Raw genomic sequence first — 118404 nt, forward strand, 5'->3', positions numbered from 1 at the left:
GAAAGTGAGAAAGGAGAGAAAGGGGTGAGAGACAGAGGAAGTAGAAAAATAAATAAATGCATAATAAAAATTAAAATAAAATAAGGAGGGAGGTCAGAGAGAGAGACAGGGAAAGAGAAATAATACATAAACAGTAGAACAAAAAAGAAAGAGTAATAAAAGGACAGCTTCTGCATCTTACTGCTGGACACTATCATCACACCAGCTGCTGTATCTGAAAGATAAGATCCAGGGACACACACAAACAGTATACACACAAAGAAACCAGTGGTACCATTATGACATGGGAATATGCTTGTGTCAGTATCTGCTCCTGGAATTAAATACGTTAATACCAGCGGAAAAAAAAATAAAAAAAATAAAAATAAAAAATACACATACATATATATATATATATATACACATACACACACACATATGCATAAGCAGACCACCAGGAACACTGTCTAAATATTGTCGTACCCGTATCTGCATCTAAGAGGAGGGAGTGGAAGCCACACACCAACTTTCACACATACTCTCACACACACACCCATACAAGGAGAAACAGGGGTAAAATAGGGGATGAGAGCCCTAGGCTCTCCTGTGTGTGTGTGTGTGTGCGTGCATATCTATGTGTGTGTGCGTTCTAAGTGTATGTGTGTTGATATGAAAGTGTGTGTATGTGTGCGTGTGCATATGTACGTGTATGTGTGTGTGTGTACGCATACGTGTATGTGTGTGTGTACGCATTTGTGTATGTGTGTATGTTTGTGTGTTGTGAGTGTATGTATGAGTGTGCAGGTTAACATGGAATGATTCCCAGTGAGTGTGCGAGGCCACAACAACGCCACCCCGGAGCCCCCAGACGGCCGGGAAAGCCCCGACGGGTCATGGACCCAGCCGCCCCACAGCGGCCAGGTACCCGGGCCCCCCGCTACCGGAAGGCTGCGCGTCCACCCAAGGAAGGCAGGGGGGGAGGCACCGGGCACCCCCCACCGGCGAGCACGAGCCAGGAACCCCACGGCCACAGGCCCCAGCAGTGGGTGGGAAGCAAGATGGCGCCAGTGTGTATGTCGGCCTGCCGTCAGCCCCGTGAGCTCTTACCTTTACCTGTCCGATCTGTGCTCTGGCTCCTCGTGCTTCTGTTTGCACTGATCTGGCACTGCTCCGATGCTTCCACATGGGTTTATGATCGGCAGTTTTTACTGGATCTTAACTATTCCTTGGTGGCCTCCAGCGGGTATCCTGTCCCACACGGCAGATGCCATCCCCCGTTCATTTACTCCTTTGCTGAGTGTATTCGTCAGCTACCTTGCTGTACCTCGTACCGCAAGAAACGGCGTAGACGGAGGGGTAAACGCGGAGGTCTCTGAGTAAAGATCAGGAGATCTCTTTCTCCTGCGCAGCCATGGTCATGGCGGCTGGCTGCGGTCTATCCCACTCGCGGAGATCTCTACGTGACTCGGCGCTCTTGGGATCCAAGATACTCCTGTCACGTAAACCTTTCCGCGGCTCCGCACAGGACACCAATACTCAACTGCCCTGCCGCCCACTGGAATCACCTGAACATCCGCCCACTGGAATTCTCGCGATGTTGCCAGGTAGCGGCTCACTCCACGGCGAAGGTGGCCTTGGTAAACAGCAGGTCCGTGTCAAACAAGACCTTTATTTTAAATGACTTTTTCTCCCGACGCGATCTGGATTTACTGTTTCTAACCGAGACGTGGATTGGCACTGAATTTGGTGAGTCATCCGTCTTTGGCGAACTCTGTCCAAATGATTGTTCATTCATTAGCACCCCGAGGTGCCTTGGAAGAGGTGGCGGAGTGGCTCTTGTTTTTCAGAATCATTTTAAAATACAAAAACTGCCTGTTGCGAATTATTCCTCTTTCGAACTGCAATGTGTAAAAGTGGAATCTGTTATGTCTCCACTGGTCTGCACACTGATTTATAGGCCCCCCAAGCCAGACAAGAACTTTATAACTGAATTTTCTGAACTTCTCTCTAACCTTGTTACAGTACATGACCGCCTGTTACTCTTGGGTGATTTTAATATTCATGTCTGTTGTCCGGGCAAACCCTTAGTTAACGAGTGGCTCCGTCCCGGAATCTTTTAAGCATGCGGTCGTCCAACCCCTGCTTAAAAAACACAATTTTGATGTTAACTGCCTAGAAAATTATCGCCCCATCTCCAAGCTCCCCTTTCTTTCCAAGGTGCTTGAAAAAGCTGTTCTCTCTCAGTTACTCCCCTTTTTAAATATGCATAATATTCTGGAACCTTTTCAATCTGGTTTTAGAGCCCTTCATAGTACAGAAACAGCCCTACTCAAAGTGACTAATGATCTGCTGCTCACTTTAGATTCAGGTGATAACGCAGTCCTGATTTTACTGGACCTTAGTGCTGCCTTTGACACCGTGGATCATAGTATTCTTCTCACTCGCCTAGAACAGTGGGTAGGCATCAAGGAGACAGCACTACACTGGTTTAGTTCTTATCTTAAACAAAGGACCTTTTCTGTGTCCATTGATCAATTTTCCTCATCTATTGCTCCTGTCTCCTACGGCATCCCCCAGGGGTCCATTCTGGGCCCAGTGCTATTCAGCCTATACATGCTACCCCTTGGTGATATCATTAGAAAGTATAATATATCTTTTCATTTTTATGCAGATGACTCTCAATTGTACCTTCCACTAAAATCCACTGACTCTGTACAAAATCTACTGGACTGTCTGGAAGACATCAAAGTTTGGATGTCAAACAATTATCTCCAGTTAAACAGTAATAAAACCAAAGTTATTATCTTTGGTTCTCCTAAATCTCTTAATACTATTACCGACAAATTAGGTCACCTTACCCCTTATGTTAAATCCCATGCCAGAAACTTAGGGGTCATTCTTGACTCAGGGCTCTGTCTCGACAGACAGATAAGCTCTGTTGTCAAAACCAGCTTTTATCAGTTACGAATCATCTCCCATATCAAATCAATCCTTTCTTACAATGACCTGGAAAAAGTAATTCATGCCTTTATTACGTCTCGACTGGACTACTGTAATTCTCTCTACCTGGGCCTCACCGTGTCTTCATTAACGCGTCTGCAGTTGGTCCAAAATGCAGCAGCTAGACTGTTGACCAGAACAAGGAAGCGGGAACATATCACCCCTGTTTTGGCTTCCCTGCATTGGCTCCCCATTCATTTTAGAATTCAATTTAAAGTTTTACTCATTGTTTTTAAAGCTTTAAATGGGCAGGGCCCTGCTTACATTACTGACCTCCTCCAGCCGTATTCAGCCCCACGGTCTCTTAGATCCTCCAACACAGGACTCTTACATGTGCCACGGTCACGTCTTAAGCAGAAGGGTGATAGGGCCTTTGCTGTGGCTGCTCCTCGCCTTTGGAACCAGCTACCCACAGATATTAGATGTGCCCCCTCTATTGCCATCTTTAAGTCTAGATTAAAAAATTACCTCTATTCACAGGCTTTCCTATAACCGTGATTCTCTTATTTCTGGTATCCTAATGTGTCTATTTTTGTTAGATAAGATCTGCTTCTTATAATATGCAATTATTATTATTTTATTATTATTATTTACTTTTATTTACTTTTTATTATCTTATCATTGATGTACAGCACTTTGGTCAGCAATAGCTGTGTTTAAATGTGCTTTATAAATACATTTTACTTACTTACTCACTTACAGGTGGCAGCGCGCCTTGACAGTTCTGCCCCTCTTATTATGAAATCGATCATTGACCTGTAGCCCCGGGCATGTTTGTACCATGTCCACTTATGGACACCCTTATGCGCGAACATGGTGTTCGCTATGGACAAACCATGCATTGCACTGAAGTCCAATAACAGATCGCCACTCAGGTTCAGATCAGGGAGTCCGTTCCTCCTAATCACCCCCCTCCAGGTCACACTGTCATTGCCCACGTGAGCATTGAAGTCCCCCAGCAAAACGATGGAATCCCCTCGTGGCACGCCAACTAGCATACCACTAAGGGAATCCAAGAAGGCCGGTACTCTGAACCGACATTCGGCGCATAAGCGCAGATGCCAGTTAGAGAGCTATCCCCAACCCGAAGGCGCAGGGAGATAGCCCTCTCATTCACCGGGGTAAACTCCATTGTTAATGCACCGAGCTGTGGGGCCACCAGTAGCCCCACCCCAGCCCGGCATCACTCACCCGCCCCTCTCCAGGAGATTGGTTCCAGAACCCAAGCTATGCATTAAGGCGAGCCCGACTATATCTAGTCGATATCTCTCAACCTCACGCACAAGCTCAGGCTCCTTCCCCCCCAGAGAGGTGACATTCCATGTCCCGAAAGCCAGTTTTGTCAGCCGGGGATCGGACCACCAGGGCTTCCCTTGGCCGCCACCCGATCCACAAAGCACCCCTGACCCCTGACATTCCCCTTGCGGGTGGTGGGCCCACCTGGGGACAGTCCCGCGTGCCTCTTTCGGGCTATGCCTGGCCGGGCCCACTGTGGCACATGCTATTCAGTTTAGTGTCAGTTTAGTTTATTCTTTATTTAGTCTCTATGAGGGAGGGTTTTCCTTTGAGGGAATTTTCAACTTGTGTCATGTCTGACAGGGGAGGCACGGCACAGAGGCAGATTCAGCTGAACTGACAGGGGTTTTATTTGAATGGGACATGAACAACCAGAAAATAAAGGCAAGCACAACTAATACACAACTAATAAAGGACTAACAAAAGGCAGGTGTGGGGGATTATCACATCAGACTGAACAGTTAGGTGACTACAGGATGGCCAGCACCCTCTGCTGACCAAACAGGGACATGACAGAGGAGTATCATGACAGCTTGTGAGTGCTTATCAGTTTTAATGAACTTTGCCCCTAACAAAATATATTTTCCTATGGTAACCTGCCTGTGGTGAATTTGCCTCTTACACCAGACCACACTGGGTTAACAAAGATGATGGCAGCATTAATTTATTCTTAATAATAAATACAAGAAAACCTTTCATTATAAACTTAACTAGTTAATTAATATTGTTGAACATTGAAAAAGCATCACTGGATACCATGGAAAAGGGATTTTCAGTTCAGTAACCTCATCTTCTTTTTATCCAACATGGTAAAATGACCACTGTTTAAATCTGCATGTCAGGATTACTGGGCCATATTTGAAAGAGGAAAAAATGTCACAGGTGTTAAGTAGTATTTGTTATTTAAGATTTATAGAATTTGTTTCTCAGAATAAAATGCAGAATCAGACCTAAACCGTTACATACAGAGTGGAATATTCTCCACATCATATAATGTAAATTTGGATACTTATGAGTCATCTCTGACCAGACTGATTATCTTGTTGCTCTTATTGTGGAAACTAAAAGACAATGGAGCCTGGTTCATAAGCAGCATGGTTTTATTGCAATCAAGGAACAAGGCTGTTCAGTCAATGACAGAGTTCTTCTTCAAACAATAAATGAGCTCTTCTTTATATAATGAAATTAAAATGAGTTATGGATGGGACACTAGGCTTGTCCAAATTGCCATTGGTTACATGTCTGTTCTTGTCATAAGCTAATAAAAAGGATATCAGTATTCTGGTTTCCTAGTATTTATTCCTCTTATCCTTTTGCCTGGGTGAGAGGCAGCTTGGAGGTCACAGTGCAGGCTTGGCCAGCGTGCTGTTTTGCTCAAGGGCTCAATGCACTTGTGACTATTTTGCTGAGGTGGGGCTTGAATTGGTGACCTTCTGATTACAGGCACACAGGTCTTAAGCCACAGAGCCACATACCGCCCCTCCAAGCCTAACTTGCCCTTTAGCTTTTGTGCAGTTGCCATAGGTTTAAAAGAATTTACCTCTTGATGTTTATTTTTATTCACTGTAGCAGTTTAGAATAACACATTTAATTATTGATGCAAAGAATAACATTCATTTTCAGTGCTGCACAAAGCAATATGTACACTTAGATGATATTTCATGTGAATGGAAGTTAAAACTCAAAAAAGAGAGATCTCCAATTCACTTCCAAGAAAAGAGACCTTAGAACGTGGTCCTAAATTAACCCCAGTTCCCAGTACCTTCACCTCCACTCCATCTAGTCCTATTTTCACTCCAGTATCAACACCCAGCCCAATCTTTGCCTTGACTGGACCAGCAGAGGCTGAGGCACTTGCAATCTCTGCACCGATCATTGCTGAAACTCCCGCCAGAGAGGCTGAAGCCGCAGCTGAAGCACTTGGACCCCTGGCTTCAGCCTCAAACACACTGAAGGCAGCCTTGGCACGCCCCACTCCAGCAGCTGCATACGCTTCAGCCTTGGGAAGATACTGGCCTGGTTTGTCGATGAATCCAAGGGTCTCATATGTCACTGCCTCAGCATAGGTGCTATCAGTGGAAGCTTTCCATTTTCTATCATATGCATCAATCATACTGGCAGCTCCTCCTTGGCATAATCGTCCTACAAAAAATGTACACAACATTTTTACTCATTATCAAAATGAAACTTAATATTTTTTATTTTTAAGGATTTTTAATAACCTTTATGGTTTAACATCCTTGAGTCTTGTTTTGTTCTTGAAGATTCTAGTTGTAATGAATGTAGTTTGTATATATTTGTGGTGGGGGTTTGAGTGGAGTGGGTGGAGTTAGATAGAAAGCGGGGGTGTTTATCAGTACCAAGAACGCAAAGATTATACTTGTGTTCTTGGAAAGAGCTTTCTTACTAACTTGATTTCCGAGAATTAACTTGGGACGCCATGAATCATGGGATTGTTCTCATTGGAAAGGATGCAACTGATGCATCCTCGATGTTTGTGAGGGGGCAAGAATGACATCCAGGGATTTTTACCATCCTCCGTATTTCTGCTTGAGTATTGGAACTGTATTTCAGCAATAGAAGATGATGTCAAACAGGTACATTAGAACAGAAGAAAAGTCAAGTATGTACAGTGGTGCCTGTGGTTCACGAACACAATCTGTTCCAGGAAAGTGGTCATGAACCAATTTGTACGCAAACCAAGGCAATTTTTTCCATAAGAATTAACGCATTGAAATTCGATTAATTCGTTCACAAACCTACCAAATAATAAATTTGTTAATTAATTGTCTGGTTTTTATAGTAAAAATTTTAAAGAAAAACACAATATAGTGTGGCGACGGGCGGACCGAGGCATCGCGGGTGTCAAGCCCTGATCGTCCTGACCCTCCCGTGTGCCACGCCCCCCTCTCTACCTCGTGTTTCCAGCTGTTTCAAGTCCTGTTGATTACTGTGGTGTATTTAAGTCCATGTCAGAGTCTGTTTCCCTAGTCCGCTCATTAATGTCAGTGATGTCCTTACGTGCTCCTAAGTGTTGTGCCTGAATAAACCCCATGTTCATCCGAATCCTGTGACTGCTACCCTGCTCCAAGCGGGAGCAGAGGAAGACAGTGAAGACTTGCTTGCCGGGGAAATCATGCTCTTTATTGTCAGTCCTTAACCATTGTATTGTTGTTAATGTTAACGGTTGCATTTCCCTATTGTCACACGTGTGTTCATGTCTTGTGTGTACCCAGTCCGATCGTCGCGTGTGTAAATCTTCCACCGTGTGTAGTTCGACGTCTAACAACCTTGAAAAACACTGGCGTATGCTACGTTCACACTGCGAGCGGCGAGAGCGTCAAAGCGACCGGAAGTCATTCATTCTCTATGGGAGGGAGCGTCGGGAGGCGTCGAGGAGCGGCGCGGCGCGGCGCGTCGCGATCTGAGCGGCGGGAGCGTCAGACAGAAGTTGAATCCAGTCAACTTTATGGTAATGAGCTGTGACGCGGTTGGGCGGCAACCAATGGGAATGTAGAGATGCTCCGCTAAAGAGAGCGCCGCAGAACATAAGCGTGTAAACTTTTGTTCCGACCCAACCGTTCCTAGGCACAATGGAGGAGAGACTTATTATTGCTGTGGCCGGGTACCCAGTTATATATGATGTGTCTCTGTTTGCATACAGGGACATAAATAAAAAAATGAGGCATGGACTAGAGTGTCCGAAACAATCGGTGTTCCAGGTGAGATGGTGAAGTGCATAATATATTTTTTTGTGAAAAAGGAAGGAGATCAGTAGTAATTTTGGCGCCATAGCAGAGAAAACAGTGCAAATTGTCCGTAATGTTAAACCTATTTATAGCATTAGTGTTTGTCAAAACATAATTATGTGTTTTAGTAGAACTGTCGTGAAACATTTTAAGTACTATTTATGTTAACTAAAGAAACAAAGCACAAGCAACTACTTGGCGATCATCCATTGTGATCCAAGGTAAATTTAAAAAGAAGCGCTACACTATTTATAGGTAACATTTTCCCTCCAGAACGCTTGATTTTAAGTGGGAATGCAAATAACTGGCTCACAACAATATTTATTTGACAAATTATGTCCTATCAGGAGTCGGTGCAAAGATATAAGCTACACGTTTCTCACAAGTTCAAGTTCTCACAAGTTCTCAGAGCCTGGCATTCAGAGCGGCCTTGTCCCCGCCCACTCTATGACGTCAGAGAGCGTCTCCGGCGTTGGGTAGCGTCGCGTTCAGGGCGGCGGGAGCGACGGCTGGCGTCTTTGACGCTCGCGGTGTGAACGTAGCATTAGGCAGTTAAAAGATTAAAAAATAGGTGGTGTGTTAAAAGAAAATTAACAGATTAAAAAAGTAAAATACAATAAATCAGTTAAACAAACAAAGAACATTGTAAAAAGGAAAAGGGCATTTAAAAAGTTAATACAAGGCATAGGTACCACAGCCATAGTAGTTGCGTTTGAAACTTACTGTGGTGGAGGCACAAGAAGCGGGTTCCAGAGCTGAGCAGCACAGCAGCTGAAAGTTACTTCGCCATGTTTTTTTCTGACACTAGGGGGCATTAACAGATTTCTCTCCAGCGACCTTTGAGGTGTAGCAGGTGTGTACACCTGAAACATGTCTGAGAGGTATTTAGGGCCTCGTCAAATTACTGATTTGTAAACAAGCAGCAGTGCATCAAAGTCAATTCTGTGACTTACTGGAAGCCAGTGTAAAGCCTTGAGAGGTGGACTGTGATGCCCAAAAGTTAATAACCTGTAAAAATTTGGTGTATCCTTATGTTAAATGTGCCAGATTTTAAACTGCAAGAAGTACTGCCACACCACTGATGTCTTTGTTACCTTGTTTATCAATAATATCTCCTCTAGCTACTGTGGCTGGTGAGTTCTCTCTATTCACTGCTAATTCAGTGCTTATCACTTCCATGACACACTGAAACAGTACCATGGGGCGCTTTGCTAACCAAATTTAAGAAGCTTAAGGATACGTTGAATTTATACAGTTTGCTAACTTATGGACATCACATTAAAATTCCAGGTAAACTACTAATCTGCTGACCAAAATGTGGATGTAAGCAAATGTCCATACAGTACCGAAAAGCCAGTGTCCGGACAAAGGTTTAGGGCAGGGGTGGCCAATCTTATCCGCAAAGGGCCGGTGTGAATGCGGGTTTTCGCTGCAACTCCCTAATTAGATTACTAATTAGAGAACTGATTGGCTGTAGAGTCCTCACACCTGGGTTTGAACAGCTGACTTACAGGTTATCCCAAAAACCTGCATACGCACCGGCCCTTTGCGGATAAGATTGGCCACCCCTGGTTTAGGGCCATCATCTAAAGCTCTGGTGATTATTGCACGTGCGGCATATAATTGTGATTATATCGTGATGCGATTTCATGTAGCCCTATAGCAAATGTACTCGTGCCCATCTGAGTATCCGTGCGCATGTTGGTCTTAAAATGAGGTGGAGTTTGCTGCATGATTAGGGCATTGCTATTTTGGAGCAGTGGAAAGCGATTGCGCTTTTGACCAACAACATCCAGGTCTAAAGTCAATGGCGCAGTATTTATAAAGGGCAGAGTAACATACACCTACATGCACAGCACTCGTACACTGCTTATTACACACACAGGGATGTGCCGCAGTGCACAAGCATGCAAAAGCAGTAACTAACTGAGATTTTTAATAAGATGTCTGGAATGATTCAAATAAATAGTGATCAATTCAAAACTCTTTGAATATAAAAACATAGAAAATAAGATTAATAAATATCAAAAACAAGCAAGAAAGACATACAAACAAACTGCAGTAAATAAAAAAAGAGAATCAAACTATTACACTATTACTGTCACGATTGGATGCAGGGATGGAGTGACGGTCCACAATGCGATTTTCCAACACAAAGGGGACCTTTTTATTAACAGACTACACAGTACACAACACATACTCCTACAACAGCAATATCAACAATGGCCGACAAGGAACAAGGCAAGGGCAGAAAAATATATATACGTGGATAATGTGGGAAGTGGCAGACTAAGACAATAGGATAGGAAACATTTGGAAGAGGTGGGACAGCCAGCTACATCTGCTGACCAACAGGGAATATAGGAGGGGACCGACAGGGACACATTCTGACAGGCTAACAAACATACTAGTTTGCATAATATTATACTCATAAAGAGATGAAACAGCTGTATACATTTATCTTTTGCATGTTTATCCTCTTCTAGTTTTTTTGTTTGTTCTAAACTGGGCACCTGATGCCTTAGATCTTTCCTGATACATTTATATTCATTAGGCAGTTGAGCAACTATACATTCCCCATCCTCCTACTCTGTCAACCAAGAGTCAGGACTAAACAAATTCACCTTGGTGATGTGCACACTGGCTTTATATTATTTTTAATGATTTGGCACAAACCAGGAAAAAATGCAACAATACGTCTGCAAAACTACATTTTTTCAGTATTATAAATTAGTTGTGGTTTATTTGGTAGCATTTTGTAGGGTCACTAATTTTACTAATTGCTCAGACATCCAGTGGGGTTACCTGAGGTCAACCCGGCCCCACCCCCCTCCTCATCTCCTACTTCTGAGTGGTGGCCTGCCTAGCTCCCTAACTAGAATCAGCGCACCCACTCTGACAAGGTTAACCCTCTGGGGTCTGAGGCCTCTTTTCCACTTTTGGGGTAGTCTGACATGCCTTGACATTTTAAAATATTTCACCTATCTAAAAAACATTTATCCCAAAGTGTTACATGTGCTTTTATTCAGCACAAACTCAGCACCGATAATCTGAGACCACTTAGAATGTTATTATTCTATTTTTTGTTAAAATCAACTTTAAACATATACTTTTCAAAAACCTATTTCAGACATGCTGAATAATTGTAAAAAAAAAACCCATTATAGACATTTTTAGCCAAGACTTTTGAGCTCTGATGCTTATAGACACAGGGGTTGGCTACACATAGGTGAAAGAGACATTCTGAAATTTTATGTGGTTTGATTACTAAAGTGTTAGAACTTTAGAGTGACACTCTTTTTCTCAAAGTCAGTGGACTTCACGATGAATATTGATGAGATAGGTGTCCTCACACCTGTAGTAGTTTGCATACTGTCAATGGCCCATCACTCTGCAATGTCACATCACACCCATCACTTTGGAAAGGCAGTTTGAAACACAAGAAAAGTAGCAACAATAAAATCCCTTTCACAGTTTATTGGTAGATGGAATGAAAAATGAAAAACTGTGACCATATAAATATAGAAAACGATAATAATCTTGAAAATCATTTTGTAGAATCATGAAAAAAACACTGACTAAATCCATAATCTGTCTTCTTGTCAAAACTTCAATTGTCGGAAGTATCAAAGTTTTTTAAATTAGGTTAAATAGGCAAAAAAGCAAACCATATCACCTTTCTTTGTTTTACTTGCATCGGGAGCGTGTAGGACCGCTCAGAGGGTTAATTGACCCAAACAGTGACATGATATCATTGACGTGATGTGCAAATGTCGTCCATACCTAAATCCACCAGTGTGCAAAAGATTTTAAAAAATAATAAGATTACAATGTGAAAGATCATTGATGTTTACATTAAAATATTTTAAGAAACCTGTGTTATAACAGGGGGCAGCGCAGTTGTTAGCACTGTTGCCTCACACCTCTGGGGCCTGGGTTCTGTGGGTAGAGATTGCATGTTTTCCCCATGTCATTGTGGGGTTTCCTCCAGGTACTCCAATTCTTCCCCTGCCCAAAAACATGCTGAGGCTGACTGAAGTTACTAAATTGTCCATAGGAGTGTTTGTGTGATTGAATAGTGTGAGTGTGCCCTGTGATGGGTTGTCAACCCCATCCTGGGTTGTTCCCTGCCTCTGTGCTGCTAGATCAGTATCTGCTACACCACCCACCTTGGTGTCGTCTGCAAATTTAACCAGTTTATTGTATGTATTGGTGTATTGGTGTAAATTAGGAAAAATAGTGGTCTTAAAATTGAAACCTGTGGTACCCCACTATGAATGCAGGCCTATTGCGCCTCTAATAACTACCTGCTGCTTCCTGTCTGTTAACCAGTTTTCAATCGAAGCTACTACAGTTCCTGAAATCCCTGCAGCTTTGAGCTTAAGCAAGAGCTGTTTGTGGGGGACAGCATCAAAGGCCTTCTGGAAATCTAAGTAGATCACATCGTAGACCTTTTTGTGATCAATTTCTCTTGTAGCTTCCTCAAAGAACTCAAGTAGATTAGTTAAACAGGACCTACCTCTCCTAAATCCATGTTGGCCATCCCTCAGAATGTTATTTAAATCCAGGTAATCTACCATTTTCACTTGGATTACAGCTTCCATTATTTTTCCAGTAATGCAAGTTAAACTGATTGGCCTATAGTTTGCTGGATTACTTCTATCCCCTTTTTTGAATATGGGCATTATATTAGCATGCTTCCAATCTGAAGGTACCACACCAGCAGATAAGGATTTCTGAAATAGTAAAGTTAGAAGTTGGCTAATAATATCCCTAAACTATAGGTAAGATGGCATCAGGGTCCTGTGATTTATTTATTTTGAGCTTAGCTAGGCTTTGTACCACATCAGCCTCAGTTTTACATATATTGGTCATAGACCAGTTATGACACCATTTATGTATTTGTACCATAGACACCATTTATGTATTTGTACTAAATGGTGGCAAGTTACTTGTCTTCTCTACTGTGAACATCCGTGTAAAATAATCATTAAACTCATTTACTATATCAATTTAATTTTCAATTATAAGGCCCTTACTATCCTGCAAATGAGTGATTTCAGCTTTTAGAGCTCTTTTAGAGTTAAAATATTGGAAGAAACTTTTTAATGTCATCCTTAGCCTCCAATGCAATCTTCCTTTCTACATTCCTCTTAGCGATTCTAATGTTATTTTTTAACTCAACCTGTAGACTTAGATACTCCTGCTTTATTTTGAAATCGTTAGTTAATTTCCATTTGTGGAAGAGCGACCTTTTCCTCCTGACTTTATTCTTAATTTCTGTAGTAAACCACCTTGGCTGCAGTTTCCTAGATTTAGTTTTGCTGGAAACAGGTATGAAGTCCTCTTGCACTTGCAACAATGTGCCTTTAAAAAATTCCCATGCCTCTTCAACAGATTTGCTATTTAATTCCATCCATATAACATTCTGCTTTCCTCTGCAGCTACATTAGGGGCTATATAACAAACACTGACAATTAGGCATCTAGTTTTACTCACACAGCTTCTGTACTTTTATTTTTATCAGTGAGCTCCCTTGCCTGCAAGTTTTCTTTTACGTATACTGCAACACCAACTCCTTTCTTGCCTATCCAGTCTCTATGGAACAACGTGTAACCATCCATATTATATTCCTCTCCATTGTTGTCACTCATCCATGTTTCTGTTATTCCAATAATGTCTTAAGAGTCTGATGAAATTAAAGCCTCTAAATCATGACTTTTGTTTCTATTATGGTATTACATTATGGTATTACATATGCAACCTGTAGGAGCTGTTGTTGGTGTCCTGCATAGCCTGTCTGTAGTACAAGCGTGGGCGGGGGGATGGGTTGCGAGGTATAGTATTTGGATTCTCCTAAGTGTATAACCAGGAGTGGCACAGTCATTTCTTAACTATCATAATGGAGGCCACACATAATAATGCATTATGAAGGTATTACAACACCTTCATACTGCATTATAATGGACAGTATAAGAACTAAGGATGCTTTGTACTGCATCATGAAAGTATTTATAGTACATTATAGATGACAGCTTCATAGAGCATTCATAATGCATAATAAACATGGCTATCGTGTATTTTCTAATCCAGCAAAGCATTTTAGTTAATCTTACATTCACTGTTGTGTTCTACAAAAACTGGGAGCTGCATTCCCTCCCGGTCGGAGTAACTCAGGGTCATGCTGGCATACTAAGATAAGCTTGAACCCATCTGTGCCGCACATATCTCTTAGTCACATTTTTAGTAAAAAGTCACATTCACAGTGGACAAGGCCTAAGGCATTGATAGCGATCCCTCAGCTCTCTTATTAATTTCATAAGGGGACCAGTTTAAATTTTGCCTCCACAAAGTGACAGTGAGCAAATGGAGGAAGTAATAGCTAAAGTGCAGAGAATGCAGGACATACAAGTATTTTTTCAAGACAGTAAATAACTAGATACCTAAATATAGTATATATAAGGCAGGGGTCTCCAACTCCGGTCCTGGAGAGCTACTATCCAGTAGGTTTTCTATCCTACCTGGCTACTGATGAGCCACACCTGCTCCTGGTATTTACCTGAGAACTGGTGTGGTTCATCAGAAACCAGGTAGGATAGAAAACCTACTGGATAGTAGCTCTCCAGGACCGGAGTTGGAGATCCCTGATATAAGGCAATAGCTAATGTTTCAGGTAACTTTTCCTACTGTACAATTTACACTGTTTTTTTCTATACTTACTATACAGCCAGCTAAACAGCGTGATAACATCAAAGCAGCATTGTGGAGTTTTGGTGTCAAACTAGCAAGCCAGCTGCCTAAAAAGCACACAGAAACCTTGCAGACATCACCATCAGCCAAGCTGGCCCTGATAAAAGTTTGCCTGCTGTCTTTTGGCGATATCGTTAGTGATGTCGTGTTGTGAAGTCTGTTCTTAAATTTTCATGGGGTGTTCTGTCTCTGCCTAACTAATTAGCATATGGCAATGTAGATAGTGAAACATCCCGATGGACGATGATATGGGGAGGGGGATTTTGGGTCATCTTGTAAAGGGACTGTAAATTTTTATGTTGTTTCTCTTACAGTTTTAAAATTACTATTCATAAATCATTAAGTACAGTGGTACAGTACCTCGGTACTCGAACTTAATCCGTTCCGGACTCCGGATCGAATTCTAAAAAGTTCGAGTTCTGATCAAATTTTTCCCATAAGAAATAATGGAAAACCAATTAATTGGTTCCCGGCCCCGCAAAATTACACCTAAATATGTTTTTTTTTTTTTAGCATTTAAACACAAAATGAACAGGATAAAACAAGAAGAACATTTTTTTTCTTAATGGCTTCCAAAACAATAAAGATCTTATCCCAACATTACCCCTGTCCTGCCCTGATTGTCCGCTCCTTCCGAGTGCCACGCCCCCTCGTTAACCTCGTGTGGGATCCCCATATCAGCTGTTTCTGGTTGTTGTCATTAGCCCTCTGTATTAAGTCCGCGTTTCAGTTTGTTTCCCCAGTCCGGTCATTGGGTGCGTTTGACTTGCTTACAGCACTGGCTTAAAGCAACGCATTCTGATCCTGACGAATTGCATTATGATTAGATGCATTGCGACCTCTCACCCAGCTGCACAAACTTGAACCACCTCCGTGACGACACACCTTTGCCCTTATTGGCTGAAGAGTTTAGTTACACGCATGACGTTTGTATCCCAGGCAGTTCCGATGCATAATCTGCTATTTCTCCCAAATATCACGTAAAGCAGTGTGAACTGGTTTTCAGTTAATTTACCTGGTAAAATAAAGTTTAAATAAATGACATAAATGCTCTAATAGTACACGTAAGTTAGTGGTTTATTTATTGTTAGTTACTGTAATGTTGCGCTGCTTTATTTAGTTAATCGTCCAGTCTGTGAAGAAGGCATTCAAGTAAGAATTGCATTGTAGTATGACTCATTTCCTGGCACGTACAATTTATATTAAGTCAGCATTCACAGTTCGACTTCTGATATTCAGATCGAGTTCTAGGTCAAACTGGTTTGTTCGACTTTCAAGAAATTCTAGTGAGTTTGAGAACCGAGGTACCACTGTACAGTGCCTGACAAAAGTCTTGTCGCTTAACCAAGTTGTAGGAACAACAAATAATAACTTGACCTGTAGTTAATCAGTTGGAATCAGAAATGGCTTATAAGAAAAGGCAAAGCCCTCTAGATTATGCTTATTATACCAAAATAAAGCTTTGCATCATTCATTGAGTTTTGTCATGGAATTAGGACAGAAAGGTCAACTTTTGCCTGGACAAAAGTCTTGTCATATACAAAAATAATGTAGAAATTATACATATACTTCATTTAGAATACACAAACATGCTACAATAACATCAGAACATAAAGCCATGGTGCCTTGGAAAAAAAAATAATAATGTGTATGACTCCCATGAGCTTGGAGGACCACATCCATACATCTTGGCAATGACTGAAATAACTTGTTGATGAAGTCATCTGGAATGCAAAGAAAGCAGTTTTGCAGGACTCCCAGGGTTCGTCTAGATTCTTTGGTTTCGTCTTCCAAGCCTCCTCCTTCATCTTACCCCAGACATGCTGAATAATGTTCATGTCTGGTGACTGGGCTGGCCAATCCTGGAGCACCTTGATCCTCTTCAGTTTCAGGAATTTCAATGTGGAGGCTGAAGTATGAGAAGGAGCACCATCCTGCTGCAGAATTTGCCCTCTCTTATGGTTTGGAATGTAATGGGCAGCAAGAATATCTTGATACTTCAGGCTGTTGATGTTTCCATCTACTCTGCAGCTCTCTCGAACACCCCCATGGATGTAACCCCAAACCATGATTTTTCCTCCACCAAACTTGACTGTTTTCTGGGTGAATTTTGAGTTCATGCGGGTTCCAACAGGTCTCCTGCAGTATTTGCAGCATTTGGTATGTAGTTCAATGGATGATTCGTCAGAAAAATCAACTTTCTGCCACTTTGCCTCTGTCCATCCTTGTTGCAAGCTGTGGGCCTTGGCAAATTCAACATGCTTTTTTTGTTGTGTTCTTGTTAATGCTGGTTTCTGAGCACTAATTTGGCCATGGAGACCACTGCGTGCGAGAATTCGAGAAACTGTTCTTGTAGACACAGCGATTTCTGGTGATCAGTTCTGATGTAGCTCTGCTGCAGTCGAAAAAGGGTTGGCCCTGGACTTTCGAAGCAACAAATAGTCCTCTCAAAGAGTTGTCTTACGGGGTCTGCCTGACCTGGGCTTGTCATGAACATCACCAGTTTCTTCATATCTTTTTTTAATCCTCTCCACTTGACGTTTGGATACATTAACGATATCTGCCACCTCAGCAGCAGACTTGGTCTGTGGTTGAATCTTTGGCATGTTGTCAAAAGTTAGGTTGCACTTCAAGTGAAGGTCTGGTGTGCTGGGGTTCTTTTTATACACACCTGGGATTATGTCCATTACAATATTTGTCACAGGTGAACCTCTAATCTGTGATTGTTTGAATCATTAAAAGACATGACAAGACTTTTGTCCTTGCAAAAACAGGTGTTATGGACTTTAACAAGCTGTGAACATCAGGACACTTTTTGACTGTTTCATTTTGCACCCAGTTATTAATGTGAACGCCCTTGGCATTAAATTGATCCATTCATTGTAACAATTGATTGATTAGAAATAAAGTTATATGCCTTTTTAAGTTACTATGTCCTTATGTGACAAGACTTTTGTCAATGACTGTACTTATTAATTTAGTACTGTTTCTATTTGTGGTACCTTTGCACTCATTCACAGCCCATTCTCCCCCTACTCATCCGGTCTTTCCTTACTTTTCATCTGTGCAGCCTGCTGAGTCTCTAATCGCATCCTTCAGTACTTTAACTTATTTTGAGTGCAAATGTTAATGCACTTCTGCATTCAAATGTGTAGTCTATTTAGTCTGATTTAAACAAGCCAATTTCAATTACACAAGGCAACAACAAAATTTTTTTGTTTTGTTCCTGGCAAGACAATGTTATTTTCGTGTTGCTTGGGTCAAAAGCAGCTAGTAATAATCATCCATTGAGTCAAAACATTGGTTTTGTCACTTCTGTCCAAAATTTTGTATACAGTCATGGCCATAAGTTTAGCATCACTGCAGCAAAACCTTGTTTGAGTCACTGCTAATAATTCTGTCATTCAATGGCAGTATGTTATGGTGCCAAGCTGTTGTATATGTGAAAAGTCTAAACATACACCAATGTAATTGCTGTAACATCAGTCGGAAATATCGCTAGATGTCGTTGACATGGCTACCTAGAAGAATTCTTTCCCAAGCTGTCTGAGGCTAAAGTAAAAGCTGGTATCTTTGTTGGACCACAGATAAAGAAAATCATGGAGTGTCAGCAATTTCCCAGCACCCTCACAGAGGTCCAAAAGCAGCTTGGAGTAGCTTCATCACAGTAGTACGGGAATTCCTCGGAAATCATAAGGCCAAGAATTATGTGGATCTGGTAGAGACACTAGTAAGGAACTATCAGGCTATGGGGTGTAGGATGTTGCTAAAGGTGCACATCCTGGATGCTCATCTACAAAATTTTAAGAAGAACATGGGAGCGTAATCAGAGGAACAAGGAGAAAGATTCCACCAAGATCTCAAGGAATTCGAGCGTCGATACCAAGGACAATACAACGAGAATTTGATGAGGGACTACATCTGGGGTCTTGTTCGTGACAGTAACTTAGTTTACAATCATCAGTCTAAAAGGACATGTAATTTTTAAGTTTAATTGGACTAAATGGGCACAAGTCAGAAGATTTTGTAAAAAAATTTAAGTCTGTTGCAAAGGCTGTTAATGTTATCTAATGCGTGTTCTGAACTATTGATGTCCTGACCACAAAGTCAAAGTTATTTTGAAATGAAAGTTATTTTCTATCATTTGGATATACTGTATAAGCTAACATGAACTAATAGTTATTTCACAGACACAAAAACTGTGTTACATGTTGTTATTTTTGGCTTTGTGATCCCAGAAGCTATGTCAGTGTTTCCCCTACCATTATATTAGGGGGGCGCCCCGCCCCACCAATGGTACCTCCCGCCCCTCCTTGAAGGTCAGGTTATTTTTATTTAATTTTATTTTCTATATAGGGCCAGATCACAACAGAAGTCATTTACAGTTACCCTATTTTATGTTATGTTTATGTTATTTAAAAGTTATACTGAAAATAACAACAGCTTGTCATTTTTGTCTCTACGCGGTCACACGTTTACAATTCGCCCCTGCTCTCTGTATCGCGCTTGGTGGAGTTCCGCCCCGATGCGCGCGCACAGACACATGCGCGAACACAGGTGAGCACACTTCCACCAGCGGACAGAGAGCGCGTGTCGGAAAATATTTTGCGTCAACCAACTGAAAAGCAGACAAAAATATCTGCGTTTTTTAAACTGTGTAAACTATGAGAGGGACTTCTCAACCATGAACAGGGTAATAAATACATTTCACAATGGGAATTTCTGCTTTAAACTATCACTATTTTAAGCTATCAGTTATCACTTTTAAAGTCTAACAGTTCATGTATTTGCAGGTCAAGCCAAACATCCGCAATAGGCTGCAAGACCATTTTGCAGACTGTATTCAGATCTCAATAAATGGGCCAGACGTTTCTGACTTCCCATATCAAGAGGCTCTAGAAATGTTCTTCCAGAAGCCCAGAAAGATACACTGCAGTGACAAAAGCTGCACACTTTGTGGATAATTGTCATAAAAAGAAATGTTCTGATGTTTAGTTCAGTTGTTATATTGACTGCTGTCAAGAAGAGGAACACATGAACACCATGAATACTGTAGGCGTCCGTCTGCCCCCCCCCCCCCCCCAAAAAAGCTGTAAACCTAGGGGAAACACTGTATGTTGTCAGAAGCAATTGCACTTGGGGGCTGTTCCACGAAGCGAGCTTATAAAATCGATGATTATTTGTAATAGCCTCGCTTGAGTTAGCCTAACAGTTCACTTCAGGCTCATTGAGTTCCACGAACAAAATTCAGGTGTATTTCATCTCCGCTAATTCAAGCCAAGCTTGACAAGCGAGGCTCGTGCGCGTCCGCGCGATATAAAAGGCAGCCTTGTTAATCGACGCTGGATAAGTAAGAATGGAAACTAAGGAAAGAGCTGCGTTTCCCCCCCAAGCGGAGCAATAATTATTACTGCAAGCCTATGAGGACTACAAAGACTATATTTTTAAATAATTCATTTAAAGCCCACATTGCATTGTATAATTTTGCCACCAAAAAGAGAGCTGCGACTGCTGCAACCGGTGGGGGCCCACCTCCAGCAGCCTGTACCCCATCTGAGGTGATGGCCCTTGCACAGAACTGTACACGGCATATTATTGAGGGGATTGAGGGAGGAACATCCTCAGATGTTGTTCCTTCCAGTCATGTGCAATCATGTTAAAGGTTCCGTATTTTTCGGACCATAAGACGCACCTAGTTTTAGAGGAGGGAAATGAAGAAAAAAAAGATTCTGAACCAAATAGTGTCCTAAAATATTTTGTCAACCATCCTTACCTGGCTACATCCCTCCCCCCTTTTATGGCGCTGATGGGGATGTATCTGGATTGCGTTTCACCGCTGCGTTGTTCAGCAAATTTCCATGCGAATGCGATTTGAATACGCACTAATGCCGCTATTTAGAATGTGAATAGCGATCTTCGGGTGACAGCGGTACTAGACGCCCCGATTCAGGTAAAACAAAGTAAGGTGACATGGTTTGATTTTTTGATTTAACCTAATTTTGAAAAGACAGATTACGGATTTAGCCAGCGTTTTTTCATGATTCTACATTAAGATTTCAGCGAGATATAAACTGAAATAGACGCGAAAAGTACGCTGCGTCGCCGACAATGCACTCGACCCCAGAAGGGTAAAGCATGTGAGCAGAGCAATATTCGGACCATAAGACGCAGTGACTTTTTCTCCCCACTTTTGGATGAGGAAACAATTTCTGTTTGCTCAGAAATGCTAGCCGTATGAACTTGAAACTATTTTGCAGCGAATAACATTTGTCTCATCCTTATAAACCCATCCAGTATTTGCTGTGTACAGGTAATGATTTATGTGTTGTAAATGACTACATGTTAAAAGATTCAGCACCATTAATTCCAAAGAAAGCTTCCTTAATGCCAAGAATGCCTCTGTGGCCAGGAAAGATAATGAGTATATTTTAAAATGTAATGCAACCTAAACCTTCCTGATTTCACGGCACACTGTAGCTATGCTTAAATATTCAGCATCCCCCACACTGTACAGAAATGAACCACTGGCAAAGTAACGCAAAGTGATACGCACAGATGTGCAACCGTAAGGGCTTTATAGCGACGTGTGTTCTTAGAAATGTAAGGTTCCAATAACTGACACAAATATGTAATACTGCGTCAACTAAATCTATAGCGCTCGTACAAATAATCGTCCGGAAAATGCAACGGATCTATCCTGGGCTGAAGTACATGTGGAACCTGTTGCCTTAAAGCTCTATGAATGACCCGCGCTCCCTCATCAACTTGATTATGAATAAACGGGCACGCCATGGTTATTCATGTAAAAGCCTTCAATGCACTCCTTGTCATTTTATACTTTCTGAGTAATTGGAATCGCCTGCATGTAATCTGTAATAATTTTATATTGGAGGGTCGATGTGTGCGAAAGAGGGAGAGAACAGCAGCAGAATAATCCCAGCCCCGCAGATTGTCGTGCTGTGACATCACATGGCTTGTCCAATCATATTCATCAAGCTAAGCTAAGCTTCACAGCTAACCTGCCACGGAGCAGGCTTGTCCAAGAGCATATGTTGACATAGTAACTAAGCGGAGCTTCAGGTTAGCTCCGTTCGTGGAACCGAATTTGGAAAAATTAAGCCGGGATTGTCGAAATAAGCCTGGATTTTGAGGTTAGCTCGCTTCGTGGAACAGCCCCCAGGTCTCCCAAAGCAAATTGGTCCTAGTTGAGCATCCAGGATAAGTGCAATTTACAAAGACTGGTGGCTGGGCCTGTACCCATGTCCTGGGCAGGCACGTGCAGAAGGGGGGGCGGAGGGTGCTTGAGCACCTGCCCCTTTCCTCCAGGATGCCTCAAGTGCCCTTTTCTTGGGTTTTTTTGTTGTTGTTGTTGTTGTTGTTGTTTTTTTTTTAATGTGTATGTGCGTATGGAGTAGTGATGCGCGGGTCGGGTATTTTTCCAACCCGCGGGTCCCGCTTTTATGAAATTATTTGGCCCGCCCCAGCCCGCCCCGCAAATAAAGTGACAATTTCTTTACCCGCCCCAACCCGACCCGCGGGTTACCCGCGAGGTCCGCGGGTTACGAGACGACCCGCGCATCACTACTGCTTGGCGCTTTCGTGACTTGTCACGTGACGTAACCTTTTCAAAGAACTTAATAAAATATGAAAATAGATATTCCCAAATATTTAATATAGGCTAAAGGGAATTGCACGCAACATACATGGATTTTTTATTTAATTTTGTTTTTAATGACCCGCCCCACAAATAAAGTGACAATTTCTTTACCCGCCCCAACCCGACCCGCGGGTTACCCGCGGGGTCCGCAGCTTACGAGACGACCCGCGCATCACTAGTATGGAGCCCTGTCTTTGCCCCTCAACAATAAAATGTAACTATTAATCTCAATTTTGCTAAATAAAAGGATCTGGCTTGCATCAGTCACATGACTGTCATTAACCAATGCTCGCCCTTGAGGGCAGAGCGCGCTCGTTACGAGCCGGGTACGAGCTCACAAAATGCACGCGCATTTTCTGCAGGCTGGGTGGTGCGGAGCTGGAGGAGAAGCAGGCAAATTAATTGGAAGGTGCAGACTGCAACAAAACAGTAAATAGGGTGTACAGCGCACACTATAGTCTATAACAACAAATTAATTGAAATAAATGAGCGTGCTGTTTGTGCAACAGCGCGACAAACATTACCTGTCCTTTTATGAACTGCACAAGTAGTGGTGGTCATTAACGGCTAGCTAACTGGGTAAGGGTGTTACAAGGGGGTCTGTAGCTCTGTCCACCGTTTTAGGGAACATGTTTTGTTTTAAAGTAAGTTACAGGACTTTTCCCTTCTTTTCTGGAGGGCTTTTATTTCACTAAAAACGATCTAATATGGATATCCACATAATTCCATATTAGATTCGTCATGAATGTGAGTTGTTGTTATTCAGCCTGTTCTATCTTTTTTAACTTTGAGCACCCGCCCCTTTAAACGTCTCTGCACGGCCCTGGTCCTGGGCATAACCTGAAGAAATAACATGGGCCCTTCTGTGGGCCCATCACCTGCAGGGGGAGCCATGGGGTTCGGGTGCCATGTAGATTGGGGGGCAGTTGCAGGCAGAAGCCTCAGCGGACTGATCGCCAGCTGCCAGATCTGACTATAGGAAAATGGACTGTAACCTCTCTGGTGGGAAAGAAACCAGCTGAACTGGTTCAGGCATCTATCTAGGATGCCTCCCCGGGAGATCCAGAAAGGTGGAGACCCTGGGGCAGACCCAGGACACACTGGAGAGACAGTATGTCTAGGCTAGCCTGGAAATGCCTTGGTATTCCCCTGGAGGAGACAGAGGAGATGGCTAGGGAGAAGGAAGTCCGGGTATCCCTGGATAAGCGGCAGATGATGGATGGATGGATGGATGGATTTCATTTTTTTGTTTTGTATAATGTTTAAGATCTAGTAAAATATATTTAAAAATAATTGCACAATTCATTATGCATTTTTTTTCCTTAGAAAAACTTGACTGTTGAAATTGTGTTAATTGAACTCTTGAATATAAAATGGAAATTACAAGTTTTAGGGCCAGTTTCCCGAACTAGGATTAAGACTAGTCTTGGACTAAATTGCCGTTTCAATGGAGATTCACCATTGTAACTCAAAGCTAGTCTAGGCTTAGGCTTAATCCTTGACTGGGAAACTGGAAAAATTAAGCATTAGTATACATTAGTGTATAAAGTGTGCTGTAATTCTGTCTTTTTCTAAATAAAGGTGTGATTGGGAAGAACTTCATTAAGAACATAAGAAATTTACAAACGAGAGGAGGCCATTCGGCCCATCAAGCTTGTTTGAGGAGAACTCAACTCATCTCAGAGTGAAAAGAGTTAAAATCTTATCTAACTCTGATTTAAAGGAACCCAGAGTTTTAGCCTGCACTACACTAACAGGAAGACTATTCCATACTCTACCTACATGCTTATTGCTGCTTATGATTGTGCTTTCTGATTGCTCATGAACAACTCTGGTCTATTTTCTGGTTTATCGCTTTTTGTTTTGCCCCCTGATTTTTGTCGCCTGTCTCTGTACTTTCCTGTGTACTGACCATTTTGCCTGTGTTCCTGACTACGAGAAAGCTTAGCCCTTGGTTTCGACGTGCCGAGTGTATATTGTGTAAAGAGTGACTGCCGCTTTCTTTGTATATGTGGTTAGGGAGATAGTGAAAGTGATTGTCTTTTGTTTAATTTTTCTGTTGTAGGTAAGTTAGTTTGGGACTCAGAGTGATAGATTATTTTGTTTGTTGTGCTAGCCTGGGTCACTCTTGAAGTCTTTACATACAGTGTGGTGAAATCTTGTAAATACGCACTCTATTTATACTGCCTATTTGTTGGTTCTCTCCCCCCCACACATCCACCCTCACATTCTGGTTCTATTCTGTTACTCCCCGGCCCCCTAGACTGGGGCATTGCTTTTGGTGCGAGAGGTCTGAGAACATCTTGTTTGATACTTGTGGGGGGTTGCTTAGTGCGACCATGGCTTATTTTGACCTCTAGAGTCCACTCAGGAACAGTTTGAGCATTGCAGGAAAGATGACCTCTAAGCTATTAAGGGGTTCTTTAATCCGGTTGTCCCTAGTGGCACGACCAAGCAAGTCCTTATGGGGATCTTGCAAGAGGAACTCGTCCACGAAGTAATCCTGCTCAAGCCAGGGGATTCTCAAGTAGCAACTGTTTCAGGAGAGATTGATGATGGATCACAGTTTGTGAGCTCACCCCAAGAAGACATCCTGCTGACTATCTGTCTCTGGGAGCTGGAAAGCAGGAGCCCCAGGCCCAGCTGCTGCACTTACTGTATGAGCACTGGAGGTGGAGGCTGACAGGGAAATCACTCTGAAACCTTTTAGATTGGAGCAGCAGCTGGTGCCTCATCCTTGAAAGGAGAACTTGCCCATCGAGGCCCCTCATTCCATGAAGCAGCCAGACCGCAGTGCTACAGGTGAGCCAATGCCAATCCCTCACCGTTGGACTCTGGCGAGTTCTGATGTGAGATGCCATATTGGCTTAGTGTTCCATGAAAGCGAAGTGGATGCTTACTTCCCTATCTTCGAGTGGATCACCACTACCTTAGAATGGCCATGGTAATTTTTACAGATCAAGCAGCTTGTGGGGAAGGTTCAAGAGGTGTGTTCTGCGCTGTCCCTTTAGCAGAGCATGGATTACGACGTGATGAAAACCACTATGTTACGGGCTTATGAGATGGTGCCCGACATGTATCAGCAGAATTTTCTGTGAATCTCCCAGCCCTCCAGAGTTTTCCCATGAGGAGGCTGTGTTATTTTATATGTGGTGTGCTGCAAGTGGAGTAATTGACTTCAATCATCCATCCATCCATCCATTATCTATACCACTTAATACATCTGGGTCACGGGGAAACTGGAGCCAATCCCAGCATCTTCGGGCGAGAGGCAGGGTACACCCTGGGCAGGTCGCCAGTCCACCACAGTTGACTTCAATAAGCTTAAGGAATTGATTGAATTTAAGAATAAAAAATTTAAGAATTGCCATCCCGATTGTGTAGTTACATACTTAAACAAGTAAAAAATACCCTGGAAGAAACTGCTACCCTTGCAGATGAGTTTGTATTAATGCTCCTATCTGTCTTTGCTCCAACCACATTTCTGCAAAAGTCTCTAGTGAAGCCGAAACAAACCACTAAGAATGTTTCGTCGTCCACTATGGCCCCCGGAACAAGACAGTGTTTGTTGTCATGAGCGGGGCCACATTATATCAGGATGTCCAGCTCACAAACGTAAAGAGGCTTGCGAAGCTGTAAAAAAGGTTCATGTGGTTGCCAGCTCCGAAACTCTTGCTTGACCCCTTTAGTTGAACCTGTGTTTCTGCCATTTACATTTTCGGAGCATGTGTCTATGGATGAAGGAAGACTGAAACAGCCTGTGCCTATTTTTGTGATATTGGAGCTGCTCAGTCACTCATGGTGGAAGATGTATTGGCACTCTCAAATGAGACTTACTATGGGAGGGATGTGTTGATACAAGGCATTGGGGTATACGTAGATGCCCTCCCTTTGCACCATATGTACTTGCAAAAGAAGGAGCTCACAGGGTATGTACGAGTTGCAATGCAGCCACAACTGCCAGTCAGCAGGGCTACTTTAATATTGAGGAATGACATTGCTGGAGGCAAGGTGGTAGCATTGCCTGAAGTTGTCCCCGAACACAAGCTGGATCCTGGAGACATGGCGGAAGAGCACCCTACAGTTTTCCCTGCTTGTGTGTTAACTTGGGTGCAGCATCACAAGCTGGCTGACATCGAGCTATCTGAAACTTTTACACTTAACCCTGTGGATGTAGCCCCTCTGGTGAGTGATCCTATTCCTCCACTTCCCCTCGGGATGTTTGTGTCCTACCCTCTACTCTGGAAGCATTGATTGCTGCCTGGAAAACGGATGCGTCATTGAAGAAATGCCATGATTCGGCTGTTGGCCAGGCTAAACTAGAGAACTAGTAATTTTTTTCGTGACCAGGGGCCTTGTATAAACGGTGTGCATGCACGAAAATGTTGCGTACATCCGTTTCCACGCTCACATCGAGATGTATAAAAACAAAACTTGGCGTACCGCTACGCACATTCTCACGGCAGCTCCAGTTCTGTAAATGGGCAGCACCCATTGGCAAGTCATTGCTACTGTGGTTTCCCTTTTTAAACTCACAATCATGACGCTGACTTTATCCAATACACTGACATTAATTGTATGTTGATTGTTTGTGTGTATTTTGCATTTCTGCTCTGAACATTAAATGCATGTTTATAGTAGGACATTGGTGTTTACTAAAATAAGCCACTAATGAAAGTGAAAGAGAAACTGTACATTATTTCTGTAACTGACTCAACCTCTCCATTCAAGAGTCAGGAAGTGGGCAGGTTCCCTGGCTGCAAAATCCCCCTGCTCAGTGCATACATATCAGTTTGGTATCCAGATGCTATTAGCAGAGAGAAACCACATTTTTTCAGCAAAACAAAAATTGGAAATGAAAACTGGAAAGCCCAAGATGGAATTCTTCAAGGCAGGTTTTGTTATTTATTATTTAAATTTTTCAGGAACTGTATTTTAATTTTTATTTTGAATAACAATTAGCCACTAAGATGTCCAGGGTGCCACACCATCAGTAACCAAAACTGAGTTATTTAAATACTACGATGAGTTGTGATTCATTAATGATGAACAAACAGGAGATCAGTATTTCACTTGTGTTATTCATTACTCGTTCTTTCAGTAGTTCAGCAGTTCATTTTCCAGTAGAATGCCAAATAAGTTGTAATTTTCAGTGAAACGTGGAAGACTGGGAAATTTCAAGTATAGCCAATTGTTTTTTTGTCTCCAGGCAGTGATTCGGATATTTCACATTTTGAGGTCATTGACTAAAAAGAAGAGAGGCTGAAAAGAGTGCATTTTGAAACATGAATGAATGATTTTGAATGAATTTCTTAATTTTGTTGGTTTTCCAAATTTTTGTACCACAGTGTACAAACTGTTTTGAGAAATGCAGAGGCATCTGTGAGAACCTCAAGACTGCAAGAACCTCAAGCAACTGAGAAAGACTGTAAAAGCATGTCACAGACATTTATTGGTAGTGTTGCCACTTTCAATTTGAAGAAATGAGGGACTCCACCCATGTTGCCAGATCCCTGATGATAAATCATGCTGGGGGGGGGGTCCTATTTATGGGAGGCCAAGCAATTCAGAAGTTTGCTCAATCAAACTTCACGAGAAATATTTCTTGTAATTTGAAGCCTTGCCTCAGTGTACAATTAAATGTGTGCCTGATTTCCTACTTATTCTGGTTTCTGGAGCAGGAGTATTTGGTGGTCGTGGTGATGTGAATGACAATGATGATGATGATGATGATGATGTGTCTATTTACATTAAGATATCATTGTTGTTTCAGATGCTCTCAATGATTCTATCCATCCCGACATTTTGGTAAAGTTTCTTTGCACTGGACAAACGTAATTGTAAAACAAGTAATACAGTATTTCAACACTGAAAATGACTGCTACTGCCATCTATTTGTGAAAACGAATATCGCCCTACAACTTCTTAAGGTGAAAACAGAAATGTACCTGTATAATATGGGAGGTATTTTCTGCCAAAAAATAAAATGAAAATGATAAAAAAGAAAACACAATCTCCACTTTGCCATTTAGTTTCTAAACTTTCGCGCAAAAATCCTGCAAAAATTTAAATTTAAATGAAATAGCACCATTTGCATTTTAATTTTCCAGTCATGCAAACATAAGTTTTTATTTATTTATTTATTTATTTTTTATTATGCAACCAAACACAGAAACAGTGTAAGTCATAGCAGTGGGAGACAGTGAAGGGGGCGGCAAAAATAGGGAGAGAAAAACATTCACACAATTAACCACAGTAAGAGGATTACTAAATATAAAATATAATTAAATCTAGTGTATTTACCATACGCACACCTATATGCAAAGGTAAGGGTCATGTCATAAAGCAAATGATTGTGAGTAAAATCAACAATGAGTCAATAAACAAACAAATAAGGACATAATAATAATCATAATAATGATATGTTTGTGAACTAATGTGTCTTGGGGAGGATATATTTGGGGGTGGAGATGGAAGAGAGGAGAGGCAGAAGCGAAAGGAGGATAGATGGGGTCAAGATTGCTATTGGTTGAACCGGGCAGGTTGGGTCCACAGTGCACCATGAGCGCGTCAGAGGGGAAAGACATGGCAGCCCCCAGGACAGCGCCCCACTCACCACCACCCGGCCCCGGGCAGACCATACCAAACACGATCCGCAACCCCTATTCTAGAATGGAGCTGTGCACTGTCCTTTTCTTTCTTTTTTCTTCTTTCTTTTTTTTTTTCTTTCCTTTTCTCCTCCCTTTTTTTTGAGTGAGAGAGAGCACTGATCTAATGTGGTGCATTAAAAGAAGCAGGTCGTGCCAGATGGTCCAGCCCAAAGCAGGAGTAGTCATTAGGCGGAAGAGTGGCCACCAGGGAGCCACCACCCCAGTCCAACCCGGAGACCCATCCCCAGTGCACATAATGACCCAACCCCCCAGCTGCAGAGGGCAAAAGGAGGAGGGAGGGGGGGGGGGGTAGTAGAACAGTAGGATTTTCTTGAAGTACTGGGGTAATGAGGCTGGTGAAGTCAACATTGATAGAAAAGGGGGAAAGAAGGAGGGAATGTAGAACAGAAGAATTACGTATATTCAATGCAGAATATATATATGTGCAATGCCACCTATAGTGATTTGAAGTGATGAGGAGAAAAAAAAAAAGGTTAATGGTTATGATAATAGTATACAATAGTAATTTTTAGAATAGTATTAATAATAATAATAACAAAGGTGAGAGATATATGACCAGTTATCACAAGATGTTTGCACGGTGAAGGTAACAAAGAAGAGAGGGAGTGAAATATTCAGTATTGGGGTACCAAGTAGATAATAATAATGTTAATAATAGGACAAAAAAAAAAAGATATGTATATATAAATAAACATTAATACACATATTAATAAACATGCAGAAAAGATACGAGGAAAGGACGAAAAAAAAGAGCAAAAAAAAAAAAGGTGGCTGCTACTTCATGAGTAAATATAGTAATGAGTTCAGCCAAGTTCATGATAATAATAGTAATACAGTAAACTCAACCATACAGTCATTGACAAAAGTCTTGTCACATAAGGACATAGTAACTTAAAAAGGCATATAACTTTATTTCTAATCAATCAATTGTTACATTGAATGGATCAATTTAATGCCAAGGGCTTTCACATTAATAACTGGGTACAAAATGAAACAGTCAAAAAGTGTCCTGATGTTCACAGCTTGTTAAAGTCCATAACACCTGTTTTTTGCAAGGACAAAAGTCTTGTCATGTCTTTTCATGATTCAACCAATCACAGATTAGAGGTTCACCTGTGACAAATATTGTAATGAACATAATCCCAGGTGTGTATAAAAAGAACCCCAGCACACCAGACCTTCACTTGAAGTGCAGCCTGGCTTCTGAAAACATGCCAAAGATTCAACCACAGACCAAGTCTGCTGCTGAGGTGGCAGACATCGTTAATGTATCCAAACGTCAAGTGGAGAGGATTAAAAAAAGATATGAAGAAACTGGTGATGTTCATGACAAGCCCTGGTCAGGCAGACCCCGTAAGACAACTCTTTGAGAGGACCGTTTGTTGCTTCGAAAGTCCAGGGCCAACCCTTTTTCAACTGCAGCAGAGCTACATCAGAACTGGTCATCAGAAACCGCTGTGTCTACAAGAACAGTTTCTCGAATTCTCGCACGCAGTGGTCTCCATGGCCAAATTAGTGCTCAGAAACCAGCATTAACAAGAACACAACAAAAAAGCATGTTGAATTTGCCAAGGCCCACAGCTTGCAGCAAGGATGGACAGAGGCAAAGTGGCAGAAGGTTGATGTTTCTGACGAATCATCCATTGAACTACATACCAAATGCCGCAAATACTGCAGGAGACCTGTTGGAACCCGCATGAACTCAAAATTCACCCAGAAAACAGTCAAGTTTGGTGGAGGAAAAATCATGGTTTGGGGTTACATCCATGGGGGTGTTCGAGAGATCTGCAGAGTGGATGGCAACATCAACAGCCTGAAGTATCAAGATATTCTTGCTGCCCATTACATTCCAAACCATAAGAGAGGGCAAATTCTGCAGAAGGATGGTGCTCCTTCTCATACTTCAGCCTCCACATTGAAATTCCTGAAACTGAAGAGGATCAAGGTGCTCCAGGATTGGCCAGCCCAGTCACCAGACATGAACATTATTGAGCATGTCTGGGGTAAGATGAAGGAGGAGGCTTGGAAGACGAAACCAAAGAATCTAGACGAACCCTGGGAGTCCTGCAAAACTGCTTTCTTTGACTCTAGTCATGTGACCCATTACGCTTCACGTCAGACAAATTTACATAAAATTTAAAATTATTCAATAAACATCATTTCACCACAGTATATTTTTAAACAGTTTTGCATTTTATCAGGATTAACGCTCTTAATATTTTAAAGTAAACAGTCTATAACAAAAACGAACTCTTAGAATACACCAAATTACTGTGATTTATGAAAATGTTTACACAAATCCTTGAACAAATCTAGTTATTTCTATAACTAAATAGTTTTCTCTAAGCAACTCTGAGGTCTAGGCTGATTCCTTGAACTGTACACACATGGGTTTTTACAAATAAGTTTCACTGGAACACATTTTAGTTATTTTCTATAAGCACTAATAGCTTATGAATAGGACATTCAAGGATGGATGGGTGGAGTCTGACTCTCCTTCCCTTGTTTTCTACTTCCTAATTGGACCTTGGCCCGTCGTACCAGTCCATTTTCATCCTCACATACATTGAGTACTCTGCGAAGTCTCCATTCATTGTGAGAAATCCCTTCCTCTTTGACAATGACAATATCTCCCATTTTCACATTTCATCTTGGACAGTGCCAACGTTGTCTAAGGGTGATGTTTGATAGATATTCCTTCCTCCATTTACTCCAGAATTGCTCTGTTAAAGACTGCACTCTACGGCACCTTTTTCTGGCATACAAATCTTCTGCCACAAACTTTCCTGGTGGAGGCAATGGGATAGAGATTTTCATAGTGATTAGATGGTTTGGTGTAAGAGGCTCTAGGTCTTTGGGATCACTAATGCCTTCAGTGGTTAGTGGACGGCTATTTACGATTGGCATGGCTTCATAAAAAAATGTTCTCAAAGAAGAATCATCTAATCTTCCAGCACTGGGGGTGTTCGAGAGATCTGCAGAGTGGATGGCAACATCAACAGCCTGAAGTATCAAGATATTCTTGCTGCCCATTACATTCCAAACCATAAGAGAGGGCAAATTCTGCAGAAGGATGGTGCTCCTTCTCATACTTCAGCCTCCACATTGAAATTCCTGAAACTGAAGAGGATCAAGGTGCTCCAGGATTGGCCAGCCCAGTCACCAGACATGAACATTATTGAGCATGTCTGGGGTAAGATGAAGGAGGAGGCTTGGAAGACGAAACCAAAGAATCTAGACGAACCCTGGGAGTCCTGCAAAACTGCTTTCTTTGCCATTCCTGATGACTTCATCAACAAGTTATTTCAGTCATTGCCAAGACGTATGGATGTGGTCCTCCAAGCTCATGGGAGTCATACACATTATGAATTTTTTTTTCCAAGGCACCATGACTTTATGTTCTGATGTTATTGTAGCATGTTTGTGTATTCTAAATGAAATATATGTATAATTTCTACATTATTTTTGCATATGACAAGACTTTTGTCCAGGCAAAAGTTGACCTTTCTGTCCTAATTACATGACAAAACTCAATGAATGATGCAAAACTTTATTTTGGTATAATAAGCATAATCTAGAGGGCTTTGCCTTTTCTTATAAGCCATTTCTGATTCCAACTGATTAACTACAGGTCAAGTTATTATTTGTTGTTCCTACAACTTGGTTAAGCGACAAGACTTTTGTTAGGCACTGTAGTGAATGATGGGGGGAAAAACAACAACAAAGGTATATATATTTATATACACGTACAGGCAGACATAAGGAGTAGGGGAAGTATTCACTATTGTGCTATTCAGTCAATGTGGTGTTGGAGTGTGAGTGGATGTGTTCCGTGTAGGCTTAAAGAGTTCTATTATGGTTGAAGTGCTTCTATAAATGATTTCCAGGTTTCTATAAAAGTGTGTGTATTTTTCTGGCTTAATGCAGTTTGTTTTTCAAAAGAACTATATTCCCAGAGAAGATTTTTCCATAATTTGGTGCTTAATGAGGATTTAGATTTCCAGTTGAGTAGAATAGTTTTCTTGGCTGTAATTAAAGAGATTAATAAAGGGTTTTTATAATTACTAGGGAGATCGATCTGTGTTGTGTCACCAAGCAAGCATAGAGATGGAGATAATGGGATCCTATGACTCAGTATAGATAATAATATTTGAGTTACTGCTGTCCAAAATGTATGAACTGGTTGGCAAGTCCACATAGCATGGAAGTAATCGTCTATACTACTACTGGGACACTGAGAGCAGATGTGGGTGTCAGCAAGGCCCATTTTGTACATTTTATGCTGAGTTATATGTGTTCTGTAAATAACATTATACTGAATTAATTGGAAGTTTGTTTTGGTGGTAGATGAGAAAATGTTATTAAATATTTGTATCCAGAAGTTAGTGTCGGTAGAGATGTCTAAGTCGTTTTCCCACTTTGTTATTCGTACCGTTAATAAATCATCTGAGTTGGCCAAAAGTCTATAAAGTTTACTGATCAATCCTTTCGATTGACGTAGGTTAAAGATTTCAGTAGCTAATTTTGAGGGGTGAAGAGGGTTATTACATATGTTAATCTTAGATTTGATAATAGCTTTTAATTGTTCGTAGTAAAAAAATTGTTGGCCTTCTAGTTCATATTTCTGGGTTAATTTGGAAAAGGTTAAGAGACGGTTATTGCTAAAAAGGTGGTGAAGATGGGTAATTCCTTTTTCATGCCATTTAGAAAAGTACAGAGTGCTGTTACCAGCTTTAAACTCAGGATTGTGCCAGATTGGTGTGTATTTACAAGGTATAAGTGATGCTTTAGTAATTTTGTTTGCTTTCCACCAGGCTAATAAGGTTGTTGAGATTACTGGAAGAGATTTGAACCATTTATCGGGAGGAGTAACAGGGAGCATTGAGAATAAATACATGACACGGGGCAAAACTTTCATTTTTATACTAGCAATTCGACCAATGAGGTTTAGAGGGAGATTGGTCCCATGTTGAATGTCATCTTCAATCGATTTTAGTAGTAAAGTTTTTCATAAAAAAAAAAGTAGTACTTCATAAAGTAAAGTTTTTCATAAAAAATTCTGAAAACATTGTTAATTTCAGAAGGATCTTGTGTTATTTTCCCTGTTGAATCTATTATTGACATAATTCTTGCCTTCTCTTTTTAAAACTGTAATTGGTTTGCCAGATATCTGCTTATTTTGTTACTATATTCAAAATGTTCATACTTAATTAAGTTGTTTAATTAAGAATTGGGTTATTTTATGTAATATTTCTTCTAGCTGTGCTTTAATATTATTAATTTCTTTCAGGATGTTTTCTTGGGAATTGTTTGAATATGACTGTGTTAGGGATTTGAGTTTCCGTTCTAGGTCATTTTCTAAATTATGTTGCTGCTTCTTTTTATATGATGAATATGAAATAATTTTACCTCTGATCACTGTTTTGCCTGTTTCCCATAACACTGAAGCAGAGGTTTCTGGAGAGTCATTTATTTCCATGAAAGATGTCCATTCATTTCTAATTAAGGTATTAAAGTCGGGATCATCGAGTAATGAAATATTAAGGCGCCATCTATTAGAATTCATAGAAGAGGACTGCATATTAATGGTCAAAGATACTAATTATATCACATACCGTATAAAACAAAAAAAGGTTGACAATTATTGTGTGCGCCTCTTGGACCACATGCAGAGTCAGATTCCTTTCAGTGCTGTGTAACTATTTCTTCCACACTGTTGGCATTTTCCCACAGTGCAACAGTGCCAAAACCGTGCGTAACTCTAGTCATGTGACCCATTACGCTTCACGTCAGACAAATTTACATAAAATTTAAAATTATTCAATAAACATCATTTCACCACAGTATATTTTTAAACAGTTTTGCATTTTATCAGGATTAACGCTCTTAATATTTTAATGAATACATTTTAAATCAATTTTAAAGATCACAATGAACTTAAGTAAACAGTCTATAACAAAAACGAACTCTTAGAATACACCAAATTACTGTGATTTATGAAAATGTTTACACAAATCCTTGAACAAATCTAGTTATTTCTATAACTAAATAGTTTTCTCTAAGCAACTCTGAGGTCTAGGCTGATTCCTTGAACTGTACACACATGGGTTTTTACAAATAAGTTTCACTGGAACACATTTTAGTTATTTTCTATAAGCACTAATAGCTTATGAATAGGACATTCAAGGATGGATGGGTGGAGTCTGACTCTCCTTCCCTTGTTTTCTACTTCCTAATTGGACCTTGGCCCGTCGTACCAGTCCATTTTCATCCTCACATACATTGAGTACTCTGCGAAGTCTCCATTCATTGTGAGAAATCCCTTCCTCTTTGACAATGACAATATCTCCCATTTTCACATTTCATCTTGGACAGTGCCAACGTTGTCTAAGGGTGATGTTTGATAGATATTCCTTCCTCCATTTACTCCAGAATTGCTCTGTTAAAGACTGCACTCTACGGCACCTTTTTCTGGCATACAAATCTTCTGCCACAAACTTTCCTGGTGGAGGCAATGGGATAGAGATTTTCATAGTGATTAGATGGTTTGGTGTAAGAGGCTCTAGGTCTTTGGGATCACTAATGCCTTCAGTGGTTAGTGGACGGCTATTTACGATTGGCATGGCTTCATAAAAAAATGTTCTCAAAGAAGAATCATCTAATCTTCCAGCACTCTGTGAGAGGACAATGTTTAGGACACTCCTAACTGTCCTTATCTACCGCTCCCAAACACCTCCCATGCAGAGCATGTGAGCGGAGCGGAGCGGTGAGAATTTCCGCTCCTCGCTCACGAGGCTGTTGGCTCCGCCCACTCCTCCGCTCTAAGCCGCTCCGCTCAACACCGCTCCTCGCTCCACTACAATGTCCTCCCGCTCCAGTCAAATCACTCCACGCTCGCTCCAATTTAAAAGAGGAACAAATAATCTGCATGCCTAACAAATGTCACCTTAAACCGAAGCCTTATGTCATAAAGAAATATGAGCAACGGCAACATTGCCAGTCAGAACAGAAAATATTTATTTTTAAGCAACCTATCGGCAACAACGGACAGGTTTGGAAATGGCATTCCACACAAAAATAGGCTTAAAAATAAAGGAATCAGTGGGTTTAATAGCCTAAAGAATATACAGACATGTTTTAAATTCCTCAATTTTTTTCTGTTGATGCAGCACGTCTCTAAAATAAAATTTTACGTTACGTGAAATTAAAAAAAAATCTTATTAGACCTACTTTGAATGACAAAACGAATTTATTTAATTACCAATATTTACTTTATAGGCTTTTATACTTTAATTTACTTTATAGACTTGATATGCTACAACCATATAAAACTTGCACGCGTTTTGCTCTGGCTTCCGCTTGTTCGCGTAGCACACTCATGTTTCTGAGAAAAGTGATTCCAAAGTGAATCTTTACTCACTGAAAGTTTCACCACATTGTTGTTCTTGCTGTACATTCTTGTCATCTATACGTTTGATAAGAATAGTACACTTGTATGATTTATCAGTTTCCTTTGTGAAATACTTTGCGAATTCCATAGATCTCGGCCAATTTGTGTAACAGTCTTGATAATTGTACAGATGAATTCTGGGTAGATTTGGGCACGCCTCAGAATTGTAGTGTGAGCGGTATCGGAGCGAAATTGGAGCGAGACAAAGTGACCGCTCCAGCCTTAATTAGAAAACCCGCTCCGCGCTCTGACCAAATTCCGCCCGCTCCGCTCCTCGCTCACGCTCCGCTCCACTCACATGCTCTGCTCCCATGTGACTAGCATTTGGTGGATTCATGATGAAGTCACATTGGTCAGATGTTCAGCCAGATAAGTAGTCAGTCAGTCCTTGACCATTTCTTTTAAGGCCTCTGTCAGTTCATTTTTTGCCCCAATAAAGTTTGTCCCCTGATCTGACCTGATTTGTCTCACAGCTCCACGGATAGCTATAAAACAACGCAAAGCATTTATGAAGGCATCCATTGTTAGGACTTTCATCTTGCAATATAAGTTGGGACAATGGATGGCTGTGTGGCAGTTTGTCATGACTCAGTGTTCGTATTTCATCTTTAAAGGCAGCCCTTTGTGCTAAATTTACAAGCGTAAGACAGGACTTTCTCCTGTCTTCGTCATCTATGGCCTTTGCTGGGTTTACCCGTCAGGCTAGTTGCTGGATTCTGGCAACATTCAACACTGTATGCCATTTTGATAACCTTATAAATCTCTCTAAAAAAAGTTTCCTTTTCTGCTACCTGTTACGTTGTGGAGCAGGCGAGCCGGGAAGCAGGCGAGCAGAGCCGGTAATACGCACAAAACGGGGTTTATTACGGGATACGGGCAGACATTGAACCGCAGACATGACAATACAATGACAGATCTGGGAAGACTAACTCAGACGTGGACTAAATACACAGGACAAGTCGAGGCGAGGGAGGAGAAGTCATAAGGAAGGTCCCTGAGGGGTCCCATTTGAGCTCCTCCTCTATGGAGGTGGGAGCGGCAGTCAGGCTGTCCGGGACCTCCTCAGGGACTAGGACCTGAGCTGGGGGGATTGGAGTCAGGGCCTCCCATGAAGCAGCGGGCGTGGCCGCAGGCGGTGCAGCCGGAGCCGCGGGCGTGGCTGCAGGCGGTGCAGCCGGAGAGACAGGCAGTACGGGCGAGCTGGCAGGTGGTGCAGCCGGAGGGACGGGCGAGCCGGGCAGAACGGACGAGCCGGGCTGGACGGGCAGAGCGGCGGCAGCAGGCCGCAAACGGAGCAGCTGCCTCAGGGTCTCCTCCACCTGGGCTAGCTGCTGGAGTGGGGAGTCAGGGGTGACGGTGGCAAACTCCCTCCGGAGCTGCTCCCGGAGCGGAGCTGCCTCTGGGGAGTCTCTCACAGCGGGTTCCCCAACCACCCGCCAGTACAGTTCCTGCATGAGACGAAACCTCCTTATAGCCTCCAGGCAGGGTTGTGGCTCAGGAACCCTGGGGGGTGCTGCAGCAGGCACCTCGGGCGTGCGGCCAGCAGGGGGCATCTCCGCGGGCACCGCCGACACGTGGCCAGCAGGGGGCACCTCCGCGGGCGCCACAGGCGGGTCCGGAGCAGGCAGGTCCGGAGCAGGCAGGTCCGGAGCAGGCAGGACTGGAGCAGACAGGACTGGAGCTGCCCCTTTAAGGGCTTTAGGGACCCGGGGAATGGCGTCCCATACGGCCCTGATTCCCCAGAGTCCTAGGCGGGTTGGGGCGGTGTCTCCCCAGGTAAGCGGGGAGCTTCCGTGTCCACTGGCCGACTCCCAGGCGGGGAACAGAGAGCAAGCTCCCAGGAAGAGCGTGGAAGCTTCTTCCTGCTGCTCTCTGTCTCTCCTTCCCCGCTTCTTCCGGCTGCACGTTGCGGAAGGCGGATCCAGTTCGAGTAAGTCGCCCAGGCTCCAGGCGATGTACTCTTCCCGCCGCTCCGTAATGCACTGCCTCAGATGTCGGAGGCATTTTCTTGGTCTACGGAGGGGATAGTCCTGCCCGGGAGGGCATTCCTCTGCGAGGAGGTCCATGCCCCAGTTGGCCAATTCCAGGGCTGGGACCGCCAGTACACAAATTCTTGCATCAGACCGAGCCGGTGGTGCTCGGTCTGCCGCTTTGTGCTTTCCAGGAGATCTGTCCTTCTGTTACGTTGTGGAGCAGGCGAGCAGAGCCGGTAATACGCACAAAATGGGGTTTATTATGGGATACGGGCAGACATCGAACCGCAGACATGACAATACAATGACAGATCTGGGAAGACTAACTCAGACGCGGACTAAATACACAGGACAAGTCAAAAGGAACAGGAAACAGGTGATGAGAATCAGGGATTAACACGAGGTAACGAGGTGGGCGTGGCACACACGAGGATCGTACGGAGCTGGGCATGACACTACCTTTGTGTGACCTCCACTGTGTACAGCAATAATAACACGGTATCAAACCCAGGCACACAGGACGGATTAGGGCTAGATCTTTAAAGTATTTGTTTTTTTCTTTTTCATTAACAATCACGACAAAAGGGTTGAATAACCCCAAATGCCCCAGGTGGTGATTTGAATGGTGGAGTACGACCATCAAAAGGTGGTCCGAGCCCTCAGCCAATTCCACTGCACAGCCTAAGATGTCCTACACCATTGCTCTCATATCACCCTTTATATAAAGTGAATCAGAATGCCATGCACTCAAAACAAAGAAAAACTGCAAACAAAATAAAAACAAACATAAATAGCGCACAGCAATCCAATCAGGTACACACCCCGGGGTCACAAGAGCACTAGCCAATGTCCCAACTAATAAGCTGAGGGTAAGGCCTGCTAGAGGGTACTAAAGGTCCACCAGATGTCTTAAACTGTTTTAACAGGATTGTAAAGGTTTAAGATTCAAAGGTAAATTACAACAACAGGATATAACATGCACACTAAAACAGGAGAAGAGAAACAGTGACTATTACTCCCCAAATGCTACTGTTTCCTGCAGATACCAAAACAGTTTATACAATCCACACTCTTTATTCCTTGTAATAAAAGGTCAAAAAACAGAAAACATGTACCTCAAACAATAGCAGCCTCTATATAATCCCTAGGAACCCAGACTCACACCAGCTGATTAGGTTTACACCTTCGGCCGTTTTCTATGTAATAAAATCACATACATCAATAGTTAAAACTAGAGATCGACCGATATATCGATTTACCGATAGTTTCCCCGATATTTAAGCATTTTACCATAATCGGTTATCGGTTTTGTAATATCGGGTTCACCGATAAACGCCGCCATCTTGTGGGTGTTTTGAGAATTACGCGCATGATCGCCATTGCAGCACGGCGTCTGAGGGGAAACAACAACTGCGTGCACAGGTAAAGTATACTTACTTGCTTTGCTATATTTAGTAAACTTTATTTAACATAACAGCTATTAATGCACAAATTAGATGTGTTACATAAATGACTGATATGTAGTTTATGCAGCTTGGCTCTAAGAAATAAAGACGAACTCACAGAGTCACGTAAGATAATCCGTCAAATCCTGTCACAATAAAGACGTAACTTTGCCTGAATTAAATAATATACAGCCATTAAGAAGCACATGTTGTAAATAAAAGCGCTGAATTTAATTCTCTCTCATATTGTCTATATGCTCACCATTAGTCACGGGAAGTTGGTCGGTTAAAATAACCCATCAAGTCCTATCCCAATAAATATGTAACTTTGCATGAATTAAATAATTTACAGTCATGGATGACTGCATCTTGTAAATAAAAGCGCTGAATTTAATTCTCTCAATGTTGTCTACATGCTCATCATTAGTCTCGTGAAGTCGGAGTCACGAATGCTAAGATAAACCGTCATGTCAGCCTGTTCCAATAAAGACGTAACTTGCCTGAATTAAATACAGCCACTAACGAGCGTCTATATGCTCATCATTCGTCTCCTGAAGTCGCTTCCATTTTGCTGTTCACTCACCGGGTTGATGCTCATGAAATGCTCCAGCACAGCCACCGCATACTGTATAACTTTTAACAAGATTCACTAAAACACCCCGAATTATATTAACATTTACTATGTATAACCATTATTCCGCTAATAAACATCTTCTAAATAAATATAAGAAATTGAATGCGCTTTGTCAACACGCATTTCATAATCTAGAACGACAAAACGTTTTTTTTTTCCAAAAACGTAATTGTGATATAACATATCAGAAAAGCAATTAAAAAACTATGTTTTGTTTGTTATATTTCAATATTTCAGAATATTATTCAGTAAATTAACATTATCCAGCAAATTATTCTTCACTCTTTAGCCTATAAACAGCTTTATAAACCTAATAAAACTGTAGTTTAAAATGAAGTTACATTTCTGCAAAGTTGATATGACTCCTGTGCTTGAAAACAGACATTCTATATTTATTTTGCTTATTGGTAATGTTAGTGTTGCTGCTCATGCTTTTCTCTGTTTTCTACACTACAAGCTCGTTCTGCTCAACTGGGAGTATTAAGCTGCATTAAAACAGCAATGTTATTTTTTTTCAGGTGGCTAAGAATGTTACCTGTTTTTTTTTTAACTCATTGAAGATTTTATTTTTGAACAAAAACACTTTAGTAACATTTTTTGCACTTTCAGACCCCTCTTATTAGTGTATAAATAAGAGTTTTGATTTGTATGAAAGGAGGGAGTGATTGTTATAAATAAAACAGTTTGTTCAGTGCAGTGGTGTTGTAATCATTGTGTCAAAAACAGAAGTATAATAGTAAATAAATATCAGTTCTGAATATCGGTTATCGGGCACATAAACATGCAAATAATTGGTATCAGTATCGGTAATAAAAAATCAATATCGGTCGATCACTAGTTAAAACCCAGTTATGCTCAACAATAATTAACCATTAATGAGAAAAGATAAAACCCATACGTTGTATTTGCAACCGAACTTATTCTGGATGTGTTGTTGTGGTTTTTTCTTCCCTGTCAATCAGGAGTCAGGAACCATTTGTGTAGATCTTCAGATTGTGTCTTTATTGCAATAATGAAGTTACAACCAAGGCCACACACTTACAAGTGTGTCCAATACTGTTTTACACCAAATTTTTATACATTTTCTTATTGTGTAACAATATCTCGTCACTTAAGCATCATCATTCCCTCAACTATTCACCATCGTTGTTTTCTCCCTTGATTCACATCCCTAAATGATAAGTTTGTCAATCATCTCTTTTACTGTTTGGTGCCTCGGCTGAACATAATGGTGTCCTGACCATGCATCTCTACTTGGTTTTTTTAAATACCCAGCCGTGAACTTTTGGTGAACTCAGGCAAATCCCTTCCTTCAGTAGCAAACCTTGGCAGCTTCTGCTTGTTGCACATTGTCTGGCTAGAGGGTTAATATATTTGTCCTTCGATATAGTGATAAGCTGCAGCACTAATAAAGTACATTTTCATACATCAAAAGCTAACAAAATAGCTAACAGATACAGAAACTTCTATGCCAACACAAGGTGCTAATTCATACTTGTTTTTCGTCACATTGTGCACAGCAGTAATTGGTCTACATTCTCTAAAGATTACAAGATCACTCTCTACACAGTTTACATCAGCTTCTTAAAAGAGTCCAAATGATTACATTCTCTATATGTTATGAAGTGCTAAATAATATTCCATAGTGTGACTTTTCCCGCTTGTGCCCTTAGGCAAACATTTTCATATCCCACCATCAATGCACTAGAAACTTCACGATGAGTGTTCTTGTTAAATCCTAAATTATCCGGAGGAATAATGCGCACCACTAAAGTTTAAATGCCACACTCCCTCCTCCCAATAGACCTTCAACAAGACCAAACGGTAGTTCACTTCAGATCGCGAGACTATAACAGCATAAATATGGTGGGATACAGATGTCAAATAAAAGTCCCCTTCTCATCTATGTTGGAACTACTCGTACTGGCTGCATTTGTTTGGAGTACTTTGATCACTGTCAATATAATACCATGGGGCTGGGTCAGTGGTTTCTCTGATTCTTTGGACTCGATTCACAACCAAAACATGAAATCTGCAGGCATCATTATTAATGTAACGTAAAACCACCTGGGAATCTGTCAAGAAATAGTCTTGGCCAATTTTAAGCTCCAGCTCCTCCTTGTATACTGCTGCATACTGAGGAGACCACAGCAGCTGTTAACTCCAGTCTTGGTATTGCAACCTTTGTGGGCGTAACCCGTGCTTTAGTTATGACTAAGGAGCAATGCACCTTTTCTTCACTCAACACTCTAATATATGTACACTGACCATACCCATGGCTACTTGCATCTGAAAAGTGATGCAGTTCAATTCTTTGAACTTTCCCTAAAGGTTGAGGAGCAAGGCATCTTGGGATCTGGAGTTTTTGCAGATTCTTTAAATCACTAACCCATCGTGGCTGTAATTCTCCAGGCAGTGAGTCATCCCATCCAATACCCTTCAGGCACATTTCTTGTAGAATTTTCTTTGTGACATGATGATTCCAGCGAGAGGTTACCGAATCAGGGAGTTTTTGGAGTAACCTTTGATTCTTTTCACAATCATTTAACACCTGTAGCCCCATAATGTGTGGCAGAGCATTGCTGCAGGCTGTCAGAAAATCACTAAATTGTCTCAGTTTAACTGACTCCCTTGAGCCAATCTTCGGCCAGTTGTTCAGCCTTTCTCTAAATGCACGCTGAATTACAAAGGGGTGACCAAACCGAGCTTCCAAGCTTGGCCATAGGCTTCATGATCATTTCGAAAGAAGCTTCCTTCCAGTACAGATTGTGCTTCTCCCCAGCAAGGATCTGTCCGCACCAGCAGTCTTAAGGCTTTAGACACTTCTTGATTTGTACGTTCAGCCAGGCCGTTGGACTGCGGGTGGTATGCTGTGGTCAAACTAAGAGTGATGTTTAGTTTGGCACAGAACTCCTTGAAAACACGGGAGGCAAATTGGGGCCCACGGTCTGAGACGATGTTCTCGGGGATGCCTGCCAAGCGGAAGAGTTCCTGGACAAGCGTTTCTGGCAGTTCTACAGCCGAGGGCAACTTCGGGAGGGCGACTAGGCGGCACATCTTCGAAAATCGGTCCACTACCGTCAGGATAACGGTCTTACCGGCAGAACGAGGTGAGGCCAGTGAGGCTCTGGCTGCTGCGGCGCCCCCTGCTGGTCACGAGTCGGCGGTGCCTGCTGCAGCGCCCCCTGCTGGCCACGAGTCGGTGCTGCCTGCTGCGGCCGCCATGCCTGCGGCCCTGCCTGATGCCTCGCCTGTCTCGCCTGCCCTGCCCATCCTGCCCGTCTCGTCAGAGCTCCCTGCTGCACCGCCCGCCGTTCCCACGCCCGAGGTCCCGTTGCCGCCTACCTCAGAAATCTCTGCCCCCGAGGAGGTCCCGGACGGTATTACCATTGCTCCTCCTCCCTTGATGGAGGGAGAGGAGGAACTCGAATGGGACCCCTCAGGGATTTATCTACTGGGCTCCAGGGACTCAGGTGGTGGAAGGACTGCTCCACCATCGCCCTAACGTGGGGGAGCCCGACTGGGTCCCCGATTATCTGTGTCCCGGAAGGGGAGAGGACATAGACGTAGGGACCGGGTCCCGCCCGCCCTACCCCCTAGCTCGCCCTACCCCCTAGCTCGCCCATACGTCCCCTGGCTGTGGCTCAGTGGCTGCCTGTGGGTCCTGCGGCTCCGGCTCAGCTGTCACCTCAGGGTCCCCCTCCGGTGCCTCGTCGCCCGCCTGCGGTCCCTCCAGCGACGCCTCGTTGCCCATCTGGGTCCCCCTGCTTCATTGATGTTATGTGCGTCGCTGTCTGCCCTGTCTCCCTGAATAAACCCTCGTTTCCCGCAATCCTGCCTGCTTGCCTTGTCCATCGCCGCTTCCTGCCTGCTCGACCACCGCAATCGTGACACTGTGGGCAGGAAAACTTTCTTTTTATAAGTGACCCAGTAATCTTGATATGCAGATGTGAGCATTTTACCACGTTTGACAAAAATGTAATAGGAGATACGGGCACTGAGCTGAAAAAAGGCTATGGAAATCTTTTTTTCCATGGTATGCAGTGATGCTTTTTCAATATTCAAAAGTAAACAATTAAAGTTCATACAATGGCTCCTCAGCTTGAGACAGTGTGTTTTATAGCTGAAATGAAGGAAAAGCTGGACATGTTCTACTACAGCACTTACATGAAAGCCATTTCTGCTCTGAACATTAAATGCATGTTTATAGTAGGAAATTGGTGTTTACTAAAATAAGTCGCTAATGAAAGTAAAAGAGAAACTGTACAGTATTTCTGTAACTGACTTACCCTCTCCATTCAAGGGTCAGGAAGTTGGCAGGTTCCCTGGCTGGAAAATCCCCCTGCTCAGTGCATACATATCAGTTTGGTATGCAGATGCTATTAGCGGAGAGAAACTACATTTTTTAAGCAAAACAAAAATTGGAAATGAGAACTGGAAAGCCCAAGATGGAATTCTTCAATGCATGTTTTATTATTTATTTAAAATTTTCAGGAATTGTATTTTAATTTTTATTTTGAATTACAATTAACCACTAAGGTCGGCAAGCTGCAGCTCGTGAGGCACGTGCGGCTCTGTTACCCTGTGGCTGCGGCTCTTCTCATAATTATGACGAATTCACATTTTCATGTCTTAACATATTATGATAATACTTTTGTAAAAATAAATAATTTATTTATGGGTTAATATTATTTTTCGTTTAGATATTTAAGTATATGTGAATTAGGCAGTCCGTCGCATGCTTCTGTTACGTCTTAACTACATAATTTACATCTTCCTCAAAGTCATTCGCTAAAATGAGATTACATCTCTGGTTAAATGGTATGCTTTTTGGAGTTTCTTTAAGCACCTGAGATTGGATGTACGCTTCAACGTTTATTGGGATTCCTAATTCTTTCAAGTACTTTTTGTAGTAAATTGTCACCATGCCTTCCTAGGTATTCGTAAAAATGATTATATTTTCTCCGATTTACATATTATAGCCAGCCGAATTCAGAGTGGTGAGTACATTTTGCACTACTCGGTCAGTACAGTACAGAAGTGGAGGGTGAAGAGCAGATGACTACAGAGCCAGACGAAAGGAGGGATGAGGGTGAAGGCTATCGCTACAGAACTAATCAGGGTTGTACTGTTAGTCACCTTTGTGCTGTTATGTGTCCGAGTGATTTAAACCTGAGATGCCCCCCCCCCCCCAAAATAGTTTTTCTATAATAGTTTTTGTAAGTACTTGAACTTTTATTTTTGTGTTAAATGCATATATACACATATCACACTAAAAAATCGTATCTCAAACCCCCTTCTTCACCCATTGTGGCTCTTTGTAAATCTTGGGTCAGACATTTAGGAGAAAATGGCTCTTTGCTTTAAAAAGGTTGCCGACCTCTGTGCTACACCCTCATATTTTCTCCCTGACATGGCTGTAACAAGCCACGCCCAGTGCCTGTTAGTCTGCCCCCTTTTTAATCACTCTCAGCTGCCTTGTGTTTGCTCCCTTATCAATCATATACTGTATATAAGTGCTCCCCAGTCCTGTGCTCCTTAGTTCTGTCATTGGCACTTGTCTACGTTCCAGTGTTTGTGATACCTGTGCAATAAAGTACCCAGTGTGGGTTTGCCTTGCACATCGGCTGCATTTGGAGTCGTTCTTCCCCTTCTTTGGCTTGACACATGCACTGTGACAAAATAACCTCACCTTAGGGTCTACTACAATGTCCCTGTCACTCTCCTACACCCTGTCTTTTTCACAAACACATCCTAACCTTCTGGAAAGAATCACTAGCACAAACACATTGCACATAAAATAGCAACTAGGAGATCTATAGATGGAAATATTTATTTTAGTTTATTGATTCTCTTCTTAGCAATAAATTTCTGCCAGCACTGTATATGAACATAATGATTGTTTTTGGTTACCGAGTATCTTACTTTATGGTGTTTCCCAAATAAATGCCAGGTCTGCCCCCAATTTTGATGGGCTCCTTACTCATTCTTATGCTCTGAGAGGAATCAGCAGCTGGTGGGGGAGGTGTGGGGGTGCTGGCTGGGCTGCCTATAGTGGCAGGAGCAGGGCAATCAAACCTGTTGAAGAAGTCCCAGGCCTCCCTCATTTTATTTTCCCACAGTTTCCGCTCCTCCTTCCTTCAGTATGTATGCCTTCTTCAGCCGGTCCCTGAGTTCTCCCAGCATGCATTTCAGCTCTGCTCAATCTCTCCCCTTGAACGCTCTCTTTTATTCATTAAGGAGGTCTTTCACATTGCTGGTAATCTAGGGCTTGTTATTAGGAAAGTCTTATACTGTACAGTTTTTATGGGAACAACAATATCCATGTAGAAGTTAAGGTAGTCAGTGATACAGTGTATGACCCCTCAATATCTTCACCATGTGGATCCAGCAGTACTCTCCTGTCAATTGACTCAAAGCAGTCCCTCAGAGCCTCCTGTGCTTCAGGAGACCATTTTCTGAAGGAGCACATGATAGTGGGTTGTCTCTGTACAAATGGCTTGTACTGGGGCTGTAGAAGGACTAGATTGTAACCTGATTTCCCCAGTAGGGACAGGGGGGTGGCATTGTATGCATCCCTAATCTTAGCATGCATGAGGTCTGTAGTCCTATTTTTCCTTGTGGGACAGTCCACAAACTGATAGAAAGTAGACAGAGTTCAGTCAAGTGATAAGTGTCAAAAAAAAAAAAAAAGACTGAGACCGAATTGGCATCCTGAACATAGGCTGGTAAACCATTCCCCAATATAGAGGCCTGGTATCACAATGCTTTACTGCCCACTCTCACTTCGTTTTTATGTGGAACGACAAGGAAACCTGCATTCTGTGATCTGAGTGGACGATGCGGCTTGTAAATTTGTGAAACAATCACCTTCCCTATCTGGAAAGGAAAGGGTGATCGCCTGAATCACCCTTGATACAGAGGGATAACACTGTTCTCAGTGCCGGGTAAGGTCCTTGCTAGGGTCATCCTTAACAGGATCCGTGATCACTTGCTTGCCTACCAGTGACTGGAGCAGTGTGGTTTTTCGCCTAAGAAGTCTACCATCGATCGCATCCTGGCACTGAGGGTTCTCATCAAGTTCAAACGTAAATATCGGCAGAGGTTCTTTGCATCCTTTGTCGATTTTCATAAAGCATTTCACTCAGTTGATTGAGCTGCCCTGTGGGACATCCTAAGACTTTGCAGGATTCCCCCTAAGTTACTGGATGTCATGGCTGGCCTGTACTCTGTGTCTAGGATTGCTAGTGTCCTGGATAAAAACTAAGATCCCGGCCTTTATCTAATTTACCAAGGCTTCCTTTAGAACTTCATTTGGGGGGGAGCCTTAGAGCGCACATGGCGGAGTAGACGTGTTTTTCTGTGCTCCCCTCTGACAAAATCGAGTTTCAGTAATTGCAAAGTTTTAATAGGATGGTTCCTGGCTTAAAACTTTACTATAAGTGCTTTAACGGTGTATTCACAAAATGACAACACATAAGACAACCAGAAAGCAGAAGAAAATGGCTGGAGACGACGCGAGCTTACAGCTAAGCGAGGAGCAGGCTAATGACGGGGATCTGCGGGCTAACAGCAGAGGCAAATCCAGATTCTGCAGCCATTCTCTCAGCAATTAACCATATGAGTAAACGATGGAAGAGCGCTTTAACACCCTAGAGGTCTCTTTTCAGACTATTCAAGTCACCATGGCTGACTATGGGGCACGCATTTCTAATGTGAAAACGGTCAGCAGTAGCCATGAGACTCGTCTGTCTGATGATGAAGCTGCAATATGTGAACAGATCGCTCCGAGACAAAATTACTGATCTGGAGTCGAGGTCAAGACGACAGAACATAAATTGGTAGGTCTGCCGGAGGGTGTCGAAGGTGGCAGTCCAGTGGACTTTCTGGCCAGATCCACATTTTCCTTTTTTAATGTTAGAAGAGTCATGAACATAATGTATCACAAATTTGGTAAATCCTCTAAAAATGCTATTATTTGCCTAGATGCAGAGAAAGCGTTTGATCAAGTGGAATGGGAATATGTTTTTAAGGTTCTGGAACAGTTTGGACTTAGTGAATCTTTTGTTTCTTGGGTACGTTTGCTCTATGCCCAACCTACTGCCTCTATCTTCTCTAATGAAAATCGGTCAAGACCCTTTTCCCTTCATAGGGGAACACGCCAGGGGTGCCCACTGTCCCCCCTTCTTTTCGTATTGGCTGTCGAACCCCTTGCAATTAGCATCAGAGAACATGACCTTATTAAACCTATTCCACTGGGAGGTGTTGATCACAAAATATCTTTATACGCTGATGACATTGTCCTCTGTGTCAGAACCAGAACAGTCAGTTCCTCACTTACTTCAACTCATTAACTCTTTTTGTGAGGTTTCAGGCTATACTATTAACTGGCAGGAACCTGGACCCAGCTTTTTCAAGCACTGTACAGTTTAAAATTGTTTCAGATAATATAAAATACCTGGGCATAAAAATTTCTAAAAACCCTAAGAACCTATTTAAAGTGAACTTCACTGAGAAGTTGAGTAAGTTGAAGGAAGATATTGAAAAATGGAGAACCCTACCTCTTTCGCTGGTTGGGCAATCAAATGTTGTGAATACAGTATGGTGTCCTTACCAAGGTTTCTATATTTATTTCAAAACATTCCACTGTTTATCCCCAAATCATTTTTTAAGTCCATTGACGCTATTATTATACCTTTTATCTGGGGGTATAAGGCCCACAGGATATCAAAGATCCACCTTCAGAAATCAAGGGGGCATGGGGGGTTGGGGTTACCATGTTTCTTACATTATTATTGGGCTGCCATTGTGAGAGCTATGGTATATTGGCAATATGGATATCAAGTGGAGGACATCTCATGCCTGTCTCCATGGCTTGCTATTGAAATTGGTCTAACCTCGGGCACCTCTCTCCCAGCTCTCCTTTTCGCGTCACCTAAACCTCCTGCGACATTGAAAAATTATCACTTTATAGTGGCCAACACTCAGAGAATTTAGAATCAAATTCAGAAATCTTGTAAACTCCCTGACACATCAGTTCATGCCCCAATCTCACATAACCATTGCTTCTTGCCATCCTTAACAGACATGGCCTTTAAGGATTGGAGTAGAAAGGGTATTATAGCCTTGAATAATCTTTTTGTTGGTGGACGCTTCGCGTCATTTGAACAGCTTCAATCAAAGTTTTCCCTCTCCCATACACAGTTCTTTAGGTACTTACAACTGTGGAATTATGTAAGGCAGAATATACCGGCATTTGACTCCATTCCAAAAGAAATCTCATTGTATAAGTTGTTGTTGGGCCCCCCAGATGCAAGACATTGGTAACCTGAAAACGTCTACAGACATAATAAGAAGTGCATGGGAAGCAAAGCTGGATATTAAGATTGATAGTGACACTTGGACTAATACTCTCGGTGGAATTAAAACCTGTTCTATCAATTCCAGATTACAGCTTCAGTTTAAGGTTGTGCACAGACTGCACTATGCCAAAGTTAGATTGCATAGACTTTGTCCAGATCTGTCACCCATGTGCGATCAATGTATGGAGGCAGAGGCCACCCTAGCACACCACTTCTGGTTATGCCCTAAACTTAGGGATTTTTGGTGTTCCATATTTAAATGGTACTCTTATGTATTTAACATCACTTTGTCGCCAGACCCTGAAAAAGCGTTATTTGGATATTCAACTGCACTGGAGAATATTGATCATAACATTCGTCCAGTCTTGGTACATGGTATGGTGAATGCCAAGAGATGTATTTTAAAACTATGGAAAGCAGATTGTGCCCCCTGTTTTAAAATGTGGTTAAGGGAACTCCTGTGAGTTCTCCATGTTGAGAGGTTAAGATATGATCTGTCAGGCAGCACTAAAAGGTTTATCAAAATATGGAATCCAATACTACAATTTATGAATGATAAACGAAACCCCACAGACATATAAGGTTTATGCTAATTGTCACCCCTTCGTACCCTTTCCAGATTCTGCAGCATAATTGTTAGAACATAGTGACTGTTGCCCCTTTTTTTTATTTACTTAAGTTCTTTACTTGTCAATGGGAATTTGTTGTGGGGGGCGGTGTATGGTATGTGTTTGCTGTCTGTTTTTTCTGTGATTTATCTGAAAATTATAAATAAATACAGTTAAAAAAAAAAGAACTTAATTTGGCTTTTGAGACGTATTTATGTATTAGTAAGTACTTTATAAATAAAGCACTGTACAGGTCAAAAACAGTCAAACAAATAACTTATATGTACAATAAAATATACAGTATGGGGGAAAAAATCTAACCGAACGCTTGTTTATATAAAAAAGTTTTAAGGCTACTTTTAAAATAGTCAATTAAATTAGTTGCATGTCTCTATGGAGGAGTTAAAAATGTGTTAAAAAGCCTAGCTGCTGCATTTTGAACAGCTTGTAGATGGGAGACAGAAAGCATGAATAAACATTTCAAGCTCAGCTCTAGATACCATTGTGCAGAGCTTACACACACACACACACACACACATACATAGACACCATGAACCATTTTGTAGAAATGTTTTGGTCATTATGTGCATTTTATTATGTTCATTTCTATATTACATATGAAACTGATATGACTTCTTTTGATACATGGCCCAAAATCCATGGAACAAAGGACTTAAATGCTCTAATGTGATCACTTCTAGGTAGAAGCCAGCAGAATTAAAATACTGTGAGCAAATGGAAATTCACTTAAGCATGATAGGAAATGGCATCTGAAAATAATGACAATTCTATTTGTAACCATTAAAAGGTATTTGCATTGGTTTTCATTGCTTGACCTTATCCAAATAAAAGACATAATGAGAGGACACATATCATCATCTGTAAGGACAAGGGCTTGAGGATACAGGTCTGGCCTCTTTAGTTCTTTGTGTTTCTGTGTGTCTAGCTGCAGATGTGCATTACAGTTTATCATTAATAGCGAACATGGGTTCAGGAGCAAAGCCAGGACATTGGGGGTGTTTCCTATCATCAGCTCTGAGGACTTGCATTGCTTTTCTTTTTTCACTCAGAGAAATCATATGTAAGTCACAAGATTCAAAATTTGCCTGCATGGCATTTATTTCTGTTATAATCCTAATCCTAACACAAAGTTTTCTCATCTCATCTCTTAATTGAAATGTAATCCTTTGCCAGCTTTTTAGAAATAATGATTAAGTGTAGTGAACAATTTAGATTTCAACCATCATTTATGTTGCAGTTACACTCCATCCAATGAATTTTAACTACAGTCAGGGATTCGTAAATATCAGATTTCTTTAACAAAATACATTACTCATTCCCAAATGCTTCCAGAACATTGTCTACAGCCCCTCCCAACAGCACTCCCACGAATCTTACTACATTGCTAACACCCCTACCCCCCTTTACAAAGAGCTGTCCCAGCCCAGCTCCCATACTCATCACCTGGGAGCCCAGCTCTGAGGAGAGAGCCAAAACGTACCCTTCACCCCGCTCCAGCACCGTCCCACCAATAAGCGTGGATGCTGACCAAGTCGTGTTCACCACCCCACCGAAGATGCCAACCCCATCCCCAGCCAGGACACCCATCCCAGTGACCCCCTCCATGAAGCTGGTGAAGAGTGTTTCCACTAGAGGGGAGGTGCATGAGTAAACCAGTGAGCCACAGCCCCCCAACACCCTCCCCAGCAGGCTCCCCACGGACGAGACTCCGCCCGCCGCGTCAGAGATAATGTTGTGGAAAACCAGGAATGTGTCATAGGGCACAGCTGAGAGTATACCCAGCTCCTCCTGGAGCACATAGGACACCTGTTCGGGAAGCTGTGCCAGTGTGGAGGCGGCCGGGTAGAACGGGATAGAGACCAGGTACAAGGCTGACGAGAGCAGGTACCGAAACGGGCCATCGGAGTCATTCTCCGTTTCAGCAGCAGCTGAGCCATGAACTGGAGCTTCGTCCATCTTCATCTGTGAGTGTTCGGCAAACCTCTCTGCCACCTTCCCCAGCATGTCCTCCCACTCCTGAACCCCATCAGCCTCTCCGCAGCCACCTGGAAACAGACTGCCAGCCTTGATCTCCTCCTGCAGTGCTCCGATGCCCAGCACCCTGACCCCCTCTTCCCTCTTGCTCAGCACACCAAAACTAAAAACTCTCTCCTCGTCCGGGGCAGCACAGCACAAAGCCAACCAGTAGAGGGCGACTGTGCTGCCCTTTTCAAAGGGATCCATGGGGTGTGTGCCAGTTAACACATACAGATCACCTCCAATGGACTGGCACTGAGGAAAAGCATTTGCTTGGACTAACTCCAACACAGTGACATCCCACGACTGGGCATGAGTGTCTGATGAGGCGACAGCCCCCTCTTGTGGTCTTAGAAAGGAAATTGGCAAGGCTGGATGATCTTCCTCGTCCTCAAAAGTAAACATGACAAAAGAAGAGAGAATAAAACATTACCTTTGTTATTATTGACATAGATTTAAATAAAATAAAATCTGGAAAAAAAACATTTAATTTTCTCAGACATGAAAAATAGCAAGCCAAAATCTCAAAAAAAGAACCATTTTCAGCACTGGTGTACAGAAATGTTTGCAGTGACTCAATCTTTCCCCTTTTGTACCCTTGAATGTCATCTTCCTTTAGCCACCTAATGAAACTTTTTGAATGTAATCATCTCACACACTGCCATTGTTGGATAACCTTTTCAGACAAGAAATCGAGCAATCACTTGAGTCAGTCTAATTTATCATTTTATCTTACTAATTAGATGACCGCATTATCAATAAATAAGTTCTATTCATTATACAACCTTCACAGAATTTTATACTTTAGTTGCACATGCTAACCTTCAATTTTTTCTTAACTATATTTGAATACAGAGCCATAATAATAACAATTGGTTCTTGACATAAATTCTGCAAACAATAGCTACATTTTATTTACTTAGCAGATTCTTTTACCCAAAGAAAACAGACAGTCCCTGGAGCAATTGGGGGGGGGTTAAAGGGTCTTGATCAGAAAGACCCTAGTGGTGAAATTACACTGCTGACTCCAGGATATGAGCCAACAACCATCCAATCACAGGTATAGTATCCTAACCCACTGTACCACACACCATCACTCAAAGGCACTACTGGGATTCAAACACAGGACCTCCTGTTTACTAGAAAGGCAATTTAACCAATTAAGGAGTTGTTGTTAACAGCAACCAGTTCCTACTCTGATTTACATACAATGCAGACATATAACTCAGAGTATATTTATATTTCCTTTCCTCTCTAATGTTTCATTTGTTCACCTGTGTGTTTTCTGATGTGGTCCATACATGAAGTACAGCGGTATGTTTGCAGAGATTCAGAAGAGACTCTGAATCCTGAGGTACTCTGCCAGTTAAACCTGCACCCTGTTCTTTCACATGCAAACGTTTGTGAACTTCCTGTTTACTGGAGCTGTTTGAGTTTCATCATTAAACCAATGGATTTCAGATGCCTTTGGTTTTAATATCAACTTTTAGCAATGAATTGATATTGAAGCTTTTTTCTAAAAGCACAGTATGAATAGATTAGTTCTTCCTGTCCTAACTCCCTAATAACCCTTGAAATGTTGTTTGTCAACCAGTCTTCCTTACTACCCCTAAGTGCAGTGACAAGAAAGCTCACTATGGTAACTAGCCACAGGTTACAGTGTTTGGAACAAGCTTTGAAATACTCAATTCTCAAAAACACTAAAGAAAACATATCTGTGTCTGTCAGTCACCTTGAGAGTCACGTCCACATCATTATCGCAGCAAGCACAAACTACACAACAAAAACTTGTTGGGACGTGTCTGCCTCTTAAGAACCAGCACTGGCAGCAGAACTACAAGCCCAGCAAAGCCAAGCAGGGTGACAGAGAGCCCTGTTGAGGCACATACCTGTCTGTCTCCCTCGCTGCCCATGCGCTCCAGACCCCCAGCAACGTTAAACGCCAAGTAGGCCGTAACATCGCTAGAAGCATCGTAGAGGGTGGCGAACGGCTGCGCACCATCAGGGCTGTGACAGAGGAGCTGCAGCTGCTCCCCCCCAAAGCCTGCGGGGGGCGCCCCTTTATGGAAGCTCTGTGCACATTCAGAGGCTGCTGCGTCTTCTCCCGCTCGCACTGACACGCCGAAACAAAGCCCGGCCAGAATCCAGCTTCGAACGCCGGCAGCTGAAAGAGACATGGTCACCTGAGCAGACCTTCTGGCTACGATTTGAAGGGCTCCTCAGATCAACCGAGGTGAAGGGACTGTGCGCACCCTTGCTATCCCTGCATCACCTTTGCACCACGCCCAGAAGCCCAATCTCTTCCGCGTATCTCTACCCCTCCCTACCAAGCTGCCCCTACCAGCTACACCCCAGCATGCCATACTTAGGCTCTAACAACACCTAATACTTAAACAAGTCCATTTCCACACCTTCCACTAGTACCTGTAAGTCTGCATTCCAGGACAGCGCCTTCTCCTTATTGGCCTTTGCTTTGGGCAAGTGAATGACTGACAAGCACAACTGTTCCCAGCCCACAGACACACTCAGCATTAGGGATCATTAGTGCAAAGCACACAGCGCTAATGCTCTCGGTCATGCTAAGCTGTAAACAGAATAATTAATCACCAGTAATACGATAGCGTGCACATTACAGGAGGAAGCTTTGTGCTGCAGCAGGTACTGCAACACCACAGAGAGGAGCAGTGCGGCCCCGAAGCCCCTTTGAAAGGCATACAAGGCGCACATTCCTGACCCTCTGACACCATAAGTATGTTTGGATTTCAGCCTGAAAAAGATGCCAGAACCTTCACAAGAAACAGAATAAGCACCTGGAATTCCTGCCAACCAAGGAACTGTGTCTGAAGATCAGAATGTGAGCAACACAGACCACTGATTTGAAATAATGGGTTTATTTGAACTTTTCGGTATTAAATTCAATTACAATAAAAAGGAATGAAATAAAAATAATCCAATCTTGCGCTCTCTGCGAAAAGAACAAAAAAAAGAATCAGTACAGCTTTTAAATATGTCCCCCATATGTCTAAACTTACTTTAACGTTTAATCTGAAAGATTTCAACAGAAGATACGGAGCTATCAAAACTCTGGTGGACCCACGGGGAAACGTCTTCAGCAGCAGGAGAACCGAAACGTCTCTTGTTATGTTTCTAATGACCTTCTATCGTTTACGCACAGCATATCTGTCATATGAACTTCAGCTGTTGTGAAATGTCACACTTGCAGAGCATCTTTTTATATGCGTGAGAGATAAGCCCTAGAGGGGGCAGGGATGTTGCCCCTTTGCGACGTGATTCATTTTCGTATAAACACACGCCCTGCAGTGGTTTGTATTGTTTATATGGCAGCTGCTCAACCGACAATAGTATGAGTGAGCCCTGGGAGGCGTGAGGCGACTGACATGGGCCGTCACTCGTTGGGAATGTCGATGACCAGCTCGGCCTCCTCTCCCTCGCCCCTCTCCTCCTCAGCCCTGTCGCTGTCTCCCTCGCTCTCCCCCTCGTCCTCTGGTGCATCCCCACTCAGCATCTGCCTGGGCACCCAGCTGAAGGGGGCGCCAGAGGGGGCCGGGGAAGCCGCAGAAGAGGGGTAGTTAGAAGTCGCAGGGCCCACAGCCTGGAGAGCAGTGAAGGAAGGACAAGAAGAGAGGCAACATGAGCAAAAGATGAAACGAAAGATCAAAAGGGAAAAACACACAGGACAAAAAATGGAGAATAACATTCTGGACATGCAATAAAACCGATTTTCGGTATTAACACAACAGAACTGCAGTTTTTACAGGTCTAATGAAAACAGAAGCAATGGAAATATCTCTGCTATTCTTACTCTGTAAAATACCCATGTCCAGGTGCTTCAGGTTGTAGAATATAATTACCCCTTATCCACCACTTGGGGGCAATGTAGCACCTAAAAACATTATCAGAACACAATAACAACGGCTGAAGCTGCGTGACAGCAGCAAGACCTGCACCTGTCAGGGACCAGAGCCAGCTTTAGAGAGCCTTGCGATTAAAACTCTAACCCACAGATGATAATGCCTGATGAACTCCTGTGTGTCATGTAGGCCACTCTCCATCTCGCCCCTCTCTCTCTCCCTCCCTCTCTCTCTCGCTCTCTCTCTCTCACCTTCCCCGCAGAGTCTTTCTTGTGTTTGGTCGTCTTTGCCTTTCTCTCTTTCTTCCCTCGTTCAGCGGAGGGGGCCAAATACTCTGGGGGGAAGGGCAGCTACCCACCACACGCACAGAATACGTGCAGGTGTCATTTTTTTTTTTTGCGCAAACCAAAAACACACCAGGCAGACACACACCCACACATACCAGGAAAATGTTCCAGTAAGGGAAAAGTGAAGTCATGGAGAGAGGGGGGGAGGAAAAAAACTTATATGAATAAAATGGCCAAAATTAAATACAACATTTAGACATCACAACTAACTCAATGAAAATGAGAAAAAGAGTAACACTGGTGTAAACAAACAATGGATCAATAGAAAGAACCAACGGCCTCAATGATCCTGCCTGGCTTGAAGACATCCCAGTGACAGTAACCCCATGAACTCACAGTACTGAGGTAGGGTGTAGATGCTGCAGGCTGGAGAGGATTCATCCCAGGGCGAGAAAGAAGGGAGAGATGAGGCGATGAAGACGAGGCAAGGGGGGGAATGCCAGGGCTGCCTCTCCTCCTGAGGGGGACACAATATAATCATCAAAACAGCAAAATAACAGTATGGAGCTCTGGGAGCAGCAGCAGTCACCAAGGCCTGTCTCACATGCTCACTTTTTAACACCTTCTCGCTCTCTGTCCTTCAGTCCTTCCCCCTCACTGTTATCTGAGGAAGCTGTGGCCTCAGAATCTGCAAAGAGACCCACAAATAATGTCACGAGACATGTAATACTACCATAACAATGGTACTATCAGCAGCACTGCTGTACATTAAATATTACCATAAAAAAATCAGACAATAATAAAAGAAAGTTAATATAAAGGACACTGGAGCAGGCGCTTACCAGACGAATCTTCGTCCACTCTCTCATACTGTAACAGTCTATCTAACAAAAAGCTGACATAAAGCATAGGACACCGGTCAGTACTGCGTTAGGCTTTTACATAAGACCCATTTCACTGCCCGAAAATCGCTTCACCTCTTATCTCTGGACACCTTGAGTAGTTTCCTTTGCGCCCTCCTCAACTCCTCCTGGAAACATTCTTGCTCCTGAAAAGCACATGAAGAAATCTGAATAATAAATTACTGCCGATTACCTAGAAAATGGACATAATTCAGGTTAGCATAAAAAAAAACTTACGTAAACGAGAAATTTCAGTTTCCGCTTCAGGTTTTTGTATTTTCGCTTATAATCCACGTCCATTTCAGCCTGCCCGTTCATTTTTTCCTGAAAGAATTGAGTTATTAATATGACATCCCATAACCGAAAATCAGACAAATATATATTACAATTTTTAAGAAATTAGAAAATGGCACGAATGTTTACTCCATATAGTATTCATCGCAATAAAGAAGTTAGCTTATATTTTAGCTAATGTGCTACAACAACAAAAATTGTTAAATCCACGGTAAAATAATATATATATTATTCATATGAACAAATTACTAACACAAAATACTCACAACAATTCCATAAATTGGCGAAAACTGTCTCACTACTATTTTTGTTTATCTTTATTATTACACGTTTCCTGCAAAAGAAAGCGGTTGTAATCTTTTTCTTCTGTGTTTTTTGTATCTCTGTTGTGGCGATAGCGCCACCTTCCGTCTTGGGGATTAAACTGCCCGATCTAGCTTTATCTTAGAAAACCAATCGCAATAAGCGGATAAATGGAGGTCCCTAAGAATTAACCATAATCTGACGTTCAGAATGAAAACGAGTGCCCTTCATATCTTATTTTCGGAAAAGACAGTCAGTGAGGGGGCGACTATTTAGTGCTCAACTTCAGGCTACTTTCTATTTTATGTTTAATGCAAAAGATATAAGCGGTCCTAATAACCTAGAGGTTGGTTCTTTCGTTGTGATGTGAACAACGATTTGATGAGAATAACTTAATTAATGGATACAATAATTTAAAAAACTGCCTAAGTCGAGCTAGCATAGTTTTGTTTTTTTATAGCTATAAATCATAGAGGTAAAATAAAAGAGAACCATCGTTTCTTGATAATTTGAAGTGATACTTTAGAAAATGTATTTGATTAAGTGATCACATACGGCCTAAATGATTTTGCACAAGTGAGGCTTGTCTATATAGGTAATGCATTACGTAGCCTATCGTTTCTTCGAAGCTGGATGCATTAGTCTGTTTTACATAGTACTGCGCAGAAATCCGACTGCGCGTGGTATGCAGTAGGTGAATTGAATTATCCGTCAAGACATTTTGGAGTTCAGAATATTGCTGAACCAAAAAATAATAATACATTAATTCGTCACACCGTTCAGCCTGCGTAAATAAATCCCCGCACCGGTTTACAGTATGTACTGAGCTACTCCCCAGCCACCCTCTTCTCTCCGTTTCTAGAAACACTCAGACGGAAATAGAAGCTTCCCCAGCTGCCAGATCTCTGCTATGCCCTGGACTCTGCCCACTGCTCAGTGCTTTGGCCAGTGAACGAAATACATGCCAAAGCAGCATAACTCATTTCATTGTCCTTCAAGGTAGGTGTTTTCGTTTATGTATGTATACTTTTATAGGAGGCACGGTTTTTATAGTTGTCTTGGTGTATTTTATTATTATTGTTTCCGCTGGTCCCACGTCTATATATATTGGACATAAATTTCTATGCCTTTTTCTGTCCTTCAGTCAGCCCCCGATTATTTCTGTCACAATAACCCCCACCTCTCCTCTCTTTAATTTCCCCCGTCCTGCCGTCCCGTTCATTCAGAGTGCAGCCTATATAGCTCTGACTACGGACACCTGGGATGTCACGGAATCACACCAAAGACAACTGCTTTAACAAAAGTCTCCTCGCTGAGCATAAGGTAAGGGCTGAGGTTTTGTGTGGACCATTTTCACCGAAATTTAACTTATCTTTAACTTTCTTTAACTTTAACTGATCTTATATTGACAGAAGGCTGGAATTTTAATTAATTTAATTCCTCATTTACACAATCACGTATGTGCTTAAATATATAGAACGTAGCCTATATAAACCAAAATAAATATATTGCATGTATACACTAATAATTCTATGTTTTTAATTCTCACATGTAATTTCTTTGTATTTTTGTTCCAGCAAAAGCTGATACAGGCCATTAAACGAATAAAACATGAAATAGACGAATGCTGGGATGCAGAAAGAGAAACGTACGCACAGGCTCTGTCAGTGGAGGTATCTGTAAAGGCGGTGTCAGCCTAATCTGCACTGCTTTTAAGACGAATTCCGAACGACCCCACTCCATGCAATTTTTTTTTTAGTTCAGTTGTGAAGTATGCCAGGGGATTATTCGTTATACAGTAACAAAGGAACATGAAGCGCAAAGATATAAACACACAAGACAAAGTCCAAAAAACAATACATATTGTGCAATATGACTAAAATAGGACAATATAAATTAGGGTACGGGATGTGTATGTAGAACTTGTATAGTAAAAGTCTGGTGCTATCTGTTTTCAAAACAAATTCTCCTGACGTGTTGCGGGTGAAGGCTGGCTAATTGGTAGGTTAGCCAATTGTTCAAGTTGCGACACAGTAAAAGACAAACTAAGTCCTGCAAGATGATTTGGAAGAGTTAACTAAGCTAACTTGTCCTTCTGCAGAACACGTTTGATGACTTAGAAAGGGAAATCAGAAGCGAGTATCAGAACCTGCATCGCTTTCTGGACTTGGAGGAAGAGATGGATGTAGAAAGGTTAACGAAGGACAAAGAGAAGAGGGTGAAACTACTCAGGGAGAGAGAGAAAAAGATCTCAGAGCAAGGGAAGGACCTTGAAAGAGCGATCGAGACGCTGAACAGCAAACTGAAGGAAGAGGACAGTCCTAAACTCTTAAATGTAAGAGAGAGAGAGGTACAAAGGGACTTTATCTAAACATGAGCGTAATGTATAACGTTTACATAATTCATGCTGTGTTGATTTATTTCAAACTACCGCTTAAATTTTAATTCCAGTTATGGTTAATCAACGGTATATGTATGTCCATAGTTGTTTATGTTTAAGAATGCTGACATAAACACTTCTTTTTTGTATGTAGGATATCAAGGACCTTTTGAAAAGGTAATTGCTGAACGTTCATGCACAGCTTGGCTCTCGTAGCCTCGCCATCCCTGCCCTCTCTCCTCTTAGACACACATGCATCCTTGCTTTTATCTTGTTGCTTTAAACTATTTCCCACTAACTCAGCCATCTGCACATCCGCCCCCCGCCAAACCCCCCCCCCATCCCCCACTGCTGTTGGCAGGTGCCAGGTGAATTTCGTCCCTCCTTCAGCCGTGAATGCCGAAATCCAGGCTGGACAGTTCATTGGCCCGCTGCAGTACAAGATCTGGAAACATATGAAAAGCTCCCTCTATCCAAGTAGCTATTGTGCTCTATTCATATCACATATCTGGGTCCTTCTTGCCAATAATCCTGTTTTTATTTCACACTATTCACACTTACAGTGCTGCTTCTGTGTCATGGATTGATCTGCACTCTTTCAATGTTCCCGCAGATATCGCCACCTTCACTTTCGACACAGACACCGCCCACCCCTTGCTCCGCCTCTCGCCCTGTTCCACATCCGTCTGGTTTGAGGTCAGAGAGGGCACACCCCCTGAACCCGAGCCGAACAATCCCCGACGCTTCCATTATTACTACTGCCTGCTGGGGCAGGAGGGATTTACCCATGGGAGGCACTACTGGGAAGTAGAGGTAGGCCTCAAGACTGCTTGGAGGGTAGGTGTGACCAGGGAGGACGTGCACAGGGGTGAGATGGACTCCTGCACCACAGCCAATGGGCTCTGGACGTTGGCTCTCAAGGGAGGTACCATACAGGCATGCACTGAGCCATGCCCCACCCTTGTCAAAGCTGCTGTGCGTCCCACCCGGATAGGGGTCTTCTTAGACTGTGAGAGAGAAGAGGTGTCCTTCTACAATGCCATAACCATGACCTCACTCTTCTCCTTCTCTATGGGCACAATTTTGCAGCCCATCTTCCCCTTCTTCAACCCCTGTGACACAGATGAGGGGAAGAACACTGCCCCCCTCACCCTCTTCAGCCCTTCGCTGTGAAGCCAGACTGAATTCTCCAGGCTGGCCAGCAGGGGGAGACTGTGGGTTGGAAAATTTCATCATCTCACTCACTGGGATGGGAATGCTGACAAGACCCACGTGCTTCTGCAGGGAATGGCATTAACAGTGCACAGCTCAATGTTTGCGACCTCCTCTCATCATCCATTTCCTTTGTTGCTCTGTTTATAGTTATTGACTGTTACTCTTATTGAAATCAGCTTAAATATACCTAATTTCCCTGACGTGTTTGTACCTACTGCATCTACACCAGCAAATTTGTAACCTGGCATGAGAGTGACGCCAGTGTGAAGTCTGGGGGCTTCTTTAGATGACCGTTTGTCTTTGAGCTGCTGTAAATAATGTCAGAAATATTAGCTGTGCTGATCGCACATGACATGAATTGGCACTAGTCCTTCATCGCACCCAGAAACACCCTCACCTTCCATTACCTTTTTATCTCGGTATTTTGTTAATGCATTTAATAAAGTATTTGTAAAAACAATATTGTCCGCATGCTTTCCTCTCGGCACTGTACTATCGGTTGCTAATGTGTCCACACTCATGTATATTTACAGCGTAAATGTTTACATCATGATAGTTTAAATGAAGCTACAGCAGAAATAACTGTGAAGGGTAGAGAAGGAATGAGGTGGTAGAATGGAGAGGCTCACCTTTGACCTGCCTAAAAATACCCTGGTGGGTGTTTGCATGAGATCTCTCTGGTATGAACATGACACAGATGGGGGGTGGCGGGGGGAGCAGGTGGGTTAGACTGGCATTATCATGTCTGGGATTAAACACTGATTTTCAATATGTCCATCATTTTCCTGACATGCAGCATACTATACTAGGGGGCGCTGTGTTGCTCAGTGCATTAGGTCCCTGCGCCAGTGACTGGAAGGTCAACGCTGCAAGGCCCTGGGTCTCCAGAGTCACATCACCACTGAGCTCTTGAACAAGGCCTTTAACCCCAAATTTCCCCAGACACTGGCTGACCCTGCTTTCTCACTTGTACACAGCTTTGGGGAAATAGCAACTGCTAAATAAATAAAATGTAAATGTACTTTTCATAGGAAATATTCCAATTTCATTCCACTAACAACTTTTAATTTTAGTGCTTAAATACATTTAATGTTCATTTTATTAGGTACACCTGCTTGTTAAGGCAAACAGCCCCCAAACAGAGTCCTGTGTTTGAAACTGAATACATACAGCCCACAGACAGGATCTCGAGGTTCAGCTATGGTTTGGCTAAGCTCCAGAACAGCTAAGACCTAAGTGATTTTAAATGTGCTGCCAAAGAAGGTGGTTCCAAGATCCCAGAAACAACCACCCTCTTGCGACTTTTGCAGAGAATTTACAGAGAATTGTGCAATTACCAAAAAACTTCCAGTCAGCAGCAGTTCTGTGTGTGAGACCATCTTGATAATGAGCAAGGTCAGAGGAGAAAGACTGGACTCAGTAAAACTAACAGAAAGTCATAGGTGGAGAGTTTAAGTCCAGAAAGTAAAAATCCAGACCAAGATTTTGTTTCAACCAATTAGTTGAGTATAAAGAGTCACTGTCATAGAGTACTCAACTGGTTGGTTGAAATAAAATCTTGGTCTGGATTTTTACTTTCTGGACCTGAACTCTCCACCTCTGCAGAAAAGCCACAAGTACAAAAAGTAACAGCTCAGTAACACAGTGGTGTGCAGAACGGCATCTAGCTGGTAGCAGCCTGTTAGTTGTTATTACCTAATAAAGTGGCCAATGAGTGCAGGTTATACCAGCGCAATCTACTGCAAAGCATGAGAAGCCAGTCAGTCTGCAGAGGTGAGATATGTACATGTGACCAGGGTGATTGTGGGGGCGGGATCTCCCACCCACCCTGGTCACCCTCATCTGCTGTGACTGGCTTTGGGAGTGCAGTACTGTCCACAGAGTGTAATCCGCAGAGCAGGTGTTAGCTGCCCACTGGGAAAAAAAAAACTGTACTTTCCACACATTCATCCAAATGCACTGCCATTTTGGATGGAAAACACACGCCACACGCAGCTACTTTTTTTTCAAAATCATTTTTATTATTTTCAGCCATTCAACAGAGAAAAAAAGACTTTTCTTTACAGAAGTCTGTGAACAGTGCAAAAAAGTATTAAGATTAGTAAACTTTGAGATATAGTGCACAGCAAAAAAGTACCAGGAAGGAGTGTACCCCAGCGAAGTTCAGCAGATCAATGATAATACAGCTATGTTAGCAGTGTGCTAATGCGGCGATTACAGGCCCCAGCCTCACAGTACATGTAAGGAATGAAGAAGGATGAGCAGAAACCGAACACTAACAAGAAACCGAACAAGGAGAACCTAATGGGAACCAAGGAGCAAAGTGACCCCGGTTTGGCCCGAGGGATGGGGGGGGGGCAATTCGGGAATAGTTCAGTAGGCCTCTGAAGGCCGAAGTGCAGGAGGCAGGTGACTGTTATCATCGTCACGAGTACGACACCGCGTGCTAAGCCAGGCCTCCCAGGCCTGCTGCCACCTCGCACCGGGGGCCCTTCCTGCTGCTGAGTGAAGCACATGTGGTATACGCTCCCTGATTACATCACAGATAAGGAAACCCAGAGCAACAACCCACAGAGTGACCCTCACTTGCCTGAAACGCCCAGCAGATACTCGCCGGGCATTTGCCAAGCAGGGAGGCTGGCTTAGTGCTGACCACACACATATAAGAAACGGGGGAATGAGGAGAGGGTCCAGCGTGGCATGAAAACATGGCTAAAGTACAACGGTTGGGGTCAGCAGATCAGCGCATCTGTAAACAAGCTCCAGGGAAACTGCTGCAAAAAGATAGCAGTTCCACCTTCGTACGCTCAGTATACTAAAAGATATTTGCACACTTTTGAATATATCTTCATAGCTGTATTAATACTGACATCGTGAATGCTTCCCTGAGTCCATTGACAGACACTGGTTTTAAAGAGCAATGCAAACTTGGGTAACAATACTGTTTTCTAGGCATGCTGCTATATATAATATGCATATAATTTATTACTGTGTGCATGAAGTTAACATGTCAGTAAATATAAGTAATTACATAATACCAGTAATATTAGCAATAATAATAACATTAGTAAAATATTATTAGTTCTACCGTTCTCTAAGGTTAGCATTATCAAAATAAATCTCGTATGAGCCAGAATTCCTGGGCAAGAGAAGTCAGAGAAACAGAGATCAGTAAAGGGGAGAGTTAAAGAGAATGAGAGAGAGCGCAAAGTGACTTTTGTCTTTTTTCACTCATTGCCGGTTAAGAAACGGAAGTAAAGTGCATATCAACAATCCACTACAGCTAATCCTTTTATACAACATGGCATCTCACAACAGACTAAGAACATTCAGCCTTCTAGGAGGGGCTGGCATCAGCCAATTGCATGCAATATATACAGGGGGGCTATGTCGGGCCATTGGTGATGGGGGGGGGGGGGCGCATGCAACATGTGGGCCCCCATGTAAAAACCACGGCCTGTATTGCTTTGTTGGGTCAAACCTGATCCCAGAGGAATTAGGGTGGGGATGAAGGTCTCGGATGTATATATAGATAACAGGGGTCAGCGTCAAGGGAAGTCAGAAAGATGATTCTATAAGCAAGGGGAACCTTTAAAGGGACACCTTACCTGAGTAGATAAATACTGAAATATTTTTGTTTGCGGCAGATCATTTAGAACATTTCCTGTATAAATAATACAGCTTTTGGGAGTTTTTACTTTACACGAAAATGCTTTGAGGGCAGAATGAGAAATGATCGGGTCAGAGAGATAACCAATCAGATTGTAGATATGGTGGGTCGAAGTAACTAGGGTAGGAGGGACCAACCAATCAGATGTCTTGGTCCTGCCTTCTCTAGTTGCTTGGGCCCACCTCCTCTACAATCTGATTGGTTATCTCTCTGAACCAATCATTTTTGGTTCTGCCTTCAGAACATTTTTGTGTAAATAAAAGTCCCATGAGCAATTTTACAGCATATTTGTAGATCTCCATTTGACTTTGTTGTTGGAACTGCTTGGGAATGATTGCAGAAATCAGTCAAGGCTTGTGATTACAGAACAAATGCTCACAAAGATAACTGTTCATTTTCATAAGTGTCACAAATATTTATCATCTCAAAAAAGTGTCAAGGTTACATATTGTGCTTTTATTAGAAATTTTAAATTAACCCTATTTGTTTTAGTACAGTAAGTTGAATGTACCAGCGGTTTGCTAACACATGAGGTAGATGCATTACATTTATTTAGCACAATCTACCAGCAAACCTTCTCCTGCACAATTAACTAAAGGTCAGGAAGTTAAACTTCACCTCCAGCCCTACTTTATTTCAGTAACCATTTCTGTCAGAGTTCCCAGCATGAAGAGGGATGAGGGGCAGCACAAGAGCCATAACTCCATGGCTATGAACTTCCCATTTGCTTTCTAATAGACCAGAGCGGCTGATCTTTGCTAGATTTCCAAAGGAAATAACGATGCAAGCAGGATGAGCTTCTTACACCGTTCCTCAAAACTTCCCCCCCATTAATAATTATCTGATTATCGCACAATCAAAACACAGCTCATGGGATTGCATACAGCTGACTGACAAAACTGATCGTTTTCGCATTAATCTATCCATGTGAAAATGGTGTGTTTCTAAAATATTGAAACTCGTAAGTGTATTTGCCTGTACATATGTGTTAATAAGATGTTAGTGAGATACGTGTTAGTAAGATCTACTACGAAAGTTACTTCGAAAAATCATATGACTCTTAGCAGTCAAATGAAAACTAGAAGTAGATGAGTAATTATGACCATTTCAAGCAGCTCACCACTGGTCTGGTTGTAGCAGGTATGCTGAAGACCAGCAGGAATCTGAACTGATCTGACATTTTCTACACAAAATCCACTGACATTTTTCAAAAAAAAAATTTTGCCTGTGGATGACAGTCATAATAAGGTACAGGGATTCAGTTTTTGGTGAAGTTTTCCAAAGGTTGGACACCACCCTATTTACGGAATACTTATTGTTCAGTTGTCCATCCAGCATTTTAAATAACTGAAGAAGGATGTGTAATCTACAGAAGGGGTGGGGACTTTGAGAGGATAAGGGCTACATCTCACTTATGGTGAATCTAGGAGGGGACACCAGGAGAACAAGGAGTATGTCTCACACTTATGATGAATCTGGGAGGGGTCACCCGGTGGATGAGGTGTATGTCTGATACTTATGGTGAATATGGGAGGGGTAGTAAGGGCACAAGAAGGTGTGTCTCACACTTATGGTCAATATGGGAGGGGTAGTAAGGACACAAGAGGGTGTGTCTCACACTTATGGTCAATATGGGAGGGGTAGTAAGGGCATAAGAGGTTGTGTCTCACACTTATGGTCAATATGGGAGGGGTAGTAAGGGGACAAGGGGGTGTGTCTCACACTTATGTACAATATGGGGGGGGGAGTAAGGGCACAAGGGGGTGTGTCTCACACTTATGGTCAATATGGGAGGGGTAGTAAGGGGACAAGGGGGTGTGTCTCACACTTATGGTCAATATGGGGGGGGGGAAGTAAGGGCACAAGGGGGTGTGTCTCACACTTATGGTCAATATGGGAGGGGTAGTAAGGGGACAAGGAGGTGTGTCTCACACTTAGGGTGAATATGGGAGGGGTAGTAAGGGGAACAAGGGTGTGTGTTTCACACATGGTGAATATGGGAGGGGTAGTAAGGGGACAAGGGGGTGTGTCTCACACTTATGGTCAATATGGGAGGGGTAGTAAGGGGACAAGGAGGTGTGTCTCACACTTATAGTGAATATGGGAGGGGTAGTAAGGGGACAAGTGAGTGTGTTTCACACATGGTGAATATGGGAGGGGTAGTAAGGGGAACAAGGGCATGTGTTTCACACATGGTGAATATGGGAGGGGTAGTGAGGGCACAAAGGGGTGTGTCTCACACTTATAGTGAATATGGGAGGGGTAGTAAGGGGACAAGTGAGTGTGTCTCCCACTTATGGTGAATATGGGAGGGGTAGTAAGGGAACAAGGGGGTGTGTATCATACTTATGGTGAATATGAGAGGGGTAATAAGCAGACAATGGGGTGTGTCTCATACTTATGGTGAATATGGGTGTGGTAGTAAGGGGACAAGGGCATGTGTCTTATACTTAAGGTGAAATAGGGAGGAGTTACAGGGGTATGTTTCACATTTAAAGGCCTTGCCAGGCATTCCATCTGAGCAGATTAAAAATATTGGTCAAACAATAATAAAATCCATGTCCTTTCATTTCATCCTGTTCATCACCCTGTATAGAGAACAGTGTTAGTATAGGTGCTACAAAGACCTGCATCAAATACCTGCACTGGGTATCAAATGCCTCAAAGTGTCAAAAATAGATAAATCAATGTGTTAACCATATAAGGGATGCTTAGGCATTCAAGACTCAAGTCTTAATTGTTGGCTTTGGGAAATCTGAGATGTTCAGGCAATGGGAATCGATATGCTCAGATACACCCAGTATCAATGAGAGATGTTTCAGCAGTTTTTGCCTGAATGTTAAGGTGTCTAACGGGCGTGTTCCTCGCGCATTTCTGATCATACAGCAACTTATGCAGTCTTTTCTAAATACATACATGCAAAAAAATACACATTTTTAGAATGAAATTCATATTAGTTTGGCAAAAGACCAATCAGGGAGCATGCAGTCATTTTCGCCACCAGAGTACGAGGTAAATAGTTGACGCAAGAGTCCAACCCTGCGTCTCATTTATCAATGTGTTTTGAGATTTACCAGACTGGTTGTTTATCATTTATTCTAGGCATCAGTCAGATATGAATATTTAACATTTTGAGTAAATCCTTGCTTTTTTTTCCAGATGAATGGTAAGAGTGTTTAAGTAGCAAGCAGAGTAAATGACAGCAATTAAGGTAAGGATGTGCAGAAGTGGAACGATGAGAGATAAGCGACAGTGTCTGATGGAGTGTGAGTGTGTGTGCTTGTGTGTGTGTGTTTTTCAGGGGGTCTGGGGAGATCGTTGGGCGGGGGGGCAGTGCTCAGGTGCTGGAATTTTCTCCAGCAGTGCCCTGGTCAGGTGTTGGTGAAATCGCATCCTTGCTAACCTCGGGGTCAGGACTGGGGGCAGCTTCTGGGGGCGGAGTCGGGGCCGCATTTGACATGGGCATAGAGCCTGGGCTGGGTTCGCCGGATCTCGGAGCCGGCTCAGGGACCGTGTGACTCATCAGGTCGGCATCTGGGGTGGCACTCGTTGGGGGGTCAGGGGTCAGACTGCCACTTATCTTGGAGTCGGGAGTTTGGCTGGCACTCAGTTTTACCTCAGGAACTGCGGTGCCATTCATCAACTCAGAATCCAGGAGGAGCTTCTGTGACGTGTATGTTGGCAGGCCGTCTGTGTCGCTGTCCAGGGGCAAGGCTGCCGTGTTGAATTCCACTCCTGAGTCGCTGGTCTCCATGTTGTTCTTGTCTGGAGAGAGGGGCCTGTACTGGCCCGGCTTGGAGACCTCTAAGCCCTGAAAAAACAACAAGACAACAACAATAACCACTTAACAAAAATAATTGGAAGTCATGCAGCAAGCAAGAGAGGAAGGCAGGTGTGTCAATGGCGTAACGTAACAGACACACAAAGCCACATTCCTGGGACACAGGGCCTGGGGTCGGGTGGGGGTCCTGTGTACCTTGATGTCCACCTCAGTTTTGTCGGTGTTGCTGTCCCACTGAGACTGCAGAGATGACTCCTCTGTGAAGCGGGCATAGGCATCATGGACCACCTGCAGGGGGCAGTCAAGCACAGCGCACTGATCCGCTGAACACGATAGACAGGCACTCGGCACACGGGTAATAAAAGCACAGCCATAAACGACAATGCGAAGCATACATATCGATATGGGAGATGATGTGGAGACGGGAGAAAGTCATATTCACACATTTACAGCTACAGACAGACAGACAGAGGATACATATTGTAACACCACAAAGGACTATAGGTACATAATGCGGTTAATACAGAATCTAGTGAGTTCTACAAAATGCTATGGCGGCTTTCTGGCCGGAACAGTAATTTGTGTCAAAGCTAAGAGAGGAAGAGGATTAATGGAGTGCTTTACAGGTCTTCAGGGGAAGGTTCCAGAAGAGCTGAGTAAAGCAAATAAGCCAATCAGACTCTGATTCCAGCGACAGTTGCTATCCAGAAAAACACATTCATATACATGTAGGGACATAAAACAGGCGACTGCCAACAGAAACCAGAGATGGGCATTCTAATAATGAAAACTGCACTGATCAAGTTATCGATTTTATTTCACAGCATAAGAATAGAGCAAGAATATATTATCTTTGACTTACTGGGGTAGTCCTAGTAGATATATGGCAATAATAAATAAAACATGAATTACAGAAGCAATTTGTATGATTTGGGATGTAGTCACTGGAAATTGCCTGGTGAGATCACTGACTGCTCATCAAAGCCTTTTTACAAGACCTGGCTTCTCAAACTGTTATTTACACATGGCAGAAGCTTGGGAGAATGGATACACATGGCACTATATATGTGTATATATATATATATATATATATATATATATATATATATATATATATATATATATATATATATATATATATATATACATACATACATACACACACACACACACACACACACACACGCACAACCTAAAGTGTACAAGGACACACAAACAGCTTTAGCATGTGTGGGTGATCCATGAGGTGAGGGCGTGAAACACCGATCACCAACACATTTATACACCACCAAGGTAGAATTCAATACTGTCATGTTTGCCGTTCAGGTAGCAAGAGGAGTTACCTGAAATTCACAAAGAATATGAAGGTAACAAGCTGCAAAGCCGAAGCATTGACTCAGACCTTCAGTCCAGAAATATTTATGATTATTCTAGGAGGAAACCTTTGAAGAATAGACTTTCTTTATTTCCAATTAATACTATCACACTGATTCAGCCCATTGTGGCTTTACAAGTGCACCATGGTGCTACATTTATTGATTTCACTAAGACAATTCATTTACTCTGTGGTCGTGCAACACTGTCATGGGAGACAGTCGGGGAGACAGTAGAGCTCATCTAAGGTTCCTGTAAAAGACTCTTGAACCTAATGGAATCCACCAAACCTTACAGAATGGTTACAGCAGCACTGGACTTCACTACAGCAGTGGTCTTCACTAATCACCAGGCGATGTACTCGTGAAGTTCTGCTATTCCTGAGATGATCTGAGAGATCTACTGGTGAGAAATGGAGACCAGATCTGCTATCTGGATAAAACATTTACTGAAATAAAACATCTGAATGACTCATCACCTTGGTGGTGGTGTGACTTTTTTCAGTGTGTTTTTTTCTTAAAACAATGGCAGTCATAATCTTACAGCTACTGTTCTGGGTTTTGGTCTCTTAAATGACAACATTAATGCTGCACACCCAGCATACCATACTCAAAAATATGCCTGGACTTTGGGTGGAAAGGTGTAAAAATAAACACAGATATCACCATACAAATTCATGGGAAAAAAAAGATTACGTACTTACACAAGCACGTAACACGCGTGTGTAAGTAAACTGGGATGTGGAGATAAATGCATACATTTCAATAGCTACTCCACCTTCAACTAGCAATAACAACAACTCCTACAATTGGAATCCCAATTAAGAGACTTGCAGGAGGTGGGTCACCTCACAGCACAGACAAATCTACCAGACCACCAAAGATGATGGGAAAAATAATAAAACGTTACACAGGAACTTCCTCTCTTTCTTTGTCAAAGCAAAGCTGTTTGACGTTGAAGAATCGAGACTTAACTCTACAGCCGTCCTACAGTGTTAGTACGAATACCAGTACACATAGCCTTATCACTAGTGAATAAGGACTGAATCACAGTGTCTCACCAAGCAGAGGCTCCTTCAGAGGCTCCTTTCAGAGGAAGAAATGCAATGCAGATCAATCGTTATCTAACTTCCCCCGGACAGACAATCTAACATAGCGCAGAATCCATTCTAATTACCACCTGCATAATGAATAATAGCGGTGCAGAGACTACTGAGTACTGCCATACAGCACCCTGCGCTAAGAAGTGCTTCAGAAACACAAAGAAAATGAACAAAGGAGGGCACAATTCTGAAAGGTCTGTAAATGTGTTTTTTAGACCAGTGTTTCTGAACTGGTCCTGGAGGATCCCCAGATAATCCACATTCTTGTTGTACAGGAAGCTGGGAGGAAGCAAAAACATAGGCTGCCCGGAGACCCTGAGGACCAGGTACAGAAGCACCGGTCTAAAGACGTACTATGCATTAGGGAAGCTTAGAATTTAGCATATTTTTGCAGGTGATTCAAGTTCACAAAATGAGAGAACTCATTAATATTACTTTGAGGACCTGCAATGGGACAAATAGAGAGATAGGGAGACGCAAGACACAAAAGCACACAGACAGACTACAAAGGCCGCAAGTTCATCTCAGGTTTTCTACTACTTGACAGGCAGGTTTAGGAGTTAATTGGTGGGCTCATTTTCCAGCCTATGCCTGGACGTGTCATGTCTGCGTTCAGTCAGGTTGTAATGCACAGGGCCCACCTGGCGGAAGGTCTCGCCCTCCTCCTTGCCGGCGTGCTGGGCGATCTTGGCGATGGCCTTGGCCTTCTCAGCCCGACGATGCACTTTCAGCATGCAAGAGAATAAGCAGACGCAAAGCAGGAAGGCCAGCAAGGAGAGCAGTGAGATGATGGCCACATAAAGGGACGGCAGCTTGTAGGCTGTAGGAGAGTGGGCATGGAAAGAGGGAGGAGGAGTAGACAGCACATTGGAAGGGAACCGGTGGAGTGTCAGAAGCAGGTGGAATGAGATACGTAGGTAGGAACCAAGCAAGGGTAGGGACGAAAGAGAATAGAGAGGGAAAAATAAGAGGGACACAGGGAGATTAGTAGGAGAAACATTCACGTGGTCAATCAATCTTCAGTCTTGCTTCATTCACTCTTTTGTTGCTTACGGTCAACGGTCAGGTACACGTTGGACACGGGGAAGTCCTCCAGGTCAGTCACTTGGAAGAGTCCTTTATCTGTGACGCGGACGTGCTCAAGAATGCACAAAGAGCCCTCAACAAAGAAGCGACCATCCAGACTGGGATCCATGGGCACCACCAGCTCCCCCTGGTCCAGCACAAGTCGTCGCTTGGAGTCAGATTCCGGAGTGTAGAACACTTTGACTAGGGATCGGTTCAGGTACAGGTGTATCTTCAAGGTCCCAGCGTATGGCAGGTGAGCAAAGTGCTGGTGCTCTGTGAGGAACGTGGCCAGGAGTTCAAAATGCACACAAAGCAAGTTGGCGTGAGTGAAAGATCAAAGTCCGTCATCTTGGCCACTCACCTTTCACATTCAAGCACATCTTCTTCTTGACTTTCATCTCAGAATCCAGGATAGTGTAACTGCCCTCGTCTGCCCGGGTGACCCCATGCAAGCTCACCCTCTGCTCCGATGCCCTAAGACGGGTCTTGTAGTCCTCCGTAGGAGTCAAGGATTGGTTCAATAGCACTGTCACTGGGCCAACACTATCATTAATCTCGTTGGGACTGTGCCTGAACTCCAATATGATTGGTAGAGAGACGTCATGCATGGGGATGTTGTAAATTTCGCCGTATTTAACATTCTGTTCATTGGAACAATCTGCAGTTTGTGAAAGAAAAAATTAGTTTTTAATTACTTACCCTTACTTAATAAATTACCCGGATCCTCATCCGATTATTCTATTTTTAATAAAGGAACCAAGAGACATTCACGTGTGAGGTTCTCGTCGTACCTCAGGAGTGATTCTAATCTATTCATAGCATCAGCTTTAAAATATTAAACATGTTAAATGGGCCCTAACAGGTGATGGTTATGAGAATTTGACTAATACCATTACTGCCTGAAATACTCATAATTACTCAGAAAGTTTCGATTTTTTGGGCTGGGGGGGTGGGATGGGCGGTTTCGGTACCTCTGACAATGAGCTTGATGCGTTTCACAGAATGTGGGTCATCATTCGTGATCACATACTCTCCCTCGTCATCCTCCCCCACATTCTCCAGGACGAGGTGGTTCAGGTGGTTCAGCGTGACCCTGTTGTCTGTGATGTTCCCATCTTTCATCAGAACCTTTTCAGAACCCCCCAGGACCAGAAAGCTGGGCTTAAAGAGGACCTCCGTGCTCCTTGTCAGGGAAGTGAGGATTTCTACATCCTCCCCAAAGAAGGCTATCCTGGGTATGTCTTTAGCTGTCACAGGGAAGCAAAGGGAGGAGCCGAGCAGACGAGAAAATATGTTAGTCACTGAGTCACCACATATGGTGTCACTGCTGCAAATCAGAACAGAGAAATCTAAACAGATACAGACCTTTCAACTTTGAAGAGAAAACTGAAAAAGAGGAATAAAGCTCTGTAAGTCAAATTTCAATGCCTCTTTTTCTTAACCTGTAGCAGCCAGCATAGCTATATTCATCCAGTTTTAAATAAAGAAAACAAAATCAACATCCCTACTAAGAGCATTCAACATCATGATTTTAAACAACTCAGAACCTCAGCTGCCTAAAGAAAATCTGAACTGTTAAAAAAAGAAAAAAACTGTTGTTTAGCCAGGAAAAAAATGTTTAATTATTAAACTGAATTAGCCAAATTGTTTCCGGAATGTCCCAAATTCAAGCACTCAAGTTCACTGCCATTTTCTAAAGTAGCCGACCCAGGCGTTAACTAATGATAATAACCCAGTATGGTAAGTAGCCTATCTCAACCACGACAATCTTTAAAATAACCTCTCACAGGTAAGTACAAAAAACTCTGTTTATCATTTTCTGGTTCTTAATATGGTACCTTCAGTTTGGTGGAAAAAAAAAAACATTTTATTTTGTTTATAGCACTATCCAGTAATAAACTCACTCACTCACAGCACTGTGCAAAACTATGAAAATGAACACGTACACTAAAGCATCATTTTTGATAGCTTACCAGCTGGACCGCTTACCTGAACACAACAGAACTGACATTGTAATTGCTCTCAGGATCGTCATTTTGGCTTTGTCTCTGAAAATAAAAGTGAAAAAAAAATGCAATTTCGTAGAAACGCACATATAAATGAGACCATGGGTGGGTTTCCCGAAACCTTCTTAACGCGTAAGTTCTACCTTTCAACCCAAGGCTTGGGGAAACTCACCCCATGTGAGCAATGGACATCACTGCAAGGAAGCACAGCTGACGGACAGTTCCTCTGCCACGCGGCTCGGGCTCAGTGTCCCCGCGCAACCTGCACGCGGTGTTTCCAGTTACTTTTGGTTACTGATTTTTCTACATGCAGCTAAAATTCTTAAGTGAATTAAGTTGCGAAAAATGACTACGTTCACAGGGCTTTTTCTAAGAAAAAGGCAACGTATACTGGTCTGTGGTGCTGCAATGGTGCTTGTCTTTGAAACACGAGGGAAAAATCTTTCTTTGTCTTGCAGGTTAACTTGAAAAATTAATGGAAACTAAAGCCAAAGGAAAATTACACATCAAGTACAATGCAAAACAGTGTCCCGAAAGAACACATTGCATTTCGGGATTTTAATAATTTTTAAGAAAAGCTAAAAACTGAGAATTTCTAGTGTTTTACAAATTATTTGGATGCGGTTTTTAAAAGACGCATAGTCAAATTAAAATATCCTAGTTCTAGTTTGTTGTCAAAATTTGTTTTAAACGCCATTAATGACGATACATATATTTTTACAATAATATATATTTTTTACTTTATCACAATATGTAGAATAGTATTGAAAACATTAGGAATTGTAGGCTTAATAATTTGTTATAATAATGTTGGCTGGTTTTGCTAAAACGCATATCTCGTAGCCTATTCGGACAATCCATATCTTTGCACCAGTTTTGTGTCTAATTAATGGACGAGGCGCGAAGATTGCACTAGTTCGGACAGTTTGAGGCAGACTGTCAGAAATGCACACAGTTCCTAGACAGCCTTGTAATTCCGGACAAACCCACTCCCCTTTAATACTCCTCTCGAGAATAATGTGCCAGTTTTTACCTCCTGCGTGTTAATCGGGCACCGCTATGCTGACAGAAGGGCCACATTTCTTTGCCGAGCCTCATTCCCCATAGTGGCATTAAAAATGAAACAAACTGCAATAAACAGACGGCCCCGCCCTCTATGTCTAGATGTAGATAAAACCATCTCTATTAGCCAAGCAGTAATTCTCTACATGCATATTAGGGAACATATTTCTTTTTTGTACCCTTTATTCTGAAATAAGATTTTGCCGTTCTTCCCCTTACTGGGCAGATTAATTCAAAATGTCATTTCATGGCTTTCTGACAGAGTGAAAGACTTCAGGAGGTGAATGACCATCTGGTCTGACTCTCACACCGGCATTTAATTTTTCCTGCATATCCGTACTGCATTTTTACGGTGGTGTCACTGAATGTGTCAAATAAAAGACCATAATCTAAATTGCACCAAGAGACAAACCCACACCCCCGTACTGCTCGGATCTCTCACGATAGCCATTAAAAAACCATGAGGCAGGGAAATAAACAACATTGGATCTACACAAGTACATTATGTAACAATACAACGTATGGCCGGTTATTTGTCCGCATAATTTATAGATTTTATAGAGTACGACGTGATGATAATATAAACACATCAACTGCTTCACATCCCCGGGTAGCTCACAGTGTTACTTGCGTGGTGTTACTCGCGGAAACGTGCATTTAATAGTCGGCTAAATATAATCGATATCATTTTAGCAGCATAACGAATAAAATGCTAATATTATACAGGTTATCAAAAAACAAAACGTTTTTCATTTTACCAAAGCGTTGAAAAATCAAACCAAATGCGTGTAACCTAGGCTATATCTATTTTTTTTTCTTGTAATATGTAACTATAAATAATTTTCAAAAGTATGCACTATTGCTGCAGTATCAAGCGTAACACGCCCCAGTATTAAGATTTAAGAACGAGTTACGAAGACACTAAAACAAAAAAGAAATACAAAAAGCTGCAGAATTTAACCCATCATGTCCCAGTTCATTATGCTGAGCCGACCCCCTATATATTATAAATTAACAGCAGATGAAATTACATGAAAGAACACTGTGGTTACCTTAAGGAGCCTTCTTCAAAATGTTGGAATAATTGAGTGAGATAGAGAGAGGACGTGTATACCTAGATAAACGCTTCTTCTCACAGTCTCTCTGTACCTCGCCCCCTATCCAGAGCCTAAAGACCGGGGGGTTTAGACGTCGGGAAAATGTGGGAAGATGTTCGGAGATTTTCGTTGCGCCGGACCGATCGGAAATGATCGGCTACTTTCGGTCGGCCCCGGATTTGTGGATCGTTTCCTGTATTATTGAATCTATAGCCTACAATTCTTTTTGAGGATCCGTTTTGATAATATAGTTCGATTTAAATTTTATATGTCGATCGTATACATTGCCCTTTCAAGTGTCATCACTGCACGTTTATAATCTATAATAAATTCTACTTGCTATTTTAAAGTCTCTTCGTGGTTTTCCTTCTGTATCCACCTCAAACCTACTTTACTAAATATACTATATGGACAAAAGTATTAGGACATCTAGTCATTACACCCACAGGTCCTTTTATGACATCCCATTCTAAATCTATAGGCATTAATTTGGTGTTGTTCCCCCATTTGCAATGACAACCTCCACTCTTTGGGAAAGGCTTTCCACAAGATTCTGGAGTGTGTCTGTGGGAATTCTTGCCAAATCATCCAGACTAGATTTGTGAGGTCAGACAGAGTTGCTGGACAAGAAGGCCTTGTTCGCAATCTCCATTCTAGTTCACTCCAATGATGTTCGATGAGGTCAGGCCTCTGTGTGAGCCAGTCAAGTTCTTCCACACCAAACTCACACAACCATGTCTTTATGGACCTTGCATTGTGCACTGGGGCACAGTAATGCTGGAACAGAAAAAGCCCTTCCTCAAATTGATCCCACAAAGTTAGAAGCATTGAATTGTCCAAAATGTCTTGGTATGCTGAAGCATTAAGAGTTCCCTTCACCAGAACTAAGGGGCATAGCCCAACCCCTCAAAAACAACCCCTACCATTACCCATCCTCAACTAAACTTTACAGTTAGCACAATGCAGTCAGGCAGGGAACGTTCTCCTGGCATCCGCCAAACCCAAACTCGTCCACCAGAGTGCCATACAGAGAAATATGATTTGTCACTACACAGAACATGTTTCCACTGCTCCAGCGCTCAGTGGCAGCATGCTTTACACCACTCCATCCAATGCTTGCCATTGTGCTTGGTGAGGTGAGGCTTGCATGCAGCTGCTCAGCCATGGAAGCCCATTCCATGAAGCTCCCAACACAGTTTTTGAGCTGGGGTTAATGCCAGAGGAAGTTTGGAACTCTGCAGTTCCAGAGTTACAGTGTTGGTGACTTATACACACTACACACCTCAGCACTCAGTGATCCTGCTCTGTTTATGTGGTCTCCCACTTCATGGCTGGGTTTCTGTTGTACCTAAATGCTTCCACTTTGCAATGATACCACTTACAGTTGACCATGAAATATCCAGCAGAGAAGAAATGTCACCAACTCCAAAGGTGTCATCTTATTACCACACTTGATTTCACTGAGCTCTTCAGAAGGACCATTTCTTTCACAGAATTTTGCAAACCTGACCTTAATGACTGGCTGCTTGACTTTATACACCTGTGGCAATGGGTGTGAATGAAACAGCTGAATTCAGTTATTAAGAGGTGTGTCCCAGTATTTTGTCCAATTATTGTAAATCACTTTAAGATCAAAGGGCATTATATATATATATACATATTATATATTATATATATATTATATATACACACAAACACACACACAAACACACACACATATATTATTAAAGGCACGGCATGTACCAGGTGAAATATTGCTATTGCAAATAGGTGAGTAATTTCTGGTAAAATTTCCAGAAAGTTTCTCGAACATTTTAATTTTGCATGGGAATTATCTACCCCAAAAGTAGCCAACAGGCTAAGGAAGGGGTGGGCAATCTTATCTGCAAAGGGCCGGTGTGTATGCAGGTTTTTGCTGCAACTCCCTAATTAGGTCACTAATTAGAGGACTGAGACCTAGGTTTGAACAGCTGACCTAAAAGTTATCCCAAAAACCTGCATAAACACCAGCCCTTTGCAGATAAGATTGCCCACCCCTGGGCTAAGGGGTAAGCTAAAATAATTTAGGTAGCTGGCCAGTTTGGTAGCAATCTTGCTAGCTAGCTGATGTTACTGATGTTTTAGCAAAGTTTATTCTGTGCAAGGGTATTTGCCCATTCGAGGCACTGTTACTGGTTGCAGCAATACTCTTATGAATTCTCCCATTATCAGCTGCCTCTGTGCACCTGATCTGTCTTTGACAATACATACACAAAAGTCTGCAGCAGATATAAGCACATATAAGAGATAAATTGCCTGATAAATGATATATTCTTGTACAAGGATAAAGGTTTAATACATGCAGGTGACTAACTCACCCAAAAATCTCAAATGGTTGTGGGGCAAAAGAGAAATGCATTTCTGCAATATTTTCTATGATTAGATTTGGCAGGAAATGTCTAAAAAGGGAAATCCATCCCAGGGGGCATAAATCAATATCAAACTGTTTTGGATATCTTTACGTAACAGTTTTATGACAATGGCCAACACAGCCCCAATAGGAACAGGCTTTCTAGTTTGGCTTACTTTTTCACAGTCTAGAAAAAGTCCGGTGCTGGTAGGGTCAACCTACTTCATAAAAAAAATAACATTCACAAACTTTATTTAGACACAGAAACAGCTATTGTAATTAACAGTTAAACATATCATTAAAAGTAGCAGTTCTTAGAGAGGATACAGGACAGGTATGGCGATTACATGTGCGAAAACACCCAGAAGCTCCAGTTTTCCTTTCCTGTCCAGAATAAAAAATGTTCACTGACAGAATAAGAATCTTTCGGAATCAGACAGTGCGAGTTAGACAGGTTCATAGCAGCTTGGCAGAACCACACCGTTCTGCCTCCAAAAGACACGCTGACCTCGGAGAGGCCAGAGGCAGGTGGGAAGGATTGATGTCACACATAATAAAGTGTTTACAGTCAGCAGTCATTCATCCTTATAAAATACTAACAATGTGTGTAAAAAGTGTCACTTTAAAATGGCAGAAAGTGGGGAAATCACACAGTGAGACTAAGGATTATAAAAAGGCCCAATACCAGAAGAGAAGAAAGATGGTCAACTTTTTAGGCTTGCTAAACATAGCTACTGAGTCCTCCATTCCCCGCACATCCCCATAACGTCACCGCTGTCCCCAGACTCTTCATCTCCGGCTCACTTCTTCCCAAACACCTTCAAAGTCCCCCAGGGGACGCTGCAGCTCGCTACATCCAAAGGAGCCAGCCCCCCCCCCCCATCCTCATCGCTTGCGTCGTCCCTTGGGAATCTCATTCTCGGGGGCTGCGAACCCTGTCCCGATGAGGCTGTGAGTGACGAGGTCGACCTTCTGCTGCAGGATGCCGGTGAGCAGGAACTCTGCGCTGAGCACGGGGATGGAGGCGGCCAGGGCAGGGCCACAGAGCGAGGCATCCTCTGCACAGGAGATCACCACCGTCTGCGGCTACAGAGACACGCAGCAAGTGGGTCAGCACTCTGACGACTGACAGGAGGGGCGCCACCCGCCATCGCAGGCATCAGCTAACACAGCCCTCAACGGCGTTCAGTTAACCAGACCACATCCAGGGAGATGGATGAAATCCAAAGGAAACACTTCTTCAGCGGGCAGTACTGTGGCCTCCCATCTCCAGGGTGGGGGGGTTCGAGTCCCACCTCCTGTCAGCATGTGTGGAGCTGCGCCTAGGCACTCCAGTTCCCTCCCGCAGTTTGATGACATGCATTTAGGCTAATTGGTGCCTATAAATTGCTGTTTCAGTGGCTGGAAGATGGGTGGTTGGAGACTTTAAAGGGGAGCTAATGGGGACTCTATTTCCATATACAGTGGTACCTCAGAACTCAAATTTAATCCGTTCAGAACTCTGGATTGAATTCTAAAAAGTTCGAGTTGTGATCGAAATTTCCCCATAAGAAATAATGGAAAACCAGTTAATTGGTTCCCGGCCCCAAAAAATTACACCTAAATTAGTTTTTTTAGCATTTAAACACAAAATGAACCGGATAAAACAAGAGCATATACTGTACTAAACACATCTAAGCACATTTATCAAAACATTAATTTGTAAAGTAAGAAAATAAATGTATCCAAGCAATGTGTCCTGCCCCGATTGTCTGCTCTTTCCGTGTGTCACGCCCCCTCGTTAACCCCGTGTAGAATTCCCGTGTGGAATCCCCGTGTGATCAGCTGTTTCTAGTTGTTTTCATTAGCCCTCTGTATTTCGTTCGCGTTTCAGTTTGTTTCCCCAGTCCGGTCATTGTATTGTCCGTCTGCGTTTTGCCTGCCTTACCTGTAATTAAACCTGTATTCCCCGATACCCTGACGTCTGCGCCTTTGTCTCCATTCCGTCCCCGCTCGGCACAACAATATTACTATAATTAAACGTATTAATTGTTTATTATTAATATTAAGATAATGAATAAGAGATCTTTATTTTTAAATGTATTTTATTATATAATAATTACTATTGTTATTGTTACTGTCTATCATTGTCTAAATGTATTTTTACTGTCTAAATATATGTATTCAGTTAGTGTAAACATGCACGGTGCTATCACAGCGAATGCGAGGCTGAGACTGAAGCTTTATCCTTTGTTTCCGCTGAGAGACGTGCCACATGACTCATATCCCCGCGCGTACAAGTTATCTTAGGTGGGCGTTCACGGTTTGACTTCTGAGATTAAGATCAAGCTCTAAGTAATTTTTTTTCGAACTGATTGGTTCGACTTAAGAAATTCGAGTTCTAATGAGTTCCAGAACCGAGGTACCACTGTATTCATCCTTAAATTGTAAGTAACCTCCCATTCTCCATACTGAAGCACTAGGTAGGGCTCCTCACCTTGAGGACCGTGGGCATCCTGGAGAGGTAGCGAGCTCCGCTGCAGGTAATTATGTCCTTCATCTGGGCCGGATCAGGCTTTACAGAGCGGGTCACGTGGATCTCATACCCCTGAGGAAGAGGCCCAGAGGCAACTCATAATGGCATGCAACTGGCTCAGGAGAACCAGGAGGAGCAGCAGGGTGGGAGCAGTGGCTAAACTGGGAGAAACAGGAGCAGCAGCAGGGTGGAAGCAGTGGCAAGACTGGGAGAACCAGGAGGAGCAAGAAAGTTGGATCAGTGGGAAGACCGGGAGTATCAGTAAGAACAGCCAGGTAGGAGCAGTGAACAAGGAGGTGCAGCAGGGTGGGAGGAGTGGGAAGACTGGAAGTACCTGTAGGAGGGGCTGGGCACGTGCCGTCTGCAGGGCCTCCTCCAGGCAGAAGTTGAACTTCCTTTCCTGCTCGACATCTTTCACTAGGAAGGCTTGCGGTGAGAGGAATGCACCATTCTTACTGCACTAAATGAGCGAGAGAGAGTAAAGTTGGGTCTTTAAAAATTAATGGACATCGGATGTAGGTCAGATGGAGAGCAGAATTATTAATTTGGATCTAAAGGATCTTAAATCATTGACGAGTAATAGCAGGATGGCCTTTCACTGAAAGGCCTCATTATTCCATCTGCTGGCCTAGAAAATATGTACAACTGCATAATCTGCATGATGATGTCACGGCATTCCACACAGCTTCCTGAAAGTGCTCACCTTTTCCAGCCAGCAGGGGGTGATCACAGGAACACCACGAGCCACGGCACAGAGGAACTTCACTGTGCGTCGCACCTTGTCAGTGACGAGATGGGTCATGTCGGCTACACCCCTCGCCAGGCTGCCTCCCAGGCGAGATAGAGCAGCCTCACCAGCCTCGTCCGTCACACAGGTGAACAGCACCTGGGTTGGGAAGGACAAGTAGAAGGGTCTTTACCCATGATTTGACCCACTGAGCCAAGTTGATGCCCTGGCTAGGAGTCCAATCTAAAAACAGCGTCACCTAGAGGAAGGAGAACTCTGCTGTAATCCATAATGCTCAGATTCTCAAAAAGCACTTCTGCTAGCCTCCGGATGGGCGATGGGACACAAAACCACAGCTCCAAGGAGCATGGCGGAGGAAGGGCCTACCTTAGGAGCCTGAGGGCTTCCGCTCAGGACAGTCGGTGAGGTGGCCTGTACAGAGCTGCGGCGAGGCGTCTTGACTGCAAGAGGGGACTTGCTTGAGGCTACACGCTTTCGGGAACCTCTACCCACCGGAGTTTGTGGTACCTTAAAACAAAAGAGTAAGGGGGTTAATTAAGAAACCAAAATGTTACCTACAATGCAGTATACCTACAACTAATCCACAACTGTGTTTGATACAGAAGAGTAAAAAGCTCCATAATGGGGCTACACTGTGCAACTAAATTTAACAATGCAGCCATGAGGTCACAAGCAACTTGACGCCATTCCTTTCACCAACCACAGACACCCCTCTGTCTCAATGCTGCCCCCAGTGGCGAATGACAAATGGCAACTTCAGAATCTGGCACAGTCTGAAAATCGGTCTATTCACACTGGGGACCATTAACCAGGGGTTGCTTAGCATATTTATTTTTGTCAGAGAAATCTGTGCTATTGCTACTTGGATCTCCTGCTGAAGGAGTCTCACTGCCACTGATTTGTTTGTTTTAATGCTTTTGTGTGTGATTTCATGGAATGTCATGTCAAATGGATTACACCACATTCACCACGGGACACAAAATTGCCTGCCAGATCAAAGTAAAAACTTATAATGACAAATGACAAAGACATACAGAAACAAAACAAAAATACATGCAGAATTTAAAGATTGGATGATTAACACAGAATTTTATATTTCATAACAATCTGAGGTTATTAATTGTTAAATGTCAAATGTGTCTTGTTATTGAAGGTCTTACATATATTAGGGATGCAACCATAAACGTAATATCGCGACATCACGATAAAAAAATACCTCAACACCGTTGACGGACTGTTCCGATATCAACCAAGATATCACGTGGTTATTTCGCTCGTATAAGCTCTGTCTCAAAAAACCCATACTACAGTAACAAATGCTTTGTGCTCTATTGGCCATGTGTAACCCACATTAAATCCATTACAAAACAACTATTACCACAATAATTTATAAATTGGTCAAATAGAAACAAAAACACATTTACAGTATATTAACAAAACGATAATTTATCTCTTTAAGAAAAAAGACAATTGTATGCAGATTGTGACATGATATAATGAAATAACGTGGAGAATGCGGGTTGTTTTTTTGCAGGAGCGGTTGAGGCTGGCTACAGCGAGTGCTGCCATAGGATTTAGAATATGGTAAAAAGAAAACCTGCTAAACTTGATTTTACAGCTTATGTGGTGTAAGAAGATTTTTTTTTAATTAACTAAAGGAAAAGGAAGATGGATGAAATGTTTTAATCCACGATAAATAGTTTTTTTTCTGTGCTACATTGACACTTCCTAAGATTTGGAACAGATATTCTTGCATGTGCTTCGCCGAACAGGGACCCACCGAACGCAGTTCATAGCAGCTAAACCCATGTAGCAACTGTGAAGGATGAGTAGAGGGAACTTTGAATTTTGAACAAAAAACAATATTTAAATCCATACTTTATAAAGAGGTAGATTAACTTTTTTTCATTTAAATGTAAATATATGTAAGTTAGGGTGGTCAAACAGCACGTCAACGGGAATTCATTATAACGTGACTTTTTTTTTTTTGATGCCATTAACGCGTGTTGTGTCAGATGGCAGCTCGGGAAAAATAATGAACAAAGAAAAAGGTATTTTGAATGGCAGGTTCAGCATCAAAACTGTCAGACAGGTCCATCGACAAGACCATAGTTATTTGCAGTTACTGTCGATGTGAAATAAGTTACCACCGAAGTACATCTAGTCTTAAATACCATAACAGACTGCGGCTCTTCTCAGAACGATAGATGCATTTGCATTTTCATGTCTTAATATATTATAATACTTTCGTAAATGTAAATAATTTATTTATAGGTTAATTATTTTTATTATTTTTCATTTAGGTATTTCTTTAGCTATATGTGAATGAGGCGGTCCATCGCGCGCTTCTGTGATGTCTTAACTGCATAATTTACATCTTCCTCAAAGTCATTCTCTACGAGAGTATGTCTCCGGTCAAATGGTATGCTTTCCGGAGTTTTCTTCAGTGTCCGAGATTGGATGTAGGCTTAAGTTTATTGGAATTCGTAATTCTTTCATATACTTTTTGTAGTAAATCGATATCATGCCTTCCCAGATCTTCGTAAAATTATTATATTTTCTCAGATTTACATATTATAGCCAGCTGAGTTTGGAGTGGTGAGTACATTTTGCACTGTGCAGAATGTTGAATAAATTCATGATTTAATTTGCGAATAATTTGTGATTAACTATGGACAGTTGTGCGATTAATCACAATTACATATTTTAATCTATTGACAGCCCTAATGTAAATGTATTCATGATTCTTCATGTTCTACAATTAATATTTACTAAAGATTGCTGTTCTAAATTGAGGTGTCATTATCTTTTCCCCCACCACTCCCATCGAACCTAGAACTGGCCAGTAGCACTACTAAGTGGACCCTAAATAGGGTCATAAGTGCTACATATGCACTGTTTTCATGCATTATTTAGAGTGTTAGTATGTATGGGCGTGGCCTATATTTCACGCGGTGAAAACAGACCCGGTGGAAAAATGGCAGAAAACACTACTTCGGAATTTCAGATTGTGTTTTGATTAAAAGATTCAGCTGCTTCAGTAATAATTAATATTTTATAAAGGAACTACTGACTGCTTGTTTTTGTTTTATAATTACATGCATTGTTCAGTCATTCATAGCAAAGAACAATTACTGCTAAGTTCTGCCAAAGGCTTAAGGTCATAGCTGGATATTTCATTAATGAAGAAAAGCAGAAGCACTTCATGTTAAAAGGAAGAACTAATTTGATATAAACAAGTCGATTAATAATTATTAAAATAGTTGTTTCTTTTCAAATATCGTGATAATTATCATATCATGAACCTTTTATCGCAATATTATTGTACCATGAGTTTTCGGTATCTTTACATCCCTAACATATATTGTTAATACCATGGAGCTAATAGGTAAAAAAAAAAAAAAAAAAACAATAAACCCCAAGACAGTCCCAGGAACTGAGAGAGTGGGCCCCCCAGGGACACTACAGCACTACAGAGTAGCCGAAAGAATTTGACTGTACATGGGAGGCAAGTATCACTCAATGAATCAGCATCATAGACAGATGATCACCTCTATGTCCACACCAGGCCCGTCCTGTTCAGAGGTGGGGTCAAGAGCTTCATCCTTGGTCTCCTGTTCTTCTGACATCTCTACCTGCCTCTCCTTCTTCTTTTGGGCTACTGCCTGCCTCCCCCTGCTCTTCAGCTGTACTAAACCTGTACTGCCCTGCTCTTCTTTTTGATCCCCCTGGGCCTCTTCCCTCTCCTCCTGCTTCATTTTCTTCGCCAAGGCTGCACCTGAGATTCCTTTCTTTACAGCAGGCTGTGGTATCTCCCCCTCCACTCCCTTTTCTCCTGTTTCATCCCCATCCAGCTCCTCTCCTCTCCTCTTCCCACCCCTCTGAGATTTTCGCCTGTCCATAGGCACCTTGAAACTGTTGGCCTGTTCCACCTCATCCAGAACTCCCTTCAGGTCTTGTTTCTGGGACCTGCTCCGACTCTTTGACCTAGAAGACAACACCTTTCCATCATCAGCTTCTGAGTCCTTGATGGTTTGGTCAGCTTCAGTGGTTGCTGTATCTGAGGGACTCACTTTACCACCCTTGCAATCTCCTCCATCATTCATACTCGGCCCTGGATCATCTCTATCCAAAACTTGACTTGCCTTTGCAGAACTGTGATGTGTTTCCTTGTCCTCTGTGTCAGCTCCCTTAGTGGTGCTGGACCTATTGTTCTCCTGCACATTTTCAGTCTGCATGGCCCTTTCTGGAGACGTTCCCATGGAGTTGGATGTTGCACAACTCCCCATTCCCCCACTGGAGGCCAGGTTTCCTTCTCCCTGCATACTGAGAGTGGTGTATCCACTCTGACTAGTTCCCTTCTGACCCTTCCTGAGATGGCTTCTCTCCTGTGTGCCAATACTGGATGTGGACTTCTCAGAGTTGACAGAGGTAACCAAGTTACACCGGGAGCTGGCTCTGGTCCCCCGCCTCAGTTTGGGCTCAGGCATGGCTGTGTCATTGTCACAAGGCCTCGGTTCATCAGCTGATACAGCAAACCCCCCCCTGGTCCTCTTCCCTCTGGCTTGACTGGAGTTTCTCTGCTCTTCCTCCTCACCCTCCTCCTCCTCATCTTTCTCTCTTTCCTTGCAAACCTGTTCCTGTTTCCTTTTTCCTCTGGTTGATTTTCTCTTTTGTTCCTTCATCAAATCCTCTTCATCTTCTTTCACTTGTTCTCCATGTTTTTCTTTTCCTTTCCTTACATTCTTTCTCCTCTCTTGTTCTTTCTCCAGCCTTTCCCTCTCCTTCCTCTCCTCCTCCAGTCTTTCTCTTTCTTCCCTCTCTTCCTGCTCCTCCTCCAGCCTCTCTCTCTCCTCCATCTCTTCCCGCTCCTTCTCCTTCTCCAGCCTTTCCTTCTCCTTCCTCTCCTCCTCCAGCCTCTCTCTCTCCTCCATCTCTTCCCGCTCCTTCTCCTTCTCCAGCCTTTCCTTCTCCTTCCTCTCCTCCTCCAGCCTCTCTCTCTCCTCCGTCTCTTCCCGCTCCTTCTCCAGCCTCTCTCTCTCCTCCCTCTCCTTCTTTTCCTTCCCCAGCCTCTCTCTCTCCTTCCTCTCCTTCTCCAGTTTCTCTCTCTCTTCCTGCTCCTTCCTCTCCTTCTCCAGCCTTTCCTTCTCTAGCCTCTCTCTCTCCTCTGTCTCTTCCCACTCCTTTCTTTCCTTCTCCAGCCTCTCTCTCTCTTCCCTCTCTTCTCGCTCCTTCTCCAGCCTCTCTCTCTCCTCCCTCTCCTTTTCCTCCTCCAACCTCTCTCTCTCCTCCCTCTCCTTTTCCTTCTCCAACCACTCTCTCTCCTTCCTCTCCTTCTCCAGTTTCTCTCTCTCTTCCTGTTCCTTCCTCTCCTTCTCCAGCCTTTCCTTCTCTAGCCTCTCTCTCTTTTCCCTCTCTTCTCGCTCCTTCTCCAACCTCTCTCTCTCCTCCCTCTCCTTTTCCTTCTCCAACCACTCTCTCTCCTTCCTCTCCTTCTCCAGTTTCTCTCTCTCTTCCTGTTCCTTCCTCTCCTTCTCCAGCCTTTCCTTCTCTAGCCTCTCTCTCTTTTCCCTCTCTTCTTGCTCCTTCTCCAACCTCTCTCTCTCCTTCCTCTCCTTCTCCAGTTTCTCTCTCTCTTCCTGTTCCTTCCTCTCCTTCTCCAGCCTTTCCTTCTCTAGCCTCTCTTCCTCCTCCCGCTCTTCCCGCTCCTTTTTTTCCTTCTCCAGCCTCTTTCTTTCCTCCCTCTCTTCTAGCTCCTTCTTTTCCTTCTCCAGCCTCTCTCTCTCCTCCCTCTCTTCCTGATCCTTCCTTTCCTTATCCAGCCTCTCTTTTTCCTCCCTCTCTTCCTGCTCCTTCCTTTCCATCTTCAATCTCTCTCTTTCCTCCTTCTCTTCCTGCTCCTTCCTTTCCTCCTCCTGCCTCGCTCTCTCCTCCCTCTCTTCCGGCTCCTTTTTCTTATACCTTTTGCCATCTTCTCTTTCACTGTTCTCCCATTCCTCTCCTATTACCTCATCCCCTTCATTTCCTTCTGTTCCCCTGGACATCATCAACCTGTCCTTCCCCTTTTTCTGACTCTTTCTCCCCCTTGTCCTTCTAGTCCCTCTGCTTGTCTCCTGTACAGACTCATCTTCCTCCATATCACTCTTCACATCTTCGTCTGGCACAGCCTTTCTTCTCGACCCATTCCCCTTCCGCATCCCTCCTGCCTTTGAGATCCTTCTTGTTTCTCTCTTTTGGGGTTCCTGATCAACTGCAGCTCGCCTCTGACTCCTAGTGCTTCTACCTGGCTGCTTGTCTTCCTCATTTCCTCTTCCTGACCCCCTTTGCCTCTGCAACTGACTCCTCCTCACTCCCTCCTCTTCCTCCTCCTCCTCATTCTCAGGCACCAACTCTGCCATTCCCACTGCTTCCAGAACAGACACCGGCTGCGTGTCACTGGTTGAGAGGTGGGAGTTTGCCTGGAAATCTCTCTGATGGTCCTCCCCTCCCACCACCTCTTGTATATTCATAATGTCATTAGTGCAAATTTTTACGGCCCCATCAGCCTCCCCAGCAGCTTCCATAATGTAAGCCTGGGTGGCCTCCAGGTCTCTATCCATCTCCACGGTTCCGCTCCTTAAAGTAACAGTGTCTGCTGTATACGCCTGGGTGGCACTCAGTTCATCCTCTGCAATGAGGCCCAACTGTGGCGGGCGGCTTGAGGAGCCAGGGCGCTCATGGCCGCTGTCTGACAGCCCAAGTTGGAAGGAGTACACCATGGTGGGCTGCTCCTCAAAACCTGGAGGAGAGGACGACTCTGAGGATGGGGGGCTGCTCAACACGCAGGGCTGCTTAGCGGCTGGGCCCACCGTGCTGCTTCCACCTGGAGCCTCTGACACAAATGACTGAGTTTCCGCTATGAAGAAGTTGTCATCTTTCAGGTCATCCTGGTCGCCTTCAGAAGGTCTGCTTGGGAATACCGGTGGTATCGGAGGACCTGGACATAGAAGGAGATGCTGTCATTCCTACCAGCAGCACAAAGTCATGTGAAAAGCAAAGTACAGCTTCTTTCAATTGTAAGATTTTACGTATCAGGACTTCATTTGGCTAATACAACCTCAGATGAACAACACATGAATTGCTGCTGCTCATCAATCTGGGATGGGTTATAAGGCCAATTCTATACAATTTGAAGTCTATCATTTTACAATGAGAAAGATTATTCTCTGCTAAATGTTAAAGTTCATGACAGTACAATTAGAAAAGATTGAACAAGTACGGCATGTTTGGAAGGCTTGCAAGGAGAAAATCTCTTTCCTATAAAAAGAACATGGCAGCACGGCTTAGGTTTGCAAAGTTGCATCTGAACACAGTTCAGACCACAACCCAACAAAAACGTTGCGGTGGAACTTTAAGAGAGCAGTGTGTAAATAAATGCCCACAAACCTTGAACTGAACTGAAGCAACAAGAGTGGGCCAAAATTCCACCACAATGACTTGCGGTGACATCATGCTGAAGGAAGCAGCCTAAAAGCCGAGCTCTGTGTTTCTGAATAAATAATATCTTAAACTACTGAAAATAACTAAACTTCGAAATAACTAAAAACTACAATGGCAGCATCCTCCAGAAGCAAAGGCTCAACTAAACAGGAGAACTCAAAGGAGAAAAACTAAAACAAAGCAGATCCAACCTCACGATAGCGACTTGACTAATGCTAGCATTCACCACTTAGAATCTAAAATTCTAGCCGAGCTGGAGAAGCTATGGACAGAAAATTGAGAGGCACATAACAAGACCAAACTATCACTTCCAAAGTTGGGATCATCAATGGAAGAGCTGAAAGCTGAAATGACAAAACTAGAGAAAAGAACCACAGAGGGAGAAAACCATATCAGTGCTCAGAAGACAATGGGAGAAGATAGAAGAGAGCAATATGGTATCTGCTGTGCCAAGACATGGACTTAACGGCTAGGTAGGTCAAGATGTAACAACCTGAGAATATTTTGGGTGCCTGAGGGGAGTGAGTGAAAAGATGTTAAGATGTTTGTGAAGGAGCTCAATCAGTCCTCAAATGGATGCCTGAAGTGAACTTGCAAGTAGAGAGAGCTCACTGATTTCGAGCAACTAAACCAAAAAACCCAACTGCAACTTCGAAATCCATAAGAGTTAGATTTGTGGATTATTTGGTTAAAGGCGCGAGCGTCAAGCCAAAACAGGCTGTTTACAAAGAAGAACAAATATTTTAACTATGGCTACTCCCCAGAATTGCCAAAAGAAGAGAGCACAGGTGTGAGAGGTCATAATAATAATACTAATACAGTGGAACCTCGAATTACGAGTAACGCTGTTTACGAGTGTTCCGCAAGACGAGCAAAGATTTTTAATAAATGCGTGCGCTTCTTGTTTTGACGCCGAGCGCGTGTCATCACAACTGAACCAATGGTTATTCACATTCTCACGCTGCAGAATTGTGGGTAATCATCTCCCATGCTCGGTCTCAGTCGGTATGCCTCACTCGTATAGTCAAAATTTAGTAGAAAAAGCACCACCTGAATAAGGGCATAACAGTGCGAGCGATGAATCTGTTTAACGACAATGCAATGTTCACATTTTTGCGAAATCGAAATGGAGGCAAAAGCGGCTGTCATTGGATAGGTTCCTTGTTAAAGTCGCACAAACAGAAAAAGATTCCAGTGAGCCAACAAATAGCAGTGATTCTGTTAATTATAGTGAAAGTCGTCCTACAAAATAATCAAGTAACAAAAAAAAAAAAAAAACATTTTAGCCAAATTAATGAAATTTAAATCAAATTAATGAGAGGAAAATCTATGGCCTTCTTCAACAGAGCTGAGTGACCTTAGCACACACAGAGTTGTAATATTTTTTGTTGTTTTAACAATGCTGGTTTTAAACTTAAAATAAGTCCAAGTTTTATTGCACTGGACAGAGACTGCAAGTATATCCACAAATTATGCCACAACCGCTCTATGAACCAGACGGCAGCAGCAGACACTGTGTGCAGTCCCCACAGATGAATAGTCACCACCCTCCACCCAAAGCACACCAGGAACTGGTCTGTATAGCTTACAAACAAAATAACAAAACTCTATATTGAAAACCAGTCAGATATGTGGAAGTCTACTGTTTTCCTTTATGTTGGTATTGTTCTGTCTTAGGCTTATTTTGGTTTTTTTTCACCTTCAGATTAGTGCAGGGCTGTTGTTATTTTCCTGCAATACACTACTGAGCTTCACTTACGTTGAGAAAAATCTGATCATGGACAGATATGGCTGCTATTAGGTATACACGATACACAGGATATGGATAGCATAAACTATAAGCTTTGCTTTGGGTCTGCTGGCACAATGCAAGGCACTACTAACTTATTTGCCCGACTCTGTTGTTGGATAAGTTCTGTTTGTGTATATAGTTAATTTTCAACTCCTAAATAAATGCAAAAACTTCAATACCAACGTGAATTTTTTCCAGTGTCATTCAGCCCTAACACACAATACATTAATTGGTTGGCTATATGTATTGCATTATGTAAAACAATGTGGCTAAGAGATGGGGCGAGACTTTGTTTTAACAGCGATGATTTTGACATACAGGAATCGTAAAAAGTAAATTAAGCAGAAAGTCAAAGTAATGACAAAGACAGGCTAGGCTACTCCGAGAGGCTAAATGGCTAAGCTTGCAATATAGTCCATCAAACCTGAATGTCTTCTTTTAACATGTAATTGCATTGCAATCCTGTTGTACTAAAGTTCTACTTTAGAATACTGGATTTTCATTCACTTTTAAAGTGAAGTAGCCTACTTCCACACACATGATGCTTTCGCGCTTTCTTTAGATCTTAATTCCCTATGCGGTCTTCCGTTTTGCCGAGTAATCAATTAGGAAAATCTTTTGTTGATTCTTTTTAATAATCAAGTCCAGTTAAATCGAGTTATCGTGACAGCTCTAGTGTATAGTACTTTGTTTGGTGGTGGGAGGAGAAGAGGAGTTGCTATTCTTGCCAATAAATCAGTATACCATAGCTGTCAAGTCTCTCGTTTTGGCCGGGAAACTACCGTATTTTACCCCTCTTTCCCGCCGTCCTCCCGTATTAGTATTTTCCCATAAATCTCCCATATTATCAGAGGCGGATTAAGGTGTACAGAGGCCCCTAGGCTACAGTAGTCTGTGGGCCCCCCAACCCCGCCCCCCTCCGCGCCAATGGGGGCCCCCTTGCAGGCTGGCACACGTGGGGCCCCTAGGCTTAAGCCATATCTAGCCTGTGCGTTAATCCACCCCTGCGTATTATATCATTTAAAAAAATTCCTCTGCCTCTCCAAACTGAACTGTCAGTAGCCTTGCGAGAACTCCCACCTGCAGTAGTCTGCAAGTGATTTACATGAACCAGGTCATAAATGCGGAGGTTAAAATGGCAATGCTGTGTGCCAAAAACAACGTTACTTTCACCTTCTGTGACGACTTCAACTAGGATACAAAGTCTGCAACAAATCTGTATAAGTCATTAGTGAATGCCAGAGAGCTGCATGAGTAAACATGACAAATTAAAAGAAAATGTGTAATCAAAATAAAATGTAAAAGACAAGTGGTTATTTTAGATTTCTTGTACACCTGTCTTAAAATGTAAGGGATATTGGAGCTTGGTTGGGGTGGTGGGATGGCTTGCGGTGGGTGCCGGAAAATTTCCCTTATTTTCAAATCTAAAACTTGACAGGTATGGTATACACGGAAGACTCAGAACTCGAATTTAATCCGTTCAGAACTCCGGATCAAATTCGAGTTGTGATCGAATTTTCCCAATAAGAAATAATGGAAAACCAATTAATTGTTTCCCGGCCCCCCAAAAAATACAATGTTTTTTTAGCATTTAAACAAAATGAACCGGATAAAACAAGAGCATATACTGTACTAAACAGATCTAAGCACATTTATCAAAACAGTAATTTGTAAAGTAAGAAAATAAATGTATCCAAACAATGTGTAAAGTTAAAAAAAACAAAAACAATGTGTCCTGCCCCGATCATCTGCTCCTTCCGTGTGCCATGCCCCCTCATTAACCCCGTGTGGAATCCCCGTGTGATCAGCTGTTTCTGGTTGTTGTTATTAGTCCTCTGTATTTAGTCCGCGTTTCAGTTTGTTTCCCCGGTCCGGTCATTGTATTGTCCGTTTTGCCTGCCTTACCTGTAATTAAACCCCGTATTCTCCGATACCCTGACGTCTGCGCCTTTGTCTCCGTTCTGTCCAGCTCGGCACGACAATATTATTATAATGTATTATATAAATGTATTAATGGTTTATTATTAATATTAAAATACTTAAGAAATCTTTATTTTTAAATGTATTTTATTATATAATAATTACTGTTACTGTCTATCATTGTGTAAATGTATTTTTACTGTCTAAATATATGTATTCAGCTAGTGTAAACATGCACGATGCTCTCACAGCGAATGCGAGGCTGAGACTGAAGCCTTACCCTTTGTTTCCGCTGAGAGACATGCCGCGACTCATTTCCCCACACGTACAAGTTCTCTTAGGTCGGCGTTCACGGTTTGACTTCTGAGATTCAGATAGAGTTCTAGGTAATTTTTTTTTCGAACTGGTTGGTTCCACTTTTAAGAAATTCGAGTCCTAATGAGTTCGAGAACTGAGGTACCACTGTATTTTAATCATAAGCAAACAATTAATGATAGAGATGGCAGATAGGTCTTGGTAGTGGGAACTATTGGCGGTATTAAAATAACACTGCTCAATCTATATCCCCCAAATGAAGATTGCTTACACTTTAAGAATGCAGCAAATGTATTAACAGATAAAGCAGAGGGGATCATTTTAATAGGAGGGGACTTCAATTGTGTTCTGAGACAAGTAGGTTCTTTATCCAAAAAATCTACTACTATTTAGTGATGTGCAAATTGGGTTAAATAGATGTCTGGTGCCACCTACACCCCAGGGAAAGGGACTTTACTTAGATGTCACAGGTACATGGGCAGTTAATCTACATTGGATCTGTTTTTGATATCTGGCACAGACCTTTTTAGGACCAGTGAATGTAATATAAAACTAATTGCTATATCAGATCATGCCCCAGTCACCTTAAAGATAAGGATTGGACCAAGGAAGCAATTCAAATGCTGGAGACTTAATGTGCCACTGTTAAATGACAAAGAAATTCAACAAGAAATACAGATAGACCTTATAAATTATTAAACAATAATGGCACTAAGTAGTAATAAGGGGGTAATAATATTTTCATTTCCTCCAGAGTTAAAAAAAAATGGCTAGTTCAACAAGTTAAAGTAGAAAAAGAAAGAAATTAAGAGATTAGAAATAGAGCATCAACAAACAGAAACAAGAAATTATGAGATTATTAAAAGAAACTAGGCAAAAACTAGATGACCAGTTAATTTACAAAGCAGAGGGAGCACTGCAATCGATAAACAGGAGATATTATGAAATGGGAAATAGAACTAGCAGTCTGCTACATTTTCAGCTACAGAAAGCTCAATCCAACAAGACATTACAGAAGATAAAAAGGTCAGATAATAACCGACAGGAAGTTGACAGTGTCAGAAGAGCCCTGAACCTGCAAGCAATTGCAGCCAGAAGAGATGCCCCATCAATGCTCAGCTTAAATGCTGAGAAAGCATTTGATAGAGATCACTGGACCTTCCTCCAAAAGAGCCTCAGCTGGATGGGTTTTAGTGAGACATTTGTGATTCGTGGATTAAGATATGCTATAAAACCCCAAGATCTAGAGTTAGAGGAAATGGGCATCACTCCTGTTTTCTTCCCCTGGGATGCGGAATATGCCAGAGATACTCTGTCACCCTCCCTATCTGCACTGAGCATTGAACCACTGGGTGAATTAATATGAACTAATCCTCTTATACAAGGTATATTTAATGAAGGACAGGTCCAGCACAAATGAGCGCAATTTGCTGATGACATATTATCATTGTTATAAAACCCCATAACTTCTGCCCCAGCCGATTTGGTCAATTTTCAGTGTGCTTGGCCCAGACTGGAGACCGGCAGTCAGTCTCATGCATTTCCGATACCAAACCGGTCCATTTTACGCATGCACTACATGTTATACGCACAGCAGCGCAGGCAATAGCCTCACAGTTGTGGGCACGCTTACAGCCACATGCTAACATGTCGTTAGCATGGAAGTTTTTCACTGTGAGTGAAGATGACATAAAGCTTGCAATTTGTAATATATTTAAAGCCAAAGTAAACCATGGGGGAACCACCACAAAAATTTGGTGAAACATCGGAGGTAAACTAACTGATTATTAAACATATACTAGATAAACTTGAAAAGGAATAATCATTAAAATTGCAAAGCTAGTTAAGGTTTTTTTTTTTCCTATGACTGAGTAAAAATGTTTTAGCGAGACTAACCCCCTGCACTATAATGTCCGTACAGTATGAAGGTATGAAAAAGCCTGATCTTAATCTAGCTTACTAGTGATGTAAGAATTGTATGTGCATAACGTCATATTGGTATTAATATTACCCTGCACCTATTATTATTTGGAAGAGTATAATATACTTCAGTGTTATTTGGAGGTTTGTAACCTACGGACTTTTTAATTCTAAGACGAGTAAAAATTTAAAAATAAAAAAAAGAAAAAGGTCAATTTCATGTTATCTGGTGAAATAGTAAAATCTGTCAGATAAAGTTGGATGTACAGCGGCTCATTTTCAGTTAATTGTTATTTGCACCTCGTTCCAGTCACAGAGCACTTTATTTTGAGACTTGTTTAAGTGAGAGAAGATCCTGTAACTTAGCACAGTTTGGGGGAAATTGTAAAGTTTAACAATTTCTTTTATCATGAAAATAAAATTTTGCACTGAAGAAAACCTGATTTTTGTTTGAATATGCTGTCAATTATATTTCGTGGAAAGAAAATAGGAATCGGCAAAAATTAGTATTAGCCGGTTACACTTGAAAAAAAAAATTGGAAATCTGAATTGGCCAAGAAAATTGCAGTCGGTCCATCTCAGATGGCGATTCAGATATCTGGGTGTTGTCATTACTCCAAAATCTACACAATTATTCTCCACAAACTACAACAGACTGATTGAAGAAATTAACAAAGACCTAAACAGATGGGATGTGTTACCCTTTTTGGGAAGATAGTCTCCTTTTCTTATTAAGCCCATTCTAGTACACAATCCACATTTAAGTTGCTTGATAAATGTATATCAAAATTTATTTGGCAAAATAGGAGACCAAGAATCCAGTTGAAACTATTGAAGGACCTCTAGGCCCGCCTAATCTAAAATGGTATTACTGGGCTTCTCAGCTTCGAGCAATGGTGGCATGGATGGTCAAAGACAAGTAGATTATTTGGGTGCCTATTGAACAGAATTCTCTACCAGGGATATCATTATCTACTCTCCCATTTCTTAGTCAAGTGTCAGAAAAAAATAAAGAATGTGTGGATCAAACACACACTAAAGGCCTGGACTTCAGTTAAAAAACAAAGGGAACTGTAGCTCTGTCTTGGGTCACGCCCATACAGGGAAATAGAGTTTCTACCATCCACGCTTGATACATGGGCGGAAAATACTCAACTATTTGATTGAATATTGAATGTTTTTAAATAATTTTCAGAACTCCAAGACAATTTTCTTACCCTTATGTGACTTTTATACATATCTACAAATTAAACATTACAAAACATGTAGACTGGGACAATATGAAAATCAAACCAGCTAATATTCAGACCTGCTTCATACATATATTTGAACAACATTAACAAAAAAACAAATATCCCATATTTACAAAAAACTAAAGAGACATATCAGGTAATGCTTTTCATATTAAAGAACAGTGGGAACTGGAACTCAATACACTTGCAGATGACAACACATGGGAGGACATATGCCCTGGATGCCACAAGGGGGTGGGGAGCCAGATATGGAAGGAATTTGATTGGAAGGCTCATGTACAAGACACTATAGATGCCATCAAGGTATCTATAGTTCATTATAGATGAGAGCTTCATAAGCCAGTCATAATGCATAATAAACATGGGTTTAATGTGTTATGCCTTTTTCTAAATATTTGTAGCCATGTTTATAATGCTTTATGAATGCATTATAATACACTATGAATGTGTTTATAAATTACTAAAGACATGACCTTAAGTAAAGTGTTGCCAATTTTTTTAATGTCCTGATATTAATCCACATAACTGAAAGATGGTACACTCTGTTTATCATGACTGTATTACGTACTTTTTGAATGACAAAAATTAGGGACAAATGTACAAGATGAAGTTTTGGAAAATTATTTCAAATCACAAATAAAACCAAATTTCAAATCCTGAAAACATCAGTTTTTCCGTTATCATTCCCATTAGCTGCCGATTCATTCAGACAGCTGGTGCAGTGTTATGAAATCAGGCCTGTAGGGCACAAGATGCACAAAGTGCTCACTCTGCTTTAGACATCATCAGCTCTCTGCAAGAATCCAAGCGGCCATAAAGTGACTGCAATAAAGCTATTGCAAAGCTGTGGGCACTTATCACACTGAGTTATCCTTTAGCCTAGTTCATAATTCACTTTTCCATGTGTGCTTTCATGCGCTTTCAGCTGAGGACGGTCATCCGTGTGGCAGTTTGTACTCATACTACATTTGGCAATGGATGCTGATGATTGTGGGCAGTTACTTATTAGTCAAAGCTTGGGTAGAATTACGATAAGGCAAAATTAGCCTGGGGTACTTCCCCTACTCTTTTGTCGTTGACTGCTGATCTGGGAAAATCCATGCTGCCACCTACTGGAAGTACCTAATCAATTATCTTGCACATGTGCGGTCAACACGCATGGAGGTGTAAGGTTTCCCCTGGACATAAAAATCTGGGCCACAGGGGCACCAACCGCAGTCATCGGCAGCCAACCCCCAATGACAAAATTTACATCATGTCCCCTTGTCCACAATCAAAAGCACATGCGGGAAAGTGAAAAATGAACTGGCCTTTAGAGAGAGTCACACACCATATGTAGGAGTTGGTGCCCTCTGGAGGAGCAAAACACTGTTGCAAGCTGCAGTCCTCTGAAGGGTCTACAGGGGGTGCCTATGTAGCACCCAATTAAATCACTAGCAGAAAGTGCATCACAGGTCTGAACAAGAGCAATTGCATTCCAATGATACAAAACTCGCATTAATGACAGCAGGACAGGTGTAACGTGAAACAGCTGAGAGTGAGGGAAATTAAAGAGAAAGAGCACTTATGTCTGAAAGGGTCAACCATGGACATGAAAAGCTCTTCACACCAGCTCTTTATAAAGTATTATTATTAGGGATGGGCTGATCCACAGTTCTGATCCGATTCCAATACACAACTGCCGGTACCGATACGGATTCTGATGAAGAGCTTTCTTTAATATTTTAATATAATAAATGCATTATATATTTTTTTGTTCCACCTTGTTTGTACACCTTGTTTTAAGCGTTTTGAGGCATTTGCAGTTCAATAAAAAGAACATGGCAGCATGGCTTGGGTTTGCCAAGTTGCATCTGAACTCAAACACACACAGGTTTGTAATTATAATTATATCTTTGTGGGGACTCTTCATTCATTTCTAAGAGGAAAACTAAGCAAAACATGACAACCTTAACCTCTACCCAGCTCTAACCTTAACCATAACTAACCAAAGCCATTCTGAAAATAAACAGCAAAAGCCAGCTTTATTTCCATGCTGGTCTATGCTGGTTAGTGCTGGTTCGGTGCTGGTGTAGCTAGCGGACTAGCACGGCTATGCTGGTCTATGCTATATTGTCTGGCATCCCCTGGATTCACAGCAAATATCACAAAAAAGAAACAATAAGATGTGATTTACAGATTCCCCATTTGGTTTTAAAACAGCAAAACAAAACATGAAACCTGCTGTTTTCTTTTCCCCTTTTTCCCGTTCTGATTTTAAAACTGAAAAACCAAAAACTGCCAGTTTTTTTTTTTCCAATTTTGTTTTCAAAAAAATGAACGATATACTACTGTTTTCACTACTGTATAAACTTCTACTTGTTAAAACCAAATAGAAAAAAAGTCATTAAAAAAATCACACATCTGTTAAAGTATAAAACCTGCGCTAAAAATAGCCAGAAATGTTTTGAGTTTGAAATACTACAAACAAATTAATACACTCTACACTCCCAAAATAATGTCAAAAAACTGTAACTTATTCTAAGACATCAGCACCATGGCTACTACTTTGGTCAACGAGGACATCCCCAATCTTCTTCATATTTGAGTTTCATTTTTGGGCATTTACAGCAGACAGGGGCCTCAAAAACATCCCACTAGCTGTGCGATAATTAGCTGGTTCACGAGTGAGTTCTCTCTCATATTACTGCCAGAGAACACAGCACAGCAGTTTAAGACCCGTTGCAGATATGCCTCCTGTCACCCTGGTGTTATGACCATGTGGGCAACAGATGCCATAAGCAGCCGGTCGAATGTGAAGCCAACTCAACCATTTGGCTCGTTTGAAAAGTGTGTTTCACCGGAGTGAGCAAATGCTCAGCGTGCTATGAGCTGTCCAACCAAACCGGTTCATAAATAACTTGATAGCACCAGGTGGGGCAGGCCATTGGAGATGCGATTAAGCTCAGGCTTCATCGTCGCACCTGCAGGTGCTCATCCCCCGACACATCACAGCTCTTTGTTCTCCCAAAGGAACAACTACCCTGAGGCGGTAACAGGCTTGACTTCCACCCAAACTGAAACCATTAAATACTGAGTTTATATGGGATCCCAGTGCTATTAATCGCACAGTAATCATTTCTTCAGATTTAACTCAGCACACGCCACATTCCTGAATGTTATCAGAAGATAAACAAAGGCAGTATAATGTGAGAAAGGAAAAAGCTAATCAAAAGTTGTGTTTCTGCGTCTGTTATGCTCTGGGTCATTAGCAATGAGGTGACAAAAATCAGAAGCGTAAGAGTATGGAAAGAGAAGACACAAGGGGAAATAAAAAAATACATATTTTAGAAAGTACATACGCAATGTCACGGGCGTGGAGCACTTTTGATCGACGACACCGGAAGCCATCGCACCACTGGCAACGACAGGCAAGACATCGGTCCCATCCACCGTGTCAGCAGCTCCATCTTCTCCTCCGTCCTCCACATCGGTGTCGCTCTCAAGACACAAGTGCACAGATGGAAGGCGAGGTCCTGGGCCTGGTCTCACAGATCCCAGTTCTTCCACGTCCGTGTCACTGTCTGAGGAGTACCCATGGGCAGCTCCCCTCAGAGGAGAGCTGTGTGAGGCTGGTTGATGAAGGAGAGAACCCAGCTCAGGCTTTGAGGTGAAGGCAAACAGCTGTGTGGCATTGCTCTCCACATCACTATCGCTGCTGGAATCAATCTTCAAGTCGACCTCTCTCCCACCAGCAGGCTGCTCAGTCCCACGTCTTCCCTGAGTCTTTCTCACAGAGGTTGCAAATGGATCATCATCTGTGGCTTCGTCATCCGTGTCACTGCTCAAGTGGAACCCTGGGCATTTCACCAAGAGGGGCTCAGTCAGCCCAGTGCTGGGTTTTGGGTTTGGTGGGACCAGATCTTCACTTCCTTTTGAGTCTGTGTCACTGTCCAGATGGAATTTGGTTGGTACTATCACTGTAGTGGATGAAGGCTTCACATTAAGACTAATCGTGGAGGGGGACATAGGTGCATTATCTTCATTGTCCTCAATGTCAGTATCACTGTCTAGATGAAATTCCTCAGGCTGTACCATAGAAGTTCTGGAGGATTTACAGGTCCTGTCTGTGGCTTCTGTGCCACTGACAGGTCCAAGCACTTGTTCTGATCCTTGCTTGCATTCGACATCAGTGTCACTGTCCATGCTGAGACTTGGCTTGCTTGCACTGGAGCCATCCTGTATGGATGAATTGTTGGGATCATTGTTCCCCAAAGAATGAGGATCTGACCTCTGTGGAGGGTCTTTCTGCTCCTCTTCATTGTCAGCAGTGTGGCTTCCACCTCCACTGGAAACCTGGCTGCCAGGCTTACAAGGCTGTGGCCCAACTGTGGACGATCCAGCTTCACTCTTATCCATTCCTACATTTTCGCTTGGTCCAGCTCTTCCATTCGGAGTGGCATCGATGGCCATTCCCTCAGGCAGCCCTTCCTGTTCATTTGCCATGTCCCCCAGACCAGTGGTAGAATCCTTTTTACTCAATGTCTCTCGCTCCTCAAACTCTGAGTCGCTATCGTACACCAGTATCTGAGGCTTCCTCTTAGTTGTAGCCGAACCTTTCCCTCCTTGATTCATTCTTTGGTGGCTATTGTCTTTCACAGAAGAAGAGGGTGTGACAGAGTTCTCATCCTCACTGCAAAGAAGGTGAAAGAACAGCTTACAAACGTCTCTCACGCCTACTCATCATATACAGTGGTACCTTCGAACTCGAACTTAATCCGTTCAGAACTCCAGATCGAATCCTAAAAAGTTCGAGTTGTGATTGAATTATCCCCATAATAAATAATGGAAAACCAATTAGTTGGTTCCCGGCCCCAAAAAATTACACCAAAATATGTTTTTTTTTAAGCATACACAAAATGAACTGGATAAAACAAGAAGAGCATTTACTGTACTAAACACATCTAAGCACATTTATCAAAACAGTAATTTGTAAAGTAAGAAAATAAATGTATCCAAACAATGTGTCCTGCCCTGATCGTCCGCTCCTTCTGTGTGCCCCGCCCCCCTCGTTAACCCCGTGTGGAATCCCCATGTGATCAGCTGTTTCTGGTTGTTGTCATTAGTCCTCTGTATTTAGTCCCCGTTTCAGTTTGTTTCCCCGGTCTGGTCATTGTATTGTCCGTTTTGCCTGCCTTACCTGTAATTAAACCCCGTATTCCCCGATACCCTGACGTCTGCGCCTTTGTCTCCGTTCTGTCCAGCTCGGCACGACAATATTATTATAATGTATGATATAAATGTATTAATGGTTTATTATTAATATTAAAATACTTAAGAAATCTTTATTTTTAAATGTATTTTATTATATAATAATTACTGTTACTGTCTATCATTGTGTAAATGTATTTTTACTGTCTAAATATATGTATTCAGCTAGTCTAAACATGCACGATGCTATCACAGCAAATGCGAGGCTGAGACTGAAGCGTTACACTTTGTTTCCGCTGAGAGACGTGCCGCGTGACTCATTTCTATACGCATACAAGTTCTCTTAGGTCGCCGTTTACTGTTTGACTTCTGAGATTCAGATCGAGTTCTAGGTAAAATTTTTTCGAACTGGTTGGTTCGACTTTTAAGAAATTCGAGTTATAATGAATTCGAGAAATGAGGTACCACTGTAGAACAATATCAGAGCCTAACAATGGCCAACAATACCAGGGCTACAGCATGCAAACTACAATATACTGGCAACAATCAGACATCATTTAACTAAGGTGTAGTTCATTTAATGTTGTCCGAGTAGATAGCTGTAGCCATTACCTCTCTGGAACAATGCTGTTCATGGGAGACAAGAAAGTAGAGCAGGTGGGACCTGGCATTTGAAGAACAGACAAAGAGAAGAGAATTTGTCATATGCTGGAATAGGAAGGGGCCCAACAAATACAACAAACATCTGTACGTCAGACAAGTACTACGAATACAGAAATCAGTAAAAATACTGCAAATTCACATTCCTTACCTTTACTTGCTCTTGTGCTATCATCCGAGTCGGAATCCAGTTCAAGAACATGCAAGTTATCTGGACATGCCGGCGTTTGAGCCAGTGACAGGCTCATGCTCCTGACCACACTCGGGGTCACTGTCTCATTTCCCATCCGTCCACCCTTGACGTTTCCTTTTAAGTTTACGTTTTTTATGCCGTTGCTCCAGCCACCCTCTGTGCTCTCACTCTCCTTTCCCATCCGTGTCCTCAAACTCCGCCCCCTACCTTTCGCCGGGAGTTCCCCTCCTCCTACGACCCTTTCGGGCTCTGCCGACCCCTCCCTCAGCACCTCGCTTGTGTCAATATACTGGCAGGGCAGGTCGGCCAGCACCACACTGTCCCCATCGGTCAGGGCGTACCGGACATGGGGCGTCAGACGGAATCTACCCTTCCGCGTCCCATTCATGCTGCCCAGGTCCCAGACCAGCGCCTCCACAACAGGGCTGACATGAATCCTGTCGCCAGGAAACACGGAGAGAGAGATGACAGCATGCCGCTTGGACACGGATCGAGCGTCGAGGGGCAGAGAGCAGGAGGTGGGATCCCGGCCCATCACATTTTCTCCAATGTAGAGGGGTAACTCTGAGTGAGATAGAGAGCGAGAGAGAGAATTAAAATATCTTTCAAGGCTTCTCAGAATTGAGATCAATACCACTATACTGAGATCAGTGGAAAGAAGGTCAAGCTGTTTCTATTTTAAAAACACTTTAAATCTAAGTTTCATTAGACTAGCTAAATAAACATAAAAACTAGTGATGGTCCGATCCGATTCCGACACATAACTGCCAATATGATACAGATTCTGATACGAAAGCTATTTTAACTTTAATATTATAATATAGTTATAGTTAACATACATATGGTGCGTTCGTTTTTCTCTCGGAACTCGGAAATTCCGAGTTGAGTGACATCACGTCCGACAATCTCCCGTTCGAGCTACCCACATCTCGGAACAAACATGGCTGCCTCCATGAACACGTTGCTGTGTATTGTTGCTTTATATTTTAGCAGATTTGGAGTTTTACAAATGAAGAAAATGGAGAAATTTAGATTTTTCCGAGAGACAAACAAGAAACACGAACTAGTCAAACCACATTAAAAGCTTTATAAAATATTTTAGTACATTCATAGCGATATTCCTTTTTCGAACAGTAAATAAACTACAAACAAACCAAGTCGCCATGTTGAAATTACGTCACTAGGGCAACTCGGGCAACAAAATCTTATCCGACTTCAACGTCATAAAAGGGGCGTGTTTCCGACGGGAAGTGATGTTTTTCGTGACGTTTTCATCCGAGTTCCGACTTGGAGAGAAATAATCGAACGCACCAATAATATACTTCCACCTCGTTTGTACGTCTTGTTTTTAGCATTTAAGAAGCATTTACATTTCAGTTTGAATATCTTCTAAGGGAGTATACACAAGTGGTGAATGCTTAAAATGCCCCTCAATTTGTCTTCCCCAGGCAACAGTGTCATTTATACTTCGCTGCGATACCAGCTCACCATGTATAACAAGCTGTAGCGTGTGGTGTGCAAAACAACCCAAGCTAGCGACTCCCAAATAAAAACATACATTAACAAAGGCTTTTCACACAATTAACAAGTCTATATATGCTGCTTGACTATGGTAGTAGGCAGTTGCCTTTTTTGAAACTACACATCAAGAACCGATCTTGTAGATTCTTCACTCAGTGGCCAGTGTCTGGAGTAATGACATTAATCCTACTTAACAGTGCGCATTTAACAGTAGCAATATACACTCACCTAAAGGATTATTAGGAACACCATACTAATACGGTGTTTGACCCCCTTTTGCCTTCAGAACTGCCTTAATTGTACGTGGCATTGATTCAACAAGGTGCTGAAAGCATTCTTTAGAAATGTTGGCCCATATTGATAGGATAGCATCTTGCTTTTGATGGAGATTTGTGGGATGCACATCCAGCACGAAGCTCCCGTTCCACCACATCCCAAAGATGCTCTATTGGGTTGAGATCTGGTGACTGTGGGGGCCATTTTAGTACAGTGAACTCATTGTCATGTTCAAGAAACCAATTTGAAATGATTCGAGCTTTGTGACATGGTGCATTATCCTGCTGGAAGTAGCCATCAGAGGATGGGTACATGGTGGTCATAAAGGGATGGACATGGTCAGAAACAATGCTCTAACAATGCCCAATTGGCACTAAGGGGCCTAAAGTGTGCCAAGAAAACATCCCCCACACCATTACACCACCACCACCAGCCTGCACAGTGGTAACAAGGCATGATGGATCCATGTTCTCCTTCTGTTTACGCCAAATTCTGACTCTACCATTTGAATGTCTCAACAGAAATCGAGACTCATCAGACCAGGCAACATTTTTGCAGTCTTCAACTGTCCAATTTTGGTGAGCTCATGCAAATTGTAGCCTCTTTTTCCTATCTGTAGTGGAGATGAGTGGTACCCGGTGGGGTCTTCTGCTGTTGTAGCCCATCCGCCTCAAGGTTGTGCGTGTTGTGGCTTCACAAATGCTTTGCTGCATACCTCGGTTGTAACGAGTGGTTATTTCAGTCAAAGTTGCTCTTCTATCAGCTTGAATCAGTCGGCCCATTCTCCTCTGACCTCTAGCATCAACAAGGCATTTTCGCCCACAGGACTGCCACATACTGGATGTTTTTCCCTTTGCACACCATTCTTTGTAAACCCTAGAAATGGTTGTGCGTGAAAATCCCAGTAACTGAGCAGATTGTGAAATACTCAGACCGGCCCGTCTGGCACCAACAACCATGCCACGCTCAAAATTGCTTAAATCACCTTTCAGTTTGGAGTTCAGGAGATTGTCTTGACCAGGACCACACCCCTAAATGCATTGAAGCAACTGCCATGTGATTGGTTGATTAGATAATTGCATTAATGAGAAATTGATCAGGTGTTCCTAAGAATCCTTTAGGTGACTGTAGATATATTAATTAGCCACAACCTGTTTAATTAGCCACATTGCTTTTACTTTCATCAGACATCACACTTTCTGTGACTAGCCCCTAACCAGGAGAATGACCGAAGCAGATTATCCCATTTAGCTGATTACAGTGCAGACCCACCCACACTTATCAGTGAATGAGCCTTCATAAAACATATTTTTAAGACATGACAGTAATTCTGGAGAAATAAAAACATTCACAAACTCGATAGTGTGCTGTAAGTTGTCAAATGGAAAGGCGTACATTATAACCTATGTAAAAAAAACTAACACTGGCACGTAAAGCGTTGATTATTCAGACAGTAGAACGCTGAGTGCCACGCACACATCACTCACCAGTCTCGGGAATGTGCTCATTTTTGAACACCCTGAGTTTGGCCAGAGGTTTTCTAGCTTGGTCTCCATCTAGTTCAAACCGATCGTCCATGAATGAGTCATCTAGCCGCTGGGTTTCATCCATACCCTCTGAGAATCGATAACGACACGAGAAGTTATTTCAGGATGGGAAACGCAACTATCATCAACATTAATCAGTAGGCTATATACACCAAGGAAAGAGTTATACCTAATTTCACGAGAACTAATGCATCATTTATATTTGGAAAACTACCCGGAGATGTCTGAAATTAACTAGACACATCTCAATCATCTACTGATCGCCACTGATGCTACATCAATAAGGCCATCACTAAGGCAAATATAAATGTAGATAACCATAAGTCAACTATGCGATGTTACAGACATTCAAACCAGCTAATCATCGATATTATCCTTCAGAGTGTCCATCTGTAATGCGCCTGCTAAGAAATACACAAGATAACAAGGACTATAAATCTGCACCCAACTGAGGGGTACGCTAGGGCATAGCAATGAGCAGCGTGCAAGGAAAGTATGTGCGCTCGTGTTTTTTTTCATACAACACATGCATAGAAGAATATTTTAGAGAAACCATAGCTTGCACTGACAAATTCCTCTCTACGCCTGTGATCTAGGTCGATATAGTACGCGAGCAGCAAAATGAAAACTTACCTCATCTATGTTTCCAACTACATATAAAACGGTAACACTCTATTTCCGGAACAAAAGAAAGTATGTTCATCAAGTCGTCTCTCTATTGGTTGAACTCAACGTCGCTTATCCATTTTCTACTTCTGATTGGAGAACATTTATGTCTGTTTAAATTTCGGAGCACCGATGAGGTATTCGGGGTGACGATTGTTTGAACAGATATATTTCCACGCTAAAGGTGACGCTGGAATTTCTTCGATTTGTTGGTGTTCTTTGTAGTACTCGCAGGTTTGTATATTAATATAAAATAATACACATCTTCCCGCTTCCCGACCTAGAAAATTGGTAGGAGATGGATGGATGGAATATACATCTTACTGGAAAACTGGCTTATTTTAACATTTATATTATATAGCAGCATATATTTTTAAACATTGTGCGGCCTTAAATTTCAGGTTTTAAATAGGTCGAATTCATGACTAAAATTTTGCGTACGATACTAAATATCTCAGCAGTTCTGAAAAAGTTTAAAGCTTTTGCCAAAGTTACTAGTCATGCCCATTATTTCTGAACAAGTAAGGGGTCTGCTTGCTCAAATAAAGAACACTGAATACCACTGCATACGTTCAAGCATATTACTCCTAATATATCCTGTTGTATCTGTACTTTTCACCCTCCCAAAATAAGGGATAATGTGATTATTTAAGATGAAGGATGCCTTGCCAATTTGAGTTTGTATCAAACTATACAAACTGCAACATTGTTTTCCACTGTTATAATGCAGGGTGGGTGGGTACTCCAGTTTCCTGAAAATCTTGCAATGGTGTGAGATTGTGCAAGAGTGTATGACCCCTGTGGTGGGCTACTGATTTCCTCTAGGTCAAGGTTACTCCTTTATTTTCCACGAGGCCCAAATTTGATCACATTTCATCAACCAAGATCCATAGCGGGGAGTGTGGTCGATCACAAGTTTGTCATTTGAGTACCCCTGATTAGGATGCTCATCTAACTTGTCCCCTATACTGTCTGGGATACACTCTAGACCTCCCTCATGACCATGTACTAGGTAAGTGATTGGAAGACAGATAGATGGAATATTAAACATTTTTTCACCAGAAGTACAAAACTATAGACATATATTTATATTTATGACCTATACTTAACTGTCATCTGACAAAAAAATCATATGTTGGAGAGACTTTTGAAAATGTTCTGTTTAACTGACTACCCATTCACTGTTGGGTTGATTTGGAGTCCATCCGATGAAGCAGAGGACAGGGATCACTATGGAAAGGACACTGAGCAGGAACACGCAAACACTTAGGGATACACTGTGGCAGCACACCTGAGTGTAAAGAGGAAAATCAAAGGAAATTTTATTGTCATTGTGCAACATATACAATGTGCACATACACAATGAAATGAAACAGTAGGCTCTCCTAGCGCAAGCATCACACATAGCAATAATCATAGAATAGAATAAATAACAGTGCAACAATTAGTGACCCCTGAAAGACAAGGTACACTCCACATGGAGCTGGGATCCTCCTAATTACCTCATTCCCATTTCACTCCTTAATATAGCTTGATGTCAGTGTTAGCTGAGAAGGAAGGGGTGGAGCCTAACAGGACACAAAGTACATACAGCTGGGTGCAGGATTCAAACCCACAACTATGGAAGTCTGAGGCAAAAGCAGCACACGTGGAGCCACTGCAATGGGCTTTCTTCTTTGACCACTTTCTGTGTGGCCCTTTTGGTGTGGTGATTTTTTACTTTTATTTGTTTTCAAACGTAGAGCAGACAAAGTGACAAAACCCTATCTCAAAATAGGCTAAAGAAAAAAAGGCAAACACACCCTGTTTTCTAGTAAACAAAGGCACTTTGAAATCCAACTTGGCTTCTGTTCTGCCCCATCTGTGTCTGCCTCGCTCAAGCAAAGAGAAGTGACTCCCTTACATAGCACACTCCTGCCCTGTCAGAATTTACAGTGAGCAGCTCCTTGCTTGGGGCAAAGGAGTGTCAAAGGGTCACAGCATGCTTCTTCAGAGGTTGCATGGCAATAAGCAGAGGTGACCAGTGTCCAGCGAGGTGACCCAGCCCCAGATAAGATCATCAGAATAGAATAGAATAGCCATTGTATTGTCATTCAGAACATACACCGGTTAGTGCACATCAGAATGAAATTACATTGCATAGACTCACCATCAGCCTAGCAGAGTGTGTTAATACTAGAAAAAACGTAAACTTAAAAATATAGAGTCTAAAGAGAGAATAAATAGGAAATGGAATATATGTGGAACGAGTATACTTGCAAAAACCAGTGTACATCACCATTTACTGTAGGTTATAGTGCAAGGCATATAGTGCAAAAAGTTCTTGAAAAAGTGACATGTGCATGGATGGAGAGAGGCAGAGTGTGGGGAGGGGGTTGGGGAGGGGTTGCCATAAGTTATTAAGAGTTCAGGTGTCTAATGGCTTGAGGAATGAAACTATTACAGAATCTGGCTGGCTGGGCTCTGATGCTGCAAAGCCTCTTCCCAGAGGGCAGCAGGGAGAACAGTCTGTGGTTGGGGGTGGGTGGAGGGTCTTCCCACTGCTCTAATACCTAGTAGTAGAAATCCTCTCACATTCCACACCTAGATCCATCCTGTGTGTCCGTCCTCTCACAGCAGTCCTACAATTCTGCTCATGCAATCCATTCAGAACATACAAATTTTCCGTCTAGCCTGCTATGTCTGGTGTTTTCATCTTCACATCTTGCCACGGGAGTATTAAGCCATGCTGACACTTTCATTATCATTTTTGATGTTCAAAACAGTGAACAACCTCAAACCACAAAGCAATTTGGAAAACAAAAGGCCCTTTCAGAAGGTCTCGGAAAACCTCAAAACCAACAATTCTGTCTGTTTTTATTTGGTATTTGAGCCCACGTAGGTGTGCCTGTCTGGTGGCTGTAAACAGGCGTTATGCCTCAACAAGCCCGTTATGGTAATATTCACTGATGACACCAACTATCTCTGGTTTCACCAGTTAATCACTGAAAGTAAACACAATGACTGTATTTACAATTTAAATGTAGTATATTCTTATTAAGTTGTTAATGCTGTAAAACATAACATATCTATATATAAGCTGCAATTTGGGTGTGCTAGGAGAGCTATTGTGAATGTTATTTACTCTGTATATTGTGTGATGTTCTTAGCAAAAAAAATCTTCATATAGAAAGTTAGAGCTGATCCTCAGCTGCCTGGTGTGGCCAGAAATTTGACATGATTGGCAACCAAGTTGAGACAAAATGTGAAAATTCTGTAGAGAATTGGATTTGACATTATGATTGACACCCATTCCCACCAATCATCTTCCAGTTTGTCCCAGAGAGCCTGGAGTCTATCCCAGGCAGTACAGGGATACCCTGGACAGGATGCCAGTCCATTGTTGGGTACACACATGCACATACCATGGGAAACTTAGAGGCACCAGTTAACCTAACTTCATGTCTTTGGAAGACCCACACAACACGGGGAACACATGCAATGTCCACACAGACAGCCTGGAGCCTGGATTTGAACCCCAACCCTGGAGGTGTAAAACAACAGTGTTATACAACGAGCAGCTGCGCTGTCCTCTGTTCATCTCCCATAACTGCCTTATCAGATAGTAATTATGGTGGTCTAGCAGGAGTCTCTACCTCATTGGGACACCAGACTGGGGCATGGTGAATGTATACAATAATGCTCATTTTAGTACTATAACCACTCATTCCTTATTTATGTCAAATTTGCTATGTGTAAAATAGCTTTGTTTGGTCCCCTTAGGCCCATAAACAAGGCTAAAGTGTAAATCGGCATTTTGTAGTCTGTAATCTTATTAACTGGGAGCATTAAGGTATTTTTCATCCAGTTAAAAACCTCCAGTCCCAAACACAGCCCCAAAAGCTTTGTTTACTCATTTTGTACTGATTCTTCACTATGATGAGGGAAATCTTTCTCCTTATTTCTATATGGTCACCCAAGTAGATAAAAATTCTGTATTCATACCTGCCAAAGAAATCCGAATTGAATCATTGCAGCAGATGTGTGTCCCACATAATATTTTCACTGGAGCAGCTGTAAACTGTAACATAATATTTGAAATCTTCACAATGTAATATAGTTGTTCTTTGAGAAATTCTATAAATGCATTTCCTGAGAGCATAACGCTCATGGTGCAGAATGTGAGGCCTATGTGAATTACTTTTCCCTTTTCACCGAGTGATTGTACGCACAAAAATGAACAGTGGTTTTATTTTATAAAAATGCCTTTTATTTTCCCCACAGAGGCTCCTTTCTTTTCAAGACATAAAAAGGAAATAGAAAATAGATAGCATCAAATATTAAGAATAAACTAAAAAACAAAACAACCAAAAAGGAAGTTTTAAGCGTCTCTTTAATAACTGATAAACAAAATGGAAATAAAACAACATAAAGCTTAATCATGATTACCTATGCAAACCTTTTTGAGACCTTTCAAGAGATTCCATTACTACAAGTTGTCATCCATTTTTATTGAAGTCCTCTAGCAAACATACCTTCCACACAAATACTTCCTGCATGTACAATGCACATGTCCACCTGACTGGAGTATTTTCTGTGACATTTTGTGTCTTTGGTGTTACATGCATATCTTCTGCCCGCCTACCCCCACCCGAGACGTTGGCTGGCGTTCGAGTGAGGTTTATTGTTTGAACAGACAGAGCTAAAATTACTTCATGTCTCTCAGTCCAAAAGTATGTACATGTGCACAGTGACATACCACTACTAGGCATTTGCTTTTGTAGTTTGGGTAATCCACTCATTCCATTATGTTCATTGAGTGCTATCAATCTGGGACATGAATAATTCAAGCCAAAAAACTCTCATACTGAGCAATCGTTTACAAAACCCAAAATCTCATCTCATTCCAAATCAAGAAATGATGTGATAAGATATTCTGTTGATGGTCACTGAGATCAACATTGGGCTGGGCGAAGCTTGGTCACAAGATATAAAAATTTTAAAATACTAAATGAAAGGTAATAAATAAATATAAAACAAAAATCCTTCTCTTTCATTCTTTTTGATGATTCCGCCTCATATAACCATCCAAAAATCATCCAATACTTGGTTTACTTTCATGTGACTTTCAGTGATCTCAGTGTCTCCAAGCATTTGTTCTCTGATTCTTGTGACTACCTTGACAAGCTGGTTGTAGTACTGTTGCCACTCGACTTACTACCTAGTTTAGTGGCTGGTCCCTAACCGCCCCCATCACTGTCAGAATTTCAGTAGACAGCAGGAACCAAAGAACAAACGCATGGAACCAATGATGTGGCCTGATCTTTGTTTCTGGACTGGATGTGCTGAACACTTCAGATGGTTTTCTGCAAGCCTATTATTTTCTCCTCCCCTCACATCTGAAGTTGTCTTCTGGATCCTGTGTCTTGTTCAGCTTCTTTTGTTCCGCTTTTGTCTCATGTAGGTCTCATCTTTCCTGCCTTTCTGTTTAGAGATTGTGATGCTTTTCCTTCTTTCGTGAACTCTCCAAATTTGCTGTCATACTTTTAGCTCTTCATTTCACTTGCTTCTCTCAGCCCCTTCTTCTGTGTTCTTATTCTTTTGCCTCAATTGTAATTTGGAAATCTGCCCCCATCCCATTTTCCCTCCCACAGCTACCTAATTGCTACTGAATCTTTGCCCTTAAGCATCTTCCTCAGCCTCTTCCTCAAACTCCCCCTCTTCCTCAGCTGTGGCATCCTGGTACTGCTGGTACTCTGAGACCAAGTCGTTCATGTTGCTCTCAGCCTCAGTGAACTCCATCTCATCCATGCCCTCGCCGGTGTACCAGTGCAAGAAGGCCTTGCGTCGGAACATGGCAGTGAACTGCTCGGAGATGCGCTTGAAGAGCTCTTGGATGGCTGTGCTGTTGCCAATGAAGGTGACAGCCATTTTGAGGCCCCTGGGTGGGATGTCACACACGGCAGTCTTGACATTGTTAGGGATCCATTCGACAAAGTAGCTGCTGTTCTTGTTCTGCACATTAAGCATCTGCTCATCAACCTCCTTCATGGACATCCTACCCCTGAAGACAGCCGCTACTGTCAGGTAGCGCCCATGTCGCGGGTCACAAGCGGCCATCATATTCTTAGCATCAAAGACTTGCTGCGTGAGCTCAGGCACTGTGAGGGCACGGTACTGCTGGCTTCCTCGGCTGGTGAGTGGGGCAAACCCAGGCATGAAGAAGTGCAAGCGTGGGAAGGGTACCATGTTGACAGCCAGTTTGCGGAGGTCGGCGTTGAGCTGACCAGGGAAACGCAGGCAGGTGGTGACACCGCTCATGGTGGCTGACACTAGGTGGTTGAGATCGCCATAGGTGGGTGTGGTCAACTTCAGAGTGCGGAAGCAGATGTCGTAGAGGGCCTCGTTATCAATACAGTATGTTTCATCAGTGTTCTCCACAAGCTGGTGCACAGACAGCGTGGCGTTGTAGGGCTCCACCACAGTGTCTGACACCTTGGGGGAGGGCACCACACTGAAGGTGTTCATGATGCGGTCGGGGTACTCCTCGCGGATCTTGCTAATCAGCAGGGTACCCATACCTGATCCAGTGCCCCCGCCCAGGGAGTGTGTCAGCTGGAAGCCCTGGAGGCAGTCACAGCTCTCTGCCTCTTTACGGACCACGTCCAAGACAGAGTCGACCAGCTCGGCCCCCTCCGTGTAGTGACCCTTTGCCCAGTTGTTGCCAGCCCCACTCTGACCTGATGAAGTAGTATTGGAGGAGAGTTAACCATCACCCATTCTTTTACTTGGTAATCAAACTGATTCCACATAGTCAAATGATTTTGTCAAACTGATTTGGTCAATTTGTATTGTACATTTTGTAAGATGGGTAGCTAATCACCACTTACCAAACACAAAGTTATCTGGTCTGAAGATCTGGCCAAATGGTCCTGACCTCACAGAGTCCATGGTACCAGGTTCCAAGTCCACCAGAATGGCTCTGGGCACATACTTGCCTCCTCCATGAGAATCAGAAGCAGAGAGAAACAGACCAGCTCAATATTGCAGAAAAACATGGGCAGGTTTAAATAAATTAGCTGAAGTAGGGATTTATTCAGCACAGCGATACAGGGAGACCTGAATAATTCTTTAGATTTTTTTCACTTAATTATTTAACTGTTAAGTAAAGACTAAAGATATTACTAGGGTTTGTATTACTGGTGAAACCTTCATCATACTGAGAACCTTTGAGTGAAGATTGCTTACCTGTGGCCTCGTTGTAGTACACACTGATCCTGTCCAGCTGCAGGTCACTGTCACCATGGTAGGTACCAGTGGGGTCAATTCCATGCTCATCACTGATCACCTCCCAGAACTAGAAGAGAGTGAAAAGGAAATATGTACCAAAACCAATTCCCAATAGACAGAAAAAATGACACTCTAAAAAGGGAGCAATGAAATTCCAGACCTTCCCATCTAAGGAGAAATGTTCTCATAAGCACAAAGGAATATAAATTAATCCAGGAAAATGGGACCACCAAAACAAATTTTAACAGCAGCAGAGTCAGTGTGGGTCAGGTTATTGACCCAGGTTATCATCAGCTATAGAAATCCTGAATCTGACATTGAGCAGTAGATCACATGCATGTTGAAGAGTTACAGTTCTTTACTGAATGGTAAGTGAATAGCGATTGCAGATGGCTGTTGAACTGATCATGGTCTCTAAAACTGAATTTGGAAAGGGCTGATTCTCTGAATACCTGTATATTAGCGTGATATGCACTTTCTGAAGGCACAATACCCCTCTTGTGTCAGGTCACAATGATGCACTGTAATGCTTAAATCTGTATGCAGGTCCTTATTTCTGAAATCCAAGTGTGTGTTTGCTTCTCCCACAGTGCTGTTTGTACATAATTTATAATGGTTTAGATTGTAAACTGCAGAATTAATGGGGGATTTCAGTAATCTGGTTAAGCCTTCGGCGTTTGAGCTGGGTCATCAAGAAAGACCAAATTGTGTGTAGTTCATAGAGGAACATTTTGATTGACTCAACTTAGCTTATGCTTGAATCCTCACTCAAACATTTTGGAATTACTAAGCAATTAAGCAAAAACTGGATAGAATGGCAGGAGAAAAAAAGAAGAAATAGACCTTTGGTGTGGATTTCTGCCCGTATGCGGAGCAAGCTTCCTATATTATTAGCATAATATGTTATTGCTGATATATTCCGCTATTTTTAGTCCTACAGAACTTTCCATTACAGCTCACTTTAAATCCTTTAGTGTTTTAGTGTACTTTAAGCAGCAATGGGTATTTTATCCTAGAAAGATTGGAATAAATCTAAAATACCGTATGTCGAATATCACAAATGGACTTCCTTCATCCTTCAGACTTGTAGACATGGACCCCCTCCCCCCTGTTTCCAGCCTCAATCACACTGCCCTCTTTTCCCGTTCTTCATTCCCTGCCCCCATTCGCACACCATACTACAGCCCAGTGTCTCTCTCCCCATCCCCCGACATTAATGCGGCTGCTCTCCACACCAGCCTGCCTTCTCTCATTATTAAAAGTTCATTCAAGGCGATCCTCCTCCCACTAGATGTATAGTGTGAATGCTTTATCATAGATTTCATTTTCTTTCGAAATTTGAACATTCTGTTAAATAATCAAATGTATCATTAGATCCAGTAGAGAAATTTCTTTATTTAATTTTAAGTCTTAAAATTTTTTTGCATACCTTTATAGTCAGGGAAATAACATGATTTAATTAAATTGGATATTTGATCTGATGTTGGACGTTACTAATTCAGCAGGGTTTACTACAGATGAAAATGCTATTCTGCCTTTGTCAATTATGCACACCCCACCCCACCCTGGCCTCGCCCCATCTCATAGACTCATATTTCAGCAGAATGCTCGATGGATTCGCATTGATCCACCGTGATCAATTTATAGATTCTGCAAGATGTTTAAGACATTTAATTTTGGACTGCTGTGCAATTTTCACGTATCTTATAACAGCAACATACTCTTTGGAAAACACTGGTTGTCACAGAAATGTCATAATGTATTTTGAGGATAGAGTTTGAGGGGCAGATTGTCTGGTGAAAGATAAAATCAAGTATTACTTGATTGTCACTTAATAACGTTACAACACCTGAAAAACGACAATGCGACACACAATGCCCGATGCTGATGAAAAAAAAGGAATGGTAGTAAACTCGCGAAATGAAAGTTTAAAAGTCTTCTGCTTTCATAATCAATGTCGGTATTTTTGTTTATAAAAAATCTCAGTATGTGGTTATAACAATTATACTAAACTGTTGCAGTAAGAGGTTTTTCATAGAAAAGCATACTTGACAATTTCAAATCGCCAATTTTTTTTCAATGTATTTAACTATTGATAAATCAGTAGTTATATCAAAGAATGATGCCTCTTGACTTTATTTCTTCACTTAGTTTACATTTAAAGATCTTTAACTGATTGTCAATGGTATTAAATGAATAGTCCACCAAAGGGAATATTATTATAAAATATTATCACTTTTAAAACAATCATGATTATTTCGTGAATAGCCTTACCTTAGCACCGATCTGATTACCACACTGACCAGCCTGAATGTGCACGATTTCTCTCATTTTCTCTGATGTGCTATCAATAAAAAATATTAAGATTGAAGGAGTGTTTCTAAATTCCCAGATCTTCTAATTGTACGGCAGCGAAGCGCAGCTGTCTGAATACTTAGGCGGGACAAAGGTTTTATATGTCTGGACTATGTCCAGAACGAGGCTCTGCTTTGCTATTGGGCATAGACGATAGAATCCCAAAGAGCTGCGCAGTTAATTGGCCAGGGGTCTATTGCGAAGGGGTTTCTTGACTGCAAGGGGAAGGGCCGGAAGGGGACAGGGAGTGCCGACAGCTGCATGGACGAGGAAATTGTAGTTTATCATTGGCAATACATTGATCATTGAATAAATTCGTTTTTAAAATCAGCTTTCTTTTCTCCTTTCTATTCTATTAATAGAAACCAACAAGTGTTTTGTATTTTTGTTTTTCAATAAATTTAAATTGGTTAAAACGATACTACTCGATGAGCTTATAGCCTATATGCTCTACTCATTGATTAGAGATATAACACGCCTAAGACCAACAATAAACGTTACTGTTAAAAAAGAAAGAAGTACGGCGAAATCTTTGATTTTACTGAGGTTCAGTGATATCTAGACCCCTGTACATTTTGAAAACGTTTTTTTTAGTCTTACCCTTATAATTGTCTTCAAGAGATACAATCTGTACATTAATATAAGAATTTAGGAATTCAATCAAATCAATCAGAAAGTATATAGACTGATAAAACATAGTGATTTAACTGATAAAAATAGTGAATTAAAAATATTTACGCGTAAGTACATTTTAAAGGAACATCAAATTAAAATGTGTGGATTCTTAGAAAAAAAAACCTTCGAGCAGCAGTTACCCTGGCAACATAATGAGTACGTGACAGGTTTAAGAAGCACCGTTTTAACCTCCTGCTAATACCATGAAATGCAGTACATGCATTAAAAAACAAGAAAAATACAAGAGACGTTATTTGTACAAGAACCCGATGATATGCAGCTGACACCTCCAGTAATTAATATGTATATGTTTTCCTTCTATTGACCACTTTCTTTGTATAAATAATTGATAGGACTATATCAGAAGTCAAGTGATAGCAACTACTGTTTTAATCTGTCTCCAGTTTTACGTTGAGGATTTTCAGTTCAAGATGTAAACTACCAAGTTTAAAACACAGAGTACTGTACTGCAATACATTTCCGATAAAAAAAATATCCAAAACGTTTTCTGTGAATCATTATGAAACAGAACCACGTATGCAAATATTTTCCGTAGTCTGATACAATCTACCAGTCCTAATAAACCACAAAATGAAGTCTGAATTTTTCGATGTAATCCAAGCCAGAGACTGGTATGTCTGTGATTTCAGAGTATGTCATTCCTGCCACTTGGTAACAGAATAGGCTACACTCGAGG

The 118404-nt window shown here is 42.2% G+C and overlaps 5 protein-coding genes and 1 long non-coding RNA gene across 16 annotated transcripts; 1 reads left to right on the top strand and 5 right to left on the bottom strand.

Annotated features, from left to right (window-relative positions):
- Positions 1 to 5357: 5357 nt before the first annotated feature.
- LOC140592615 (uncharacterized) lies at positions 5358 to 6713 on the bottom strand. Its single transcript, XR_011992980.1, has 2 exons — positions 6498 to 6713; positions 5358 to 6417 (listed from the first exon to the last, which is right to left on the bottom strand). It is a non-coding gene; the product is annotated as an uncharacterized lncRNA (long non-coding RNA).
- A 44432-nt stretch (positions 6714 to 51145) lies between these two features.
- Positions 51146 to 55344, bottom strand: LOC111834626 (uncharacterized). Its single transcript, XM_023794141.2, has 2 exons — positions 54501 to 55344; positions 51146 to 53001 (listed from the first exon to the last, which is right to left on the bottom strand). Exons 1-2 carry the CDS (start codon positions 54786 to 54788, stop codon positions 51904 to 51906), a joined length of 1386 nt encoding a protein of 461 aa, XP_023649909.1. The 5' UTR covers positions 54789 to 55344; the 3' UTR covers positions 51146 to 51903.
- A 139-nt stretch (positions 55345 to 55483) lies between these two features.
- On the bottom strand, positions 55484 to 77151 carry ino80e (INO80 complex subunit E). Of its 6 annotated transcripts, none has more exons than XM_023794138.2 (18): positions 76980 to 77151; positions 75038 to 75127; positions 74849 to 74907; positions 74225 to 74245; positions 73831 to 74106; positions 73221 to 73517; positions 72845 to 73132; positions 72433 to 72611; positions 69511 to 69603; positions 69151 to 69345; positions 57910 to 57996; positions 57748 to 57818; positions 57613 to 57665; positions 57383 to 57458; positions 57167 to 57287; positions 56735 to 56833; positions 56010 to 56224; positions 55484 to 55576 (listed from the first exon to the last, which is right to left on the bottom strand). In XM_023794138.2, exons 2-17 carry the CDS (start codon positions 75055 to 75057, stop codon positions 56018 to 56020), a joined length of 2142 nt encoding a protein of 713 aa, XP_023649906.2. In that variant the 5' UTR covers positions 75058 to 75127; positions 76980 to 77151; the 3' UTR covers positions 55484 to 55576; positions 56010 to 56017. The 6 variants fall into 6 exon arrangements, with proteins under 6 accessions (XP_023649906.2, XP_023649902.2, XP_023649907.2 ...); XM_023794134.2 differs by lacking the exon at positions 76980 to 77151 and adding an exon at positions 75899 to 75978; XM_023794139.2 differs by lacking the exon at positions 75038 to 75127.
- LOC111834627 (zinc-binding protein A33) lies at positions 58404 to 62324 on the top strand. Of its 3 annotated transcripts, none has more exons than XM_023794142.2 (8): positions 58404 to 58615; positions 59132 to 59268; positions 59496 to 59592; positions 59847 to 59942; positions 60371 to 60604; positions 60804 to 60826; positions 61011 to 61126; positions 61263 to 62324. In XM_023794142.2, the coding sequence occupies exons 3-8, from the start codon at positions 59533 to 59535 to the stop codon at positions 61820 to 61822; spliced, it is 1089 nt and encodes a 362-aa protein (XP_023649910.2). In that variant the 5' UTR covers positions 58404 to 58615; positions 59132 to 59268; positions 59496 to 59532; the 3' UTR covers positions 61823 to 62324. The 3 variants fall into 3 exon arrangements, with proteins under 3 accessions (XP_023649910.2, XP_072572490.1, XP_023649911.2); XM_072716389.1 differs by lacking the exon at positions 58404 to 58615 and adding an exon at positions 58905 to 58963; XM_023794143.2 differs by lacking the exons at positions 58404 to 58615; positions 59132 to 59268 and having other exon boundaries at positions 59847 to 59917.
- Positions 77152 to 79648: 2497 nt separating the features above from the next.
- mdc1 (mediator of DNA damage checkpoint 1) lies at positions 79649 to 107442 on the bottom strand. 3 transcript variants are annotated; one of them, XM_072716391.1, is made up of 12 exons: positions 107376 to 107442; positions 106683 to 106811; positions 103357 to 103962; positions 103158 to 103209; positions 100697 to 102027; positions 88149 to 89652; positions 86228 to 88112; positions 83043 to 83183; positions 82632 to 82814; positions 82263 to 82388; positions 81890 to 82000; positions 79649 to 80499 (listed from the first exon to the last, which is right to left on the bottom strand). In XM_072716391.1, exons 2-12 carry the CDS (start codon positions 106804 to 106806, stop codon positions 80299 to 80301), a joined length of 6264 nt encoding a protein of 2087 aa, XP_072572492.1. In that variant the 5' UTR covers positions 106807 to 106811; positions 107376 to 107442; the 3' UTR covers positions 79649 to 80298. The 3 variants fall into 3 exon arrangements, with proteins under 3 accessions (XP_072572492.1, XP_023649914.2, XP_072572491.1); XM_023794146.2 differs by having other exon boundaries at positions 86228 to 89652; XM_072716390.1 differs by lacking the exon at positions 107376 to 107442 and adding an exon at positions 107312 to 107332 and having other exon boundaries at positions 86228 to 89652.
- Positions 107443 to 111634: 4192 nt separating this feature from the next.
- On the bottom strand, positions 111635 to 117120 carry tubb5 (tubulin, beta 5). Of its 2 annotated transcripts, none has more exons than XM_023794148.2 (4): positions 116952 to 117120; positions 114636 to 114744; positions 114278 to 114385; positions 111635 to 114127 (listed from the first exon to the last, which is right to left on the bottom strand). In XM_023794148.2, the coding sequence occupies exons 1-4, from the start codon at positions 117006 to 117008 to the stop codon at positions 113070 to 113072; spliced, it is 1332 nt and encodes a 443-aa protein (XP_023649916.1). In that variant the 5' UTR covers positions 117009 to 117120; the 3' UTR covers positions 111635 to 113069. The 2 variants fall into 2 exon arrangements, with proteins under 2 accessions (XP_023649916.1, XP_023649915.1); XM_023794147.2 differs by having other exon boundaries at positions 114278 to 114388; positions 116952 to 117119.
- Positions 117121 to 118404: the final 1284 nt, after the last annotated feature.

The sequence above is a fragment of the Paramormyrops kingsleyae genome, chromosome 9 (assembly GCF_048594095.1).
Source record: "Paramormyrops kingsleyae isolate MSU_618 chromosome 9, PKINGS_0.4, whole genome shotgun sequence".
Classification (NCBI taxonomy): Eukaryota; Metazoa; Chordata; class Actinopteri; order Osteoglossiformes; family Mormyridae; genus Paramormyrops; species Paramormyrops kingsleyae.

Bases quoted from the DNA above. Each gene is read 5' to 3' on its own strand.
- mdc1 (XM_023794146.2), bottom strand. From the start codon at position 106,806: ATGGATGAAACCCAGCGGCTAGATGACTCATTCATGGACGATCGGTTT. The intron at 103,210-103,356 runs GTAAGGAATGTG...TTCAAATGCCAG, and splicing joins TAGCACAAGAGCAAGTAAAG to GTCCCACCTGCTCTACTTTC. The intron at 89,653-100,696 runs GTATGTACTTTC...TTCTATGTCCAG, and splicing joins CTCCACGCCCGTGACATTGC to GTCCTCCGATACCACCGGTA.
- tubb5 (XM_023794147.2), bottom strand. From the start codon at position 117,008: ATGAGAGAAATCGTGCACATTCAGGCTGGTCAGTGTGGTAATCAGATC. The intron at 114,389-114,635 runs GTAAGCAATCTT...ATTCTCATGGAG, and splicing joins GTACTACAACGAGGCCACAG to GAGGCAAGTATGTGCCCAGA. The intron at 114,128-114,277 runs GTAAGTGGTGAT...CTACTTCATCAG, and splicing joins ACCAGATAACTTTGTGTTTG to GTCAGAGTGGGGCTGGCAAC.
- LOC111834626 (XM_023794141.2), bottom strand. From the start codon at position 54,788: ATGTCTCTTTCAGCTGCCGGCGTTCGAAGCTGGATTCTGGCCGGGCTT. The intron at 53,002-54,500 runs GTATGTGCCTCA...TTTACTTTTGAG, and splicing joins GCAGCGAGGGAGACAGACAG to GACGAGGAAGATCATCCAGC.
- ino80e (XM_023794134.2), bottom strand. From the start codon at position 75,978: ATGCCACTATGGGGAATGAGGCTCGGCAAAGAAATGTGGCCCTTCTGT. The intron at 74,107-74,224 runs GTCTGTATCTGT...TCCCTGTGACAG, and splicing joins TTTCTCTTCAAAGTTGAAAG to CTAAAGACATACCCAGGATA. The intron at 72,612-72,844 runs GTAAGCAACAAA...ACTCTCCTACAG, and splicing joins CGTGTACCTGACCGTTGACC to CCTACAAGCTGCCGTCCCTT.
- LOC111834627 (XM_023794142.2), top strand. From the start codon at position 59,533: ATGTCACGGAATCACACCAAAGACAACTGCTTTAACAAAAGTCTCCTC. The intron at 59,593-59,846 runs GTAAGGGCTGAG...TTTTTGTTCCAG, and splicing joins GTCTCCTCGCTGAGCATAAG to CAAAAGCTGATACAGGCCAT. The intron at 59,943-60,370 runs GTATCTGTAAAG...GTCCTTCTGCAG, and splicing joins CACAGGCTCTGTCAGTGGAG to AACACGTTTGATGACTTAGA.